Genomic DNA, 144,179 nt, shown 5'->3' with positions numbered 1-144,179 from the left:
GAGTCTACCTAATATTATTTTCCACACAATGCTTTAGGGTAATGAACATAGTACTTATTAAGGAATGAAAAATTTCATTCTGAAGAGACAAGTGAAGGCTTAAAGCAGTGATTCTTAAATACGATATCATATGTTGCTGCAAAATGAATCCTCTGTATTGAACTTTATAATGCAGTCGGCTTCAGACCATTACATTAAGAGCCTGAAATAAGATGGATTTAGATCCTATGTAGTCTACTTTATGGTACAGCCAACTACAAACGGCTTTATGGTGCAACTGGATGCAGAGAATCCAAGTCCATCTTGCTCAGATCATTCAATGGTCTGGCATTGAATTTAGTTAATTCAAATTATTAATCTGTCACCTTTTATAATATGTTTTTGTTTATTCTCAACATTTCAGAATGAAATACAAGTTAAAGCTATAGTCCTAGATCAAAAGGAGGATGGGTTTAAATTCAATAAGTTGAGAGCTGAAGATTTATCAAAAATGAGGCACCTTAAATTGCTCATATTAGATCATAGGAATTTTTCAGGAATGCCGATGTCCCTCTCAAACTCGCTATGCTATCTTTCGTGGAATGGTTGCCCTTTTCTTTCTTTGCCCTCAGATTTTCACCCATGGAACCTTGTTGAATTGAATATGCCTAACAGTAGCATCGAACAATTCTGGGAAGGCATTCGGGTACTTTTAATGCTCCTTTCATATTTTTCCATCCATTCAAATCAACGGTAGAGAGATTCAATAGACAATATTATACCCAGAGAAGTTTATAATGTTGTTGTTAAGTTATTATGAAAGTAATTTTACTTAAATAGTTTTATATAATTAAGGTAAATTAAACTACCATCCCCTACCATAAAATTTGAATAGCACTTTCATTTTGTCTTGTGTTGAAATATATATATTCTCCCCTTAAAAGTAAAAATGGTTATATAAGAGATGGACAGAACGTGATCCAAACTAAAGGGGATGTAAATTTCTCTTGTTACTATTGCAATTCTAAAAGCATACTAGATAAAATGAATGATATTCAAGTTTTTATATGGTATACTAACACGTCAGTGACTAATTCTCGCTTACAGTATCTACCTTCCCTAAAAAGGATGGATTTGAGCAACTCCAAAAATCTCAAGATGACTCCATGCTTTGAAGGGTTAGAAAATCTTGAGCGGTTAGATCTTACTGGATGTATAAACTTGTTGGTAGTGGATGAATCAATTGGACTCCTTACAGAACTTGTGTTTTTGAGTTTGCAAAACTGTAGCAGTCTGGTCAGCCTCTCTTTCGGAAGTGTGTCAAGATTATGTTCTCTGAGAATTCTACGTCTTTCTGGTTGTACAAAACTCGATAAAATTCCAGATTTCACAGAAGCATTACATCTTGAGTACCTTGACATGGATCGATGTACAAGTTTAACCACGACTCATCAATCTATTGGGACTCTTGAAAGGCTTAGATTCTTAAGTTTGAAAGACTGCACAAAGCTTGTTAGAATACCTGACAAATTTATTAAAATGGAATCATTAATTTCTCTTGACTTAAGCTTTTGCCATATTTTTGAAGTATCTTCTGCTATTGGAGAATTAAGGTCCTTAGAAAGATTAAATCTACAAGGAAACAAGATTTCCAAACTACCCTATTCCATCAAGAGGCTTTATCGTCTAGCGTATTTAAACTTATCTCATTGTCATAGGCTTCAACAATTGCCTGATCTTCCAACACTAAGCAGCGTATTATTAGATTCAGTGGGAAGGTATTTCAAAATCACATCTGGGTCTCGTGACCATAGGTCCGGATTATATATTTTTGACTGTCCTATGGTGGTCAAAGATACAACATTCAAAGAATTTGATTTAATGTGGCTACTAAGATTAGTAAAGGTGCGCATACTCTACCTTCGAGGATATATAGATTCTACAACCGCTTACTATAACTTCTTGCTTTACGATGTGTTTACACATGTACTGATTCATGAGGAAGAAAGTAGTTTTTTGTTTGGAAAAAAGGAAGAAGGTAGTTTAGGTTAGAGTATCTTGATTTATTCTTTGATTTTGTTTTTAAAAGTTGAGAGATTTCTCCTAGTCCTACTTATAAACATAGGAAAGACACTTAACACACACCCTCACGCTTAGGTTTGAACTTCTAGAATATACTCAAATATTGTCTTAGCTCTTTTATCTTTTAGGGTTAACTCATCCCATTATCAACATATTTTCATGACAACATCTCATCCATTCGAACTATTTACATTATTTTTGAATGCCCCATAGTCAATTAATTGATCACTGTTTGTCAAGTTGTTCACCACTTTTTGGAGCTAATATATATGATTATTTGAGGTGTGCACTTTGAATGCCTTCGCTCTAATATATAAGTTGTTTTTCTTTTGATATCAGGAACCTCGTCATTTCCGATGTGGCTTTGACTTTATTCTTCCGTGGGATTGGAAAAATGTTGATTTCCATGGAAGTCCAACTATCCCACAGTGGTTTGATCACCGATTTAAGGGAAATTCAATAATAAGGATAAAACACTCTAATATAGATGTTGACTGGGTTGGCTTCGTCTTTTGTGTATCATTTCATTTTGATACTACTTATTGTGCAGTATCGCTTTATCCATTTCTTTCACTCTATTTGTCTCGTTTTTATTTGTCTTTTGAAAATGATTACACGGAAGAATGCTTTGATATGCCAATTAGTTTGGAACTAAACCGGGTTGATGGAAAAAATTATATTTGGATAATATACATCTCTCGACAGCACTGCCATTTTGTGAAAACAGGAGCGCGAATCGCATTTAAAACATGTCAAGGTTTTATTATGAACCAGTGGGGGTTGTGTGTGCTAACCAGGGAAGACGTAGAGGGCTCAATAAAAAGATCAATAACATGTTTTCCTTTAGAAGTCATAGATAATGCAGAAGAAAGCAGCAGCAGCAACAATAATAGAGCCTAAAATCCAGCTGCCTTACAATTGGTTTGTTTCTGATGAAGACGAAGTTGAGAATGATGATGCCAAGGGGAAAGAAATTAATCTCTTCAATCTAGGCCTTTAGACTGGCAGGTAACACACTGAAAAAAGACCTTGTATCTTTTCCTAGCCAGTGATGCTATTAATGACTATTGTTTATTACATTTGAGACAGGTTTGTAATTTAATTACTGCCACTCCCTGCACTTATACACGAAGCCATAATGTAGTTACATTGTGTATTTCCTTCCTACCTTGTATGCTTGAATTCAACTTACCAATACATGTTTATTAAACTGCAGATGCATCTCAGCAAAGTGAAATCAACATCTCTGATACTTGCAATCCCTAAGCATGTGAATGAGTGTTTCTTCTTCACTTTTGCAACGGAGATACAAAATTGACTTTTTGAATCCTTTTTGGTTATATTTCATTCTAGAGGACATACAACGGGAGAGCTTTAAAATGTTTTAATTTAATAACAGTGTGTTAACATTTCATACTTTCCTAATGTTTATGTGCTTTTTGTGTGTTTTGGATACAATAGTTGCCATCATGATGCACTTGTCTTCTGCTTTTCTTTCGAACACTTATAAGTTATATTTAGTTGATCACATTTTTCAACAAGTTTAATAATTTGTTTTTATTGATTAATTTTGAAGAGAAATTGGAATAATTTTCATTTTGGCATGCTTACGATTATTTGTGCGAATCTCGATGTTCCGTATTATGATATGAAGCAATCTCATTCAAAAGTATGAAAGCAGAAGAAATATTGGAGTACTTGATAATTAATAACAAAATTTTTGTGATAATTGGAATATTTTCTTTGAGTACCAAATATTCATAATTCGAAATGAGTTTGTTGGTCACTTGGGCGTTGAACTTGTAGGGTGTGTCTTCTACTTGACTAGGGTGTGTTGTAACGATACAAGCACTGTTTGCACGAAGAATATAGCTGGTGAAATCTTCACGACCTTGAAATTGACCTTTCTGAAAGTTTATAACTACTTGGTCTAGCTTAAATTCAGAATTTCTTTGTCTATTATGGCAAGCCAAGGAAAAATACAGTTTTAATTTGGTGCAAGATGGAGGATTATAGTGGCATCATTAATTCTCACTACTAGTTCGTTGGTTCGATTATGCAAGTCCATTCATTTTATTTGTCTTTGCAATTTCTTATGATAAATATCTAGTAGCGAGGCTGTGAAGTTTATTGTATGTCAAAGCGAGATGGCTGAAATGTCTGATATTTGGGGTTTCAAAACCCAAACAATCAAATAGAAAAACCGCAAACCAAACCAAAAGATCACCTTCATCTTCAACATCCATAGGTCGTAACTTTTTCCATAAAAGATTGGTAAGGTACAGAGATTAGGCTCTATGTAATATAATGTGAAGTGCTACTTGTGCAGCCACTATCCTTGTGATTACATGAAAACATTGACATGTGATTAATGTAGCTGCTTTTGGACGATATTTTGTTGTAAATATAATACAGGATATGGTTACCATTTTGGAATTGTAGGAAAAACAAGGACCGAAACATGAACACTTCGAAGGACCGAAATCTGAACATATTGTTATAGGGGAATTAGTCACTTTAGTCCTTGCAGAGAAATTGCAAAACAGTCCATGAATATAGACTCTGTTAGTCAATTTCAAGGACTAAAGTGACTAACGGAGTCTACATTCAGGGACTAAATTGACTAACGGAATATGCATTCAGGGACTAAATTGACTAACAGAGTATACATTCAGAGATTATTTTGCAATTTATCTGCATTCAGGGACTAAAGTGACGACTTTTTTCCCATTCAGGGACTTGTTATAGGATACATAAGTACAGGAAGTGCATCTCTTGAAAGAAAAAAAAGGATTTTCAATTCATAAGTCCAGGGAGAGGCCAAATTGAAACAATTAATTATACAAGAAACATGTCCCAACATATTATCCTTCAAAAAAAAAAAAAATGTCCAACATATTAATTGGACATGGTTAACTAAGGGCCCGTTTGTTTTAGATTTTAAAAAAAATGAATTTTTCTTTGTATTTCTAAAAATGGATTTTTTGGAAATTTATTCAAAAATAGTAGAAATAATTTTAAATTCATTTGGTATAAGTTAAAAAAAGATATTCTCACATTCACTAACTTAAATATTAATTGTTTGAGATTTTACATGATAAAAAACACATATTTTTTCAAAATGACATGTTTCAAAAATGATTTTTATGAAAAGCTATTTTAAATAGACTTTTTTTTTAGAGATTTTTTCAAAATTTTAGTATCCAAAAACAATTATAACAAAATGATGAAATACTTAGAATGACATTTTAAGATAATCTATTCAAACGAAATTTTCATTTGAAGTTTTCCTTGAAAATTTCTTTGTTAAAAAAATTATAACAAAAACATATTACATTACAAAAATATATTTTAAAAAAAGCTATAACAAACGGGCCCTAAGTTAGATGCATAATACCAATAATGTGCCAGTGATACATTGTTGATTAACCATGTTGTTAGTCAGTAATTAACGATGGTATCAGTAAATAATTTTCAATTAATATTGTCATATCATGTTTAAGAAGATAATTACCTCAGTGCTAAGAGAATATATTGTGTTTTTTTCTTCATTATGGACTTTAAGGCTATGTTTGGTTTCAGAGAAACTATAAGGAAAGAAAGGGGAAGTAGAGAAAGGTTCTAGAATATTCTCTTTTCCATGGTTTGGTTTGCCAACAATAAGATAAGGAAAGAATGTTTTGAGGTGGGACCCACGCTCAAAACCTTTCTCCGCCTGCACGGAAACATGAAAAAAACACCAATATCATGAGAAAAAGTCCAAAATAGCCTTGATGTAATATATTATTTGCATTATGCCATTTTTTTAAGGCATATTAAGTATTAACGTTGTGCATCATGTCATTTACATGCATACTAAGGAAGTTATGATTTTGACACATATTGTACAAATTTCTTCTCCCAACGTAGAAAAAAAAACTTAAATTGTTATATTTAAATTAAAATAAATTTAAATGTATAGATAAAATATTTTATTTAAAATGACACATGTAGCTAAAAAAAATCAAGGATGTAATTGTCGTTTCATAAATATACACATCATTCTTTCCTTCCACTTTCTATTCACTCTCTCTTATACCAAACAACTAAAATGATATTTTCATTTTCTACTATTATTCTTTCTTTATACTTTCATTCTTTTCACTTTCTTTTTTTAACTTTCTTATGCAAACCAAACATACCCTAAGTAATAAGGCCGAGATTAAAGAGATCAGTTTCTTTCCTCTTGGCTTGATTTATCTCGACTTCATCTTGATCAGAAACATACCAATTGTAAGGAAGTTGGATTTTAGGGTCAATGCTACTGCTTATCTCTTCTAGTTTCACAATCTCTAAAGGAAGAAATACACTATCTACCGTAATTGATTCCGCTAAGATTTTCTTGGTTAACGCGTGCAACCCCCATTCCTTGATAATCAAACCTTGCCGGGCTTTAAATGTGATATGTGCTCCTGTATTTACAAAATGACAGTGTTTTCGAGAGATATAGATAACCCAAAGATATTTTTTTCCATCAACTTTGTTTAGTTCCAAATCAAGTTGCATATCAAATCGTTCTTCAGTGTATTCACTCTCAAAAGAAAGATATAAAGGATGTGGCAGTGGAGAAGAGAACGATCCAAGTGGAGAACCAGAAACTTCATGACTATTATTTACTTCAAAGTTTACATAAAAGAGACACCCGACACTATCCATAAGACTAAAAGAGTTCTGTATCCTTATTATATCCAAACCCCCTTTAAACTTGAAAACGAAGAACACTTCCAAAATATCATGTCCAAGCCAAGGAACAACAATGTCAAAGCCACACCGAAAGTGACGAGGTTCCTGTTAAAAAAAAGATAAAATAATAAAAAGGCATAATAGTACTTTAACCTTTTTTTTTTTAGTTGTTATTTTACATTTTAAAATGTTAACACTTATTCTTTTAAAGGATTTGTTACATGACTAGATTGTTTCTTGAAATTAAGGGACCATGTGAAATTTTTTGCCCAAATAAAAATAAAGTAAACTACACACTCCTTCCCGAGAGACATGCTTCTCCTCATCTATTATGTTAAAAAATACACCTTGTCCATTCTTAGGAAATACAAATTAGATGAAGTTACACACTATTTTCTTAAAGGATGATTTAATTACATTTATGTCATCTCTTATGTTTAAATCTACACTCTCTAATATACATATTTAATGCATATCTACACCTTCATTTGAACAAAAAAACCATTGATGTTTATTATATAAAACTAGTAAATTGAGACTTAGGTTTACAAATTTCATTAAAAAATATTTATTAATTTACATTCACTTTGCTAATTTACACCTACTTTATTTATGAATACTTTTATTATTAATTTACACCCACTTTATTTAAAACTATGATTCATATAACATTGGTTTTTTCCCTAAAAAAATAATATAACATTGGTTTTTAATTGAGTGACATAATACACTAATTATGAAAGCTAATGAAGATTTTTTTTTTCTCAAAAAAATATATCAAATTAAAGCTTCACTTGACACCATTCATGCTAGTGTACTAGAGAAAGACAGAGACATGCTTTTGTTTTTTAATTGATTGCATAACTATTAATGAAGTAACATGATTAGTTTAGATCTAATGGTTATTATTAAGTCCTCTCATCTGTCATATTAACAACTCATCTCACTTGATACATCCCACACACACACACACACACACACACACACACACATATATATATATATATATATATATATATATATATATATATATATATATATATATATATATATATATATATATATATATATATATATATATATATATTGGATTAATGTGGAGTCTCGGCATATCAGCAGAGAAAAAACACAATTAAAAGGTTACCAAAAAAAAACACTCACATATTTAAAATAGAGAAAAAAAGCGAGGAGCGGTTGGAAAAGTATAACGCACCTTAACTAGTCTCCGTATCCATGTAGTGAATGAGTTGGATAAATTGAATTGGCCGAAAAAGAACATAGGCTTTGTGCAATTGGGAGAGTCAAAAATATATAATCCTGTTCTATGATTATGGGATTCAGATGTTGTTTCGAAGTATCTTCCCAGTAAATCAGATGGACCATTTTCTGTTGGGAGTTCAGGCCAACTCTGAAGCATATGGCAATGAGACAAGTTTAAATATGATAGATTGTGAAGACAACTGAAGGTGGAAGGAAGTGAAGTAAATTTATTTCCCTGTAGATTTAGCCTTTCTAAACTCTCTAATACTCCAATCACATCTGGTACTTTAGAAATATTGCAAAAGCTTAAGTCCAAATAAATCAAAGATTTGAGAGGTAGATTAGTAGGATAGCACTCCAACTTATATGTCAATAATGAAGCGTCTAATTTGGCTTTACTCCATGGCCCGTCACTATTCTTTAACATATCATGCATTATTGTTTCGAAAGATGCCTTCTTATTAAAAGCTGTGTCTGGCATTCCAACAAGATTTGTGCAGTCTCTCAAACTTAAGAAGCTCAGATTTCCAAGAGTCTCAACAGATTCATGAATCGTGGATAAACTTGGACATCGATCCATATCAAGATACTGGAGCATTACTAGTTCACTGAAATGTGGAGTGTTTTCAAGTTTTGTACGGTCAGATAGACACAGAACTCTTAGTGACTTTAATAATGGTGTACTGCCAAAATCAAGGCTCACTAAACTAGCGCACCTCTGAAAACTCAAGAATACAAGTTTGGTGAGAAGTCCAATTGATGGATCCACATGCGATAAATTTCCGCATCCTGTAAAATCTAGCCGCTCAAGGTTTAAAATTCCCTCAAAACATGGAGTCATCTTCAGATTTTTTGAGTTGCTAAAATCCATCCTTCTCAAATTGGGGAGATACTGTGGAAAGTGAATTAACCACAAATATGTTAGTATCGTTGTATTAAAACTTGAATTTCATTAAGGAGAAAAACTTAGATGCAGAAACAATTGCCAAGACGTGACACGTCAAACATTTTTCCACATAAACTGTTAGGACTTAACGCGTAAACATTTTTTAACTATTCCCTTTCATGTCCTCTTCAATCGGTTGCTCACTGCTTATCAGAAGCGGAAGGAAGAAACAATTGCCGGTTGTAGATGTATCTCAAATCTCTTTTCTTCTAAATTTGGTTTGTATTTGGTTTGTGTTGTTGTATGGGTGAATTAAAAGAAGGGAGAATTGAAAAGGATAAGAAACGCTTGGAAAGAAACAAGAAATTAAAAAAAAATCCAAATGAGAGGGTATGGCAGATCTCATCTGAAAACCCATTGCAAAAGAAATTGAATACTCCACAGCAGAGATTTTGTTTGATTGTACAAGAATTTGTTGTCAATTTTTGTCATCATAAATGAAAGTATTTATGCTTTATACTCACAAGGTGTGTTTGAAGCATATATGTTGGTGCCCTTTAAAGAGAGAGGGTATGGAAGATTAATTTGGAAAAATATGCGTTGAAGAGAAGAAGATTCAGTTACTTTTGAAGCAGAGAAGGAAAAGTATTAAAACGTTTAGAGTGTTCGTTTGTTAACCAGTGACATGGACAAAATAATTGATGTGTCATGTTTTGATTGGTGAACAGCACCAACAGATGGGTGAATCAACACATTGAACTAAGAGCAACTAGTTGACACCACATTTTCGGTCAAAACCTTAAAATATTGTTCAACATCAACTCTTTCATACTCACTCTAGTCCTTTTTACAAGAGACGGTTGACTTTTTAAATATATTGAATAATTTATGTATTTCATTCAGATTGTAGACCAGATGCATAAATTATTCAATGTATCTAAAAAGACAATTGTCTCTTGTAAATAGGACCGGAGGGAGTATGACTTTAATTCTCAATTGACTCGTCACAACAATTTTTTTTCTTTTTGTGGATATATAATTTAACATCCAACACAAACATCGCATTTGTTTCTATTTTTAATCATTATATTCTCTCAGAAACAAAGTAGATTAGAAGTGTATTTTGTACAACGGTATCCAAATGTGTCTGTCCAAATAACACACATCTACTTTTTTTTTCTTCACGACTAGCTCAATGCTACCGACTTAACTTACATGCATTATAACAACAACAATAAAAGATTTTCTTAACCAGTGGAGTTTGCGATGCCATAAAATAATTAAGCTTAATTGCATATATGAAAGGAAAAAAAAGTTTAAGTTTAATTTTGATTCATTATGTAAAATGTTTTAAAAAAAAATCATAATCATATACACATCATTAAATTTTAAAAATATATTGTCCTCGTGACCTTAACTCAGTTGGTAAGGACAATGCATAAAATATGTAAGGACAATGCATATTATATATTTTTTTTAAATATATTGGTATGGAATTGTTTTTTGGGTGATCAACTGGTAAGGAATGTTACTTCCACCTATCTATTAACTATTCATGCCCTAATTACTTTATCTTTTATCAATAGATAAGGTCTAACTAATATTTTTCAAGCAATGCCCTTATTTAACAATTTTTTTTAATGGCAAAATAGAATATTATATATAAAAAATCAAGTCAAAGACACAAACGATTAGGATTCGCAGATCGAAATCGGAAAATAGAAAAGATAGCACCCAAATAACACCAAAGGAAATAGAAAACACCCACGCCAAAAAACGAGATAGGAGAAGCACTCCACCCCTGCAAAAAGGAAAGGAAGGAACAACCCTTCCAAAACCAGAACCCACACCTCGGGGAGATGAACCAAGCCAACTAACCTAAGAGCAGATACAAAGACAACAAACAAACCCAGAACCCCTGCTCAAAGGCACCCAACCAAAAACTCCTCCCCATAATCCAATCGGTCCCAAAAAAATCAATGGTTCCACCACCCATTCCTAGTAGGAACAAGGACGACCAGAGTGACTCTCAGAAAACCAATGCGAAAAGATAAACTGGATTTTATCAACCAATTGCTCTACATCCAACGTTCTACCAGGGAACACCAGATCATTACGAGCAGATCAGATGGACCACACCACTGAGTGCCAAATCAACAAAAAACCACACGTATTGCTCTCTCTCTCCTATGAAACACACAACACCCCTAAAAAAGACCCACCAAATCACTAGGAAGGATTAACTCCCAACCAAGCCATCTAAAAATATCATACCAAACCCTCGACGCAAGCCCATAGGTAATAAAAAGGTGACTAACAGGCTCCGCCTCTACACCACAAAACACACACAAAGAAGCCTCTTGATCTCTCAGCACACCGCGTCTCAAGAGGTTCATCCTAGTAGGAATCCTATCAAGGAGAAGTTGTCAAGAAAAGACACGAACCTTGGACGGAGCCCAACTCTTCCAGACCAAAGCCATGATATGAGATAGACCAGCCGCTCTGCTACCCACTTGTATATGAACATCAGAGAGATGACTGTACGCAGTTTTAACTGAGTAGATCCTGTCAACACTGTACTTCCAAGACCAAAAGTTAGGACCCTCGAAATGGGGATGCCCCTCCAGCATCCCTAGCAACTTCTCCAAAAGGTCGACCTCTCAAACAAAAGCCTCCTCCTCCATCTCAGATCCCAAGCCCACCTACCACCTACCCAAGAGCACAGAGACCTAACACAAAAAGATTGCTGGGAGAGATATGGAAGAGTCTAGGAAATCGCTCCCTCAACGAGGCATTCCCCACCCACACATCATCCCAAAACAAGGTTTGATCCGCATCTCTAGTCTTTCTAGTCACCTGGTTAATTCCACCCGAGAACCAATCACAGTTAAGAACTGCCTCTGGCTCCAACAACAATTACATGCATCAATAAGTATTTTAATTAAATAATAAATATTACGAATAATAGATTGATGACATTTGGTTTGTATGAGATACCTATAGTGGATTACTGACAGGGGAATCAAATAAGTGTATTTTAATCTACAAATTATCTTATAATAATATGCTACTTCGTTTAACTTTTCAACTATTTATTTGAAATGGTAAAATATGAAATTGGAATAAGACAAATACCTGGGTGCCTATCCATAACTTTTCAATGCTGCTATCAGGCATATTCAATTCTACAAGCCGATATGGTTGAAAATTTGATGGCAAAGACAGAAAAGGGTAACCATTCCACAAAAGATAGCATAGGAAATCAGAAAGAGATGTGGGTATTCCTGAAAAATTTGTATGATATAATATGAGAACTTCCAAGTTTTCCATTTTTGATAAATCTTCAGCCCTCAACTTGTTGAATTTGCTCACATCATCCTTTTGATTTAGAATTATGGCCTTAGCTTTTATTGCTTCCTGAAAATTTAAGAATAACGATATTATGAAATGAAATAACATAATCAATGAATTGCTACGGAAAACAAAAAAGGCAAATGAATTAGATCATAATAGAGAATTGTCAGGTGAGTAAATATAATGTCCATCATTATTCTAAACAAAAAAAATACAATGAAAAATGATATTTGTACGATCATATTTAGACAATTTTTGTGATAACTCTCTTCCATACTCTCTAATTGTATTTTTACTCACCCTTCTTTTTTTTTTTTTTTTTTGACGTTTTTACTCACCCTTCTTATTTCTCTTTCTATTGTCCTTTTCCAATAAAAAGAGAAAAAAAATGTTATCACAAAAGTTGTCTATAAATTGTTGTACAAATATCATTCTTCATATATACTCCTTTTCCAATAATAAGTTCTAGTTTGAGCAGGATCGGTCCAAAGAGAAGACTACTAAAGTCCTCATTTTAGACCCACAAACAAAAAATTATTTATTTCTCATCTTGCTCATCTTGCTCTAACTCCTCATAACTTATATGGAGCACTTTCATTATTTTGTTTGGTGGATTCTTTTTAAATTTATCCAAGGTAGAGCTCCATTCATTTGCATTTCTGGAAAACAAGAAAGAACTGTTGGATAATAAACTTGATTTGGTCCATTGGACTAATCAAGTGTTAGGCCCAATTAGCTAATAAGTGATGTAGCCCATAGAAAGTTCTAGAGTCATGTAGAACTAGATTTGTAGAAATATCATTAAGTGTAGTTGAGAGAAGAGTGTAGAACTCTCATGAGAGAAGTGATTTCAAACTTAACCAACACTAACCGCTTATTTTTAAAAATAAGTTGTTTTCATAAAATAAGCTGTTTTGAATAAGTTGTTTTTTAAAATAAGGTGTTTTGCATAAAATAAGCTGTTTTGAATAAGTTGTTTTTTTTAAATAAGCTATTTTGCATAAAATAAGTTGTTTTGAATAAACTGTTTTTCAAATAAGCTGTTTTCAATAAGCTGTTTTTTTTAAAATAAGTTGTTTTTAAAATAAGGTGTTTTGCATAAAATAAGCTTTTTAAAATAAGCTATTTTAAATAAGTTGTTTTTTTTTTTTAAAGATCCAACAAAGAGTTCAAGTGGTTTCCTTAAAAAAAAAAAAAAAGTTCAAGTGGTTTGGTTCGGTTCAAACGGTTCGGTTCAGTTCAAGATGGTTCAGTTATGGTTCAAGAACTGTTAATAAATTAACGGTTCGGTTCGTGAACCATTATAATGGTTCAGTTATTTTTGGTTCGGTTCGGTTCGGTTCGCGTGGTTCGGTTCGGTTTATGGTTCTTTTTGCCCACCCCTAACTATCACCTTAGGAAACAAGGAAACAACAAATACAAAAGTATAATGTACAAGGATTAAATTAATTTGATCGATGTTGTAATACTTATATATAAAAATGTTGTATTTATCTAAAACAATTTAATATATATTATTGTGAAATTTCAATGTTAACATCTTTTGCATTTTTAATAAAATCGTTAATCATACTTTGTAATGTGTAATTTGCTTCCACCATATCATGTAGAAAAAGAATTCTAAAACAAGGTTGATTTGTAAAATGAAACTTTGTAATGCACAGTCAAGCAAGCACAAATAGTTGATAAGAATGTAAAACATAAGGAATTAATAACTAACATACTTACTCATTCCTAACATCCCAACCAACTGTACCACCCAAATCAGTCATTGTTGTCCTCCATCGTGCAACCTTGTCTGAATCATGCTTGAATGTCTTAGTGTGTAAAACAAATGCATTCTCATATACTCCATTTTGTTTTTTGACATGAGATGGATCGACATCATAAAAAACAGGGAAAACAACTTATTTCAAATTTATTCTAGATTCGTTAATAGCAGCCATTTCATCCAAACACCATGTTGAAGAAGCATAATCTTCGGAAAAGACAACGATAGAAATGCGTGACTGTTGAATTGCTTGTAGAAGTTGGGGTGAAATGACTTCTCCTTTCTGGAGCTGCTTGTCATCCTTGAAGGTAAAAATACCTTTTCTATTGAGATGAGCGTAGAGATGGTCAACAAAGGAATTACGGGTGTCAGAACCTCTGAAATTGATGAACACATCGTATCTATAGCTTTGGATCCTATCAGAATCTTTGGAAGAACTAGAACTTGTGCCCCCCCTCACTCAGCTGATCCAACGCTTGCTTAAACATTGTGCCTATATATGAAAATGTGCAGACACCAGTTCCTTCTTCAACAAAAACAAATTGACAAGTTCCAATATTACGGAAGTTTGTTATACTATGACTAAAACAAAACAACAAGAGAAATGCTAGGAACACTCTCCTTTAACACTCTATCTAACACTCACTCTAAGTGATTGATTTATTTATGAGGATTAAGAACGAATAAAAAAAATTACAAAAACTAAATATAAAAGTGGTATATGTGGCATCTCCCTCTTTTGTGAGGTCTTAGAGCATTGACCTGCTGTGGGAGTGATCGTTTGTTGGGTTTCAAGTGTAAGCGCGGTTAAATTCGTGATTGATTAAGTCTCACATCGTCTTTGAAAAGATAAATGCGAAAAACTATAAATTATAAGCTCAAAAGCTACTTGAAATAATCTCTTGAAAAACGATATAAGCTAATGTGAAAAGCGTTTTACCAAACACATCACATCCTATCAAAACAAGCTTATAAGCTAATACAATAAGCTATAACCTAGCTTATTTGTATTACCAAACACAACCTATGTGTAAAGGTCAAAACATATTTAACGTAAATTTAAAAACAAACTACTATTATATCATAACTTTAACAAAAGGTGAAATAATAATCCTTTGAGGTGATCATCACATTACGGTATGAAAAAAAATTAAAAACAAACTACTATTATATCATAACTTTAACAAAAGGTGAAATAATAATCCTTTGTGGTGATCATCACATTACGGTATGAAAAAAAATTAAAAACAAACTACTATTATATCATAACTTTAACAAAAGGTGAAATAATAATGCTTTGTGGTGATCATCACATTACGGTATGAAAAAAAAATTAAAAACAAACTACTATTATATCATAACTTTAACAAAAGGTGAAATAATAATGCTTTGTGGTGATCATCACATTACGGTATGAAAAAAAATTAAAAACAAACTACTATAATATCATAACTTTAACAAAAGGTGAAATAATAATGCTTTGTGGTGATCATCACATTACGGTATGAAAAAAAATTAAAAACAAACTACTATTATATCATAACTTTAACAAAAGTTGAAATAATAATGCTTTGTGGTGATCATCACATTACGGTATGAAAAAAAAATTAAAAACAAACTACTATTATATCATAACTTAACAAAAGGTGAAATAATAATGCTTTGTAGTGAATATCATAACTTAACAAAAGGTGAAATAATAATGCTTTGTAGTGATCATCACATATGACACGGCTCCGTTAGTGACTTGTGACCAGAAACATTAAAGAAGGGGTCTCGTTAGTTAAACATATCTTGGAATCAGGGGCGTAGCCCTTCAGGACAATGTGGTAGCCATGGCTATCCCAAACCAATTATTTTTATTGAATGAGTTGGTATGATTTTTATATTTAGCTACCCCAAATAAAAAATATTTAGCTACCTTAAACAATTGAATGTATCCGGTTGCATTTACAGGTGAGTCACATTAACTATTCAATGTATCTAAAAAGTTGTTTTTTTGTTTATAAATGTGCCCGGAGGGAGTAATATTCTCTCCGTCTCATAATTATTGTTTTTTAGTATTTTTTATTTTTATCAAAATAATTGTCACTTTACGATATCAATGCAACATTTATTATTTTTTTCACTATTATACTCTTATTTATTGAATTTTATCCAACTTAACTACTCCACTAACTACAATTAATAAGGGTGTTTTAGTAAATGTTACTAATTTTACCATTGAAATCAACACAATTAATCATTTTCTTAATAATCGTGCACAAACCTTAAACAATTAATATTGTGGGACGGAGGGAGTGTTTGTTAGTATCTAGCCTTTTGGAAGATGCTCAGATTTGTATATGGAACGGGTTCCTCCTGTTAGTGCATTCAGTATTAATATTAGTATAAGAATTAATTAATTTGTCTATGGTAATTCTCTTCAAGGCAGCGATACATCACCCGGTTTTATAATTTAAAAACTCTACCTTTTATTTTTTTAATACCCGGATTAAATGGAGGGATTCTCTGTTAGGTACCAGAGTAACAAAATATTATCACGCAGCTAAAATAAGAGACGAGAAAAGAGGAACTGAACACACAATATTTACGTGGAAACCCCTCAACAAATAAGGGGAAAAAACCCACGGGGCAAGAATAGAGAACTTTCACTATGTGGAAGAAATTACAGGACCTCTCTCTCTAAGTATAAGGAGAGTACAATTACCACTCTCTCTTATAAATAGGAGAATACAAACTAACACAACCTAGGAGAAACCTCACAGAAGAAACTATTTTTTTCTCTCTCTCTCTATATTTTTTCTCTCACTACTCTAAACAAGCTTTACTTGTTGTTGAGTTGTTACTGATTTTGGGATAATTTAGAATGGTGCAAGGAACATCTATTTATACTAGTGGCATTGCAATATTTTCAATGTTGGTACAGTAACATTGCATGTGAACAAGCCATCAATTTGTGTTGAAGTTGTGCACCGAAAATTTGCAGCTTGGACAAATTGATTTGCAATTGCAACTTGGATGGTAACTTGTCAAAAAATACTGCACGGCCGTAAGAATTTTCAACAATGCCAACCAACTGTTTCACCTACCAAAATCAAAACAAAATGAAATTGTCTTTTGAATATTTGGTACAAGTAGGGCCCACAATTCTCCCACTTGAAGACTGATTTCAATCTGTCTTCACACCTCTATCTTGCCAACTTCAGTCGCTACGTTTCCAATAGGCCATATGAGGATCGACATCATACAAACTTGTCAGCGTTGATCGACTTTGTCATTACATCTGCTAGGTTATCATTGGTGTGAATCTTTTGCATATCCACACTCCCCTCCTCTACTACTTCTCGAACAAAATGATATTGAACGCCTATGTGTTTTGTTCTTGAATGAAAAGCTGGATTCCTTGCAATGTGCAAGGCACTCTGACTGTCACAATACACAGTAATTTGTTCCTGCTTGTGCCCGAGTTCCTCCATTAACCTTTGCATCCAAATAGCTTCCTTACACACTTGGGTAGCTGCCATGTACTCAGCTTCTGTCGTTGACAGAGCTACAACTGTTTGTAACTTGGACAACCAACTTACTGCTCCTCCAGCAAGCGTGAACACATAACCAGTAGTAGATTTTCTTTTATCAAGATCACCTGCAAAATCTGAATCAACATAACCCCTGACAGTTAACTCTGATCCTCCGAAATATATTGCAACACCTGAGGTTCCTTTAATGTACCTCATGATTCTTTTAACAGCATTCCAATGCTCTTTACCCGGATCCGCCATAAACCTACTAACCACTCCCACTGCTTGTGCAATGTCTGGTCTTGTACATATCACAGCATACATAAGGCTTCCCACCGCCGATGCATACGGTACTCGAGACATTTCCATCCTCTCTGCTTCATTGCTAGGACTCATACTTGAGGATAATTTAAAATTCACAGGAAGTGGGGTAGGGATTGGCTTACAGTCTTGCATGTTGAAGCGGCACAAGACTTTTCTTAGATAATTCTTTTGAGAAAGCCAAATCTTCCTGTCTTTTCTGTCTCGGTGAATTTGCATCCCTAAAATCTTGTTTGCTGGTCCCAAGTCTTTCATATCGAACTCCCTAGCCAACTGTGCCTTCAATTCCTGGACTCGATCTTTGTTGGGGCCTACCACCAACATGTCATCCACATACAACAGCAAAATGATATAATCATTATCATCAAACCTTTTGTAGTACGTACAATGGTCTGAACTCAGCCTATTGTAATCGAGGCTAATTATGAAAGAATCAAATCTCTTGTACCAACATCTGGGCGCCTGCTTTAGACCGTACAGAGATTTGGTCAACCTGCAAACCAAGTTTTCTTTTCCTTGTTCCTTAAATCCTTCCGGTTGGAGCATATAAATTTCTTCTTCAAGTTCTCCATGAAGAAAAGCAGTCTTTACATCTAGCTGTTCAAGATGTAAATCCAATGCAGCACACATCGCCAACACTACTCTGATAGTAGTAAGTCTGACAACCGGAGAAAATATCTCATTGAAGTCAATACCTTCTTTCTGAGCATATCCTTTTACCACCAGTCTTGCACGACATCGTTCCACTTGATCATTGCCATCACGTTTGATCTTGTATACCCATTTGTTTCCAATGGCTTTCCGACCCTTTGGAAGTTCAACAAGTTCCCATGTCTTGTTCCTATGTAAGGCCTCCATTTCTTCATGCATTGCTGTCATCCATTGAGAAGCATCTGAACCCTTCAACGCCTCTTGAAAAGTAGAAGGTTCATCTTCTTCAGTTAGAAGACAATATGCATCGTGGCTCGTCATAACATAGTCTGATTGCCAAACTGGTTTCTGCGTCTAACGCGTTGAACGACGAACACCATCATTGACCTCATTTGGTTCTTGTTCTTCGTGCACCAGTTCAGCTTCAGAAGAATCACTTTCTTTGGATTTTTCTTCCAACTGCACTATAGCAGTCTCTTTAGAAGTGCTGTCATTTTTCTGCTCACTTTGCAGTTCATTTTCTGCAAAGACTACATCCCTGCTAACAACAACCTTGCGGGCAGTGGGATCCCACAGGCGGTACCCCTTAACATTGTCAGCATAACCCAAGAATATACATTTCCTGGACTTTGGGTCCAACTTCGTTCTTTCTTGGGAGTTGTACATTACGTACACAGGACAACCAAACACATGCAGAGAGGAATAATCTACCGGCTTTCCTTTCCACATCTCCATTGGTGTCTTCAAATCAATCGCCGTTGATGGTGATCAATTTATTACATAACAGGCGGTTTTCACTGCTTCTGCCCAGAACGACTTGGCCATTCCCGCCGTTTTCAGCATAGCTCTTGTTCTTTCTAGGAGAGTTCTTTTCATCCGTTCTGCCACACCATTCTGCTGAGGTGTATGTGCAACAGTGAATTGCCTTACAATACCCTCTTGTTTACAAAATGTTAGAAACTCGCCATCTACATATTCTCCTCCATTATCTGTCCTCAAGCACTTAATCTTCTTCCCAGTTTCAAGCTCTATTTGTGCTTTGAATGCCTTGAATACTGGAAACACATCTGACTTCTTCTTGATCGGGTACACCCATAATCTTCTGGAATAGTCATCAATGAATGACACGAAATATCTTGCTCCTCCCAGAGATATTTATGGTGACTCCCACACATCAGAATGTATCAAGTCTAGTATGTGTTTGCTTCTTGTAGTTACTCTAGCAAACTTCAATCTATGTTGCTTGCTTATCACACAGTGCTCACAGAATGGTAAATTTACCGTCTTGAGCCCGTGAAGGAGATTGCGTTCCGCAAGGACTTTCAAGCCACGTTCTGACATATGGCCTAGTCTTTTATGCCACATCATCGTTGTTTCTTCTTGGCTTGCCGCTGCAACTGATGCATCTGCCTCTTGCAATGTATCTCCTAGAAGCATGTATAGATTACTTGTGATTTTTTCTGCTTTCATCACCACAAGATTGCCTTTCACTACTTTCAAGATTCCACTTGCAGTGTGGATCTTACACCCGAGATCATCCAATTGCCCAACAGACAATAAATTCTTCTTCAACCCCTTTACATGACGCACTCCTTGTATTTTTCGAACAGTACCATCATGCATCTTTAATCTGATAGTACCGATTCCAGCAATTTCTAAGGCATGGTCATTTCCCATGTACACTGACCATTCCGAGATAGGCTCATAAGAGTAAAACCAATCTCGGTGTGGAGTCATGTGCCATGTTGCACCTGAATCCATTATCCAGACATCGTTGAGTCGTCTTCCGCCTTTAGAATTGGCTGCTGCTTCGCTATACAAAATTTCCCCGTCATCTGAGGTACTTGCAACACATCCTTGAGATGTTGAAGCTTCAGAATTCTTCTCTCCATTCTTCTTTATATTCCAACACTCCTTCTTTACGTGCCCTTTCATGCCACAACCGTAGCATTTGATATTCTTCATTCTCCAAGATTTTGACCTACCATGATTTTGACTCCCACTGGGGCCACGTTCCGTTGATCTGCCTCTCGTCATCGTCAAAGCCTCTGCTTGCTTTGAACTCTCTGACCTTTCTTCCTTATTCTTGCGTCTGGATTCTTCTTCAAGGATTGCACCGGCGACATCATCAAAGTGAAGAGTGTCAGCTATGTTATTATTTGTAATGTTGATGATGAGTTGATCATACGAATCTGGTAAACTCTAAAGTAGAAGTTCAGCACGCTCATTTTCTGCTATTCTGAAATCAGAAGCCGTGAGTTGAGAAAATAGCGTATTCAGTGTGTTGATGTGATCCGTTACGGATGTGGATTCACCCATTCGAAGAGTGTAGAGCCTTCTCTTTAAGAATATTCTGTTGTGGAGTGATTTGACCTCGTACAATTTTATTTGAGTATCCCAAATCTCCTTTGCTGTCTTCTTTTCAGCAATATTTGACAATACCGAGTCTGCCATTGCTAGGTGCAAATTGGCAACGGCATTATCATCCATCTCTTTCCACTTTTCGTCAGTGATATCTGCAGGTCTGCCATCTATTGCGTCTAGGCAATTATCTTTTCTTAAAATTGCCCTTATCTTCCATTTCCACAGGGAAATTTTTTTTCCGTTGATCTTCTCTATCTCAAATTTTGTTGCCATGGTTTTTACACCGAACATATTTTTTCTTCAAACTAGACCGGAATAATAAGAATTCTTTTCTGATGTGGAAGATCAGTTTAAACTGCAACCACAGAGCATACTAGGATTTTTCTTACCACACCACTAGTTTATCACAGCGGAATAACAACTACGAACCAGCTGCTCTGATACCACTGTTAGGTACCAGAGTAACAAAATATTATCACGCAGCTAAAATAAGAGACGAGAAAAGAGGAACTGAACACACAATATTTACGTGGAAACCCCTCAACAAATAAGGGGAAAAAAACCACGGGGCAAGAATAGAGAACTTTCACTATGTGGAAGAAATTACAGGACCTCTCTCTCTAAGTATAAGGAGAGTACAATTACCACTCTCTCTTATAAATAGGAGAATACAAACTAACACAACCTAGGAGAAACCTCACAGAAGAAACTATTTTTTTCTCTCTCTATATTTTTTCTCTCACTACTCTAAACAAGCTTTACTTGTTGTTGTGTTGTTACTGATTTTGGGATAATTTAGAATGGTGCAAGGAACATCTATTTATACTAGTGGCATTGCAATATTTTCAATGTTGGTACAGTAACATTGCATGTGAACAAGCCATCAATTTGTGTTGAAGTTGTGCACCGAAAATTTGCAGCTTGGACAAATTGATTTGCAATTGCAACTTGGATGGTAACTTGTCAAAAAATACTGCACCGCCGTAAGAATTTTCAACAATGCCAACCAACTGTTTCACCTACCAAAATCAAAACAAAATGAAATTGTCTTTTGAATATTTGGTACAAGTAGGGCCCACATTCTCAGTGCTCACGTTAGAGAATCCACTCCCGAGAAATTTAATTATTATGTTATTCGGAACAAAGACTTTTGAAACGGAGGAAGATGCTCAACTTTTTATGTAAAACGGACTTTCCTTCTCTTATTAGGGCCTTCAGTATCCACTATATCTGTCAATTAATTTGTCTATGGTAATTCTCTTCAAGACAGCAATACATCCTCTCCAACCCAGGAAGGAACTGAGAGAAGATCAATGGACTCAAACTCAACGTCAAAAAAATCTGGTACAAACTAATAATGCCATACCTATACCATGGGAGGTTAACTCCACTTATTATTTATTTATCTATGAAGTAAGAATAATGATATGGCTGGCGTTCGACGGGTATTTGTAATTTGTTTTATTCATGTTTTTGTTTTTGATTGATTGAGTTATGCTTTTAACTTTGATTATGTGAATCATCAAATATCATCTCATGATGCTCATATTTGGTTTGTTTACTTCTTTATAACATAAATAATGAAGTACATGTCGTGTTCTTTATGTGACTGGTCTGTGTCGTGCTTGGATCCATGCTATATAACTTTCAGAATCAAAATCTAATCATAATGAAAGTTAGAAACAAGGATAATGATATGGCATGTGTGTCTGACTAGTGACTAGTATCGACTTTCATTATGCTTTGACACTGACCGAGTTTGGATGAGGCATATTTAAATTAATATCTGCCTATTTTATTGTTTTTCTGTCGTGGTTTGTAATTTGTCTAATTTCGGTACTTTTTTTCATATTTTTTTTTATTGATTGAATTATGCTTCTAACTTTCATTATGTGAATCATTAAATTTCATCTCATCGTGCTCATATTTGGCTTTCCCTTATGAAAAAAAATGCTTATATTTGGTTTACATCATTATAATTACATATAGTATCCCTAAAAAAAAAATTACATATAGCACATATGTGTGTCTATGTGTCTATGTCGTGTTGGATTCATGCTTCATAACTTCCAAAATCAAAATCTAATCATTTATAGGTAATTCCGTTTGTTATTATACTTTGATTGATAAGATGCGTTTCTATATGATATACACAGATCGTTTAACTTCGATATCTTGGCTCTCACGACCGCTGCATGCTCTGTGTGGTCGTGAGTCATTTTCCGATACAAGCACCTCAGGCCAAGAAGGTACAAGTACAACTGCTAGTTCTTCAGCCAACATCCAAAGCTATGGATATGATGTCTTTATCAGTTTTAGAGGTCCTGACACGCGCAACACCTTTGTTGATAATCTCTACAATCATCTCATTAGAAAAGGTATTTTCACTTTCAAAGACGACAAACAACTTGATAAAGGGGAATCCATTTCACCCCAACTTCTACATGCAATTGAACATTCACGGGTTTCTATTATTGTCTTCTCAAAAGATTATGCTTCATCAACATGGTGTTTGGATGAAATGATTGCTATTGATAAATGTCGTACAAAACTAAAGCATATTGTTTTCCCTGTTTTCTATGATGTTGATCCATCTCATGTGCGAAAACAAAATGGAGTGTATGAGAAGGCTTTCATTTTACACACTAAGAAGTTCAAACATGATGATCCACACAAAGTTGATGGGTGGAAGAGAGCTATGACCTGCTTGGCTGGATTAGTGGGTTGGGATGTCAGGAATAAGTAAGTATATAATGGTTATTTCTCTATTGTTATTCTTAACAAGCATTATCAATATAATAAAGGGGAGATTACATTAACATATGTTGTTTCAATAAACAACACAAACACCCCCTATAATTTTAAAAACACACTCACATCCCCTCAAGTTAACAGTGTTTGAAGCACCATCAATTCTAATTAGAACTGTATTGTAGCTTCTTGGTCAACAAACAAAACTTTTCAAAACTGTCTCCTTGGTCAACAATAGCCCTTTCAAAATTGGAGGAGGCCTAGGTCACGATTTACTGTGAGTGGAATTTTCAAATCTAAAATTGGCAGAACCATATTAAGGCTTGGAAGAAAAGAAGGTTATAATCGTGCAAAACAATGTAGTATATTCATTGTAACAACCAAATATAAGCATGTCCTCGGCAAAAAGGTAGTGAATTAGGTCAACTTAAGACATTGTCTTTAGATAATGCTATAATGCTTTTTTAGTTTAAATACCTTCAAACTGGTTTTGAAGGCCATCTAAAAGGGTGGTTAATAGGTATATGCCAATAGAAATGAAGGCTTCTAAAGTGGAAACTCATAAATAAATAAAACGTTACAAGGATGAACAAAAACAAATGTTACAAGGCTACTAGATGTTACAACTAATATTAACAAACAGATTTAATTACACATAAATTATGACATTAAAGCATGAATAAAGATTGGTAGACACCCTTAATATGTACACCCCTTTGTACCATTATGGAAAATTTAAGTTAACCAAATATATGCTCTGTGTGACCACTTTTTTTCCAGTTGCATGACTACTATTTTTCCAGTATTTAGAAGCTAGTCACACAACTAAAATGCACGTGACTACTATTTTTTCACTTTGTTAACCAAATAAATAGTGGTCGCGCAATTAAAAAAATGTGGTCACAAAGACCATATATTTGTTTAACTTAAATTTTCCACAGTGGTACAAAGGGATGTACAGTTGGTGTCTACCTATCATTGCTGTTAAAGCATACACACACCAATTTGTCTCACTTTATTTTGAAAAATGTTTTATTCAAAAAAGTACGGCCGTTTTTGCAATATTTAAACAAAGAGCAATGCTATATATCAAGAAAGATTTTATCAAGAAAATTTCAAGAATGACATGGCAGAATAATCACCCTTAGATTTTATCAAGAAATTATTCTGAAATTAATGTTAGCCAATAAAATCTCAATCTGGCCGGAAATCATGGGGTGATTGGTGTTAATGTATTTTTTTTTTATGAAAGGTTAATAAATAAGATTGAAATCTAAGGGTGATTATTCTGCCATGTCATTCTTGAAACTTTCTTGATAAAATCATTCTTGATATCTAGCATTAAATACCCCTTAATATAAACTGAAGTTTTTTATCTCTATACGAACAACCAACCTAAGCAGAATTTTTTTGTTATTGTGAGGAACAGAATAATCAATATTTGGCCCCATAGGATCGACCCCAAATGGATTGATAGAAGAACGACTTCAATATATTTTTGTGCAAATTAACCTAGAAGAATGACTTGAAATATTAAATTTTTTTAAGCAAATTGTAATTTTCTCTTTGGTGATAATTTAGTGATTTTGCTGTTTCATGCCTCTTTCAGGTTAGAATTTAAAGAGATTGACAGTATTGTTCAAGCTGTAATAGAAAGGGTTGGTCGTAAATTCTCAGGATCTGCCAATGACCTTATTGGAATACAACCTCGAGTAAAAGCAATAGAAAACCTTTTGAAACTAAGCTCGAATGATGATGGTTGTCAAGTTTTGGGAATATGGGGGATGGATGGCATAGGAAAGACAACTCTTGCAACTGTCTTGTATGACACAATCTCACTTCACTATCAATTTGTTGCTTGTTGTTTCATTGCGGATGTCAGCAAAATTTATAGATATGGTGGTGCTATTGAAGTACAGAAACGAATACTCCATCAAACTATAAAAGAAAAAAATCTGAATCGATACAATCCTTCTGAAATAAATGGAATTATAACAAATAGGTTATACAAGTTGAAGCTCCTTGTAGTTCTTGACGGTGTTGATGAATCTGTGCAACTGCAAGAATTGCAAATAAATCCTACAGCTCTTTGTGCAGGAAGCAGAATAATCATAACCACTAGGGATGAGCATATTCTCAAAGAATATGGAGCTGATATAGTTTATGAGGTTGAATTGATGAATGATAATGATGCTCATAAACTTCTATGTAGAAAAGCCTTCAGAAGTGATAATTCAAGCCCCGGTTATGCAAAACTTATTCCTAAGGTACTAAAATATGCTCAAGGTCTTCCATTAGCAATTAGAGTAATGGGTTCATTCTTGTATAAAAGAAATACCACCCAATGGAGAGCAACATTGGAAGGATTGGATAATAATCCGGATAATGGAATTATGAAAGTTCTTCAGTCAAGTTTTGAGGGACTACAACCAAGAGAGAGAGAAATATTTTTGCATGTTGCTTGCTTCTTTGATGGGGAGAGGAAAAATTATGTAAGGGCAATTCTAGATGCTTGTGGATTGCAGCCTGATATTGGAATTCCACTTCTTGCTGAAAAATCACTAATAACTATTAGAAACCAAGAAATTCATATGCATGAAATGTTGAAAGAGTTGGGGAAGCAAATTGTTCGGGAACAACATCCCGAGGAGCCAAGATTATGGAGCAGGTTATGGCTTTACCGTGATTTCTATCAGGCAATGATTACAAAATCGGTAATATATATGTATTTTTGTTTTTTTTGGTCAGGTAACCTAGTGGTTAGAATTCACCTTATAAGGTGAATAAGTGGGGTGTCTGGGGTTCGAACCCCGGCCCCTACATATAATAATGCACTGTCCTACCAACTGAGCTATGCTCACGAGACGGTAATATATATTTCTTCTAAATAGATTCTATTTTTTTCCTTCAGTTTTAATCATTTTATTCTTTAGGTATACCGTGTTTTAGCCTCTAGGATCGGTTTAGTTCGAGAGTTTTGGAGGAGAGGGGACGTAAGCGGAGAGAATATTTTTAATTTGACGTGTTTGGTTCAATTTTTAGAATGAAATGGGAGGGGAGAGGATGAGGAGTAAAATCCCACTTTTTGCTTACTCCCAAATCGAAGTTTTTCAGAGGAAGGGGAGATGATCTCTTTAAAATCTCAATATTATTTGGTAACAACTATTATTATTATTAGGTTATATTATCCTTGTTTCAACTTTTATTATTTAGCGAAAAGACGGACACTCACATGTCTTTCTTTCTGTTCTTTTTATTAAGCATGTTTGAAAATCATGAACGATATTGTTTTTATGAAATTTTGTTTTTGATTAAAAGTAAAAATATGAATGTTTTTGCTTTCAAATTATAGCAAATCAAACTAACCATGATTATCTATAACAAAAAATTATAATCTAATTTTTTTTATTTTTTAAAGACACCAACAACAATCTTTATTATAAAAAAAGTTGTTTAAGGGTATAATTGAGATAATGAAAACACCGTAACAAAATGAGATCTCATACGATAATGACTAACATATCTTTTTAGGATGTACAAAATTAGAGCATGTTTCGAGTGCAAAAGTCTTTCTCATATTATACAAGTGAATTTGGAAATTTTGGGTGGGTTTGTAGCTCTTTTATTTCAGTTATTAGAATTCCTACATCAGACACAACTTCTTTTATTTTGTAACGATTCTTTGGTGTATCCTAAAGAGTAGAAACGATAAATTGTGGAATGACGTCGAAACTCCGCCGTGCATCTCAGTGAGCACAATGGCAGCTAGTCCGAGAAAGCCAGAAAAGGAGAGAACAGGGAGAACACCATAACAATGAGATAATGTAACATAGGCGGGACAAGTGGTCTAGCTCATTAGCGAGAGCAGTGAAATGCATTGTCGATGCAACAACTTTTAAGGATCATGAATGCTTTGGGGTCGGTATGTGTCGTATATGGGAACGAGGGGTGTTCATTGCGGTAAAGACAACTTGGTTTAAAGGTCTCCCACAACCAAACGAGGCAGAAAAGCGAGGTTTAAAATGGTAATTTGAGGTTTCCTTTGGCGTCTATCACATTTGATTGTAAGGAAGTGGTTGACAACTTGACGAAATCTCAACATAATTCCATGTTCGGCTCTATTCTCAATGTTTGAAAAGCTTCAGTTCTATATCATCAAAACTTTAAAATAAATTTCATTTGGAGACAAACACATAATGTTGACCACTTGTTAGCCATGACGTCATTATCTTATTCTAGTTCTTAAATGTCATCTTGTATTACGACTGCTGTTATTAATGAAATGAATTGAGTTTGTATTTGTCAAAAAAATTATTTTGATCATCTAAAATTTGTTTTATCATTCTCTTCCGATCTAGTTGATTTGAATCATTTATTTTTTATTCCATTTTATAATATGATCATTCTTAATTTTTCAGGAAGCAATAAAAACTAAAGCTATAATTCTAAATCAAAAGGAGGATGTCAGCAAATTCAATCAGTTGAGGGATGAAGATTTATCGAAAATGGAAAATTTGAAAGTGCTCATATTACTTCATTCAAAATTTTCAGGAAACCCCAACTTGCTTTCCAATTCCCTATGTTATCTTTTGTGGATTGGTTACCCGTTCATATCTTTGCCATCAGATTTTCAACCATATCAGCTAGTAGAATTTAATATGCCTAATAGCAGCATTGAACAACTATGGACAGGCAACCAGGTATTTATATTATTGCAATTTTCATATATATTAGATAATTTCTTTATTAAAATACTTTATTTTTTGAAATAAAAAATACTTTTTTTGACAAAAAAGAAGACTATATTAAAATACTTTTTTGAAATAATATTAAAATACTTTTGTTTAGTTCCCTATCAAAAATCCACTGCACATATGATTCACCTCATAAAAATCGAATGTCATCGATGAATTCACATAATATTTTTTAGATTATTTCTAGTTGCACCCTAAGTATTTTGTGTTACACCTCAATGACCAAAATATCCTTAATTTCTTTACACTTTTTAAATTTTCAATCTTTACCGTTTCAAAATACATGTTCAAGTCGAGTCAAGATCCTCTCCATTTATTTCCCTCTCCATTTCCTCCATTTAGAGAGATAAAGACACATAAAAAGTACAAAATAATTAATGATGGTGGGACTCACTTAATGATAGGACACACCACCTATTTTTTGTGTCTATCCATCTCCAAATTGCTTCTTTCATTTACTTTTATAAATGGAGAGGATCTTAACCCGTTCAAGTCAACCACTTCACATATGCCAATGCACAATTTTGACCGTTAATATCTTTAATTATCTAAAGTAAAAAATTAAAAAAATTTAATATTTTGAAAATATTTGTCGAGACAAATCAAACAACATCTTACATGCTAATATTTGTATTTATACATTAGTTAAAAAGTATAGTCAAAATAAGTCAAGTGAATAGTGCACATTGCAAAAATTGGACATGTATTTTGAAACGGAGGGAGTACTATGTAAACTAACTTCACTTTAATCTATGTATAGAATTCACTGTAAGTTTTGCAGGTGCAAAAAAAACTAATCGAAAACATATTAAATTGCTTTTATTATGAACTGAAAATTGTATATTATTGAATGAGTAATAAGAGAATACAATGAGTTTATATAGAAAGTTGGTGATGTACAGTAATTAGCATAGAGTAGCAACCATAACTAAAACTAAGCTAAGCTAAGCTAGGTAACTTTAGTGCTAAGCTATGTGGTGAATCTGAACTATGAGCTTGATTAGTAGGTAACTTCAGAGTTGAATAAAGTTCAGAGTCTTATGCAGCATATAAAGTAAAGAGATAGAGAGAAGAGAAAGACACCAAACAATTATATAGGTTCCTTTCACAATCCGGAAGTAGTCATGTCCCCCTTGCACTTCTAAGAATAGTTCACTAAAATCAATATCTGATTACAATTGCTCAAGCACAAAAGCAAGAGACTTCAAACTACTCAAGCACAAAAGCAAGAGGTTTCCTATGCTCAAGCACACACGCAAGAGTCTTCCTATGCTCAAGCACAAAAGCAAGAGACTTCTAAACAAAAACAATTACACATAAATATGTTTGAGATTGAACACTTGATATACAATCAGTGGTGTTCACAATACAAATTAGATACAGACTTTTTAAGACTCTAGAATTTTTAAGATTTGACAATTGATAAGAAATTCTAAGTGAACTTTGATGGGAAAACAATTTCAGCGAGTTTTGACACTTGTAAAATTGTCGTGAGTCACTTACAATCTTCAAGTATTCACTCCTTTATATAGAGGTGTGAAAGAAACGTTGTTGATTGCCAGCACATCAAAAAGAGTAGTTGTTCAAGCTTAATAATCACCAATGATCTGTTGCTTGATTTGGTTATTGTCCTATGAAGGAACAATTTTGAATCCATTCCTTGAATAGAGAATAACCAATAATGTAGTCACAGCTGTTATCTTGTACTACTGCAGACATGAGAATTGGAGTAGTGGTTGTACAATTGTACTATGTCCTTTTCCTTCGCTCTTCAGTGGATAAACATCCAATGCCTTCTAATTCCTCTAAAATAGTCGTTGCTCCAGGTTTCCATTCCTTCTGCAATGATATCCATTCAGAATAACAACTTTTAACCAACTTCAGCTTCTAGTCTTCAAACTATGATGAACTCCAGCTTCTGATGGTTCTTCAGACTCTCTGATGACGCCAGCTTCTGGTGGACAGCTTCTAATAGTCTTCAGACGCTCTTTGTCTTCAGACTCTGTCGTCTTCCTTGCAACACAAGCTTCTTTTGTAAATTTCACTGCTCTCATTTGTTCTTTCAGAATCTATACTTGAATTAAAGACATATAATTTTTAATTCCTTTTTATCATCAAAACTTAAAGTGGCATTGTTAAACACATATTGTTCCAGCAAGGTCATCTGCATCTGGAATTGGTAAGGATCCATTGATGAAAGGAAGCTTATTTTTTGGCACCAATAGCAGTTGCATAGATCTGCTCCATGCAAGATAGTTGGAACCATTGAATTTAGGTGAAACAATCATTGAATTAGGTCCTTCACTAGGATGAACGAAGAACGTTGATTCAGTATGAGGAAGTTGATTTGCACGCACCATGATTGCAGGAAACAAAAGGAGGAAGATGAAGATTCAAAAGGAAAAACGAGAAAAAAATTCACAGAAAAATGTGAATGAAGAAAACAGAGAATCTCAATGTCAAATTGAGAACAAAAACGAGAAGATCAATAAAGAATCACGAAGATTCTGTAACAAAACAAGGAGAAAACGAGAAAAGAAAAAGCTTGATGAACAAGCATCAATGGCGAAAGCAGTTATGGATCGTAACTAACTCTCATGAGAGAGAAAGAAAGAAAACTGATACCATATTATAAATTGAAAAATGTATATTATTGAATGAGTAATAAGAGAGTACAATGAGTATATATAGAAAGCTGGTGCTGTACAATAATTAGCATAGAGTAGCAACCAGCATAACTAAAACTAAGCTAAGCTAAGCTAGCTAGGTAACTTGAGTGCTAAGCTATGTGGTGAATCTGAACTATAAGCTTGAGTAGTAGGATTTGGTAATAGCTTTAAATTTCATTTTCCTGTACAATTGAATGTTAGTGGAAGATTTTTATTTTTATTCAATCTATAATCTTTCATCAAGTTTCTTCACCTTCAATAGATGTTTAGAAGATAAAAATATAGAATTTGTAAAGTTAATTTGAGGCTAGGGGTTATTTTGGTATTTTGATAAAAATTGATAAAATTTTGGGTGTAACCAGATATTTTGAGGGTGTAACTAGAAAAATTCTATTTTTTATTTAACTGAGCTTTTTTATTTTTACGGAAAATATTAGTATTTTTGTTAGAAGAGGAAATTTTATTAATCATACTGACACTTTTTGAAAAGAAGAGATTTTATTAATAATAATGACACTAATTGCCAAGTTACAATTGTCTTTGGGCCACTACAAAAAAAAAAAAAAAAACTGTCTTGGGGGAGATTCAATCTCTGTCCTTTAAAATTACAAAGTAAAACTCTAACATCTGAGTTGATACATTTTAGATTTGAAACCTAGACCTCAAATTTTATTACTCGTTTTAAATCATACAAATAAATACTCGTATGTTCAGAAATAATATAAAATTGTATGAATATATATAAATGTCGACAAATGATTATCCAAGAAAATATATAAGTGTTTGCTTCCAATAAATAATTATAATATACTTTTGACCAAATATATGTATGCATAAAAGTGACGCTTAAGCCTAAAAATATTAAAGTTGTTTTTGTTAGCTTTAATCTTTAAGTGTACTGCTTGTCAAAAAAAAAAAAAAACTTTAGTGTACTAGTTGATGATAAACTCAAAACAAAAAATTAGGTCAAACGGGTTCTAAGCTGGAATACTAGTTAGGCGTTTGAGTGCTTTTGCAGTATAAAAAGTATATTAATGCAAGTAAGTTGTAAGTGTATTTTTTAATCTAATTATTGCAAATCTACATCATACTAGTTGATATGAAGTTTAAGTTTTAATACAGAAATACTAACATATTGGTGGTTAATTCTCACTTCACAGCGCCTTCCCAATTTGAAAAGGATGGATCTTAGCAACTCTAAAAATCTGAAGACGACTCCATGTTTCAAGGGAATCCTAAATCTTTTGCGGCTAGATCTTACAGGATGTATAAACTTATCACATGTGGATCCATCAATTGGACTTCTTACAGAACTTGTATTCTTGAGTTTGCAGAACTGTAGTAGTTTACTTAGCCTTGATTTTGGAAATGCAGCACAGTTATGGTCTCTAAAAGTTTTGCGTCTATCTGGTTGTGAAAAACTTGAAAACACTCCAAACTTCAGTGGGTTGATTTTTCTACAGTATCTTGATATGGATCGATGTACAAGTTTATTTAGGATTAATGAATCTATTGGGGATCTTGTAAATCTTAGATTCTTAAGTTTGAGAGAGTGCAGAAACCTTGCAGGGATACCTGACAGTTTTAATAAGATGGCTTCTCTTATAACTCTAGATCTTCGCGGATGCTATGAATTTAAAGAGCTGGGATGGACTTCCAATTCTACCGTGCAAATGCAATCTTTGCTTTCTCTAGACTTAAGCTTTTGCAATATTTCCATAATGCCTGATGCAATTGGAGAATTAAGGTGTCTAGAAAGACTAGATCTTCGGAGCAATAACTTCACTTCACTTCCTTCTACGTTGAATTGGCTTCACAATCTATCATATTTAAACTTGTCTCATTGCCGTAAGCTTCGAAGTCTGCCTTTGTTACCAACAGAAAGTGGTCCATCGGATTCAGTGGGAAGATGTTATAAAGCAACATCAGGATCCCGTAATCATAGATCAGGATTGTATATTTTTGATTCTCCCAATTGCATGAAGTCTTTATCCTTGTCGGTCGATGCATCTTTCAATTACTTCCCCATTACATGGGTGCTAAGACTAGTAAAGGTGCGTACTCTGCCTATCTCCCCTCTCTGTCTCATAAGTTTATTCTCTATTTCTAACGTGGTATGTGCTTGTCTTTTCTCTACGATATAATATATTTTTCTTTTTTTGAATGGGCTACGATGTAATATATCTAAACTTGTTGCATTGCCATAGCGAATGAAGTGGGTCAACCTCTTTTTGGCTTCGGCCAAACACTATTTCTCGCTGGTCGAGCTTTCTACAAAAAAAGCGATGTTGCATTGCCATAGCGAATGAAGTGGGTCAACCTCTTTTTGGCTTCGGCCAAACACTATTTCTCGCTGGTCGAGCTTTCTACAAAAAAAGCGATGCGAGAACAGTGATGCAGTGACCAATGATCTATTGACTCTAAAAATAACTCTTTTCGTATTTTCTTCAATTAATAACTTTATAGATATTAAATTCCACAAGTTCAACCGTTGAATATTTTTATATTATCTTAATAGTCTAATATAAATCCGATTCAACGGTATACCCTACTATTTTAGTAAATTTTAATAAAATACTATTGTTGATCTTTTTTTTTGGTACAATATTATTGTTGATCTTTATTATTATTTATTATTATGAAATCCATTTTTTATGAAAAATAGTAAATATTATCTTTTCGATCAGTTTTGAGTGGTCTATATTAGACACACTCTATCTTAACAATCATGTATACAAAAAATTGTAAAAACAAAAGTCCTCGATATTTTTCTTTTTAATTTTAAAGAATAGTAGTACGTTGAATTGAACTTATTTGATAAAGGATCATAGATAACTTTAATTTTTTTTTAGTAGAAATTTATAATAAACTTTATAGATTTGATCTACTCGATAAGAATTATTAATTTGATGGTTGATTTGATGAAATGCAACATCTACAAAGAATTATGAAGCAGATTTTCACAGGAATTATTCCAGAAGACAACGGTTCTCTACATAATACATATATATGTTTAAGTACTTTTTTATTTGTACTATATTGTTCTTTTATTTGATCTCCGCAAAATATTTTGTTTGTTTTTATCCTCACAAATATATGAATATTTATTTATAATCTTTGTAATTTTTTATTTTTTTTTACAAAAATCTATGCTATTATATGTTATCCGTATAATATTTGTTTATTATTCTTATAATATATGTACCATTTGAGTTTGGTCTCTTAAATATAGCCTATATTTTTTGAAGGAAAAATATAGCCTATATAATGACTAAATCAAAATGAGACACATATATTATTAGAATTAATTTCAACATGAATAAATTTGTAGAGGCTAATACATAATAATAATAAATCATGCAATTAATGATCTATTTTCAGTACTAAAAATAAATAAATTTTTGGGTAAATAAATATTCGTCCCTGAAAATATAGCGAATTTTGATTTTAGTTGCTAAAAAGTAAAATGTGGTGTTTCATTGTAACAATTTTTTTTTTTAGTTTTTAGTCTCTAATAACCAATTTATGTTTATATTAATGTCGAAATTATCACTTTTTATATTCAAGATGTGTACATGTTTATTACCAAAAAACTAAAATAAATGTGTATTTGTAATGCTCATCTATTATATTCAATCTTTGTGTTGTAATGTGACTCAAAAAATGGTTTTAGGAAAAGTTCACAATCGTGACACGAGTGACACGATTGTGAAGCGTGTCACGATTTCGCAATGCAGTGAGCATGTTTTGCATGGTGTCCAATCGTGACACGATTTTGGGAAAACGTGACACGATTTTCGGCTTGCTGGACACGTTTTCAGGATAAGGTTGGTCGTACCGTGTGTCGTATGCATCAACCGTGTCACGATTTGGCAAAACGTGACACGATTTTACCCGAATCTGAACACTATATAAGCATTCTTTGGCCCATTTGTTGGAAAAGCTTGGTGAATCTCATGGAAACCAAAGGAGGGAACTTTTAGGGTTTTAGATACTAAAGGTTGAGGGTCTTTGGCTGAGGTCCAAAGCTTCAAGATGTGAATCTTAGAGAACCAAAAGAGGGGGCTCTTGGGAAAAGGGTTGGTGCCTTTTGGGGAAGATTCATGGGGTTGGGAAACACATGAGTGGAGAATCTTTTGTGAGCAACATGGGTGAGTCTTGTGTAACCAAAAGAGAATCAAAGGCTAAGGGTTGGTTCTCTTTTGGGGTTAGATTCTAGTGTTGGGAAACAATTGTTAACACCTTGGTGAGTGAAAATCATTGAGTGTCTTGTTCATTGGTGAGATTGGAAAAATGGGTAGAAATTAGGATTGTTCTTTGTGAGCTTGTTGAAGCTATCTTCTTGTAACCCATTTGTATCTCTTTGTAAGAACTCATTGATAGTGGATTGGAGAGAACAATCTCTCCCCCAGAGTAGGTCAAGTTGGACCGAACTGGGTGAACATTTATTGGTGTTGTTATCTTTTCTTATACTCTCTTTATCTTGTTTATTCTTTGGTTGAATTGTGGTTTTGCTATGCACTTGGTTTATAGACTAGGTCTATATTGTTGTTGTTGCTTGTGGTTAATTTTGGTTATTAGTGGTTGCCATTGATACTTGCTCCACGAATCTAAATTTCATTGGTGTGAAGTTTGAGATTTGAGTTCGAATTCACAACACTTTGTATGTTCATATTATATTATGTTAAAGAAATATAAAAAACAAATCTTAAATTATATCAATTAGGAGAAGAAAGTTGGAAACCAAAATTGTATTTCATCGACTGCAATTGCTTTTGCAACAAGCCAGCAACTATGTTCAATGTGCAGTGTGAGGTGTGTTGGAAGTTTTATATTATTTTTAAAAGTGGAGGTTAAAGACCCAACATGGTTTTAAGTTATGTATAAAGATATGGTTTTTAACTCACCTCTGTGTTGCTCTTGAACCAATATGGGTGATTCTCGACTCCCCTCATGACCCAACATCTAGTTACCTTGCAGACAGAATCTCTCGTTCTTAACTTCTATTAAGCCTATTTTTTTATATTTTAAACTCTAATGTGCATATGTGTTTTATGTTCTGTTACCAGGAACCTCTTCACTTTAGGTGTGGTTTTGACTTTGTTGTTCCTTGGCATGAGGAAACTAATGGCTCTGGTGAAATTCGTGCTTCCTGCTCCGACAATATTTCAGAGTTGTTTGATCACCGATTTAAAGGGGGTTCAATAGTAAGGATAAATAACTCTCTTATGGATGTTGCTTGGGTCGGCTTTCTCTTTTTTGTAACATTCGAGTTAAACAACCATCATGTACTGTCTAGTTCTCCACATCAATCACACTCTTTGCCACCACTACCACATCATTTTTATCTTTCTTTCGAGAGTGAATACACGGAAGAACGCTTTGATATGCCACTATATATTGATAATTATAATGTGGTTGATGGGACAAACTATCTTTGGACAATCTATATCTCTTCGGAACACTGTCATTTTCTAAAAACAGGAGCACAAATTACATTTAAAGCCCGCCAAGGCTTGATTATGAAGGAATGGGGGTTGCGTGTCGTAACCAAGAAAGACACAGAGGGCTCACAAATGGAAAAGAGCATACATCTTCCTTTGCAGATCATAGATAATGCAGAAGAAAGCAGCATCAGCAGTAGCTTTGAGCCCAAAATCCAACTTCCTTACAATTGGTTTGTTTCTAAGGAAGATTCAATCGAGAAGGATAATGCCAAAGAAAAAGAAACTGATCTCTTTAATCTTGGCCTTTTTACTGATAGACCACAATGAAAACAACACACTATGCTCCTCGAGTGCTAAGGTAATTATCTTAAATATGATTTAACACAATACTAATTGAAAATTGTTGACCATTGCCGATTAAACATAACTGTATGATTAATTAATGACGTCTCACTAGTACTACATTATTTTATTAGTACAATACAAAGCATCTAACATAGTTAAACCATGTTCAATATGTTGAGACATGCATTTTGATTTCATAATTGTACGAATTTGGCCTCCCTCTGTACACATGAATTAAAAATTTGATTACATATTTGCTGGTCTGCATCTTCTGTATTTTCACATAGATCCACAATTATTTTTTTTTTTTTTTCTATCAGGGAGTGCACTTTGGATGCAGATACGGTGTCTGATCTTCGCTATGGCAGCTATGACCACTGGCCATTTAGAAGGATTCATTTTCGCGGAAGCGTACTACACAGCCAAAACAACCGGGTGCTGCAAGTTGGGATCGTGAAGTGTTTTGTTATTACAACAATGTGTTCAGATTTCAGAGTTCAAGTGTTTTCGTTTCTATGCCCTTTTTTGTGTGTTTTGGCTACAATTTTACAGTTTTTTTTTTTTGGCGTGTATTAATGTAGTGAGAATGTTTCTAATAATTATAAGTTGTCTATTTAGTAAGGCCTCACTTCTTCCCTACTTTCGGCTGATCTCATTTATCAACAAGTTTGGACACTTGGTCCTTTTCAAAATAGACAACTTATGGTGTTATTGTTGTTAGAGTGCTTCTAGTAATTTGAAGTTTTGTCTGTTTAATGAGACTTCACGTATCCCCTACTTTTTGGTTGATCTCATTTTTCAAAGTTTATCAATATCTATATAAGGTAATTTGGAATTGAAATTTGATCATTCAATCTTGCAAGTTAGTTCATTTGATTTCTCTTTCAAAATTTCTTATGATGTATTTCCAATCGTGAAGATGTGAAGTTTTTATTGTGATTCAAAGCGACATGGTTGAAATGTCATGATCTAGCGGTAGCCAGGTGGTGAACCTCAGCGTCTAAAATTAAAATATAGCTTACCAATTAATGGTTCCGTTTGAATGGATTTTGAGGCAAAATACGTGTTATTCGATCCAAATATTAAAATACCGCACAATTTAATTGTTTTCTAAAAACATCATAATCCAATCGAATTAATTGTTTTTCTAAAATGCCATACAATTTAATTTTTCTCTATGTTTAAATCATGGCTGACACAATCTTTAGTTAGACTTTACCTTTATCTTTGATCGAATTTTGAATTATTAAAGTCATCTTTCCTATGAACTAGAGGGTTTAGACAAAAGAAAATAATTGAATACGAAATCCAATGTGTACTATTGTTAGAAAAATGAATAAAATTAGTTTTTTCTTCTGATTTGTAGTTATTTCAAATCAATTGGTAATTATTATTTGAATTGGACATCAATAAGATAACAACCACTAGTGGACAAATAATAATGCAGTCAACCTTTTTGATCAAGGACAAAGTCCAACACAATTTTGTATTTTAATTGTTTCATCAAGTGATTCATCATCATATCACCATATCACAGATATGTCTATGTTATCTTCTTGGACATCCTCTCTCTGGGAATCAATTTTGGGTCCGAGAGGTACAAATTCTAGTTCTTGTAACGATTCTCATGACATCCAAAGCTATAAATACGATGTGTTTATCAGTTTTAGAGGTTCCGACACTCGCAACACCTTTGTTGATCATCTCTACGCTCATCTTGTTAGAAAAGGTATTTTCGTTTTCAAAGATGACAAACAACTTCAGAAAGGAGAATCTATTTCACCTCAACTTTTTCAAGCAATTCAACGCTCACGTGTTTCAATCGTTGTTTTCTCCAAAGATTATGCTTCCTCAACTTGGTGTTTGGATGAAATGGCTGCTATTGATCATTGTCGTGCTGAACGGAAGCAAATTGTGTTTCCTGTTTTCTATGATGTTGATCCATCTCATGTGCGGAAGCAGGATGGAGTGTACCGATTTGCCTTTGTTTTTCATGCACTCAAACATGATCGTAGAAGCAAGGTTGATCGATGGAAGAGTGCTATGACGAGTTTAGCTGGATTAGCTGGTTGGGATGTCAGGAACAAGTAAGTATATAAATGTTATATTGCATGCTTAACAGGTTTTTTTGTGTGCAACAAACCACTTTAAAACTCAAGTTTGTTTGAGCATATTGAATTTTTCTCCTTTTTTTATGGAGAAAATTTCATGTTTATATCAGCAATTATGAATTAATATATACTGTCTTTAGTTATATATGTGTATTTATGTTCAAATTTCTTCTTTTTTTCTTAACTGATAAAATAGTGATCTTATTTCTGCCCACTCTCAGACCAGAGTTTGAAGAGATTGACAAACTTGTTCAAGCTGTAATAAAAACACTGGGACATAAATTCTCAGGGTTTGCTAACGACCTTATAGGAGTGCAAACTCGCGTGGAAGCATTAGAAAGTCTGTTAAGATTAAAGTCAGAGGATGATGGCTTTCGAGTTTTAGGAATATGTGGGATGGGTGGAATAGGAAAGACAACTCTTGCAACTGTCTTGTACGACAGAATCTCGTACCAATTTGACACTTGCTGTTTCATTGAGAACATTAGCAAAGTTTATGAAGATGGTGGTGCTATCGCTGTGCAGAAACAAATTCTTCGTCAAACTATAAAAGAAACATTTTTAGATGCATACAGTCCATCTGAAATATCTGAACTTGTAAGAAATAGGCTACACAACATAATGGTTCTTCTTGTTCTCGACAATGTTGATCAATTTTCTTTTGAAACAAATTATTTGAGAAATTTTTTCCAAATATTTTGTATAAAAATAAGAAAGAATCTGAATTTCAGATTTCTATTGAATAAGACTGAGTTGACTCAGACTTAAGAGAGACTTGTGTACCATGCATTCTTGTGAGAAAAGACTGCGCCTTTGATGGTATGTTAAAAATTAAATTCTCCTTCCATTTTGTTAGTTGTGTGATTTTAATATTTGACATATCAAAATTGATCACGAACAAGTGTTTAATTTTAAACTTAAGTAACTTGGACTTAATTCCAACGTTATATGATTAGACAATTTTATTTATTGCAGTCAAGATATATGAACCAAAAGTTCATATAAATCAGAATTTAGAGAATATGAATCTCTAAACATAATAAATTATGATATGTGTGAATTTGATGACACATAAATTAAAAATGATAAAATGATGTTTTTATCATATTTATTGATGACTATGAATTTTGGAAAATAAAATTGATATGCTTGAATGTTCAATCTTTATAACGAAAATTGAAATTTATAGAGTACCCAAGTCTAAGAACAAAAATTCTAATTAAGAAATTTTTGAAGAAAAGACAATCCAACTTGTCTTATTTTTGAACTTGGGATTGTCCGGACTATATTTGGCTTCAGGACCCCAAGAGAGTTAAACTCACTAGTAGAGCCTATGAATGTGTATTCATTAGGTATGTTATAAATAACGAAGCATATAGGTTTTAGGACCTAAATGTTAAAGTGATCATAGAATTAAAAGATGCTGATTTCTATGAAGTAAGTACCCCTGTAAATTAAAGAATAGTGGGGGCACTAGTGGGGCTAAACTAAATTCCCTTCTAAAAATTAAGAACTAGTGGGGGCACTATATCTAATCACATTCATGTAATTAGAAATAGTTATGAAAACATCATACGCGATGTTATAGAACCTCAAGGAGGTAAGAAAGCTAAAAATGCTAAAGAGTATGAACTTGGTTTATACATTGGAAGAAGATTCATTAAGCCTTAAAGAAGTTATATCCTCATTGGATGCCAAATTATGGCAAAAAACGATGAAATGAATCTTCTAGAGTCTAACAAAACATGACACTTGGTTGACTTGTCTCATAGTTGCAAAATCAATCGGTTGTATTTGAATTTTGGAAAAAGGAACTAAAACCTGATGGAACGGTTGATGAATACAAGGCTCTCCTTGTAGTCAAAGGTTTTAGACAGAGAGAAAAATATAGACTTCTTCGACATTCATTCACCAGTCACGAAAATCATATCCATAAGAGTACTAGTCCCTTTAGCCGCCGTTCATAACTCGATAGTACTCCAAATGGATGTGAAAGTTGCCTTTTTATGGTGAACTAGAAGAAGAAATCTATATGGAACAAACTGACAAATTTTGCGATTCATGGACAAGAAAACAAGGTATGTAAGTTAGATAATTCTTTGTGAGGTCTAAAATAAACTCTTAAGGAATGACATGAAAAATTTGACATTCTAATGCTATCGAATGAGTATAAAGTGAATGAAAGTGACAAATAATATTTGCACGATCATAAGTCTCTATAAAGACGACTTGCTCATATTTGATTTAAAGATTCGTGTTATGAATTATGTGAAATTATTGTTTATCAATAACATTGATAAGAAAGACCTAGACAAAGTTGAAGTAATTCTTGGTTTCAAGATTACCAGATCAGAAAAAAGAATTTTTTTTGATAAATCTCACAAAGTTGAGAAGTTCTTAAGGAAATATTATTATTTCACCGTAAACTTGCAATCATATATTATGATCCAAGTGTAAGAACACTTGAGATGGAGTTAAACAAACAGAATATGCGAGCATCATTGGCAGTCCTTAGGTAAGCCACTGAATGTATTAGACCCGACATTGCTAATGTCGTGAAACTCTTGTGCAAGTTTACTAGTAGACGGATGAGAAGCATTGCCATGCTATAGAAAGAGTCATGAGGACTACGACTCGATGTTATACCCTAATTTTGGACCTAAAAATACTAACTCAATTCTTCTTTTCTTGCATTTCAAGCCATTTGAACTGTCTCTGATCAATTACATCTTTCTCTGCATTTTATTTCAATATTACTTGCAAAATTCACATAAAAGGGCATTTTAGTCATTTCCTATGTCAAAACTTCTTTCAGTCTTTTAAAAATTTGTTTGAGTCTTTTCATTTGGTTTGAATAAGTCTTTGTTTCATTCTATGTCAAAATCCAGTTCAAAAGTTACATTTGAAGTCATTTTGAGTCCGTTTTGCCCCTAGGGGCATTTTAGTCTTTTCATGTGTCAAAACTCTGTTTAAACTCTTAAAATTGTCTCTGAGTCCTTTAATTTTGTTTAAATAAGTTCTTGCTTTAATTTCTTGTTAAAAGTCCATTTTAAAATTGCATCTGAGTCATTTTTAGTCGTTTTAGCCCCAGGGGCATTTTGGTCATTTCACACGAAATTTCGGCAGAGAGAGGTTACTTTAAAGTACCTCATTTAAGCCATTGGTTCGTTTTAGTCCGTTTTGTCAATTTTAATCGTTTCACTTTACGTTTTTTCCAATTTACCAATTTTATTCCAATTTTATTTTCATTTTCATTTTAGTCCTTTAAACTTTTAAAATTGCACTTTAGTCCCTTTTTTTCTTGTTAGGTCAAACTTTTATTTTTCTGGTCAATTACAACTAAGTCCTTTTTTTCCCAGTTTTTTGGTCTTTTTTATTATTATTTGCAGTCCAGTCCTTTTTTCGAATTACAGATTGGTCCATGAATTTTCAACAATTGCAGAAAGACCCTCAAGTCCCAAACTCAGCAAGGGTCGAATTAGCTACAAGTCCAGACAGGTGGCAAGCTATAAGGGACCAAGTCATCAATGCACAGAGAGGGTACCATTCACAACTTGCCAACACATCAAACACACAGAAACAGATTCCTTTTTCTCTCTCTATTCAGTTACGATCAAAAAGCCAGAAATAACAAGAACACGAGGAACATTGATGAAACCCTAGCTTCACCAGAATAAAGAATTGAAGTGAATTCAATGAAGTTCTCAGAGATTCATCACTGAATCTTCATCATCGAACTTGAAACACTGCAATTCCAGTGTGAATTTGCCACCAAAGCAGCAAATCCACACGATCACAGTGGAGAAGACGAAGAAATCGAAGGTTGAGTTCGATCAGTGAAGAAGAAGAGGGTCAAGAACTGATTTATTTTCAGTTTCTTTGCAGAATTTACCAGAAGCATCAAGAACACATCCAGGATTCAAGGTTTCTGAAGAATCTCGTTCGAATCTCCAAATCAAACTCAAGTAAGCACGCAAATCCTTCTCGTTTTAGTTCGTAATCATCATCGAAGGTTCTGAATGGAAGATAAACGGTGAATTGAAGTGGAAATTCGAAAAGATTCGAAAGTGTCGAAACGAAACCCTAATTTCAAAAATCTTGAAGATTCACCGTTTATCTTTCGAATCAAAGCATGGATTCGTCATCAGCATGTAGAGTAGGACGAGTTAGGGTTTGATTTCGAAAAGATTAAAGAAAATTTTTGAAACCCTAAAACGTGGATGCAAGTGTAGATCTGTTCGAATCCATGCCTTATTTCAAAAAACGAGTTTAAGAATCATAAAGAGGAGATTCAGATGAACACAATCATGCAAAAAGTTTTTGAAAAATGTTCAGGTGTGGTGGCGCCGCCGGCGAACCACCACACCTCCGCCGTTGTGTTCATCGGAGAGGATGAAGAGAGATTGCAGAGCATCTCTCTCTAGAAACTTTGTAGTGAGAGAAAGGGAAGGAAGAAATGAACTGGACCGGTTTCATTGTGCTTATATAGGCACGTGAACCGGTCTGGTTCAATTTGGTTCATTCTCCTTCTCAATCTCCATCGTTGGATCCATGGTTCTCCACGTGGATGATCCTGATGCCTTGTTTCCACGTGCCTGATTTATCTTCTGGTGTGCTGCATGTTTGTGACCGTTTGATCTGCTTCTCAAAGATGTGTACGGTGTAGATTTAATCTTTGTGTGTGCCTGATATGTCTTATGGTATGCTGCACGCTCTTGACTGTTGGATCTAGGTTAAAACTGACCTGGATCAATCCAACGCCTCTGAGGCACTTGGATGATCCAGAATCCGTTTTCCCCTTGGGCCTGGGCCTAATCTTCTTACAGTCTTCGTTTTGCCCTGTTCCTTACTATTTTGACACTATAGTTTGTTATTTACACCACTGCAGGCTTAAAAATGTTTGATAAAATTCTAGAAAAATTTCTATATGTTTTTAATGTGTCTCTTGATATTTTTGTGATTGTCTTACATATTAAAAAAATTAAAAACAATATATAATGCCACTTGTGATCTATTAGTCTCTTTTTGGTCAATTTCTTGTGAGTTTCTTGCTATGTTTTTTTTGCCAAATTGATAGTAATATGTGATGGGCAATCTTGTGATATGTTTGTCTCTAATTTGGGTCCTTTGCTTACTGTTTGTGAATGTGACTTGTCAATTACTTGTGTTGCAAGTTTTGTGAAAATTAAGTGCTAAATATGCCTAGATGTATCATGGATTGTGACTTGAATGTGTTCTTATAACTCTCATATCATTAATTGTGATAAAACCTTTTAAGAAATTATCATGATGTGGGGGTTATAAGTCATGAACTTGTCTTGATATTATGGTAAGATTTTAGGTGAATTTAGTTACTTTTAGGTTAGGAATCTCATTAGTTTTTGACAAGTTTTAGCATTTCCTTGCCTATAATTTCCAATTCCTATTATGCCTTATGCCACTAACTATCTCATTTCATGTTTCATTCATTCATAAGCATCCCACACTTCATCTCCCTCTCCATCTTACTTCTTGCACTTTAAGTTTCACCAAAAATTAGAATGTAATACTTAGGACTTTTTGTACTTTACTTTCATGCCATTTTAAATTTCTTGCAAGACCATAGAATGTATCTAGGTCAATAATGTAATAAGGACAATGGACTCTAATAATGTACACCGACACAAGCACCGACACTTGCACACACACCACTTTAGGTATATAGCTAGAATATGCATGTTTAGATGTATGTTTAGGATTGTATGTTTAGATGAATGCCTAGGATTTACACTTAGAAAAATCAATTTTCCAAAAAATATGAACAACTTCACTCAAATCATTTTCTAAATAAACCTTGGGATCAAAATCCCATTGAATTTTCCTTTTCATTTTCTTAAACAAAAATCTTAATGAATTTTAATCATACTTAGACCTTTTTGCAAAATGACTAATTCAACCTCACAATTTCACAACCTTATGCCCTTGAGGCCTCTCTCTTATTCTTCAAATTCCAATTTTCAAACTTAAAATCAACCAACAAAAACAAAAACATTTTTGGAAGAGAACTACGGTGGATTTGATCCCTTAAATGGGTACGTAGGCAAGGAATCAAAATTCCTTCAATTCAACTAAAATAAAAATTCAAACACATTCTTCTCCCTCCAATTCTTCACTTAGAATACCTTTAGGTTTAATATCACTTTCAAAATAGCATTTAAAAATAAAGCGTGCACGTAGAAGTTAAAGACGGTTCCTATAGGATACTATAGTCGTTATGGGTGCCTAACACCTTCCCGTAGCGAAAACAACTCCCGGACCTTGATTCTCAAGGGTTTTGCTTACTTTTTCCCTTCCCAAGAAAAAATAAGATATCACCGGTTAAAAAGGTTCAAACGTAATCAATGTTTGACACCCGAAAACCAAGATAAAACACTCGAGGATTACTTTATGAGGAGTAACCTATTGTACTTGAATGTTACAAGATATAAAATAGAACATCTTTCATATGAGTCTTAATGCGACCAGTGACTGTAAATTGAGCATCACTGTATGAGTTGTTTGTTGAAACAAATGATATTGACTCAGTCCACTATGGAATGTATCTGGGATGAGAACACTAGAGAAAACTAGTGAAGAAGCAAGTTGATTAGACACTTGCTAGTTGAGAACCCTTAGTGGGTAAAACTGTTTCCAGAAGTGTTAAATCATTGTGATAGTCTGCAGCTATTACAAAAATTGAGAATCGTTAGAGACGATAATTAAGGCATGAACACGTAAAGGATTAGAGAGCTAGCTACTCTCAAAAGGAACGGTTAAAGTAGATCATGTACGTACTGATAAAGAATTAGTCAATCCTTTGACGAAAGGAATTACTAAAAAGAAAGTCCTAAACACATCCAATAGGATGGGACTAATGCCCAAAGGTCACAAGTGATGGTAACCCGACCTACATGACTGGAGATCCCAAGAAATAGGTTCAATGGGTAATAACAAGTCACAAGTGATAGAACATGCTATGTTAAAAGTAAGAAAGCATGATTCCTACAGCGATAGAAGGATGAGATAATAGAAACTCTTAATGAGATCTATACTCTATTTTGAGTGGAGTACATAGCTACAGGAGTACTCTTGATAGACTCACCTATACGAATGTGGAACTAAGGGCCGGTTCCTATGGAATTCGGGGCAGAATACCTAGAGCGTTCGGTAAAACCGGGATACACGTGCAAGGCCATAAACGCACGGGCTTTTAGAATACACCTTATGAAAAGGTTTGTTTGTGGGTTCTATGTCTGAGATAGAGTTCAATGCTGTAAGCAACTCTTGTTAATCAGAATTTTACTCGCTATGCAAAGGTTCAAGTTATAAGCGACACCTTTGTTTACTAGCAAATCTTATGGAGACGTTTTTGACGTTATTTCTGAAACCATTTTTTAAATTCAAGTGGGGGATTGTTGGAACATGTGTGGAAATTGAGTAAAAAAGACTAAACACAAATTCCCATGTTGGGTAGAACTAGTGTTGTGTGAATTGAAAAAAGTGGAAGTCCCACATCGGATGGAACACACACATTAGTAGTGTTTATATAGTGGGGGTGTACCTCTAATTAATGGGGGTACATAAGCACTAGAGAAAAATATATATTGATATATATTTTATTATTTGGAAATGATAAATTAAATAATTAATTTAATCATTATTAGAAAGTGCTTTCTTAGTCCCCAAGTTTTGCTAAAATATTTTGGTACATAATATAATATATTTTTGTACTAAATTTAATATATTTTAGTACTCAATTAAGATATTTTTGTACTAGATCTAATATGTGAATTACTTAATGACAAAGTAATGTATTACTTGTTCCCAAAGTTTCTCACTTATTAGTTGTGAATTTTTTCTATAAATAGAGAGCTCACACAATGCATTCCACACACCGAAAAGAATTTCATTGAGTTGTCGGGAATTCTTTTCTTCTTTTCTCCCTCCGACTTGTGTTAACAAGTTTCTTCTGCTTCTACTCCTTTTTGTCCCTTTTGGTTTCAAATAGAGCGGTTACGTACCGTATCGAGTGGCTTCGATCAATCGATTGAACCATATTTTAAGAATGTTCTTAAGACCATAGTCCCTTTTTCGGTTTAATGTCCCTTCGGAATTAAGAGTGGTCTTAAGTTCATAGTCCCTTCGGAATATAGAGTACTATTAAGATCATAGTCCCTTTTCGTAATACTAATGTCCCATCGGAATTAAGAATGATCTTAACAGTATATAAATTATTTCAATAATTTTCTATTTGATGAGAAATGGTGGTATCACCATATTTGAGTGGTCGTAGTGCCATATTGATGTTTTGGAGAAGTTAAAATTAGAATGGTGGTAACACCATATTTGAGTGGTCTCAGCACCATAATAGAATGGTAATAATACCATATTAATTTGAGTGGTTTCAATATTAAAGAGTGGTCTTAGTACCATATTTGAAGGTGTAAATCTCGAACGATTTTCTACAGTGCAGTAGTTAATCGAACAGTTGTAGCTGGGCTTGTTTTATCCTGGAGGCGGCGTGGTTGATAGTCTACCTTGCACAATTTTGGGTAGTGCCACGAAACGTCTTAAAGAGAGCGACCTGGTCGTGACTCAACCTAGTAACAACTTCGGTAGATAAAAGAATTTGGAAATCCAAATACAACAGATTGGAAATCCAAAAACAACAGATCCCCTAACTTATTTGTTGTTTTCATTTTGGTCTCATAACCCTAAATTTTTTCTTTTCGGTTCCCTAACTTGCTTCCGTTGGTCAAATTGATCCTCTCCTTTAGTTTTTTGATGTCTAATATTCATATATGATTTTCAGCCATTAAACTGCTGGTCCATTGTATGTAACGGTGAACCATCAACATCAAATCTTTTTGTTTTTCTTCATCTTCTCCCCGTCATATTCTTCTTCATCTTCATCACAAAAATTAAAAACCTATTAATCAATCTTCCTATTCTCCAATGTGGAACATTTTCCCAACACTAATTCAAGACATTCAACAATTTTTCACCTTGACTTGAATCCTCTCCAGATAACCAGATGCACCAAATGTACTCGAAGTACCAGATGCATTACACAGAATACCCAAATGAGTCTGCTCTGCCTTAGGTCATGCCCCTCCAAGGGCAATAAACAACTCTTAACATTGAGCAAGTTCAATCAATGTTTAAACTTGCTATGCAGAACTGACTTGGTAAACTTATCAGCTGGGTTGTCTGTTGTACCTTTGTTTATCTTGATCCTCTTCTCAATTCTTAGAAAATGGTATCTCATATCTTTGTGTTTTGTCCTCTCATGATGAACTTGATCTTTGGTAAAGCATATTGCATTCAAACTGTCGTTGTACAAATGAAGCCTGATCGTGATGTAGACCGAAGTCACTGACCAATCCTTTCAACCAGATTCCCTCCTTAGCCACTTCTGTCAAAGTCATATACCCTTCCTCTATAGTAGACACAATCATTGTAGGTTACAAAGTAGCCTTCCAACTCACAACAAAACCACCAAGAATGAACACACAACTGATCATTGATCTTTTATTGTCCACATCTCCAACATAATCAGAGTTTGAGTAACCAGATACTAGAAACTGACTATTGTAACACCCTCTATTTTATTTTAATCAAATAATTTAGAGCAACTAGTTTAATCTATTATAATTATTTATCTCATTATCTGTGTTGATTGGTAAATTTGGTGTGATTTAATAGGATTATCTTCCACTAATTGGTGTCAATGTCTTTAGTTTAATAAGTTATTTTTATTATTGAATGTATTTATTTTATTTAGAACAATAATATGGTATGGTTAGATTACTATGTCTAATAGATAAATTAGTTAGGAGAATTAGTTATAATAAGAATTGCGTAGAATTGAATAGAAAATGTATATGGGATGATGATGGTGGGAGGGAATTGCAAGTGTCTAATTTTTTATTTTTTTTTTTTGACAGAAATTGCAAGTGTCTAATTAAAGGAAGTAGCAAATGTAAGTGGCTATTCTAAGAATGAAACAAAGTCATGCCAAGTCAAACAATCGAATATAAATAATTAAATAAAAAAAATTGGGAACTAAAGAAGCTAAGTGGGGGGCTGTAGGTGTGTTGGACTTAGTCTAAAGTTAAATCAAATAACTTCTCTACATACTCAGTCAAACCACTCCCATTTCCCTAACTATTTATGCCACACGTTTCCCATATCTTTTCAACTTCCACAACCTTATATTTCTCATACCAGTACACAATTGCATCTCACGTACAACACTGAACCAAACTTCCTAAACTCAAAAAAATAAAGTTCCAACCAAACTTCCTAAACTTTCAAACTCAGTTATAATTAATTCATCTAACTATCAAACTGTTCTCATTACTACACTATAAAACATTGCGCTTCATGTACTCAATTCATTCATGAAATAATAAAAAAGAGCAATGCTATGCAGTACGGGAAATGTGGTCACGGGATTTGACGAAACAGCAAACAACACTTACCAATCAAGGGTAAGCTGGAAATAAAGAAATGGTATGGGGGTAAAACTGTAATAGCAAATTCATAGTAAAGTCATTCGTTGTTTTTCGTTTAGATTCTTCCGTACTATGTAGCATTTTCCAATAAAAAACGGTAGAAACAAAGTTTCACAAAATTCTCTTAATTCTACTTTTCTAATTTGGTTTCTTGAGCCCTTTTTCTTTCCTTTTCATGCCTTTTCTTCTTCCTGCCCCTCTCTTTTTTCTAGTATCCATGAGTGATTTCGGCTAATGTCAAGAAACTCAACCTAGCCTAACTGAAGGTTCATGGCTACCAATGCTTCTCCAATTGCAAAAACATATATATTAAAATCTCATTACTTTACTCATTCCCTTTCAATCAAACTAATTAAAAAGAGCCATCTTCTTTGACATCAGCAAGTGGAAGGAGTCATTACTTTGAGTTGGAACATTTAGAAAACAATATGTATTTGATTGAGGACTGTCCTGTAGAAATACAGTCACAAGTGTATATAGTCAAGCCAAAAATAAATAAATAAATAATAGCTTTTATTTTTTTATTTTATTTTACTTATAATTCATTTTAGAAGGAGTTGAATCATTGAAATTAATTCTCATGGGGATGACTCAGTTTGTATTGACAATATGTTTGATATTCGAACCTCAAATTTCCACTTATTCATCTAAAAAGATGATATTCTGATCGCTATATTACTTAACAAAAAAAATACTTTGAAATTAAATGTTTAGGAATGAGTTACTACTAAAGGATTAACTTAACCATGAATTATTTATGGAGTAACTTAATATATCCTCATTTGATAATCACCTTGTTTGGGAGTTTGGAGGGGAGGGAAATGAGGGATTTGGAGTAAATTAATATATCCTCATTTCACATTTTTTTTTCAAAGAATATATATTTTTAGAGAATGATAAATTAATGTTTATGACTAATATATTTTTCTTCCTAAAAAAAAGACTAAATATTTTTTTTATTCTAATAATATTATAACCACATGGACTAATTTTTGAAAAAATCATATAAATCCTTAAAAATCCTTCTCCAATGCAATTTTTGAGTTCCTAAATGAGGAAAATTTTGTGTTAAGAAGAAAAGCAAACCTCCAAAATCCCTCTCTTCCCAATTTCCTCTATTTCTTCTACCTGTTCATTCTTTTTCTTCCAAAACCCATCCCTTTCTTCCCCTCCAAACTTGCAAATAAAGCCTTAACTTAATGCCTTCTCTTATAGTAACAACTAAGAACCACGTAATATATTTTGCCAAAAAATTGAAAAGAAAGGTCGGACAATATTCAAGCTCGTGTGAGTGTGCTGCGAAGTTGCACGTGTCATATGAAACGATTAAAAAAACAAAGGATACAGTGCATTTGTTTAATTGACTGACTCGGTTTCGTTGGTGCTTCTTGTTTGGTTGGTGAGAAACTCAGCCAGCATCTTTTGGAACGAATATGCTGAGCTTTGTATTGGAACGCATGTTGTGACCTTCTCTAATTAGTCATTAATTTGTCTTTGTTGGAACACAAGTGTGAAACTTGAAAGTTGGAAGACTAAATACCAACTTTCACATTGGTATCGTGTGAATTTGAAAACAGAAAAAAAAAAAAAAAAAAGAAGAAGAAGAGGAAGTCGCGTTCAATAGATAGATCACACACATTGCTAGTGTTATATAAAGGGGATGGACCTTTGTGCCCTTGGGGGTAACCAGTGTCCGGGCGAGCATGAGTTTGAAGCTTGAGTTAAATGTTATATATTTATTATTATCCGAAAATGTTAAATTAATTAATTTGTTAATAATATCTGAAATAGATTTTTTATTGAACACATTTTTCGTGTCCATCTAATCCAACTAATTATCCACATCCTTCGGGGCTAATTCGTGCGCGTCCAACTTGCTCCTCAAAACTATCCCTAAGTGTTATATTACTTTTTCTGTTCCACGTTATTATTCTTGTTCCGAAGTCTCTCACAAATCAGTTGTGAAATCTTTATACAAATAGAGAGCTCGAATAGTTCATTTGACACACCGAAAAAGGATTTTGAGTTATTGATCCTTTTTCTTCTCTTCTCCATTCAAATTGTGTTACTGAACTATTCTTTTCTTCTATCTTTCTTTTGACCCTTCGATTTCAAGTGGTATACCCACCATATTTGAGTGGCCATAATCGTCATATTTATAATGCATATCATATGAATAAGAAGTCTACCAGGGGTCCAAGATAAAAAAAATACAATATCTCAAATAAGAAGTCATCAGGGGTCCAAGATAAAAAAAAAATACAATATCTCATGAAATGCTTGCTTGAAGATAAATATGTGTATAACTATAGATTGATCGTCGATTCTCATGATGTCAAAGATATTTTATGGGTTATTCTAGATTCCATTAAGTTGTTTAACAATTATTTCATTGTGCTTGTGATGGATTCCACTTACAAAACCAACCAATGCAATCTTCCGTTGCTTGAGTTTGTAGGTGTCAGTACTTTAGTTGATGTACTCTATTGCATTTACTTCTATTTTGTCTGAGAATGAATAAAATTTTACTTAGGCTCTAGACAGGTGTCGTGATTTGTTAAAATCTCCAGATATTTTCTCGATCATTGTCACTAACCATGACAATGCTTTGATGAATATTGTTGGGAAAGTTTTCCATAACTCTATTGCTATGTTATATGTCGGTATCACATCCAAAAAAATATAAGAGTAAAATGCAAGACAAATTGCAAAGTTTAGGATCTTCAATTTAAAGATGGGAAAAAGATCAAATCTAAAGTTATACCACATCCGAGTAAATATCATTCACATTCATATATGACGATTATACAAATACTTGATAAATTTATTTCAATAAATTTATTTTTAATTATTAAAAATGCATTGATTATTAAAAATTGTTTCGGCAAAGTTTCTTGACGAAGAGGAGAATCGATTTTCCCATTGAGGTTGGCAGAGACAAGGAGGAGGGAGAAGGATTAGAATGATGGCGATGATGTGCCCGTGGAAGGGATCAGAGAGAGAGAGAGAAACAAGGCAAATGAGTAAATAGGCAACCCCCCCCCCCCCCCCCCCCCCCCGAAATGGTAGCATTTGTCAAAAACCACCTTGACATTTAAGAAACTTCAAAAACCCCCTGAAATTGTCAAACATTAGTCAATTACCCCCCTCAGTTTGTTTTGGCTGTTAAACCATATGATGTGGCAAGTAAATGTACACGTGGAACCTCCACATTGGCTGAAATATATGGTTGTTTACATTACTCAATAATTAACAGTATACAACATCACAACCACTTTTCCATTCATTGTAGCTAACAGGTTGCCAACATTAAGATTTAAGACTCAAGGGAAATTTCAATTCAGCAATAGCATTCTACTCAATTTTATGATGTTTTTGTTTTTGAAGATATGGTTTAGGCTTTAGATATGTATGTACTAGTGATTTTGTTGACATAATTTATGGAGGTAGTGAAGTGGATTTTTGTTGATTAGCTTAGGTGGTGTTATTGGTGTTGATGGTGGTGGAGGTGAAGTAATGAGATGATGATGTTGTTGATAGGTTGTTGTTTCTTAAAACAAATTCTGCATTTTTTATAAACATTGATGAAAGTGATGTTGAAGATGATGAAGAAGTGGAAGGAAGAAGATGAAGAAAGAAAAAAAAAAGTCATTTACCCCCCTATGACGTGGCATAAAATTCAGCCAATATGGAGGTGCCACATGTACATTTACTTGCCACGTCATATGATTTAACAGCCAAAACAAACGGAAGGGGTAATTGACTAACGTTTGACAATTTCAAGGGGTGAAGTTTCTTAAAAGTTAGGGGTTTTTTGACCAAAGTTACAATTTCAAGAGGGTTTTTATCACTCAATTTTTCTTACATGGAATATGCACAATTTTTTTATTATTAAACTTGCCACTGATAGTGGTAAGGACACATAAGGGTGTGCATGTATAAGAGCTCTATTTAACCCTACATGAGGGTGATGCTGCGAAGTTCCATGTGTCATGTACAACGATTAAAAAAAGAAACGGCAGATTAAGAAATATATATTATTTTGTTCATATTATTTTGTTTTATTTAATCTCATTATTGTTTATTTTTCTATAAAGTTAGACTTTTATCAAATACTAAGTTTTTGTTATTTTTCAGATGTTCCATACGAGATTTGGACAATATCTCTTAAAATTACATAGTCAATCTCTTTTCACTGAGATGACATCTCTTAGATTTATTCCTTATAATTTGGTCATCGTGTCTAACCTGAGCAAAGCCGAGAAAATACACTTGTAAATAAATAAACGTGTTACGTGACTATCATTGTAGGACAAAGTTGAAAATAATTAAAAAAAAAAGTTTGGACAATATATTCACACGCTACGTGAGAGTGCTGTAAAGTTCCAAATGTGTCATGTACAGCAATAAATAAAGGAAACGGCAGATTAAGAAATACTATATTACTTTTGTTTTGTTTATTGACTCTGTTTCCAGGGTACTTCCTGTTTGGTTGCTAAATTTTTTAATCATATTGAGAACGAAGACTTTTGGAAGGGAGGAGGATGCTGAGCTTTGCTTTGTATGTGGAACATAGAGCCTGCAGTATTAATTCAGCATAAGAATTAATGTGCTTCTCTTCAAGCGATACGTTCTCTCAAACACAGGAACTGATTAGAGAAGAAGATCAATGGACTCAAACTCAACGTCAAAAAAATCTGGTACAACTTATGCCATATTAGGGGAGGTTAACTCCACTTTTTATTTATTGATATCTCATCAACGTTTATAACAGGGTAACCTTGAGTTGGTGATATAGATATGATGGAGTAGAATAAAATGAAATAGTCTAATAAATGTTTTGTTATCCAATTTATTCAATTCCACTCCATTTCATCTTTTTTTTTTTTTTTTTTTAAGGAACTCCATTTCATCTTATACACTCAATTCAAATATGTCCTTATTTATTGATATCACATCAACTTTTACCCGTGAAGCAAGGATATGGCTGGTTTTAGGCATGTGTCCCATATCTGACTAGTGTAGACATTCATTTGTAAAACACGTGTAGGGGACACTTGTTAGATTATAAGTAAGTGTAGCTTGCTAACTCGCACTTAGTGTTTTTAGTTGGGTGTAAGTTAGCAGCCCCCATATATATATATACCGATCTAGTTTGTTACACTTTTTTTGACGTTTAGTTTGTTACACTTTTTAAAGCATAAAAGAAAAAAATTGATATATCGTGGACAATAAAGATTGAATTTGTTACACTTTTTTTAATATTTGAATTTACTCTTGTCTATTTGTTATATGTGCTATTTGTATTTAAAGTTGAAGGTAATCTGGAAAAGATAAAAAGTCAGCCTAAAAGAGTCAAAAAGGCCATTTTTTTTTTATATATAGCATAGATTTTTATTTTTTCAAGGAATTATTGTTATTATTGTTAATGTTATTGTAAGAGTAAGATTTATGAAAAATGTTTGGGTCATATCCTCTAACACATTCTTTCAACACACTTCAATGATAATCAATCAAATCATCCCGTATTTATATTAAAACAAAACTAGTTACGATGCACGGGTCTTGAGTATGTTTAAACTTTAAACCTTATACTACATTTTTTTTAGCAAATTAAGTATGATGACTTCAAAAAATGGCATATCAATAAAACAAGGGTTAAATATGTTTTTGATCTCTATATGTATACCAATTTTTTGTTTTAGTCTTACTATTTTTCTTTCTTCAAATTTTATTACCTAAAATAATTTTAATCACCACTTTTGATCTCTAGTTTTAACTCAACTTATGTGTAGTTTTCATATTTCTTATTGCAATTTTGTAGGAATATCCAAAATATTATAACAATATGAAAAAAAAAAAAAGATTTTTTTAACAAAACATAAATTAAATAAAAAATTTAAGTGCCAAAAACATAAAAATTCATATTTAATTCATGTTTTATTAAAAAAAATTCTTTTTTAGAGGTTCTTATAATATTCTAAACATTTCTAAAAAAATTCATTAAAAAAATTTGAAGGCTACACGTAAGTTGAGTTAAAGTTAAAAGTGATGAATAAGAGTAAATTACAACTTAACATGTTCCAAACAAACTCAATAAAATTAGGGTAAAACTAGACAATGCTTCTGGGACGCTGGTTAAGTAAGACAAAAGATGAAATTTTAAGCCAAAACAAAAAACATTTAATTAATGCATTGATTACATAAATTTGAATGTAAATATTACCCCTTTTAGGTCATTATTTAAGCATTTAATATAAATATTACTATATTTGACTTCTTAACCAGTACTCAGGGCACCAGTTAGTATGACCCATAAAATAAAGCCTATTGTGATATTTAAACTATTTTATATACTAATTAATGGGTGTCTATGTATCATGACTCTTTGTATTTAAGAAACAAAATTTCTTTTAATCGTTACAAAACCCTTTTTATTTTTGGAAGGAAAATCATTACAAAACCCTTGTTAAAATATATAAATCTATTTCAACGGTTTCGTTTAAATATATAAATCATTGTAGGTTCATACTATAGTAACATAATTCGTCCAAAAGGCAAAGAACCGCGTACCAATTCGCGAGTACCGAATTCGGGTACTTCAGCGTATTGGGTACGCATGAATTCACGTGGAATTCGCGGAAACAGAAGAACCATGAGTACCAGCAAAAACGAACACCGTGAGAGTTAGTGCGAGAACCGTGAGTTGAGGACTGAGTGAGAAGAAAAGGAACAAAGAGTGGAAAGTGAGAAACTTGGTAGAAGAAATTAGGTCTGGTACAGTGGTAGCGGTTGTTTCATGTTTGAGCAGATGAAGAAGATGATAAAATTAGGGTTATTGTGGAAATTGGGCTTTTCTCTTGTTGGACCATTTTTTTATATTGGACTTTGCTGCATTTGGCCCAAAGAATTGTGAATTGCTAACTCTGCAGAAAATAATAATATAAGTATGACCTAGTGATTTCTTTAAGAAGTAAACTCTTTTCTTTTTTAACTAAACTACTTTTTTTTAGAGAATCTATAAATATATTTTTTGTAATTAAAAATTCTAGTAAAAAAATACTTTTCTTATTTTTTTTTTTTTATAGCTAATCACTATATTTATTTAGGTATTATTAGTACTACGAACTGAAGCTGTATACCCCTATACGTACCGGATTTTTCTCATGTCGCGTACCGCGAACCCGTACACGTACCGGAACGAACCGCGAATTATGTGACTATGGTTCATACTTTGATAATTGAACCCACACAATGTGGTAGGACATACATTGATTTCATGAAATCAAAGAATAAGTGCTAGAGAGAGTGTTGAAAAGTGAGTATTGCCGGCATTCTTCACCAATCTATTAGTTTTGTTTTTTATGATATTTTAATTGATTATATGCAATTCCATACCATATCATACAGATCGTTCAACTTTGAAAAAATGTCTCCTGCAACCGTTTCATGCCATGTGTGGTCATCAGTCAATTTCTCATTTGAACAACTTGAGGCAAAGTGCAACCGCTAGTTCATGGATGGGTTCTGATAATATCCAAAGCATTAGATACGATGTGTTTATTAGTTTCAGAGGTTCCGACACACGCAACACCTTTGTTGACCATCTCCACAATCATCTCATTAGAAAAGGTATTTTTGCTTTCAAAGATGACACCCACCTTCAGAAAGGTGAATCCATTTCACCCCAACTTCGACAGGCAATCGAACACTCACGTGTTTCTATAGTTGTTTTCTCAAAAGAATATGCTTCCTCAACTTGGTGTTTGGATGAAATGGCTGCTATTGTTGATTGTCGTTCTAAATTGAAACAAATTGTTTTCCCTGTTTTCTATGATGTTGATCCATCTCATGTTCGAAAACAAAATGGAGTGTATCAGAATGCATTTAGTTTACACACTCAGAGATTCAGACATGATCCTCACAAAGTTGATGGGTGGAAAAGAGATATGACCTGTTTGGCTGGATTAACTGGTTGGGACATCAGGAACAAGTAAGTACACAATTAATCTGTTTATGGTGTTCTTAACAAGCATATAGTAAATGGTGTTCAATAGAGTCTTTCTGTGTTCAACTTCTTACTTCAAATCATATTTTTTTAAGTAAAATTGTATATATCATTTCTCCTTTTAATGAAAGTAAACTTACTTAAGAAGTGCTATAAACTCTCCTTTTCTAACCCATTCTCCAACATCCACTTTATTATTGGATGAAATTCATGTGAGTTTCACATTTTGAAAATGGATCTCATATAGTAAATTATAAAAGTAAAAAAATAGCTCATTATTTTATAAAAATGATCATCAATTTATTGATTTAAGAAACAAGTGTACCAATATAATTCAATTTAGTTTTTAAGTATATCCTAAAAGCTCTCATACGTCACCTTGATTTTCAAGACTAAACCGGTTTCAATATATATAGATGTTCTAATTTTTCTTCTCTTGGGTACAACTGTTCTGGGCTGTCTTTCAATATAATATTTTTTGCATCCTCTTTTGTTCTTCCTTACCAGATTTTCCTATTCAATCTAATTTTCCATTTGATGATCACTTTTAAGTTTATCATGATAACTTTCACATTTTTCTACTTTCCTGATGGGTTTGCAATATCTTTAGTACTTCTTACTAGAGGATAAGAAGGTCTTATAAAATGAAGAAAAAGGATCTTGGATTGCTTGACACTCAATAATTTGACGCATTTACACAGTCAACACATCCATGACCGTTGGGTTGGATCGAGAACAGACGATACAAATTTCAAGCTCCGTATTTTATAATTTAAAAAGAAATCAAAATTTGCATTAAAATCTATACATTCCAATCTCGATCCAACTAGCACAAATGTGCCAAATGCATGATGTGTCAAATTCTCAACAGTATGCGGTAATCCATATATATCGGAACTATAGTATTATATTTCCACTTGTTTTTTTCCCTTATTTTCTCTGGTGACTTTATTGATTTTATTGTTGTATGTTTCTTTCAGGATAGAATCTAAAGAGATTGAAAATATTGTCCATTCTGTAATAGAAAAGTTGGGTCATAGATTCTTAGATGTCGATAACCTTGTTGGAATACAACATCGTATAGAAGCGTTAGAGAGCCTTTTAAAACTAAGGTCAGGTAAGGATGGTTGTCGAGTTTTAGGAATATGGGGTATGGATGGAATAGGAAAGACAACTCTTGCGAAAATTTTGTATGACAGAATCTCATATCAATTTGATGCTTGTTGTTTCATTGAGGACGTCAACCAAATTTATGAAGATGGTGGTGTTGTTGCTGTACAGAAACAAATTATCCATCAAACTCTAAAAGATTTTCATTTGGAAGTGTATAGTCCTTTAGAAATATCTGGAATAATAGCAAATAGGCTAAAGAACATGAAGCTCCTTCTAGTTCTAGATGACGTTGATCGATTTGAGCAGCTAGAGGAATTGCACATAAAGCCCAAATCGCTTTGTGCAGGAAGTAGAATAATCATAACCACTAGGGATATGCATATCCTTAAATTGTATGGAGCAAATATAATTCACAAGATTGAATTGATGAATGATAATGATGCTTACCAACTTCTACACAGAAAAGCCTTCAAAAGTGATGATTCATGCAGTGATTGCGAAGAACTTATTCCTGAGGTACTAAATTACACTCAAGGTCTTCCATTAGCAATTAAAGTAATGGGTTCTTTCTTGTATCAAAGAGACATCACACAATGGAGAGCTACCTTGGAAGGATGGAAGAATAATCAGGATAGTACTGGAATTATGAAAGTGCTGCGGTCAAGTTTTGAGGAACTAGAGCTAAGAGAGAGAGAAATATTTTTGCATGTTGCTTGTTTCTTTAAAGGGGAGAGGAAGGCTTATGTAAGAAGAATTCTAGATGCTTGTGGATTGCATCCTGATATTGGAATTCCACTTCTTGCTGAAAAGTCACTAATAACTATTAGAAACGAGGAAATTGATATGCATGGCATGTTGCAAGAGTTGGGGAAGCAAATTGTTCGGGAACAACATCCTGACGAGCCAAGATTATGGACTAGATTGTGGCTTTACCGTGATCTCCATGATGCTATGATTACAAGACCGGTAAATATCTCTCTATAGACTCTGGGTTTCCCATTTCCATTATTTTACTAACAATCGTAATAATTGGATTGAAATTTAACTATTGAATGAAATGTACAATTGAAAGATAAGAACTCCATTAGACTTGATGTTCTTAGTATATTGTTCTTAGTATATAAAAGTATTAATTAAGGGAAATATATAAGAAGATTAAGTCTAAGACTTAATAATTACGCTACAAGAGAGTATAAAAAAGAGATGCATCAATTTTTTTCATACATATTATTAATCATCATTTTTCTATTTATGCATAATTTAAGCTTCATTGATTTAAGGATCAGTAACTACATGTCCCTTTAGTTCAACCAATTATATGATTTTTTGAATCTTAGCATAACCAATTATATGATTTTTTGAATCTTAGCATAATATTCTTAATTTTTCAGGAAGCAATAAAAGCGAAAGCCATAATTCTAAATGAAAAGGAGGATGTCTCCAAATACAATCAGTTGAGGGATGAAGATTTATCGAAAATTGAAAACTTGAAAGTGCTGATACTATATCATTCTAATTTTTCAAGAAGCCCCAAATTTCTTTCTGATTCCTTATGCTATCTTTTGTGGAAAGGTTACCCTTTCAAGTCTTTTCCTTCAAATTTTCAACCATACAAGCTTGTAGAGTTGAATATGCCTGATAGCAACGTTGAACAACTATGGATAGGCATCCAGGTATTAGTCTAATTATTGCAATTTTCATCGTTTCCACCTCCAAAGAAACGGTTGAAAAGTTAAACGAAGTAGCATATTCATTGATTAAAATACCTTGTTTTTTTACAAAAATACCCTTGTTTAATTAATTTTTTTTGAAGGAACCCTTGTTTAATTAATTAGCTATCCAATTTCATACATATGAAATTAACCAAAATAAAAGTTACATCATAAAGTTTTAGTTGGAAGGAAGTAATCGGTACCCCTTACCATAGTCGATATATTTGAATGAGCTGTACATGATTGTATCTGCATGAACTTTTTCAAAACATTTTTCATAATGAACCAAAATAAAAAATTTCTATATTTTTTTTCAGCATATCCTGTATATCCTACATATGATAAATAGGAGTTAGTTAGAGAGTATATCATATCATATATAAATATATATAAATATTACAATACAATTTGGATTTGTGAGCATTCGATCCAAAATTATGCTAAAAACACACTCTTTTCAATACACATACGTAGAAGAGTGTATTGAAAGCGCTACTCTTTGATGATTATAGAGCAAGACTCTTGTAGAAGCAAACCACCTTCTCTCATATTCTTTCTTTCTTTTCTCAATAAAAGTATTATTTTCATTGAAGACAATTTTTGGGTTCATAACAAGTCCTTAAATCAAACTTCATTTGTTTTGTGGTATAAAAAAATTAAAGGTTAATTATTGAAATTGACCCTATAATATATCCGAAGTCTGAAAAATGATATTGTAAAATAAAAAACACATATTCCAACCTTGTAATTTAAGATTCTTATTATTTTTGACCCTCTAATATATTTGAAGTCCCAAAAACCAACTTAGAGGTTGAATTTTTTCATAACTTTTTTTCAGGCATGTTTAAGAAGTTAAAATATGACATTACACATAAAATTAGGATTTTTCAACTAAGGACGAATTAATTACGAATTTTTAAAGCGCCAAAAACTCAAAAAAAAAAATAATGAAAACCTGAACCTAAAAATCAAATTTTGAGTTGATTGTTTGCAGAGACATCTATAGAAATATATAAAAAGGATCTGCAATAATTTGCAGTATTTCAAAGATGTTTCAATTTTTTTTTATTTTTCAACCAAAACGTGCGAAATTGCAATTTTGGTCCGAGTAAGCGTATACTCATAGGTTAAATTCCGTTCTATAATTTTGTAGGCATGATTAGAACATCATAAGAACCTTCACCATGCCATTTTGGAGTTTTTTAAGCAGATACAAATTAATTATGAATTGTTTAATAAATTCATAATTATGGGAAATAAAAATTCATCATAAATTTGTTCCTAGTCGGAAAAATCTAATTATTTGTGTAAAGCCATGTTTTAACATCCGAAAATGCCTGGAAAAAAAATCATGAAAAGATTCAATCTCTATATCAACTTTTTAGACCACGTGTATATTATATGGTCAAAAATGAGAAGAATCTCGAATTACAGGATTAGAATATGTATTTTTTATTTTACAAGATTATTGTTTAAACATTGCATATTTTACGGGATCAAGTTAAACAATTAACCCAAAAATTAATGCAAGTAGTTTGATAAGTGGCTTTTTAATTTATCATTGCAATTTTGAAAACATAGTTGAGTGAATTAATGAAATTCAACTAACATAATGGTGGTTAATTCTCGCTTCACAGCGTCTCCCAAATTTAAAAAGGATGGATCTAAGCAACTCCAAAAATCTCAAGGTGACTCCATGTTTTGAAGTGATACAAAATCTCGAGAGACTAGATCTTACAGGATGCATAAACTTGTTGCAGGTGCATCCATCAATTGGACTTCTTACCGAACTTGTATTCTTGAGTTTGCAGAAATGTAGTAGTTTAGTCAGCCTTGATTTTGGAAATGCATCAAGATTAAGGTCTTTGAGAGTCATGCGTCTCTCTGACTGTACAAAACTTGAAAACACTCCGGATTTCAGCGGATTGACTTTGCTACAATATCTTGATATGGACAGATGTGCAAGTTTATCAACAATTCATGGATCTGTTGGGGCTCTTGCAAATCTTAGATTCCTAAGTTTGAGAGACTGCACAAATCTTGTTGGAATACCTGACTGTTTTAATAAGATGACATCTCTTGTAACTCTAGATCTATGCGGATGCTCTAGATTTACAATGCTAGGATGTACTTCCATTTCTCCTATGCAACTGCAATCTTTGATTTATCTAGACTTAAGCTTTTGCAGTATTTCCATAATGCCTGATGCTATTGGAGAATTAAGGTGTTTAGAAAGACTAAATCTTCAAGGAAATTACTTCACTTCACTTCCTTTTTCATTAAGTTGCTTTCACAATCTATCATATTTAAACTTGTCTCATTGCCATATGCTTCAGAGTTTGCCTTTGTTACCAACAGAAAGTGGTCCATCAGATTCAGTGGGAAGATATTTTAAAACAACATCTGGATCCCGTAATCATAGATCAGGATTGTATATATTTAATTCTCCCAACTGCATGGAGTCTCTATCCTTGTCAGGCAATGCATATTTCAATTACTTCCCCATTACATGGGTGCTAAGACTAGTTAAGGTGCGTAATACTCTTCCTACCTCCCCTTGCTTTTTCATAAGGTTATTCTATATTTCCAATGTATGTGCGTGTCTTTTCTCTACGATATATTCCTTCGGTCTTATTTATAAGAAACATTTTGGTCAACAAAAGTTGATGTAGCTGGTCCAATTTTTTTAACCAGATACATAAAATGTTTTGGTTTTGTTGAAATTGACTTCAAATTTGTGGATTTGTCAAGGAGCAAAATCGTGACACGATTTTGGTGTCGTGACACGAGTTTGTAGGCAGGGAGCATGGTTTCTCCTGGTGTCAAATCGTGACACGATTTGTGGCCATCGTGATACAATTTGGGGATAAGGTTAGTTGTACCTTGGGTCGTATGCAAGGAATTGTGACACGATTGAGATAATCGTGACACGATTGTGTCAGTTGCAGGATACTACTTAAGTGTAGACCCACAATGATTTAAACCAATAAGAGAGTGAGTATTAGAGAGGGTGTTGAAAAGAGAGTGTTGCTAGCATTCCTTTTTGTAAATATGCAAATATAGTCCCCAGTTTCGAAAATTTTGGAAAATTTCATGACCACGGAATTTGAAACTTATTTTTGCAGACACTAAAAAATTACACGCCCAATTTTATTGGTGGAAAAATTTTTAGAAATTGAAGGACTATATTTTTTAATTTAGAAATGGGAGCCTAAAATCTTGAAGAAAGTTGGAAACCGAAATTGCATTTAAGTAAATCTCTTCACCTACTCCGATTGGTTTTGCAACAAGGCAACAACTAAGTTGATTGTGCTTAAGACCTTTGTGTCTAGATATGTCGGGTTGCCGTATCAGATGCCTTACCTAGTTACTACACATTCTCTGGTTCTAAACTTCTAATATGCTTATGTATCTTATGTTTTTTTTTTACCAGGAACCTCTTCACTTTCGGTGTGGCTTTGACTTTGTTATTCCTTGGCATGAGGAAACTATTATCTGTGATGAAAATTGTGTGTCCTGCTCAGACAATACTTCAGAGTTGTTTGATCACCGATTCAAAGGGGGTTCAATTATAAGGATAAATAACTCTGTTGTGGATGATGACTGGCTCGGTTTTCTCTTTTATGTAACATTTGAGTTAAATAATCATAATCATCAATCACTCTTATCGCCACTGCTACCCCAACATTTTTATCTTTCTTTTGAGAGTGAGTACACGGAAGAACGCTTTGATATGCCACTAGATTTGAAACGGGATGCGGTTGATGGAAAAAATTATCTTTGGACAATCTATATCTCTCGGGAACACTGTCATTTTGTAAAAACAGGAGCACAAATCTCATTTAAAGCCCAGAAAGGTTTGATTATGAAGGAATGGGGGTTGCGTGTCATAACCCAGAAAGACACAGAGGACTCAAAAATGGGAATGAGTATAGATCTTCCTTTACAGAATGTGACAGTAAAACAGAGCAGAAGCAGCAGTAGATTTGAGCCGAAAATCCAACTTCCTTACAATTGGTTAGTTTCTGACAAAGCTGAAGCTGAGAAGGATGGAGCCAAGGGGAAAGAAACAGATCTCTTTAATCTTGGTCTTGAGTGAAAGACCACAATGAAAAAAACACTATATTCGTCAGGCGCTAAGGTAATTATCTTAAACATGACACAGTACTAATTAAAACATGTTGACCATTGTCAATTACTGATAGTTGCATGGTTAATTAAAGATGTATCACTAGTAATCTAGTATATTATCAGTACAATGCATATAACTTAGTTAAACCATGTTCAATTAATATGTTGAGACATGCTTCTAGATTTAATAATTGTTCCAATTTGGCTTTCCCATGTCCTTATGAATTAAAAATTAAATTACATATTTGCTAGTTTGACTATTCTGCATTTTCACATGGATCCACAATTGTATTTTTTCTTCTTTCAGGGGATGCACTTTGTGTGAAGATATCGTGTCTGATCTTTTCTTTGGCAGCTATGGTCACTAGCCATGACTCAAAATTGTGGAACCGTACTACACAGACTAAAACAACCGGCTGCTGCAAGTTGGGAACATGAAGTGTTTTGTTATTACAAGATTGTGTTCAAGTGTTTATGTTTCTATGCCCTTTTGTGTGTTTTGGCTACAATTTAACAGTTTTTTTTTTTGCGTGTGTTAATGTAGTGAGAATGTTTCTAAATTCTAATAATTATAAGTTGTCTATTTAGTCAGGCTTCACTTGTCCCCTACTCATGGTTGATCTTATTTTTTTCAACAACTTTGTACATGGTTATGTCAATTTCCACATCAGTACCACAGGGCTCTCTAATGTGCATGCCGACTGCCTTACCAAATATTGCTTTATTTTATTTCACCTGTCTTTCTTTTCAAGTAGTTTGTGCCTTCCTTTGGTAATTTTAACGACATAGTGCCTCCTTTTTCAAGCATTCGTATACTCTTACTTCTGCTTTTGATTAAAAAATCATACAATTATTCAATACATAAATAAAAATTGTTTAATACATTCAAGTAAGACAAATATAGAAGGATGAATTTTAACAATAGAGTGCAGAAAACTAATTTGGATAACTGGTCCTTTTCTGCTAGTTCACTATAGTTTTTACTTTATGCATTTTGTAGTCCTTGTGTAATGAGGATTATGGTTTCAAATTGAGGTCTGCATCCACAATTGCGGCCAACATAACAGTTACTATAGCATCTACAACCGCATTGCAGCACAAATTAAAGTAAAGTTTTAGAACCTCAAATTTCAATCTACTTCAAATCTAATGAAAAATCTTACCTTTAACCGCTCTCAACTGTATATTTCAAGCACCTTCTAATCAATATTAACAGAGAAAACTAAAACTCTGGTATGGTAGGTAAATAGTGTAGTGGTTATATAGTTTGTAAAATTTAAAATTACCTGAAGCATACTGCAACTGTATCCACAACCGCAACCACGGTTTAAAACCATGCTAAAGATGATACATAGAGTCTCTTATAACCAAGTCCAAAATCAACCTTTATATCACGCTTCTCAACCAAATGAAAATGCATCTAAACAAAATGCTTTCCCTATTTTTTATGATGTCGATCCATCTCTTGTCCGAAAACAAACATGCTCTAAAAAGGGTCGATGGGTGGAGAGAGATATGACTTGTTTCGCTGGATTCAATGGTTGGGATGTCAGGAATAAATAAGTATAAACAAGCACACTCTCATGACCTTATTGGAATACAACCTCATGTTGAAAAATTAGAAAGACTTTTGAATTTAAAGTTAGTGGAGGATTCTGAGTATGAAAATGGCCTTGCTGATTGCAAATACAACCTCCATGGACGTATCACTTTACACAAGGGTGATTCTCCATTAACGACCCTAGGTTTGAAGCAAAAGCTTTCAAATTTGTGGCCCAGCTTGAGAAATTGGAACCTTACTCCGCTCGGAAAGGGTTTTTTTGAATTCACTTTTAGTTCAATTGAAGATATGCGTAAGGTTTGGGCTCTGGGTGTTGTGAATCTGAAGCCTGGGCTTCTTCGCTTCTACTGTTGGACCAAAGATTTCAAGCCTCAAGATCTTGTGCAGTCTCATGCTCAAATTTGGGTGCGGCTAATGCATTTGCCCCAAGAATATTGGAGGAGACAAACACTTTACGAGATTGCATCAGGTTTGGGAACCCCACTCACCATAGATGAAGCAACTCAACAAAGACGTTTTGGGCTCTTTGCACGGGTTCTTGTTGATGTCGATCTATCAGAAAAACTCTTTGAAACTGTTGTAGTTGAACGTGAAGGTCATGCCCTATCCATTGATGTGCATTATGAGAAGCAGCCATTGTTTTGTGCTAATTGTAAGATCTTGGGGCACAACTTGCAAAATTGTATGAAATTGAACAACACTAACAATTCTGATGGCCCCTCAAAGCTGAAATCTAACGTTGATATGAATGGTAAGAAACATATGGTTCAGGTCTTGTCTGGCAAGAAACTAAGGGAAGGTGATTTTATTGATCATGTTAAAACAGCAGATAAGGCCTTGAACAATGAACCAAGTTTAGATGCACCATCACAACAAAATGTTGAACAAGTGCATCTCACTCTACACAATCCCTTTGAGTTGCTTGACAATGGTTCTGAGCTTGTTACTGATGAGGCTGAAACAGCAGACATGGAACCTACTCCCACAAGACTGGATATGCAAACTGTTCAAAATCCATGTGTGGAGGACAATTCCCTAGGGAAGGATAGCATGACTCAAAACACAAACACAGAGGATACTGGTATATTTGCAAAGAGGCCCTCTGAACCTATGATTTTGACCTCATGCAAGCCTTTGTTGGGCTCTGCAAATGGGAGGTTGTCTTTCCCCATTTCTGGACCTGCTTCCCTAGTGTCCCCTGTTTTGCAGCCAGTACTTACTCCTATTACCACCACAGATGAACCAGTTAAGAAAGGAAATTTGGTTTCCCCTGATGTATCCAAAGAGAAAGTAGGTTTGAATCAAACTGCACCTTCAGAGGTTCCTTGTAATTTGGTGAATAGGCCCTCTCAATCTGCAGCTTTCTCTCCTATAAAAATGGCCACTCCTATCACAATCTATGAAGAGTTAGGCCCAGACAAAGGTAAGATTCATGTTATTGGTGGCTCTAAAAATGTTACTGCTGCAGCCAAGAAAAGTGTCCAAATTCTTAGTAAACTTTGGGGGGATGTGGTGGACTCTGACCACACAACAGATGGTACTCTGGACCCTGATTCTGACAGTGAAAAGATGAATATGCACCCTGTGGCTTTGCAGTTCTTGGAGGCACAATCAGATGCTCTTCATCAACCTAAGTCCGGCAGGAAATCTAGGAAGAGTAGCAGCTCTGCAAGTAGTGAGCGCATCCAAACTCGTTCCAAAAAGGGTGTAATAAAAAGCAATCCCAAATATGTTTCTTAGTTTGTGCTAGTAGCTAGTTGTTTGGCAGATTATTCTAGCTAGTTGATTTGCCTCTTTGAGTATATGTTGTTGGATATAAGATTTGTTTTAGTTGAGTCTGGTCATAATTGGCCTGCTTATTTGTTGTAATAAGGTTCAGGCCTCCTCCTGTTTTGCAATTTAATTTTCTAGCTTTGATCAAAAAAAAAAAAAAAAGTTAGTGGAGGATGGTTTTCGAATTTTAGGAATATGGGGGATGGGTGGCATAGGGAAGACGACTCTTGCAACTGTCTTGTATGACAGGATCTCACATCATTATCAATTTGGGGTTTGTTGTTTTATCGAAAATGTCAGCACAACTTATAGAGATGGTGGTGCTATTGCTGTGCAGAAACAAATTCTTCATCAAACTCTGAACGAACAAAACCTGGATGCATACAGTCCTTCTGATATATCTGGAATTATAATTAATAGGCTATGCAACATGAAGCTCCTTGTTGTTCTTGATGATGTTGATCAATTTGAGCAACTGCAAGAATTGCACATAAATCCCAAATTGCTTCGTCCAGGAAGTAGAATAATCATAACCACTAGAGACATGCGTATTCTTGAACTGTATGGAGCGGATAAAATTTATGAGGCTGAATTGATGAATGTCAACGATGCTCATGATCTTTTTGTTAGAAAAGCCTTCAAAAGTGATTATTCAAGAAGCAATTTTGCAGAACTAATTCCTGAGGTACTAAAATACACTCAAGGTCTTCCACTTGCAATTAAAATAATGGGTTCTTTCCTTTGTAACCGAAATATCATTCAATGGAGAGCTACCTTTGATGGATTGCAAAGTAATCCTGACAAAAGAATTATGAAAGTGCTTCATGTGAGTTTTGAGGGACTACAACCAAGAGAGAGAGAGAAATATTTTTGCACATTGCTTGCTTCTTTGAAGGGGAGAGGGAGGATTATGTAAGGAGAATTCTACATGCTTGTGGGTTGCAACCTGATATTGGAATTCCACTCCTCGCTGAAAAATCACTCATAACCATTATAAACCATGTAATTTGTATGCATAAAATGTTGCAAGAGTTGGGGAAGCAAATTGTTCAAGGACAACATCTGGACGAGCCTAAATTCTGGAGTAGATTATCGCTTTATCGGGATATTCTGATTGACACCAAAATGAGGATACATTTTAGTTTTTTTTAGTGTTATGGAGTAAATTCTGAGGATATTATTATGAGGACACTAAAATGTATCCTCATTTGGGAGTAAATTCTGGAGTAGATTATGGCTTTACCAAACACAAAGTGATTTACTCTTTTTATTCCCTTTTATGATATTCTGATTCTAAAATTTTCAGGATGCAATAGAAACTAAAGCCATAGTTCTGGATCAAAAGGAGGATGGTTTCAGATTCAATAAGTTACGGGTTGAAGATTTATCAAAAATATACAATGTATGGGACAAGCAGTCAAACATATGGAATCTAATATGACCATATGGAAATTGAAATTTGTTCTAGATTTCACATGTAATGTAACCATAAGGAAAGTGAGTCTATTCCATCTTTCAATTTAAAAAGTAACATATCAAACATAAATAAACTTATCGTATCAACCAAAATGTATGGGACAAGTGAAGGTTTTTTTTTTTTTGAATGACAAATATATATATAAAGATATAAAAAAATTGTACAAGATACACCAGAAGAAAACTATGAACATTGTAGCCAAAACTTAAAAAAAAGGGCATAGAAACATGAACACTTCGGAGGGCTTAAATCTGAACATATTGTTTAAAGAAAAAAATAAAAGCAAACTATGAACATTGTAGCCAAAACTTAAAAAAAAAGGGCATAGAAACATGAACACTTCGGAGGGCTTAAATCTGAACATAAATCTGAACATATTGTTTATTATGTTGTTTATTTTGTTTATTATGTTTATTAAAAATGGTGGTTGGGCCTAACACAACCAACTTGTGAGGTGAGGATTGCCCCCACTTATAAACAAATTGTCAGGCCAACTCCTAACCGATGTGGGACTCTTAACATTGTTATATTGAAACAGTTCAAGTTCCCAACTCGTAGCACCAAAGTACTTTTGTCCATGTAGAACTGTTCCACAAACTCGAGTCCTTATAGGATAAGCTAGTGGTCATAGCTGCCAAAACAAAGATCAGCAGCTATATCTACATATAGTAAGTGCATCCCCTGAAAGAAAACAAGAATTGTGGATCCATATGAAAATGCAGATGAGAAAGTTAGCAAATATGCAATGCAATTTTCAATTCATACGTACAGGGAGAGGCCAAACTGAAACAATTAATTATACAAGAAACATATCCCGACATATTAATTGGACATGGTTAACTAAGTTAGATGCGTCATACCAATAATGTGTAGGTGATACATCGTTAATTAACCATGTTGTTAGTCAGTAATTAACGATGATATTGGTAAATAATTTTCAATTAATATTGTCATATCATGTTTAAGAAGATAATTACCTCAGGGCTTGGAGAATTATATTGTGTTTTTTTCTTCATTATGGACTTTAAATAATAAGGCTGAGATTAAAGAGATCAGTTTCTTTCCCCTTGGCTTGTTTCATCTTGACTTCATCTTCATCAGAAACATACCAATTGTAAGGAAGTTGGATTTTAGGCTCAATGCTACTGCTTCTTTCTTCTAGTTTCACAATCCGTAAAGGAAGAGATACCCTATTATCTTCTACCATAATAAATTTCTCTGAGACTTTCTTGGGTACCGCGTGCAACCCCCATTCCTTGATAATCAAACCTTGCCGGGCTTTAAATGTGATATGTGCTCCTGTTTTTACAAAATGGCAGTGTTTTCGAGAGATATAGATAACCCAAAGATAATTTGAGCCATCAACTTTGTTTAGTTCCAAATCAAGTGGCATATCAAATCGTTCTTCCGTGTAGTCACTCTCGAAAGAAAGATAAAAAGGATGTGGCAGTGGAGAAGAGACCGATACATGTGGAGAACCAGACACTTTATGAGAATTATTTACTTCAAAGTTTACATAAAAGAGACACCCGACACATTCCATAAGGCTAAAAGAGTTCTCTATCCTTACTATATCCAAACCCCGTTTAAACTTGAAATTGAAGAACCCTTCAAAAATATGATAAATATTATGTCCAAGCCAAGGAATAACAATGTCAAAGCCACACCGAAAGTGACGAGGTTCCTGTTAAAATGAAGATAAAATAATAAAAAGACATAATAGTACTTTAACTTTTTTTACATTTTAAAATGCTAACACTGTTATTCTTTTACCGAATTTGTTACATGACTAAGGGTGCGTTTGATTTGCGAAAGGATGGATACTGGACAGAACAGTATAGGACAAATGACTGAGTTACAGGACAACCTTTTGTACTTCACTCTGTTTGATAGTTGATGCACAGGACAAAGAATTTTGTGCTATACTTTGTTTGATATGTTAAGGTCCTGGACAAAATAATACAAATTTACTATAATACCCTTTTTAATTGTTATATTATTATTATTTTGAAACTTTTTTTAACTATTATATCTATCATTATATTATTATTATTATTATATTATTAACACACTTAAAAATTATTTAAGCAATATGAATTTATTAATTGTGTTTATATATATAAATTTGTTCATCATCCCACTACGTAAAAAAACAATTATAAAAATTAAAGATAAGTAAAAAAATACTATATAAGAAAAATGGAATACATTTTCTACTTTCTTTTACACATGTATAGATCAGGAATAAAACAAATAATTAAGAAAATATTATATCAAAGATGAACATGTCTATTGTGGGTACAAACAAAAATTAGAAACTAAAAATGGCTTTTATGTGATGACAAACACGTGAATGAGTTAAGGAAAACACTATACTGACATGAATGGAGACAAAAGATAAAGTAAGCAAACAATAACTGGAAGAAAAAAAAATTAAACGGAATAAGAAAAAGCAACGAGAAAAATATAAAATAGCAAACACGAGAGATGCAGCGAGAAACCGAACGATGAGAACGTAAATTTAGAACAGTAGACCGCTGGACAAAAAGTTGTCCCCAACTAATGCAGTGGACAGAAAAGCGGATAGTTGTCCTGTCCTGATTACTTCTTTTGTGCTGTCCTTTTTTGTTTTTATAAATCAAACGCAGTACAAATATTTTTGTCCTGTCCAGTCCTTTATTTTTTAACAAATCAAACGCACCCTAATTGTTTCTTGAAATTAAGGAACTGCGTGAAAATTTTTGCCGGAATAAAAATAGAGTAAACTACACAATTCTTCCCTAGAGATGCTTCTCCTCCTCTAGTATCTTAAAAAACACACGTTCTCTGTTCTTATGAAATGCAAATTAAATAAAGTTACACTCTCTTTCATTAAAAGATGATTTAATTATATTTATATCCTCTCTTATATTCAAATCTACAAATTTTATTAAAAAATGTTTATTAATTTACATCCACATTGCTAATTTACACCCACTTTATTTAAAACTATGAATCATATTACGTTGTTTTTTAATTGAGTGACACATAATACACTAATTTTGAAAGCTAATAAAGAATTGAAAAACAAAATTCCTCAAAATAATTAAAGCTACTCTTGAAACAATATTTAAAAAAATCAAATTAAAGCTACACTTGACACTAGTCATGCTAGTATATATTTTTTTCTTCCTCTAGTAACCATGCTAGTTTTTTTTAACTCCATCCATGTTTTTTTATTACCTTAACTTTATCCCTGCTAATATAAAATAAAAAATATCTCTTGGTAACCAAAAAAAACATTGAGAATTTTTTTTTCTCCCAAAAAATACGATATAGAAAATTACAATTTTGTCTTCTATTTAAAACTATTTTTAAATAGTAATATGGGTGGCATTTAGCTTGCACCACCGAATACATTGGTTCAACTTGCACCACTAAAATGACCCCATATAGCAGGTATTGTTCAACTATCACTCATGTTCTATTCTCAGATGTCAGATCAATCTAATGGATGAGACACAAAACACAAAAAATATTTAAAAAAGTGAAACAGAGATGGAAACCTTTGCAGCCACTATCTCTCATCTCTGCCCCCGTCACCGGCTCACCGCCCAAGGCCCCTCTTTCTGCTCTCAAATCTAATTTTTCATCTCAAATAATTATCAGCCTTTTGTGCTTTCTATCATCGTAATTTCTAAACTAAAATGATCCACCACTTTTTTTTTTTTTTAATTTGAAAATGTAAAGATAATTTATTGAAGAACATAAACAAAAAGGTCGTGCCACTGCTGCCGAGCATAACTTCAACCCCGTTAGAGCACGCAGATCTAATCACATGAATGGTCACTTGAGTGGTTAAAAACCCAATAGCCTACAAAGGCCGTGCCACTGCTGCCGTCGTACAAACTCTCCTCCCGCAGCCGCTAAATGTGATGTCACATTCGACGGTCATTTTGTTGCTGCCGTTCATGGTTTCCGGCGATGATGAAATGTCGGACATATTATATTCATCAGTTTTACTTACAATTATTCGATTAATATTAAACAAAATTAATGACTTTATGTTTTGTTTCAATTATATAAAAAAAAATTGAGAAAAAGAAATTTGAGAACAACAACCTGTTGTTTCTCTACAACATAGTGTATGTGGGCATCGGAGAACCGTAACCTGACAAAAAGTTAACCAACCACAAATCCAAACCGTTACAATATATTAAGAATAAATCAAGGGCTTATATTAAAGTGGTGTAAGTTGGACCAATGTAATTGGTGGTGCAAACTAAATGCCACCAGTAATATGTGGTCTTTTGATCCAAATCAAAAGATGTGTATTTGTTAATTTAACCTTCATGTTTTTAGGTGGCTCTAATTTAACAACCTTCGTGTGTAGGTGTGTCTATATAGGATTAATGTAGAGTCTCGATATATCAGCAGAGAAAAAAACACACATTTAAAATAGAGAAAGAAAACGAGGAGTGGTTGGAAAAGTATTACGTACCTCAACTAGTCTTTGCATCCATCCAATGGTTGACCGGAAGAAATCTAATATGGCATCAAAGGACAAGATGAGCTCCATGCAATTGGGAGAGTCAAAAATATATAATCCTGATCTATGATTATGGGATTCGGATGTTGTTTCAAAATATCTTCCCACCAAATCGGATGGACCATTTTTTGTTGGGAGTTCAGGAAAACTCTGAAGCATATGGCAATGAGACAAGTTCAAATATGACAGATTTTGAAGAAAGCTGAAGGTGGAAGGAATTGAAGTAAATTTATTTCCCTGTAGATTTAGTCTTTCTAAACTCTTTAATTCTCCAATCGCATCTGGTACTATAGAAATATTACAAAAGCTCAAGTCCAAATATATCAAAGATTTGACAGGGAGATTAGTAGGATCGTATTTCAACATATATGTCAATAATGAAGCGTCTAATTTGGTTTTACTCCATGGGTTAAACATATCAAGCATTTTTGTTTTGAAAGATGCCTTCTTCTTATTAAAAACTGTGTCAGTTATTCCAACAAGATTTGTGCAGTCTCTCAAACTTATGAAGCTCAACTTTGCAAGAGCCCCGACAGATTCATGAATCCTGGATAAACTTGCACATCGATCCATATCAAGATACTGGAGCATTACTAGTCCACTGAAATCCGGAGTGTTTTCAAGTTTTGTACAATCCGAGAGACACAAAACTCTTAGTGACTTTAATAATGGTGTACTGCCAAAATCAAGGCTCACTAAACTAGCGCACCTCTGAAAACTCAAGAATACAAGTTCAGTAAGAAGTCCAATTGATGGGTCCACATGTGATAAGTTTATGCATCCTGTAAAATCTAGCCGCTCAAGGTTTAGGATTCCCTCAAAACATGGAGTCATCTTCAAATTTTTTGAGTTGCTAAAATCCATCCTTCTCAAATTGGGGAGATACTGTGGAGAGAGAATTAACTACAAATATGTTAGTATTGCAGGGGGAGGCCACACTAGGTGAATCAACACATTGAACTAAGAGCAACTATATAAGCGAGGTTGGCACCACATCTCCACTCAAAATCTTAGAGTGTGTTTGGATGGAGGGTTTAGGAGGGGAAGAGAGGGGAGGATATACTTTTCATTTTTATATTAAGGACACTATGAAATGTTTTTTTAAAAATTTAACATATTAACATGATAAATGATGATATAATATTTCAATCACACTTAATTTATTTTAGAAAAACATGTTATAAAGTCCATAATTTAAAAAAGAAAAGTAAACCCTCCCCTTGCTTCCCCTCCTAAACCCTCAATCCAAACACACCCTTAAAATATTGTTCAACATCATCTCTTTCATATGACTTTAACTCTTACTTGACACGTCACCAATTTTTTTCTGTGGATATATAATTTAACATCCAACACAGACATCATATTTGTTTCTATTTTTAATCATTATATTCTCTCACCTCAAATGAGAAACAAAGTAAATTAGAAGTGTATTTTGTACAATAGTATCCAAATGTGTCTGTCCAAATAACACACATCTAATTTTATATTTTTATATCTTGATACATATGCAGCTCAATCCCTAACCACTAGCTCAATGCTACCGACTTAACTTACATGCATTATAACAACAACAATAAAAGATTTTCTTAACCAATGGAGTTTGCGATGCCATAAAGTAATTAAGCTTACTTGCATACATGAAACAAAAGGTTTAAGTTTAATTTTGATTCATTATGTAAAATGTTTTAAAAAATTCATAATCATGTACGAATAATAGAATGATGACGTTTGGTTTTATGAGATTCCTATAGTGGATTATTGATAGGGGGATTAAATAAGGGTATTTCAATCTACAAATTATCTTATATTAATATGCTATTTCGTTTAACTTTTCAACTATTTATTTGAAACGGTAAAATCTAAAAATTGAAATAAGGCAAATACCTGGGTGCCTATCCATAACTGTTCAATGCTGCTATCAGGCATATTCAATTCTACAAGGCGATGTGGTTGAAAATTTGATGGCAAAGACATGAAAGGGTAACTATTCCACAAAAGATAGCATAGGGAATCAGAAAGAGATGTGGGTATTCCTGAAAATTTTGTATTATATAATATGAGAACTTCCAAGTTTTCCATTTTTGATAAATCTTCAGCCCTCAACTTGTTGAATTTGCTCACATCCTCCTTTTGATTTATAATTATGGCCTTAGCTTTTATTGCTTCCTGAAAATTTAAGAATAACAATATTATGAAATGAAATAACAAAATCAATGAATTGCTACGGAAAACAAAAAAAGGTAAATGAATTAGATCATAATAGAGAATGGTCACGTGAGTAAATATAATGTCCCACATTGCTCTCTATATAATCTCATAGTTCTATCTCTTGTGTGTGTCATATCATGTTGGTGATGTGTTGTCCTTTACCTTGAATGTGTGTGAAAAAAAGGCAAATTATGGAAATGAAAAAACAAGAAATTTATTTAAAGGGATATATTACCGAATTCATAATCATCGCATGATGGAAATCACGGTAAATCCACAATCTACTCCATAAATTTGGCTCATCGGGATGTTGCTCCCGAACAATTTGCTTCCCCAACTTGTGCAACATTTCATGCATATGAATTTCCTCATTTCTAATGGTTATTAGCGATTTTTCAGCAAGGAGTGGAATATCAATATCAGGATTCAGCCCACAAGCATCTAGAATTCTTCTTACATAATCCTTCCTCTCCCCATTAAAGAAACAAGCAACATGCAAAAATACTTCTTTCTCATCTTGCTCTAATCCCTAATAGCTTACATGGAGCACTTTCAATATTTTGTTTGGTGGATTCTTCTCAAATTTATCCAAGGTAGAGCTCCATTGTCTTGCATTTCGGGAAAACAAGAAAGAACCCAATACTCCGATTGCTAAAGGAAGACGTTGAGCATATACTAACACCTTAGGAATAAGCTCTTCAAAACCACTACTTGGATAATCACTTTTGAAGGCTTTTCTACACAAAAGCTTATAAGCGTCTTCATCGTTCATCAATTTAGCCTCAAAAACTTTGTCGACCCCATATGCTTGAAGAATATGCTTATCTCTAGTGATTATTATTATTTTACTTCTTGGGTGAAGGAATTTGGGTTCTATGTCCAATTCCTCTAGTTGTTCAAGTTGCTCAACATTGTCAAGAACAATCAGGAGTTTTACTTTGCATAACCTATATCTCATAGTTTGGGATATTTGACGAGGACTGCATGTGTCTGTATTTTTTTCTTCTATGGTTTGACAAACAATTTGTTTCTGCACAGCAACAGCACCACCATCTTCATAAATTTTGCTAACGTTTCCAATAAAACAACAAGCACCAAATTGATCTGAGATTTTGTCATACAAAACAGTGGCAAGAGTTGTCTTTCCTATTCCATCCATACCCCATATTCCTAAAACTCGACAACTATCATCCTCTGACCTTAGTTTTAAAAGGTTCTCTAATGCTTCTATATGAGGTTGTATTCCGATAAGGTCATCAGCCGATCGTGAGAATGTGCGACCTAACTTTTCTATTACAGCCTCAACTATTTTCTCAATCATTTCAAACTCTGGCCTGAAGAGAGGAAAAATTAAAATCACTATCACTTTAGGAAACAAGGAAACAACAAATACAAAAGTATAATGTACAAGGATTAAATTAATTTGATCGATGTTGTAATACTTATATATAAAAATGTTGTATTTATCTAAAATAATTTAATATATTATTGTGAAATTTCAATGTTAACATCTTTTGCATTTTTAATAAAATCGTTAATCATACTTGTCTCTCAGTGACAGCCAATAAAATGTGTAATTTGATTCCACCAAATCATGTAGAAAAAGAATTCTAAAACAAGGTTGTTTTGTAAAATGAAACTTTGCAATGCACAGTCAAGCAAGCACAAATAGTTGATAAGAATGTAAAACATCAAGGAATTAATAACCAACAGACTTACTGATTCCTAACATGCCAACCAGCTGTACCACCCAAATCAGTCATTGTTGTCCTCCATCGAGCAACCTTGCCTGAATCATGCTTGAATGTCTCAGTGTGTAAAACAAATGCATTCTCATATACTCCATTTTGTTTTTTGACATGAGATGGATCGACATCATAAAAAACAGGGAAAACAACTTGTTTCAAATTTATTCTAGATTCGCTAATAGCAGCCATTTCATCCAAACACCATGTTGAAGAAGCATAATCTTCGGAAAAGACAACGATAGAAATGCGTGACTGTTGAATTGCTTGTAGAAGTTGGGGTGAAATTGCTTCTCCTTTCTGGAGCTGCTTGTCATCCTTGAAGGTGAAAATACCTTTTCTATTGAGATGAGCGTAGAGATGGTCAACAAAGGAATTACGGGTGTCAGAACCTCTGAAACTGATGAACACATCGTATCTATAGCTTTGGAACCCATCAGAATCTTTGGAAGAACTAGAACTTGTGCCCCCCTCACTCAGCAGATCCAACGCTTGCTTAGACATTGTGCCTATATATGAAAATGTGCAGACACCAGTTCCTTCTTCAACAGAAATAATTAGACAAGTTCCAATATTACGGAAGTTTATTATACTATGACTAACACTCTATCTAACACTCACTCTAAGTGATTTATTTGTGAGGATTAAGAACAAATAAAAAAATTACAAAAACTAAAAATAAAAGTGGTATATGTGGCATCTCCCTCTTTTGTGCGGTCTTAGAGCATTGACCTTGTTGGGTTTCAAGTGTAAGCGCGGTTAAATTCGTGATTGATTAAGTCTCACATCGTCTGTGAAAAGATAAATGTGAAAGCTATAAACTATAAGCTCAAAAGCTACTTGAAATAACGATATAAGCCTATAAGCTCAAAAGCTACTTGAAATAACGATATAAGCTAATGTGAAAAGCTTTTTACCAAACACGTCATATTCTATCAAAACAAGTTTATAAGCTAATACAATAAGCTATAAGCGAGCTTATTTGTGTTTCCAAGTACAACCTATCTGTAAAGGTCAAAACATATTTAACGTAAATTTAAATATACAACGGTATGAAAAAAAATTAAAAACAAATTATTTATATCATAACTTTAACAAAAGGTGAAATAATAATTCTTTGTGGTGATCATCACATATGACATACCTTGGAATGATATAACTGTTGGAAATTTAGGTCTTAATTCATAAAACATGTTCAATACAAATAAAAGTATAGCGGAAGCAAATTGATCATTGAACATGAATTATGATCGGATCTACGACATGTTTGATTTATCAAGAATATTAAGAATTAGAGTATTAGTAATACCTGGATAAAGCTTTCATAGCAGCCCTCTCATCAAGAATGATAACCAAAGAGAAGGTGATCTGAAACAAACATCAACATCAACACGGTTAGCGGCGGCTGATTTGGTTCTTCCTCAACCGGTACCTTTATGCCTCAAGTTCTCTTCAGATGGGGAGAAGAGAGAGTTTTTTTGCCGTGTACGGTATATTGGGGACCATAGCCTCTTTTATATTGGATGGCCATTAGGGTTTCCCATTATTCCGTTAATGGGCCATCCGGACATCCACTCATTGAGTCCATATCAACTAATTAAATATTTAATTAATTATCTAATTAGAAATCTAATAGCCTTATTACTTAATTTGATCACTAATCAATTAAGGCTCACAATTGATAAATAGCTAATATAATTATTATTACGATATTTGCCCACATAATGATATTTGAATATTATTAAATAATAAAATATTCCAACAATCTCCCACTTGGGCTACATATCTTAATAATTATATCAGAATTCTTTAGGCGCGCAACTGAATGCTATTTATCTTTAGATTTCAACCTTACAATCTGGTCCACCTCATACATTAATAATGGGACCACCGCGGCTGTCGTCACTGACGTATAACGTGACGGAACCCCGACGACCACCATACCAATGCACTTGATGACATAGATCGATATGGATGAGTGGCATGGAAATTTCATGTAATGTGATCTCTAAATCATGCCTATTTCCAACTGATCCAACTGAAAACTTTAGTGAGATCAAAACTGAAGTTTGCAAATTCAATATTAGCACAAAATGATACAGAAATGGTTATAATAAATATAACCTCATGTACTTTATTTCTGCAGAAAATCATAACATAAAGTCTGTATCAATACCAAAACAAAAGTATAGAACATAAAGTAAAAGAGACTCCCACTAATCCAAGACATCCTTAATGACAACAACCATATGAAAGACCTTATGTGTCATGTCTTTGAATAGCGGATCAGCTAGCATAAAGTTTTGTCTCTACTTGTTCTATCATTCAACAACAATAATCTATAAGGTAATGAACCTTATAAACTTTGTTATCAAATAACTATACGACTGAATTATGTCACTATATAACTTGAGTGGTCTTTCGATGCCTTTAACGATATGCAACCAAGTGACATAAATACTTACAGTCATTTCTTGAGTTAGGCTGTATGTCATATACTGACATCCAAAAGTCAGAGTCTGACACAAAAATGATCTCCAAATTGTCAGATCTCTGATGTGAGCATAAGCTCTCTTGTTCTCTTTAATAATCCTTAAGGTTAACAATTCAAACTTTGAATTGCTCAAGTATATGCCAAACAATCTGATTATATATGCTATTTCCAAATGCATATAAATAAGATCATACATAAAAATCCTATAGACAAAGCGTAGGAAAATACTTAATTTTCAGAATTTATAAATTTTCTAATGGGCAATATTTGAGACTGAAAGTCTCTCTCAGTGATTGTCACCTATAATTTATTATGTCAATTTATTTTCAACATTATTGATATAAACCTTTTGTGACATCTGAAGGATACTTTGAGAATAATCTCTAAGTATCTAAAACTTAATACAAAAGAAGTGCCCCCAAGATCTTTCATCGCTAAACTTTCATTAGAGATATTCTTGGTTTCACATAACTAATATATCAATGTTGACTAAACAAAATATAATTGACACATTAAACTTGAACTATAAATTTACTCCCACTGAGCTTAATAAAACCACAATTCTCCATAATGTTATCTCAAAACCAAATGAGACAATTACTTTATGAGAATTTGTGGTAACACTAAAGAGACAAATTTCTTAACTTATAAGTGGATTTCATGACTTTGCAAACCATCTATTTTGTATCAATTGACACAAAAGTTTGATTCATTTGCACCATATTGTATCATTAATGTCACCATTAAGAAACACTATTGAAATCCATCTTGTGCAGCTCCAAAATTATAGTAAGCAAACTAGTATCATGACTGTCCTAATAGAGTCATTCAATTAAACTAAATAGAATTTCTCTTTTCAGTCAATTCTTAATAACACTAGAATCCCTAGTTCTTGAGGGTGTTGAGTTTGATCTATATGAAATAGTTTCTTAACTTGATTGAGAGGAAGAACAATAATGTCCCCATGAGGATCCAAATATACTATAATAATAATAGTAACTATATGAATTAATTTAGAACTAATTCTTCCTCATTTAATTTTGTTCTATTACCATATCTCTCCCCCAAACTCAATATCCTCAAGAAAACTTAACAATTTATATCTCAAAATTTCCTTAATTTGTGGGACGAAAAATTTATAGTATTCAAAACCTTAAACAATATAGAATGTCACAATCATAACTGAATCGACTCTAATAATTGAACTTAAAAGACACATCGAATCATCATTTGAAAATAAAACTCAAAATATCTTGATTTATTCAAAGAGAAATTAAAACAAAATTTAATTCAAATAATGATTCACCAAATTGTCTTTTAAATACAAAAATAAGCTAGTAACGACAATCTAAAAATAGTTCAAAGATGAATAAAATAATCTTTATCGACTATGTCCATTCTAAATTGATATATCTTTCAACATCATTGGACATAAATCAGTCAAGACTACCTTTCTTTATTTGCCCTTGTCTTTTGAGGTATTTTTCTGAATGAGCACCATTTATTTTCTCTTGCTTCAACCTTTACTTATTTGCACACTTCATGAATTGATCATTTAAATGATCATTTCTAACTGTAACAGTTATAAACTTAATTGTGCAAAGAGAATACTATATACTGAATTCTCGAACAAGTCATATGATAGTCGAAATTACTGAATTTTTGAACAAGTCATGTGATAGTCGAAATTATAGTGTCTCAACAAGATTAAATATTTACATAATGTGCTCCTAATATTTTCTTTGCCTAATAATCTTAATGAAATAATCACTCTCCAAGGAGAATTTGTCTTTCTCTATATTGCTTTGAAAGCACTTTAGTTTAAGCAAAGAAAATATGACAAAAATATGTCTTCTTAAATAACACCTCAAATATATATGATATCTTAGCTTTATGATCGATCACATGTGACCTATAGAATTTGGTGTATACTCACTTGTCAAACTTGATTCTCACATTGGGTACTGAATTTGTGAGAGAATGTGAGTTTTACCATCCTTATCTAAGGTCTAGATCCAAGAACAATATCAATGTTATTCTTTAAATCCTACATTAGAATTTAACTCAAAATAGCAGATACATAAATTATATTAGTTTAAAGAGAACAAGAGTAGTTAAAGTACTCACCAAAATACCTAGTGCACCATCAATATCAAGTCTTTAAACAATAATATCAATTGCTAGTGGTAATTTACATCAATGATCAAACAAGGACAATTTACTTTGACAAAGAATAATTGTCATATGTTTATCATAATATGTGTGAATGTAAACTCTTAAATATTTAAATAAGTTTACACCAACACAACATCATCACACATGTCAGTAAAATATTAAATAAATGTGCTTCTTTATTTGTAAATCAAAGACCTTAATAAGATACCAAGCGCACCATTAAAACACAATCTTTGGATTGCTAAGAATTAACTGCAAGCGGTACTCTCAATGCAATGATCAAACATTGGTGATAAGTCCTGTCAAATAATAGTCACCTTTGGGCATACTATTACCCACATGGATAATTACGTTATAATCACCACATATTTACCCTCGCAAGTGCACAATTATCCGGCCAAGTTGCGCCTTCCTTGGGGCCGAACAACAACTCGCATGAATAATTTTACACTACATGTTTTGTAAGCTTAATCGAAATCAATTTACACAACAGAGGTTACTTGGGCAACATTATTGTTTCAACTGACTCAACTAATTTTACTAGACAATTTTAATATACATTAAATTGGGTGACAAATCCTGTCAAATAATAGTCACCTTCGGGTATCCTATTATTCACATGGAAAATTACTTTATAATCACCACACATTTACTATCATATGTATGTAACTATCCGGTCAAGTTGTGCCTTCCTTGGGGCCGACGACAACTCACATGAATAATTTCATACTACGCCTTTTGTAAGTTCAGTTGAATCAAATCTACGCAACAGAGGTTACTTTGGCAACATGTTGTTTCAACCAAAACGACCGCAATTACTAGACATTTCACAGTAAATTAAATGGGAATGGTCTTAAATTTACAAGGCACTACTGACATAATGTAGGCCAAATTAGTTCTTTATGTTGCTAAGTAATCATGAGGTCACTCGGCAACCCTTAAGTGTGAAGACAAATTCACGAATTTGAAAGAAGATGAAAGTCACAAATCACACCAATGTGTGTATGACAATACTTAAGTGTGAAGACAAACTCATGAATTTGAAAGAAGATGCAAGTCACAAATCACACCAATGTGTGTATGACAATACATTTACATATATTGCATAAAAGCCACAACAAACATAGCATGAAATATGTCCAAAATGCATGATGAGACAAAATATTATTGCAGAAAACTTAATAACAATAAACTCTAACATCATAATCATGCTATAAGAAAAATATTCAATTTCAAACCAAAAGAAAATTGAATCTTATATACACCAAAATATTCATGCCACAATTGATTCACATATACGAAATGATTCTTTAAATAAAATAATGAATGACTCCAAATTAAATGTTTTCCTAAATAAAGAAAACAAACTTTATATGTCTATAAAGAAATAAACAAAACTAGAATTAATATTTTTCAAAATTAAAGAATTTAATCCTTACTTTATGTACTACCAAATTAGTTCAAAAATATTTTGAGATATGGTTTTAAAACACTATTCAAAAGAGACAATAAATTTCCACAAATGATATATGATGACCAAATATATATCAAAATTGCCTAATATCTCAAAATAAACTTTTAAATATTGAATCTATGTGAATCAAAACCAAATTTTTTGTAGAAATTAAGCTCTAAGATATGATAACAATATTTGAAAATATATTTTTGCCAAAAGATTTAATATAAAATCAAATCACCAAAATCAAAATAAAATTCAAATCATTATCGGTTTTATATTCAAATCCGTATTTCAAGGGAACAAATTATATCTGCTATACAAAAATGGTTTAAATGACCAGAACCTTCGTCGAGTATATGGTAAAACAACCACATGGATCCATATAAGATATGTTTCACAAAAGTGAATCATCTCATAAAAAAAAAATATAGAATACAAACTGGAGAAATTAATCCAAATATTTATCCATTAGGGTTGGATCCAAACAAGATAGCACAAGGTATGGTAAAGTAAATAGAAATCACGCACATCAACCATAATACGATAAAATTTGGCCTAAATATATGTTATATTATATTATATGCTATGAAATATATTTCAGAATCACACCAAATTGAGATCAATCAAAACAACAGACAAGGTCGAACAAATTCCATAACAAAGGTGTAGAAAACCAATACACGATTTTAATTTATAAATATATATCTACCTTTGAAATTGCTTGATCAAGTGAAGAAAAAACTGCAAGTATGTCACTAATTAATTTATGCAAGCTGAATTATCATTGATTCACTTTCAACAATCGCAAAATATTTATTTATGATGATAAACTAAATTAATTAATACTGTCCAAGACAAATACGTGCCGAAAAAGAAAAAAAAACCAATACGACACAAAGCAAATAATTTTCTCAATTTGGATGGAACAAAAATAAATAACAGTAAACACAAGGCATGATTCCAAAAGTCAAAGTATGCAAGCTCAGTGTTTAATCAGGATGGACATCGAGGACCGAAATTAAATGCACAAAAGTTTGTAACTCAGGATCCATGAATACAAAGGCATCAATGAATTAGAGAAACAAATAGACAATTGATAAAGGCTTGACTGGGAAAAGAAAAATAAATATTGACACCGATAACCAATGATTTGCAAACAGGCATCGTTAATCAAAACAAAATAGGCGTCGCATACATATATATCAAGCCAGAAAAATAAAACCTGATCCATGATTCAACTTAAACATGTGCGGTTGGATAAATTTTAAAGTAAATAAAAAAATATACAACCGAACAATACCCATGGACAAAAAAAAAATATGGTCATGGCAGAAGATAAAAGCATCGATGAATAAACTCAAACCATCGATGAACAGTCATCGCTAATTTTAAATTAAGGTTCATAACAAAAATTGGGGAATAACACAAAACCCGTAGGAAAATAAAATTCCATATAGAGACTAAAATTATCCCAATAAATCAAACAAGACCGCTCTGATACCACTTGTTGGAAATTTAGGTCTTAATTCATAAAACATGTTCAATACAAATAAAAGTATAGCGGAAGCAAATTGATCATTGAACATGAATTATGATCGGATCTACGACATGTTTGATTTATCAAGAATATTAAGAATTAGAGTATTAGTAATACCTGCATAAAGCTTTCATAGCAGCCCTCTCATCAAGAATGATAACCAAAGAGAAGGTGATCTGAAACAAACATCAACATCAACACGGTTAGCGGCGGCTGATTTGGTTCTTCCTCAACCGGTACCTTTATGCCTCAAGTTCTCTTCAGATGGGGAGAAGAGAGAGTTTTTTTGCCGTGTACGGTATATTGGGGACCATAGCCTCTTTTATATTGGATGGCCATTAGGGTTTCCCATTATTCCGTTAATGGGCCATCCGGACATCCACTCATTGAGTCCATATCAACTAATTAAATATTTAATTAATTATCTAATTAGAAATCTAATAGCCTTATTACTTAATTTGATCACTAATCAATTAAGGCTCACAATTGATAAATAGCTAATATAATTATTATTACGATATTTGCCTCAACAATAACTTCTCTGAAATCTGGTCTTAGAGTCTCTCGCCGGAAATCGCTTCTAAATGTTATGATTCAGATGGATGGTTAATATTGTTTGAAATGAAGAGAAGCACTGGCTCAGTTCAAGGAAGACAAATGGGTTCATACCATATATTTATGGTCAATCAACTAAACAAAGTACTGTCTCTATCATGATCTCATCGTTTATATTTTAAACCGCTGCACAATGCACACGTGGCACATGGAACTTTGATGTACCCTCGCATGTGATTGAATATTGCTAAATTATTGTCAAAAATATATGTCCTGTGTATATAAGATCCGTTTGATAAAAACACACACAAAAAAAAAAAAAAACACAAAAATTAAGAAATTTTGTTTTGCATTAAATTTGTCAATAATGTGCATTCTCTTTTCAAGATTATCCTTCAATTATTAAGAGATATCTTTTTTTTTTTTTTAAGATAATAAGAGAGATAAATAGTTGATATTTAATTCTCTATAATTAATTAGGAGTATTTTTGTGAAAAATTAATTAATGCACCTTGATATTGAAGAGAGTCTTACAAAAAGGATGATAAATTTTTGCAAAAGGGTCTTATATAAATAGGGACGGACTAGAATGTTTCTAGTCACCTAAATTTATGGTTACACCTAAATTTACTTAAAATTAAAAGTTAATACCAAATAACATTAATTAGATTTCTGAATTGCTGCTCTCCTAGGGTTTCGAGATTCCGCCGCAGCACCCTTGTGAGAAGAAGAATTTGCTTCGTTCGGTTGATTCGTTTGACCTGGACGTGTTTGAAAGGCTTTATGCCAAGCTGTGATTTTGTTTCCACGATACTAGGTGAGTAAGGTTATGATAACATGTTATTTGTTTTTGTGCTATTACACATGATCATGGTTATCCCATCATGTTAAATTTCAATTGCCACCGTCAATTATTGGTTCAAAAACAAGTGGAGATTAAGGAATAATTTGACATGCACTCTTACCATTAGTAGTGAACTTTGTGAAATAAATATCGATGACTAGTAAAGGTTTCAACCATGGGGTTCACATGATATTGTTAATATGGTGAACTAGAGCGGTGTATTCATTTGAATTATTGGTGTTGTGTTCTGCTGTGTTATTTGTTTTGTAATGGTGAGAATTTAAAAGGTTGATTATGGCTCGTCGGGATTACCGAGATTGTCGAGAAAAATGAGTGTTATAGGATGGAACTGCCGAGGCCTAGGGAACCTGAGCGTAGTTCCTAAATTAAAATATCTAGTCCGCTATTACAAGCCAGATGCCCTCTTTCTAAGTGAGACTCTCGTTCACTCTAATAAGACTGAAGAATTTCGTTACTTGCTTGGCTTTGATAATTGTTTTTCTGTTAGTAGTAATGGTCGAAGTGGTGGTTTAGCACTATTTTGGCGAAACTCTTTTGTTTGTACTTAATTATTCTGCTAATCATATCAATGTAGAGGTTAATGATTTGAATAAAGGAAAATGGCAATTCACAGGATATTATGGTTTTCCCGAGGGTAGAAGAAGGCGTGCTTCATGGGATTTCTTGAGAAATCTTGCAAACAATACCTCTCTTCCTTGGTGTATTTTAGGCGACTTTAATGATATTCTTGATGCCCGTGAAAAGAGGGGAGGTGCTATACGTCCTAGATGGCTTATTAATGGGTTTAGGCAGGCGGTGTCCGATGCGGGGTTAACTGAAGTTTATATGAAGGGTTACCCGTATACTTGGTTTAAGAGTTTAGGCACGCCTAGAGCTGTTGAGGTCAAGCTAGATAGAGCACTTGCCAATGCAGATTGGTTTCGTATGTTTCCTAATGTCATGGTTGAAAATTTAGTTGCACCGGCATCCGACCATTATCCACTTCTTTTAAAAAAGGAGGAGTCTCAACGTATTTGGGTCCCTAGACAGTCGTTTAAATTTGAAAATGCTTGGTGTGTGGAACCAGGAATTTATGATATTGTATCTGATAGTTGGTCATCTAGTGCAGGTATGCAGGTTGTTGACAAGCTTACAACATGCGCAAATGATCTTAGCTCATGGAACAAGGCAAACCGAAATGGTCTTAAACAAGAGCTAGAAAATTGTCGACGTGAATTGAATCGTTGTCGTAACCAAGGGGCAGCGGCTGATCCAAACTCATTGACAAATTTGCGAAAGCAGATGACACACTTGATGATTCAAGAGGACAAGTATTGGCGGCAGCGAGCAAAGACTCATTGGTATCGTGATGGTGACCTTAATACTAAATTTTTTCATGCTTCAGCCGCATCTAGGAAAAAGGTAAACCGAATTAACTTTTTGGAAAATGATGTGGGGATCCGAGTTTCAGATGAACAAGGTATGCGTCAGGTTGCAAAAGGGTATTTTGAAACATTGTTTTTGGAGAGTAATAGCACTCGTGCACCAGTTGTAGACATTATAGAAAAAGTTGTTTCTGATGATGATAATGCTTTACTAACCGCCCCTTTTCAGGCCCATGAGTTCAAGGATGCTATGTTTTCTATGCACCCAGATAAGTGCCCTGGCCCGGATGGTTTCAATCCGGGTTTTTTTCAACATTTTTGGTCTGTTTGTAATGCTGATATTTTTCAGGAATGTTGTGCGTGGCTCAACAATAATCAATTTCCGCCATCACTAAACTCCACAAATATTGCCTTGATCCCCAAAGGTAATGAACAGAAATCCATGAAGGACTGGAGGCCGATTGCATTATGCAATGTTTTATATAAATTAGTGGCAAAGGTTCTTGCAAATAGACTCAAAAAAATTCTGCATAAATGTATTTCTGAAAATCAGTCAGCTTTTGTCCCGGAGAGGTCTATTCTTGATAATGCCATGATTGCTATTGAAGTGGTGCATCACATGAAAGTAAGTAAGAAAGTAAGAGATAAAAATGTTGCCCTAAAGTTGGACATCAACAAGGCCTATGACAGAATTGACTGGCTTTACCTTAAGGAAGTGATGATTCAAATGGGATTTCATAGACAATGGGTCCGATGGATTATGATGTGTGTTGAAACTGTTGATTATTCTGTCATTGTTAACAATGAGATGGTGGGTCCAATCATACCAGGCAGGGGGCTGCGACAAGGAGATCCGTTGTCGCCTTATTTATTTATTTTGTGTGCGGAGGGTCTTTCTGCTCTCATCCGTAAAGCTGAACGTTGTGGAGATCTCCATGGCATATCTATCTGTACTAATGCACCTACTATTTCTCACCTTTTGTTTGCAGATGATTGTTTTTTATTTTTCAGGGCAGATGAGAAAGAAGCGCAAGTTATGAAGAATATTCTTCATACTTATGAGTTAGCTTCGGGACAGGCTATTAGTCTTCCAAAATCTGAAGTTTTCTTTAGCAGTGTTGTTCCAACGCCCTTGAAGGATACTATTACAAACATTTTAGGTGTCAGAGCGGTGATGGGAACAGGCAAGTATCTTGGCCTTCCATCCATGGTGGGCAGAAGTAAAGAGGCAACCTTCGGATTCATCAAAGACCGTATTTGGCACAAAATCAATAGTTGGAGTAGCAAGTGTTTATCAAAAGCCGGCAGAGAGGTTATGATCAAATCGGTATTACAGTCTATTCCATCTTACATTATGAGTGTTTTTTTATTGCCAAATAAATTAGTTGATGCTATTGAAAAAATGATAAATGCTTTTTGGTGGGGTAATGGTGGTAATATGCGCAGACGGTTACATTGGATGTCGTGGGAAAGGTTGTCAGTTCATAAGAATTTCGGAGGTATGGGTTTTAAAGATTTGACGTCTTTTAATGTGGCTATGTTAGGCAAACAGGGTTGGAGATTTCAAACTGATCAGTCTAGCCTTGTTTCCCGTTTATTTAAGGCTAGGTATTTTCCTAATTCTGACTTCATCGGGTCTAATATTGGGCATAATCCAAGCTATGTTTGGAGAAGTATTTTTAGTGCCAAAATTGTGGAGAAACAAGGTGTGCGGTGGAGAATAGGTTCTGGTGTTAATATACCGTTTTTAGGCGCCCCTTGGCTTAAGGACGGCTTGTCTTTATCTACAACTAATCCAGTTTTTGAGCCTTTGATGCAGGTAAATTTAAGCGAGTTTATTGACCAAGATTTGAAGGTGTGGAAAGCGCTCCTTATTTGTAGCCTGTTTGATGCGCACACTGCCCAAGCTATTCTTGACACACCGCTTCAGCCACTTGTTACGGAAGATAAAATGATTTGGAAAGGGGAAAAAAGTGGTAAATATTCTGTTAAAAGTGCGTATAAAATATGTGTGTCTGAAATTGCTGATAACTCTCATATGCATGTACATGGCCGGTGGAATCTTATTTGGAAATTAAAAGTGCCTCCTAAAATCAAGAATTTTCTTTGGCGTGTGTGTCGTGGCTGTTTTCCGACACGGGCTCGCCTAAGTAGTAGAGGTGTTTCTTGTCCACTTGATTGTGTTCAATGTAGTAACAATTATGAGGATAGCATCCATATTCTTATAGAGTGTCCTAAAGCTGTTCAAGTATGGAGGGATGCGAATTTATGGGACACAGTTGATAGGGTGCTTCGGCAAGACTATAATATTCATGCTCTCATATTTACTTTTTTGCAGAATTTTTCTTCAGGGCATTGTGAACTTATGGCCACGATTATGTGGAGTCTTTGGAAGAGCCGGAACATGAAACTTTGGCAGCATCAGAATGAAACTAATGTGCAGGTTCTTCAACGTGCAACTCACTTACTAGAAGAATGGAGAGCAGCCCAAGACATCAGGTCTCGTAATAACAACCACAATACCACACCACAGGTGCGCAACACAAGTATAGAAGAGGATCGTTGGAAGAGGCCAGCACCTGGCAGGTATAAATGCAACATTGATGCATCCTTTTCCACTTCTCTTAACAGGGTTGGAGTGGGCATGTGCCTTAGAGATGATGAGGGTGCCTTTGTTCTTGCAAGAACGGATTGGTTTGCCCCTCTTTGTGATGTAGAGGTGGGAGAGGCGGTTGGTTTGCATACAGCCTTGGATTGGATCTCTAATCAACAATTTGATAATGTCGATTTTGTTCTTGATTGTAAAAGAGTTGTTGATTGTGTCAATTCTAGTTTAGATGATAGCAGCGAATTTGGGTGTATTATTACTGCTTGTAAACAGCTGCTAGAGGATAGATTTCAGAACTCTCATGTTGAGTTCAATAGGAGGCAAGCAAATAGGGTAGCTCACGAGTTAGCTCAGGCAGCCCTGTCTAATCCTAGCCCCCATATTATTGATGATGTACCTACATGTATTTTTCATATTTTAGCAAATGAAATGCAATGAATTTATTCCTTCAAAAAGTTAATACCAAAAGTGTCATTTTCATATAAATTTTCTCAAAACTTCATTCTCACACTCTAAACCACACTCAAACTTTCACCCCCTCTCATCCATAAACAATCATGAATGTGCAACTCATCTCAATGAAAGATTAAAGATTCTATCGTAACATCTTCCATCCATACTGTTGCAACGTGACGTGAGAATAATGACAATAAAAGTAAACGATAGAATGAAGTACCAGTTTTGGGAAGTCATCCAGGTATTTTTAGTATTCTTTTAATTTTTTTCATCTAGTAAATGGTTAATAGATTTTAGATATAAAAGCAAGGTTATATATCATATTCTAATGGTCGTTCAATATTTTAACATCATGAAATTACTATATCAAATACAACTGTAGTATGTCCACAATTGTTTGAAAGTTTTAAGAATAACTGATGTGCATTAGAGGGCAATGTTTTTTTTTTCTTTCTAAATTTGCAATAAATTGTGCCATCGTTTCCTTTAAGAAAAAGTACCAGTTACAACCGATTATATATATATATATATAGGTATCAATGCATGTATGCTTACATTGCCTAATGGCATGGGCAAATCCACCAGAAAGAGTAAATTGATTGTTGATGTTATATATTGTAATGCAATTAAGCTTAGATAAGGTATTATATCATTATTTAAAAGTATACTACAAAAAATTGATCAAATTGAGGTTTTAATTCAACGTACTAACATTTTGATCTCTAATTCTTGCTTCACATGCAGTGTCTACCCTGTTTGAAAAGGATGGATCTGAGCAACTCAAAAAATCTGAAGATGATTCCATGTTTTGATGGAATCCTAAACCTTGAGCGGCTAGATCTTACAGGATGCATAAACTTGTTGCAGGTGCATCCATCAATTGGATTTCTTTCTGAACTCGTATTCTTGAGTTTGCAGAAATTTAGTAGTCTAGTCGACCTTGATTTTGGCAGTGCATCACGGTTACGGTCTTTGAGAGTTTTACGTCTCTCTGGTTGCACAAAACTTGCAAGAACTCCAGATTTAACTGGAGCATTAAATCTTGAGTACCTTGATGTTGATCGATGCACACATTTATCTTCATTTCGTGGATCTCCTGTAAAGCTTAGAGTCTTAAGTTTGAGAGACTGCACAAATCTTGTTAGACTACCTGATAGCCATGAAACAATGACATCTCTTATAGCTTTGGATCTATGTGGCTGCTTGAAATATATAATTATCTGCATATCAAATCAGCTATGGAATCTTTGATTTATCTGGACTTGAGCTTTTGCAATATTTCTACAGTACCTAATGCTATTGGAGAATTAAGGGGTTTAGAGAGACTAAATTTACAGGGAAATAACTTTATTAATCTTCCTTCCACCGTGAGTCGTCTTCACAATCTATCATATTTAAACTTGTCACATTGTCGTAAGCTTGCAGATTTGTCTTCAATCCCAATACAAAGTGGTCCATCAGATTCAGCGGGAAGTTATTTTAAAACAACATCTGGATATCGTGATCCCAGCTCAGGATTATATGTTTTTGACTGTCTTAATTTGACCAAATTCTCTCCATATCTTCAATATAGATGGCTACAAAGACATTTTAAGGTGTGAACTCTGCCTATATTTCTCTCTTTCTCTCCCCTAGTTTGTTTGTCTACTTTATTCCTATTATATGTGTGTTTGCCGATGGTATACTATAGGAATTCAAGTGTGACTGGTTAGTTAGGTGATGAGTTCCGTTGATTAGTAAAGGCTGTGCAAGTAAAGTGATGTGAGAGATTCACACTTGAGGGGATGATTGTTGGAATTCAAGTGTGAGTGGTTAGTCCCAAATCATGTTCCTTGTACCGTCAAGGGACTCTAAAATCCGACATATTTAAATCCAATGCATTAGAGAGTGCTTCACTAGTAAGAATATATTTTCAAAAAGTACCTTGATCTTTTAATCATGTCACGATTTTAAATATATATTGACTTCCCCTTTATTCAACTTATCATAATTTATCAAGTTACTTAGCAGTCAAAACTTTCCACAGTTGATGTCAAATATTTGATGAAATACGCAGATCGTGTTTTTAGTTTTCTTCTCTTGCACACACATCTCTTTAGATCTAAAATATGTTTTGACGCAGTACGGAAGCGTAGGGTTAGCAAACGCTAAACCTAGATAGAAAAGAACAAGTTTGCAAGCGACAAACTTGTGAAAATAGGGTTGCAAGCGACAAACCTATCAAAATAAGGGTTCCGGAATCCACCAGAATTGAGAGAAAATCTCTAATAATTTTATTGAATCAAAAGTGTGCCTCTTAGGCTGCATAAGTTCTGCTTATATAGGGAAAGAAATAACAAACCCGTGGGCCAAAATAAAACAAAACGAAATAATAATAGAAAGTTCTAGAAAATTACTAAGATTTGGTTAAAATAAAATACTACGAAATTACTAAGAAAGCCCTCCTACATCAGTCTCCTCCACCTCTGAAGAACTCGACCCCGAGTTCTCATCTTGATAAAGGACTTCATCTGCATGGTATTCATGAATGTCTGCCACATTGAAAGTGTTGGAAATGTTCATAGAATCTGGAAGTGCTACCACATATGCATTATCATTGATCTTGCGAGTCACTTTGAACGGACCATACTTGCGGGGCTGTAGCTTGCTGTAGGTACCAACGGGAAATCTCTCTTTTCGCAGAAACACCATCACATCATCCCCCACATTGAAAACCTTGACTCTTCGCCGTTTATCTGCAGCAGCTTTATTTTTCAACCCGGTAGCTTCTAACTTGGCCTTGACAGAATCTTTCACAGTCATAATCCCTTCAGCCATCTTTTCAGCAGCTACGCTAACTCCAGGAGCTTTAGGCAACTTAATCAAATCAACCACATGTCTAGGGACATAAGTGTAAACAAGTGCAAAAGGTGTTTTTCCGGTAGCAGAATGCACGGTGCTGTTATAAGCAAATTCAACCTGAGGTAAAGCCAAGTCCCACTGTTTCGGTTTGTCACCACAAACACAGCGAATCATATTTCCCAAAGTCCTGTTCGTGACCTCAGTTTGTCCATCAGTCTGGGGGTGAGCGGTAGAACTCCTGTTCAGTGATGTTCCAAATAATTTCCACAGAGTAATCCAAAAATGACTGAGGAATTTGGTGTCTCTGTCGGAGGTAATAGATGTAGGAACCCCATGAAGGCGCACAACCTCTCTGAAAAACAATTTGGCTATGTTGGATGCATCCGCAGTCTTCTTGCATGCAATGAAATGGGACATCTTGGAGAATCGGTCCACAACCACAAACACAGAATCCACACCTCGCTGGGTACGAGGCAAACCCAACACGAAATCCATAGATAAATCCTGCCAAATGTCATCAGGAATGGGTAAAGGCATGTAAAGACCAGTGTTTTGCGACAGACCTTTAGAAACTTGGCAAGTGTAGCATTTCCTGACAATGGTTCCAACATCTTTTCTCAAGTGCGGCCAATAAAACCTTTCTTCTAGACTAGCAATGGTCTTATCTCGCCCCATGTGTCCACTAAGACCGCCACTATGTAGGTCCCTAATTAATTTCTCCCTCAAGGATGAGCAAGGAATGCACAGTTGGTCTCCTTTAAAAAGGTATCCTTCTCGAATATGAAAATCTGCACAAGGATGCTCCTTGCAATTGGCCCATAATTCTTTGAACTCAACATCACTCTCATATAATTCTTTTAGGCATTCAAAACCCACAACCTCTTGTGCTAAAGTGACAAGCAAAGAAGCTCTCCTACTTAAAGCATCAGCTACCTTGTTGAGAGCACCAGATTTATGCTGAATAATAAATGGGAATTTTTGCAGAAAACTCACCCACCGAGCGTGCATCTTGTTGATTACTTTCTGACTATGGAGAAATTTCAGAGCTTGATGATCAGTAAACAGAATGAACTCTCTATGAATCAAATAATGCTCCCATTGGCGAAGGGCTCTGAAAACGGCGTAAAATTCTTGGTCATAAGTACTCCATTTTTGGCGAGCTTCACTCAACTTCTCACTAAAGAAAGCAATTGGCTTCTTCTCTTGAGACAAAACAGCTCCTATTCCAATTCCACTAGCATCACATTCAACTTGGAACACCTTTTCAAAATCAGGAAGAGCTAAGACTGGGGCGGTGCACAACTTCTTTTTTATTAAGGCAAAACTCTGATCTTGCTCGGAACCCCACTTGAATTTTCCTTTCTTCAAACATTCTGTGATTGGTGCAGTGATAGTGCTGAAATCTTTGATAAATCTTCTATAAAAAGTGGCCAGTCCGTGAAAACTACGTACTTCAGTAACTGATGTGGGTGCAGGCCAATCTCTGATAGCCCTCACCTTTTCCTCATCAACCTGGATTCCTTCTTCACCAACTATAAACCCCAAGAAAAGTAACTTGTTGGTACTGAATGTGCACTTTTTCAGATTAATGTACAACTGATTATCTTGTAAAACTTGCAAAACCAGCCTCACATGTTCCAAGTGCTCTTTCTTGGACTTACTATAAATCAAAATATCATCAAAATAAACTACCACAAAGGATCCAATAAAGGGGCGTAGAACCTGATTCATTAATCGCATGAAGGTGCTAGGGGCGTTTGACAATCCGAAAGGCATCACTAGCCATTCATAAAGTCCATCCTTACTCTTGAAAGCTGTTTTCCACTCATCTCCTGGTCTAATTCTGATTTGATGATATCCACTACGCAGATCTATTTTTGAAAACACCTTAGACCCTGACAACTCATCAAGCATGTCTACTAAACGGGGAATTGGAAACCGATACTTGATAGTTATCTTGTTGATGGCTCTACTGTCGACACACATCCTCCACTGATTTCCTTTCTTTGGTACTAAAAGGACTGGGACAGCACAAGGACTCATGCTCTCACGGATGAATCCCTTTCTTAGTAAATCCTCAATCTGCTCCCTTAAAATCTCGTTCTCTTTAGGACTCATGCGGTAATGAGGAAGGTTTGGTAGGCTAGATCCTGGAATCAAGTCTATCTGATGTTGAATATCTCTCATAGGAGGTAAATCATTTGGAAGCTCATCTGCAATCAGCTCATTGAAATCTTTTAGAATTTCTAAGACTTCACTTGGTATCGGAATCTCTTCTTTCACCACATTCATCAGCCCTTTGATCACAACCGGACAAAAACACTCAGTTTCCTTAACAGCATCATCAAGTTCCTTTTCATTCTGAGTCATCACTAGGAAACTCGTTTTCTTCTCTTTCGGGTTCTTATCAAATTGTAAAACAGGTGTCATAGCAATCTTATGGGCTCCCCAAGTAAACATCACATTATCCCGTCCCTCTTCTCTATAATGTTTGCCGATGGATATAGGAACTTTGCAGGACAGCGTCACTCGTACCTGGGATCCCTTGCTGACCCAGCCAAGAGAGTATGGCTTCTCATGAGGCTCCGTGGGTAGCTTGAAATAATCCACCAATTTTTTTGACACCAAGTTCTCCGTGCTTCCATTATCAATTATCAGGTCACATACTTTGTTATTGACGGAACAACGAGTCTTAAATAAATTTTTGCGTTGGCCTTCCTCTTTGGATGCCAGCAACGTTCGCTGAAGCACAAAGTTCACTCTCTCTTCAGAATCTTCCTCAGCAAACTCAACTCCTACATATTCATCTTCCTCGTCAAGTTGCTCATCACCATCATCCAAACCTTCTGCTACTCCAGCAACCCTCCTTGATGGACAAACATTGGACTTGTGACCCTTCCCACCGCAGCGGTAACAATTATCGCCACTAGGATACGCATAAGGGTTGTTCTGCTTTTGAACGGGGGCCTTGACTGGAGGTGCACTGCCAGAACTGCTTGCTTTGCTAACATGGTTTGAATCTTTGACTGCTGCACTTTTCTCTTTGTCATCAGCTTGGTTCTGTGGAGAATATCTTCTGAAATTTGAGAAATTTCTAGGGGATTTCTCTATTAATTCCGCCTTTAAAGCTAGGTTGGACGCTTCAACAACGGTCCAAACAGTCTGTAATCCCATTTTTTCTTGCAATGAACTTTTCAAACCGCTAATATACCGAGCCACCTTCTGATTCTCGGACTCGCCTAATTCATTACGTTCAGAAAAACGCAAAAATTCAGCCGTGTACTCAGTCACTGATCGCTTGCCCTGAACACATTCAATATACATCTTATATAGAATCTGTTCATAATCTTCAGGTAAAAATCTGTCAAGCATCAACTGTTTCATCTTTCTCCAAGTTCGAATAGGGGGTTTATTTTGTCTACGCCTCTGAACAACGAGCTTATCCCACCAAACAGCTGCGGTGCTTTTCAGCCTGATCGCAACCATCTTAACCTGCTTGTCTGTCGGGATGCCCATGACTTCGAAAAATCTATCAACATCGATCTGCCAGTCCAAGAATTCTTCTACTCCCATCGTTCCGTGAAATAGGGGAATATCAGCCTTAACGCGGTAATCTTGGTGATTCCCACGTTCACTCCCATCATCGATCACGACTTCATCCTCATCAAGTTTAGCCTTTAATGCTTTCTGATCCTTTTCAATAGATTTAGCTGAATTGGCATGTTCTCGTAAATTCTGCAGCTTCTTCCAGTGATTCGACATTATCTCTTCGAAATTAGTTTTCTCCACCTTTGAAAAATTCGAATCCTCAATAATTTGATTGTTTCTACCACGAACCCTAATTGGTCCACATCTCCTGTTCTGATTGTTTTTGTCGTTGTAGTTGCGGTTGTTGTTGTTGATATTACCGATCTTAGCTGTTAATGCCACCATCTGATTTAACAGTGCTTTGGCGGCCGTATGTAAAATGTCGAATTCTGCCCTCGTCACCGGTTGATCTCCCATGGCTGATCACGTTAGAAAAAGAACAGGAGAAACCTGCTCTGATGCCAACTGACGCAGTACGGAAGCGTAGGGTTAGCAAACGCTAAACCTAGATAGAAAAGAACAAGTTTGCAAGCGACAAACTTGTGAAAATAGGGTTGCAAGCGACAAACCTATCAAAATAAGGGTTCCGGAATCCACCAGAATTGAGAGAAAATCTCTAATAATTTTATTGAATCAAAAGTGTGCCTCTTAGGCTGCATAAGTTCTGCTTATATAGGGAAAGAAATAACAAACCCGTGGGCCAAAATAAAACAAAACGAAATAATAATAGAAAGTTCTAGAAAATTACTAAGATTTGGTTAAAATAAAATACTACGAAATTACTAAGAAAGCCCTCCTACATCATGTTTACTAGTTTTTATTTTTCTTCTGCAACAGGAACCTCGTCATTTTCGTTGTGGCTTTGACATTGTTCTTCCTTTTTATCCTCATTCCTCAAACATTCCAACGAGGTCTGAATACCAATATAATGGGGGTTCAATAATAAGGATTACGAACTTTGATATGCATGTTGATTGGATCGGTTTTTTCTTTTCTGTACAATTTGAGGTAAGACGCCCAATGCCAAATTCTTCAAGTTCTCAACAACCTTTTCCACTGCCACATCCTTTCTATCTTTCTTTTGAAAGTGAACACACAGAAGAACGATTTGATGCGCCACTTAATTTGGAACGGAATATGGTTGATGGCAGAAAATATCTTTGGACAATTTATATCTCTCGGGAACACTGCCATTTTGTGAAAACAGAAGCACAAATCACATTTAAAGCCCACCAAGGGTTGATTATAGGAGAGTGGGGGTTGCGCATGCTAACGAAGAAAGACATTGATGTGTCAGGCAGGAATGAGGTATTGCTTTTGCTAGAGAAAAAGGATCTAGAATTTTTTTATAATGGAGACAAAAATAATCTATAATGTTTTCATAACAATAAATGTTTAAAGCGACTCTTGCAAAAAAGATAAAAATACGAAGACATATTTATTTCTTGAGAATTGAAAGCCCACCAAGAGTTTTAAAGTTTACAAATCCTTTCTTGATGTTTACTATTACTAGATGCGTCTCTGGGGCCAGTCGCCCAAGCTAAAGAGGGAAGACAATGTGACAAGAGGAACAGGATTATAGATTGAAAAAATAGGAGAAAGCAGCAACAATAACAGCATTTGGCCCAAGTTCCAGCTTCCTTACAATTGGTTAGTATCTACAGAAGAGGATGTTGAGAATGATGAAGTTAAGGGGAAAGAAATCAATCTCTTTAATCTAGGCCTTTAGACAAGAAGGATTTGACAGTGGAAAAACACGCAGTATGTTCTCTGAGCCATCAGATAATTATCTTTTTAAAGTATTCATCATGGATAAATTACCATTGTTACTCATTAGTTGCTATAATGAGTTCTTTCTTGTACGACAGAAATACCAGCCAATGGAGAGCTACCTTGGAAGGATTGGAGAATAATCCGCATAGTGGAATTTTGAAAGTGCTTCGGTCAGGTTTTGAGGGACTAGGGGCCCGTTTGTTTTGGATTTTTTTTGAAAAAAATCTATTTTTTTAGTAAAAAAATCACTTTTTTAGTTTTTGTTGTGTTTGTTTGAGATTTTAAAAAAATCCATTTTACTAAAAAAATCATTTTTAGCCTCAAAATGAAAATCTATTTCAAGTAGCTTTTCCAAAATCTATTTTTTTCTAAATGCAAGGAACTCAAGTGTAAGTGTTTCAAATCTCAAAAAAATGATTTTTATGAATAGTAGACAAACGGAAATAGCTTTAGATTTTTTTAAAAATCTCTAAAAAAAAATCTCTAGATTCTTTTAACTCAAAATCTATTTTTTTTAAAGCTGAAACAAACGCACCCTAGATCTAAGAGAAAGAGAAATATTTTTGCATGTTGCTTGCTTCTTTGATGGAGAGAGGGAGGATTATGTAAGGAGAATTCTATATGCTTGTGGGTTGCAACCTGATATAGGAATTCTACTCATCGCAATGTGAAGTGCTACTTGTGTAGCCGCTATCCTTGTGATTACATGAAAACATTGACATAATAATTATGTAGCTGCTTTTGGACGATATTTTGTTGAAAAATATAATACATGGATATGGTTAATATTTTGAAATTGTAAGAAAAACAAAGGAAACTCCGTAGAATTTTTAATAGATCATGGATTAGTAAAAGTATATGTATATGTTACGTTTGGCAGACTTTTTATTTGTTTAGTCGATGTTAGTTTGTGCACTGGTCATGACCGTCAGTGACAAGGAAATTAATATTGACCATATGGAAGTTGAAATTTGTTCTAGATTTCACATGTAATGTAACCATAAGGAAAGTGATTCTATTACATCTTTCAATTTAAAAATCAGAGTAACATATCAAACATAAATAAACTTATCGTATCAACCAAAATGTGTGGGACAAGTGAAGCCTGACTAAATAAACAAAGCTATTAGGAACACTTTACACGCCAAAGAAAAAATAAAGGAAGTGTAGAACTGTTCCACAAACTTGAAAGAAAAGATAAGCTAGTGGTCGTAGCTGCCAAAGCAAAGATCAGTAACCATATCTACATATAGGAAGTGCATATCCTGAAAGAAAAAATGAATTTTGGATCCATATGAAAATCCAGATGAGCAAGTTAGCAAATATGCAATGCAATTTTCAATTCATAAGTACAGGGAGAGGCCAAATTGAAACAATTAATTATACAAGAAACATGTCTCGTCTCAACATATTAATTGGACATGGTTAACTAAGTTAGATGCATAATACCAATAATATGCTAGTGATACATCGTTAATTAACCATGTTGGTAGTCAGTAATTAACGACGGTATTGGTAAATAATTTTCAATTAATATTGTCATATCATGCATGTTTAGGAAGAGATTTACCTCAGGGCTAGGAGAATTATATTGTTTTTTTCCCTTCATTATGGACTTTAAGTAAAAAGGCCGAGATTAAAGAGATCAGTTTCTTTCCCCTTGGCTTGATTCATCTCGACTTCATCTTCATTAGAAACATACCAATTGTAAGGAAGTTGGATTTTAGGCTCAATGCTACTGCTTCTTTCTTCTAGTTTCACAATCTGTAAAGGAAGAGATACTCTATCATCTACCATAATAAATTTTGCTGAGATTTTCCTGGGTACCGCGTGCAAACCCCATTCCTTGATAGTCAAACCTTGCCGAGCTTTGAATGTGATATGTGCTCCTGTTTTTACAAAATGGCAGTGTTTTCGAGAGATATAGATAACCCAAAGATAATTTTTTCCATCAACTTTGTTTAGTTCCAAATCAAGTGGCATATCAAATCGTTCTTCCGTGTAATCACTCTCAAAAGAAAGATAAAAAGGATGTGGCAGTGGAGAAGAGAACGATCCATGTGGAGAACCAGAAACTTCATGACAATTATTTACTTCAAACCTTACATAAAAGAGACACCCGACACAATCCATAAGGCTACAAAATTCCTCTATCCTTACTATATCCAAACCCCCTTTAAACTTGAAATCGAAGATATCTTCAAAAATATCATGTCCATGCCAAGGAATAACAATGTCAAAGCCACACCGAAAGTGACGAGGTTCCTGTTAAAAAGAAGATAAAATAATAAAAAGACATGATAGTACTTTAACTTTTTTTTTTTAATTGTTACTTTACATTTTAAAATGCTAACACTCTTATTCTTTTACCGAATTTGTTACACGACTAATTGTTTCTTGAAATTAAGGAACTGCATGAAAATTTTTGCCGAATAAAATAGAGTAAACTACACACTTCTTCTCTAGAGATGCTTCTTCTCCTCCTCCTCCTCTATTATGTTAAAAAACACACGTTGTCTGTTCTTATGAAATGCAAATTAGATAACGGTACAATCTCTTTCACTAAAAGATGATTTAATTATATTTATATCCTCTTATATTCAAATCTACAAATTTTACTAAAAAATGTTTATTAATTTACATCCACATTGCTAAATTACACCCACTTTATATAAAACTATGAATCAAATTACATTGTTTTTTAATTGAGTGACACATAATACACGAATTATGAAAGCTAATAAAGAATTGAAAAAAAAAATTAGAGCTACTCTTGAAACAATATTTAAAAAAAAATCAAATTAAAGCTACACTTGACACTAATCATGCTAGTATTTTTTTTTCTCTCTGGTAACAATGCTAGTAAAATTAAAGCTACTCTTGAAAGAATATTTAAAAAAAAAAATCAAATTAAAGCTACACTTGACACTAATCATGCTAGTATTTTTTTTCTTCTGGTAACAATGCTAGTTTTGTTTTTAACTCTATCCATGTTTTTCTTTACGTCAACTTTATCCCTGCTAATATAAAAAAAAAATTATATATATATATATTCTCTGGCAACCAAAATAAATATTGAGAATGTTTATTTGCTCCCAAAAATATACGATATAGAAAATTACAATCCTTTTTTTTTTAGCAAAGAAAATTACAATGTGTGGTCTTTTATTTAAAACTTATTTTAAATAGTAATATGTGGTCTTTTGGTCCAAATCAAAAGATGCGTATTTGTTAATTTAACCTTCATGTTTTTAGGTGCCTCTAAATTAACAACCTTCGTGTGTGGGTGTGTCTATAGGATTAATGTAGAGTCTCCATATATCAGCAGAGAAAAAACACACAAATTAAATTTAAAATAGAGAAAGAAAGCGAGGAGTTGTTGGAAAAATGTTGCGCACCTGAACTAGTCTTTGTATCCATTCGTTGTTTAACTCAAAGATATGAAATTCGTCCTTAAAGGACAAACGCTCCATGCAAATGGGAGAGTCAAAAATATATAATCCTGATCTATGATTACGGGATTCAGATGTTGTTTCAAAATATCTTCCCAGTAAATCGGATGGACCATTTTGTGTTGGGAGTTCAGGCCAACTCTGAAGCCTATGGCAATGAGACAAGTTCAAATATGATAGATTTTGAAGACATCCGAAGGTGGAAGGAATTGAAGTAAATTTATTTCCCTGTAGATTTAGTCTTTCTAAACTCTTTAATCCTCCAATCGCATCTGGTACTTTGGAAATATTGCAAAAGCTTAAGTCCAAATAAATCAAAGATTTGAGAGGGAGATTAATAGAATCGTATTTCAACATATTTGTCAATAATGAAGCGTTTAATTTGGCTTTACTCCTCCATGGGTTAAACATATCAATCATTTTTGTTTTGAAAGCTGTGTCACGTATTCCAACAAGATTTATGCAGTCTCTCAAACTGAAGAAGTTCAGATTTGTAAGAGCCCCAACAGACTCATGAATCATGGATAAACTTGCACATCGATCCATATCAAGATACTGTAGAGAATTCAATCCACTGAAATCTGGAGTTTTTTCAAGTTTTATGCAATCAGAGAGACACAGAACTTTTAGAGACCATAATGTTGCTGCATTTCCAAAATCAAGGCTAACTAGACTAGTACAATTCTGCAAACTCAAGAATGCAAGTTTTGTAAGAAGTCCAATTGATGGATCCACATTTGATAAGTTTATGCATCCTGAAAGATCTAGCCGCTCCAGATTTAGGATTCCATCAAAACATGGAGTCATCTTCAGAATTTTTGAGTTGCTCAGATCCATCCTTTTCAAATTGGGGAGATCCTATGAAGCAAGAATTAACCACAGTTATGATAGTACTTTTGTATTAAAACTTGAATTTCATTAATCCACTCTAGTGTGATTTCAAAATTGCAGAGGGAGGCCATACCGGGTGAATCAACACATTGAACTAAGAGCAACTATATAAGCGAGGTTGACACCATATCTTCACTCAAATCTTAAAATATTGTTCAACATCAACTCTATTATATGACTCTAACTCTCACTTGACACGTCCCAACAATTTTTTTTTTCCTCTGTAGATATATAATTTAATATCGAATTTGTTTCTATTTTTAATCATTATATTCTCTGTTGTTTTTGGATTTCCAAACTGTTAAATTTGAATTTCCAAATTCTATCATCTACCGAAGTTGTTACTAGGTTGAGTCACGACCAGGTCGCTCTCTTTAAGACGTTTCGTGGCACTACCCAAAGTTGTGCAAGGTAGACTATCAACCACGCCGCCTCCAGGATAAAACAAGCCCAGCTACAACTGTTCGATTAACTACTGCACTGTAGAAAAATCGTTCGAGAATTACACCCTCAAAATATGGCTCAATCGTTTGATCGAAGCCACTCGATACGGTACGTAACCGCTCTATTCGAAACCGTTCAAATTAATATGGTATTATTACCATTCTATTATGGTGCTGAGACCACTCAAATATGGTGTTTCCACCATTCTAATTTCTCCAAAACATGGATATGGCACTACGACCACTCAAATATGGTGATACCACCATTTCTCCTTAAAATTATTAAAATAATATATATACTGTTAAGATCATTCTTTAATATGATCTTAATAGTACTCTATATTCCGAAGAATCATATATTATCGAAGGGACTATGAACTTAAGACCAGGGGACTATGATCTTAAGAACACTCTTAATACCGAAGGGACAGAAAGGAGTAGAAGCAGAAGAAACTTGTTAAAAACAAGTCAGAGGGAGAAGAGAGGAAAAAACACAGGAAGCATCGACTGTGAATTTTCGGTGTAAAGAATCAAATGGGGCGAGCTCTCCTTTTATAGGGAGAGTTTGTAACAAAAAACGAGTGACTTGGGGATTAAGTCTGCTTAATCCTTAAGCAAACGCGTTTTGTTTCTTAATTGGATATATCCGGAAGTTTCTGGATATGCTTTTGGATCGGGTCGGATCGTAACAAATTTATTTGTTACGCGTAGCGCTTACGGATAAAGATTAAATTAATTAATTAATTAATTTAACATTTTCAAGTGACAAAAAAAATATATATCAATTTTTTTTTTAAGCGTTCACCCGTTCACAAAATTGGGTACCTCAAGGGCACACCCTTGGAGATCACTTTTCCCATATATAAACAATTACTAGTTGGGGTGACCCTTCAATGTGGGACATTTTTAAGTCACACCCACACACTAGTTTTTTCATAGTGTTTTTCTTTCCAATTTTCTTCACTAGAATTAACTAGTGTTCCAACAATCCCCCACTTGACTTCAAAATGGTTTCGAGAAATAACGTAAAACGTTTCCATAAGATTTGCTAATATACAAAGGTGTCGCCAACAACTTGAACCTTAGCATAGTGGAAGATATTCTGATTTAACAAGAGTTGCTTACAACATTGAACTCTATCTCAGACATAGAATCCACACACAAACCTTTTCATAGGTGTATTCTAAAAGCCCGTGCGTTTTAAGGCCCTGCACGTGTATCCCGGTTTTAACGAATGCTCTAGGAATTCTGCCTCGAAATTCCATAGGATCGGCCTAAGTTCCACATTCGTATAGGTGAGTCTATCAAGAGTACTCCTGTAGCTGTGTACCCCACTCAACATAGAGTATAGATCTCATTAAGAGTTACTATTACCTCATCCTTCTTTCGCTGCAGGATCATGCTTTCTATATTCTTTATCTCATAGCATGTTCTACCACTTCATGACTTGTTTTTACCCATTGAACCTATTTCTTGGGATCTCCAGTCATTTAGGTCGGGTTACCATCACTTGTGGGCTATAGGCATTAGTCCCATCCTACTGGATGTTTCTTGGACTTTCTCTCTATTAAGTCCTTTCGTCAAAGGATCAGCTAAGTTTTCATTCGTACGTACAAAATCAACTCTAACCGCTCCATTTAGAGATACACTCTCTAATCGTGCTATGTTTTCGCCTTATCTGTCGTCTCTTACCATTGTAATAACGATTCTTAATCTTTGCAATAGCCGCGGTACTATCACAATGAATTAACACAGCCGGTAACGGTTTCTCCCATGAAGGGATTTCAGCTAGCAAGAATCTTAGCCAACTTGCTTCTTCACTAGTTTTCTCTAGTGTTCTCTTCTCAGATTCATTCCATAGTGGACTGAGTCAATATCATTTGTTTTAACAAACAACTCCTCTAGTGATGCTCAATGTGCAAACACTAGTTGCTAAATATTCATCTGAAAGATGTTCTATTTTATATCTTGTACCATTTAAGTACAATATGTTACTCCTAGTGAAGTAATCTTAGAGTCATAGTCTTCTCATGACTCTTTCTATAGCATGGCAATGCTTTCCATCCGTCTACTAGTAAACTTGCACAAGAGTTTCACGACATCGACAATGTCGGATCTAATACATTCAGTGGCATAGCTAAGTGCTGCCAATGATGCTCGTATATTCTTTTTTCTAGCTCCATCTCAAGTGTTCTTACACTTGGATCATAATATGTGATTGCAAGTTTACGGTGAAATAATTACATTTCCTTAAGATCTTCTCAACTTTGTGAGATTTATCAAAAAAGTTATCTTTTCTGATCTAGTAATCTTGAAACCAAGAATTACTTCAATTTTTTTTGTCTAGGTCTTTCTTATCAATGTTGTTGATAAACAATGATTTCACATAATTCATAACATGAATCTTTAAATCCAATATGAGCAAGTCGTCTTCATAGAGACATATGATCGTGCAAATATTATTTGTCACTTTCATTCACTTTATACTCATTCGATAACATTAGAATGTCAAATTTTTCATGCCATTCCTCAGGAGTTTATTTTAGACCATTCAAATAATTATCTAACTTACAGACCTTGTTTTCTTGTCCATGAATTGCAAAAATTTTCAGGTTGTTTCATATAGACTTGTTCTTCTAGTTCACCATAAAAAGGCAACTTTCACATCCATTTGGAGTACTATCGAGTTATAAACGGCGGCTAAAGGGACTAGTACTCTTATGGATATGATTTTCGTGACTGGTGAATAAATGTCGAAGAAGTCTATATTTTTCTCTTTGTTTAAAACCTTTGACTACAAGGAAAGCCTTGTATTCATCAACCGTACCATCAGGTTTTAGTTCTTTTTTTTTTCAAAATCCAAATACAACCGATTGGTTTTGCAACTATGAGACAAGTCAACCAAGTGTCATGTTTTGTTAGACTCTAGAAAATTCATTTCATCGTTTATTGCTTTTGCCATGATTATGCATCCAATGAGGATATAACTTCTTTAAGGCTTAATGAATCTTCTTCCAATGTATAAACCAAGTTCATACTCTTTAGCAATTTTAGCTTTCTTACCTCCTTGAGGTTCTATAACATCTTGTATGATGTTTTCATAACTATTTCTAATTACATGAATGTGATTAGATATAGTGCCCCCACTAGTTCTTAATTTTTAAAGGGAAATTTATTTTGCCCCCACTAATGTCGTGCTCCCATTAGAGCCCCCACTAGTGCCCCCACTATTCTTTAGTTAAAGGGGTAAATATTTACATAGAATTCGGCATCTTTTAAATTCTATGATCACTTTAACATTTAGGTCATAAAACCTATATGTTTCGTTATTTATCGCATACCCGATGAATACATATTCATAGGCTCTACTAGTGAGTTCAACTCTCTTGGGGTCCAGGATCTAAATAAAGTCCAGACAATCCCAAGTTCAAAAAATAAGACAAGTTGGATTGTCTTTTCTTCAAAAATTTCTTAATTAGAATTTTTGTTCTTAGACTTGGGTACTCTATAAATTTCAATTTTCGTTATAAAAATTGAACATTCAAGCACATCAATTTTATTTTCCAAAATTCACAGTCATCAATAAATATGATAAAAATATCATTTTATCATTTCTAATTTATGTGTCATCAAATTAACACATATCATAATTTATTATGTTTAGAGATTCAATTCTCTAAATTCTGATTTATATGAACTTTTGGTTCATATATCTTGACTGCAATAAATAAAATTGTTTAATTATATAACTTTGGAATTAAGTCCAAGTTACTCAAGTTTACAATTAAACACTTGTTCGTGATCAATTTTGATATGTCAAATATTTAAAATCACACAACTAATAACATAGAAGGAGAATTTAATTTTTAACATACCATCAAAGTGCAATCTTTTTCCACAAGAGTGCATGGTACACAAGTCTCTCTTTAAGTCTGAGTCAACTCAGTCTTATTCAATAGAAATCTGAAATTCAGATTCTTTCTTAAACATAAATAGAATTTCACAATTCCATTTATTTTCCTTATTGCATATTTACAAGTTTGGATTATGTAAAACGATCGATGCATATGTTTATCAATTCTTGTTAAAGATTTGAAAACCAGTACGTGATATCAATGTTTAAAAGAAAACAAAACACTTTTAGAATTCACCATAACAAAATAACAACCTTGCATTATTTTATTTTCCGCTCCAAACAATTTTTTATGTTTTGTAACAAACTAAACTTGTTTGGTTCTGTAACAAATAATTTATTTTGTAACAAATTATTGTTTTCATCAAACAAATTTTTTTAGTAACTAATAATTTGTTTTGTAACAAATTATTGTTTTCATCGTTTCATTCAAAAGATGTAAATCTATAGCTTGATTTATCCTTAATGTATCTAGGGACAACTTAACCTCAATATGTAACTTCTTCGGTAGACATAGCAGATCGAAACGTCTTAAAATTGTTATTTTTGGATTTCCAAACTGTTAAATTTGAATTTCCAAATTCTATCATCTACCGAAGTTGTTACTAGGTTGAGTCACGACCAGGTCGCTCTCTTTAAGACGTTTCGTGGCACTACCCAAAGTTGTGCAAGGTAGACTATCAACCACGCCGCCTCCAGGATAAAACAAGCCCAGCTACAACTGTTCGATTAACTACTGCACTGTAGAAAAATCGTTCGAGAATTACACCCTCAAAATATGGCTCAATCGTTTGATCGAAGCCACTCGATACGGTACGTAACCGCTCTATTCGAAACCGTTCAAATTAATATGGTATTATTACCATTCTATTATGGTGCTGAGACCACTCAAATATGGTGTTTCCACCATTCTAATTTCTCCAAAACATGGATATGGCACTACGACCACTCAAATATGGTGATACCACCATTTCTCCTTAAAATTATTAAAATAATATATATACTGTTAAGATCATTCTTTAATATGATCTTAATAGTACTCTATATTCCGAAGAATCATATATTATCGAAGGGACTATGAACTTAAGACCAAGGGACTATGATCTTAAGAACACTCTTAATACCGAAGGGACAGAAAGGAGTAGAAGCAGAAGAAACTTGTTAAAAACAAGTCAGAGGGAGAAGAGAGGAAAAAACACAGGAAGCATCGACTGTGAATTTTCGGTGTAAAGAATCAAATGGGGCGAGCTCTCCTTTTATAGGGAGAGTTTGTAACAAAAAACGAGTGACTTGGGGATTAAGTCTGCTTAATCCTTAAGCAAACGCGTTTTGTTTCTTAATTGGATATATCCGGAAGTTTCTGGATATGCTTTTGGATCGGGTCGGATCGTAACAAATTTATTTGTTACGCGTAGCGCTTACGGATAAAGATTAAATTAATTAATTAATTAATTTAACATTTTCAAGTGACAAAAAAAATATATATCAAATTTTTTTTTTTTAAGCGTTCACCCGTTCACAAAATTGGGTACCCCAAGGGCACACCCTTGGAGATCACTTTTCCCATATATAAACACTTACTAGTTGGGGTGACCCTTCAATGTGGGACATTATTAAGTCACACCCACACACTAGTTTTTTCATAGTGTTTTTCTTTCCAATTTTCTTCACTAGAATTAACTAGTGTTCCAACATTCTCTCACCTCAAATGAGAAAAAAAGTAGATTAGAAGTGTATTTTGTACAATATCCAAATGAGAAAAAAAAGATTAATTTTGATTCATTATGTAAAATGTTTTAAAAAAATTCATAATCATGTACGCATCATTAAATTTTAAAATATATCGGTAAGCAATTTTTTTATTGTTTTTTTGGAGATCAATTGGTAAGGAATGTTACTTCCACCTATCTATAACTATTTTTTTTAGGGAACCTATCTATAACTATTGATGCCCTAATTACTTTATCTTTTATATATAAATAGACAAGGTCTAACTAATATTTTTCAAGCAATGCCCTTATTTAACAATTACATGCATCAATAACTATTTTAATTAAATAATAAATATTACGAATAATAGATTGATGACATTTGGTTTGTATGAGATTCCTATAGTGGATTACTGACAGGGGAATTAAATTAGTGAATTCTAATCTACAAATTATCTTATAATAATATGCTACATCGTTTAACTTTTCAACTATTTATTTGAAATGGTAAAATATGAAAATTGGAATAAGACAAATACCTGGATGCCTACCCATAACTGTTCAATGCTGCTATCAGGCATATTCAATTCTACAAGGCGATGTGGTTGAAAATTTGATGGCAAAGACATGAAAGGGTAACCGTTCCACAAAAGATAGCATAGGGAATCAGAAAGAGATGTGGGTATTCCTGAAAATTTTGTATGATATAATATGAGAACTTCCAACTTTTCCAATTTGGATAAATCTTCAGCCCTCAACTTGTTTAATTTCCTCACATCCTCCTTTTGATTTAGAATTATGGCCTTAGCTTTTATTGCTTCCTGAAAATTTAAGTATAACGATATTATGAAATGAAATAACAAAATCAATGGATTGCTACGGAAAACAAAAAAATGTAAATGAATTAGATCATAATAGAAAATTGTCAGGTGAGTAAATATAATGTCCGGCATTACTCCGATATTTCTACAACTATATTTTCCTCCTTCAAAAAAAAAAAAAACTATTTAGACAACTTTTAGGATAACTCTCATACTTTTTTTTTACTCCCTCTTCCTATTTCTCTTTCTATTGTCCTTTTCCAATAAAAAATGGAAATTTTTTTTTATCACAGAAGTTGTCTACGTTGTACAAATATCATTCTTCATATATAATGTCTAGCATTTAATAAGTTCTAGTTTGAGCGGTCCAAAGAAAAGACTACTAAAGTCCTCGTTTTAGACCCACAAACAGCAAAGTATTTATTTCTTAGATTTTATAAGAGAATAGATCTCATATTCTAAAAAAAAAAAAAAAAAAAAAAAAAGACGCCATATTATATACTCAACTTCACTTTAAACTCCACTTACTATTAAAAATTATTAGATCAGCCTTGAGTTTGAGTAATATAATATTTGTGCGAAGAAAGGTAAACTATGGAAATGGAAAAACATGGAATTTGTTTAGATGGATATATATTACCGAATTTGTAATCATGACATGATGAAAATCACGGTAGAGCCAAATTCTACTCCATAATTTTGGCTCATCGGGATGTTGTTCCTGAACAATTTGCTTCCCCAACTTGCACAACATTTCATGCATATGAATTTCCTCATTTTTAACAGTTATTAGAGACTTTTCAGCAAGGAGTGGAGTATCAATATCAGGATTCAGCCCACAAGCATCTAGAATTCGGCATACGTATTCCTTCCGCTCTCCTTTAAAGAAACAAGCAACATGCAAAAATACTTCTTTCTCATCTTTCTCTAATCCCTCATAGCTTACATGGAGCACTTTCAATATTTTGTTTGGTGGATTCTTCTCAAATTTATCCAAGGTAGAGCTCCATTGTCTTGCATTTCGGGAAAACAAGAAAGAACCCAATACTCCGATTGCTAAAGGAAGACGTTGAGCATATACTAACACCTTAGGAATAAGCTCTTCAAAACCACTACTTGGATAATCACTTTTGAAGGCTTTTCTACACAAAAGCTTATAAGCGTCTTCATCGTTCATCAATTTAGCCTCAAAAACTTTGTCGACCCCATATGCTTGAAGAATATGCTTATCTCTAGTGATTATGATTATTTTACTTCTTGGGTGAAGGAATTTGGGTTTTATGTCCAATTCCTCCAGTTGTTCAAGTTGCTCAACATTGTCAAGAACAATCAGGTGTTTTAGTTTGCATAACCTATTTCTCATAGTTTGGGATATTTGACGAGGACTGCATGTGTCTATATTTTTTTCTTCTATGGTTTGACAAACAATTTGTTTCTGCACAGCAACAGCACCACCATCTTCATAAATTTTGCTAACGTTTTCAATAAAACAACAAGCACCAAATTGATATGAGATTTTGTCATACAAAACAGTGGCAAGAGTTGTCTTCCCTATGCCATCCATACCCCATATTCCCAAAATTCGACAACTATCATCCTCTGAACTTAGTTTTAAAAGGCTCTCTAATGCTTCTATATGAGGTTGTATTCCAATAAGGTCATCAGCGGATCCTGAGAATGTGTGACCCAACTTTTCTATTACAGCCTCAACTATATTCTCAATCATTTCAAACTCTTTCCTGAAAGAGAGGAAAAATTAAAATCACTATATTATCACCTTAGGAAACAAGGAAACAACAAATAAAAATGTGTAATGAACAAGGATTAAATTAATTTGATCGATGTTGTAATACTTATATATAATAATGTTGTATTAATCTAAAATCATTTAATATATTATTGCGAAATTTTGAATGGTAACATCTTATGCATTTTTAATAAAATTGTTAATCGTACTTGTCCCTAAATGACAGCCAATAAAATGTATAATTTGCTTCCACCAAATCATGTAGAAAAAGAATTCTAAAACAAGGTTTATTTGTAAAATGAAACTTTGTAATGCACACCCAAGCAAGCACAAATATATGATAACTATCATACTTACTGATTCCTGACATCCCAACCAGCTGTTACACTCAAATTAGTCATTGCTATCCTCCATCGAGCAACCTTGTTTGAGTCATGGTTGAATGTCTTAGTGTGTAAAACAAAGGCATTCTCATATACTCCATTTTGTTTTCGGACATGAGATGGATCGACATCATGAAAAACAGGGAATACAACTTGTTTAAAATTTTTTCTTGATTCATAAATAGCAGCCATTTCATCCAAACACCATGTTGAAGAAGCATAATCTTTGGAAAAGACAACGATAGAAATGCGTGACTGTTGAATTGCTTGTAGAAGTTGGGGTGAAATTGCTTCTCCTTTCTGGAGCTGCTTGTCATCCTTGAAGGTGAAAATACCTTTTCTATTGAGATGAGCGTAGAGATGGTCAACAAAGGAATTACGGGTGTCAGAACCTCTGAAACTGATGAACACATCGTATTTATAGATTTGGAAGCTATTAGAATCTTTGGAAGAACTAGAAGTTGTCCCCCCCTCACTCAGCAGATCCAACGCTTGCTTAGACATTGTGCCTATATATGGAAATGCATCTAATTAATTATATCGACTATATAAAGACCACAATGAATATTGCAGACACCGGTTCCTTCTTTAACAAAAATAATTAGACAAGTTCCAATATTACGGAAGTTTATTATATTATGACTAAAACAAAACAACAACAACAAGAGAAATGCCAGGAACACTCTCTTTTTAACACTCTCTATCTAACACTAAGAACAAATAAAAAAAAATTACAAAAACTAAAAATAAAAGTGGTATATGTGGCATCTCCCTCTTTTGTGAGGTCTTAGAGCATTGACCTGCTGTGGGAGTGATCGTTTGTTGGTTTTCAAGTGTAAGCGCGGTTAAATTCGTGATTGATTAAGTTTCACATCGTCTCTAAAAAGATAAATGTTGGATATATAAGATAGGTGACTCATATACTTAATAGTTTAAAAAAAAATTATCGTTTTTTCTCTGGTGTCGTCGAACTCCCAAACAATATTTTTGTTAAGGTCAAAATACATTTAACGTAAATTAAATATACTACGGTATGAAAAAAATAAAAAACAAACTATTATAACATAACTTTAATAAAAGTGAAAGAATAATTCTTTATGTGGTGATCATCACACATGACAGTATGACACGGTTCCGTTAGTCTTACATAATTAATTCACGAGAAAACATATTTGTTTAGGTTGTGACCAAAAACATTAAAGAAAGGGCCTGTTAAACATACCTTGGTACGATATAACTTCTCTGAAATCTAGTCTTAGAGTCTCTCGCAAGAAATCGCTTCTAAATGTTATGATTCAGATGGTGTAATATTGTTTGAAATGAAGACAAGTGGATTAATATACTGAAAACTCTAAGAGGAGAACGTCAACGACGTGGCTTCACACCCACCAAACATGAAGCATCCACGAAACAGAGTCAATCAACGTACCCTTATCACATGGGAACGGATATTATTGAATTATTGTCGAAGGATGAAAATATTTTACTATCACCTTTGCTAAATAAAAGACACGTTTGAGTTTTCTTTGTCTCTATTTATTGTAAAAAACTAAACAACATGGGTTCCCACCAACCAAACACGAAGCACTTATCGGCTATAAAGTCCGGATACTCCAAAACAGAGACGTATCCGTATCAGATACGTATCGGATATCGATACTTCACGGGTATCGCGGATACGTATCCACGAGGTATCAGAATTAATTATTTTAATTTTTAATAAATATTTTATCGGATACTTATGTGATACTCCACAGATATACATACTTCTAAGATACTTCACTATCCTAGAAAAGGATGAAGATTAAAAAAGTGAGACAATGATGTAAAAGTTCATTATAGATGTATATGATTCAATTTTAAATATGAATCAATAGAATTGTTTGTCGATGAAACACTTAAAATTATACTTCTTGTGGATGAACGTAGCGAGAGAGGTGATCAGTTAATCAACATTAGATAAAATATATGTTGAGTTCTTTTAATGATGTTTCTCTCGATATCCCAACATATGAAAATGTAATATGATTTATAAGGAAACATTCAAAAAAAATTATTTTGATCACTTGTATTATTTTAGAAAAATTATAACTTTTATAATAATTCAATAATGAAAAGTAATCAGTGTTAATTTTCTTCAAGTATTTTACATAAATATAAGTTTTATTATAAATTTTTGTTAACGTATCCTAATCGTATCATATGCTAAATTTAAAAAAAAATCTGCGTATCCTTCATCCATAAGAAGTATAATTTTAAATGTGTGTACCCGTATCGTATCGTACCCGCACCCGTATCCGTATCGGGGATTCATAGCTTATGAGACAGACTCAATCAACTAAACAAAATACTATATCTACCTTAAGGACGAACCCATGAATTTTAAGTAATGTAGGCCACAAAAAATACACATATATAATAATAATAATAATTTGTGGAAGTATCCTTAAAAAAAATAGTAGTTGTAAATATATAACTTTTCATTTTTAAAAGTATAAACATACATTTTTTTAATAAAAAAATAGAAATTTACATCATAATTGTTCTCTACGGTTTTTCATATTCTAATTACATTGAATGATGTTATCATAAATATACTATACGTTTAATACAGTAACCAAATAATCAATTAATCATTCATCTTTCACGCAATTTCACATTCGATTCTTGATAATATTGATAGCAGAGATAAAAGAGATCCATATAAGGGTTTTTCTATCGTGTGCAAATTTACACATGTTAAGAAGTTTAAAGTAGTAACTTTGACTTGGAGCTTGTGCATTTTAATATTTAATATGTAGCTTTCTAATAAATATTGTTGTTTTTCAATAAAAAGTTACTACTTTTAGTTAGGGTTAATAGTCTTTTATCCTCTGTAATATAGGTCATTTCCGGGTTTACCCACTGTAAAATATTTTTTTTGATTTACCCCCATGTAAAATTTTTTTTCTTCTTCAGAATACCCTTCTAATAGGCCATACAAAAATGATTTTTTTTTTACAAAAAATTTGGTTTTTGCATGGCCTATTAGGGGGGGTATTCTGGAAAAAAAACTTTTATAGGGGGTAAATAAAAAAATATATTTTACAGGGGGTAAATCTGGAAATGACCTATATTACAAGAGGGTAAAGCACCATTAACCCTTTTAGTTATCATAACATGTGTAATATAACGTAAAGAAAAAGTGTAATATTGCACATGTTAGACAAACCCTTAATAATATACTACATATGACTGGAAAACAAACAGACAATAAGCTTCCGGATTATATATTCCGGAATGCACCAGTGCACAGAACTGAAACAGATTTGCATGTCATTGTGGTTTTTATCATTTTTTTTCAATAAATCATTACATATGTTTGTGTAAAAGACAAAATAACTTAAATATTATATCAAAAAATGATTATATATATATATATATATATATATATATATATATATATATATATATATATTTATACCAAAAAATAGTTGAATTTATATCATTACACATTTCACCTAATGATATACATTTCAACTAAACTAATGATATATATCTAATCTATGGCGCCAAAAGATCAATGGGACTATCATCCATTTCAACCTTCACACCAGGAGCAGGACCACACCAACCCTCTCATCGGATCAAGATTTTCAACAATGTACAATTCCTCATCATCTTCTATGACCGCTACACTCGCCGCCCGACTTAGCTCATTATAATCTTCCATCCGGCTGACATATCTATCAGGCCAGCTGTCTGCATCCTCTCGATGGTATTGTCTCCATAGAGCGAAAGTGGGAGGAATCGGACAACCATCCTTCAATTTCAATGCCATAAAATGGTTGTCATTCACATATGCCAAACACATCAACAGATCGATAGTTGGCGGCGGGGGTGGACCACATAGAGGGAAAAAGGTTTCTGATTTCCCAATGGACAACACAACAACCGTTTGGCTGAATTTCTGTGCGATGAGGAACCCCATATCCGGCATTGTCATCCATTTATCCGGTGGTGCATTGCCAATACCGGAGTAGGATAGAGCGTCCAAAACCTCGTTATACCGCCTATCATCATTAATCATCCTCCGATAGCGGCCATTTTCTACACCGATAAGCTCTTTGTAAAGGTTGTACCAGACTAATACGTGATCATCAACAGTCAAGTTACGTAGGACCGCAACTGCTCGGAACCCACAATGGCCATCACCGGGTACATCCGTAACCTTTTCAATAAAGCCATGCATCCAAATTGGGATTTGGTCTTTGTTTGGTATGTGGACTTCAACGGGTGTTGGCTTCTTCGGATTTTTTGGAATTGGCTTAGCAGGAGTAAGAGACATGTTGCTTTTCTATGCTCTCTTTCTACTTGTCCCTGTTGACCGTGTTTGTGAACCCTGTGTTTCTTGCTCCTGGGAGTCAACAATCTCCCATAGGGAAGGGGACCGCCTTGTCGATCGAATGCTTTGCTTATCTTTCTTTGGAGCTCCTTTGGTGGTGACCTTATTTGGCGGTGGACGCATAGAAGTGGTTTCCGGTAAAACAAATTTTCGGAATTGTTCTTTCAAATGCACCTTCATGTTGTAATCGGCGTCCTTGAACCGGGCCTACAATGTGTAAAAAACTGTCATTATTGTTGTTGATGGAAAACAGTCAGAAACATGCATTATGTTACCACTACTGATACAGTCTGGATTTTATTTTCCGAACCACATAAGGTAATCCGGATTATAAAATCTGGAACTTCCCGATACACCCTATGCATGAGCCTTAAATGCACTTGCATGGGGCGTAAATGCTACCTCTCCGGATTATATTTTCCGGAACGCGTCAATTATGTCCGGAGTATATAATCCGGATTGCACCAATACAGAATACAGAAACAGAAATCCTGGGCAGAACTTAAACAGAGACAGTTTTGAAAAAAAATACCTGGAGAATATCCCATTCTGGCAATAGAGAGATGTCTTCTTTTTGAAGCTTCGGGTCAACCTCGTACTCGAACCTCAACCTCTTTCAGTGGGTGTGAATTTCTTCCAAACGGATGGCGATGCCGTTCTTGATCTTCAAAGCTATCATACACGCACACGGTAATCCATAAGTGATCAAACTCAAACAACCACATCTTGATTTATCCGTACCAATTTCAGGTGCTTTATTGACTCCACTACGAGATGATGCAAAGCTTCCCTTGAAATGTTCCGGATCAACCTAGACCACAACACCTTGTCTTTGAACCGATGTTCAAGCATGATAATGCTTGTCTGAAACGAAGCATGTATTGCGGTATGTTGCAACTCTAGCATGTCAAGAACGGATTTCCAGTTTGTGCTCAAATCACCCATACTACGACTCAGATACGTTTTCAATCGAGCGTGTGCAGATTCAGCTCTGTTTGTTGTAGTATTCCCCATATGAAGGTTTTTGTCAACCCAAAACCTCACAAACTTCTCCTTAACTGGATCCAAAATTGTTTTTTCAACATATTCCAAAAACTTGGGAAATTTTGCGCATACAACTTTGAACCAGGTCCAATTATCAATATATGCTTCCTCCGTTTCGGAGTCCACAATATCCATCCATGCAGCCATCACAGTCTTCACCACCGAAGCAGGATTGATCGCTTGCCCATTCTTGCCTTTGAGATCCGTCACTTTGCAATCCAATTTACACTTTGCTCTCACATTTTGTCCAATGTGATATGAGCACAACAAAATAGTAGCTTTAGGGAAAACCTTTTCCACAACATTGATCAAAGCATTGTCCCGATCAGTGACAACTACTTTCGGGTAGAGATCTTTGGAGTGCAACATCTCACGACACCTCTCAAGAGCCCAATAAACATTGTCTTGCCTCTCAGACAACATATAGGCAAAAGCAATAGAGTATGTTTTCATGGTAGAGGTATTACCGACAAACTCAAGCAATGTAAGACGATACTTGTTTGTCTTGTATGTTGAATCCAACACAAGCACCGTGGAGAACGTGTTAAACAACTTGATAGAATCTGGATGTGCCCAAAATACATCACTGACTTCATCAGAATCATGATACTTCCTACAATGATAAACGTAACCATTATCAACCAAAGACTTTAAGAGATGTTGCATGTCATTCCTCGTACCCCTAATGGACCGCCTATACCTGTAAGTAGCATTATACACGTGTTTGATGGTGGTTGAAGTGGTACGGTTCCTCTTTTTTAAGTTGGTAAGCATTTGCCTCGGAGGAACGTTTGATTCCACCATATCTTCAAGGTGAATGTAACACCCCGTTTTCCCAACGTAAAAATTTCATAACAATTATCAGAGTTTTTCATCACAAAACGGAATGTCACATTTCTTACAAATCATAAATGGAATAAATTAATATTTATCCTTCGAAATTGAATCAACAATTAATTAATACTTTGCAGCGGAATTATTTATTATCTAAAATAGTCTTTGACACGAAGGCCTCATCATAAAAGTCTCATAAATAGTCTAAAACATAATAATTAGTTCAAATCCAACAACTTCATTATAAATCTCTTAAAACAATACGTAAGGAATAGAAAACAGTGTCAAAATTCCCATCCCGTTACGTATCAGAGCACCTAAGACACACTTGTGAGGAGTCCACTCACGACCGCAACTAATCTTGGTTACCTGCAAGTTACCCATACGAAGAGCAACATTTTCAAGCAAAGGGGTGAGATTTCTCAAACAATAATATTAAGTATATAAATCATCATTTACATTTAACAACACAAACTTCATATAATTAAACAATTATATTCAAATACATAGTTAACATCAACTCATCTTAGCAATATATCATCATATAACAGTCACAATCATCGTCACATAACATCATACAAATATTTCATCATTAGATTACTTCGTTAAAACATCGCAACTTAACAACTTGACTCGACAATGCAACTCAACTCGACTATGCAACTCAACTCGACTATGCAACTCTTACTCATCGTAAATCATCTTGATATGCAAATGCATGTGGTACCAATCCAGGGTATCAAGCCCTCAACATAATTGAGCGTAAAAAGGCTCCAGGGCATCAAGCCCCCAACATATTTGAGCGTAAAAAGGCTCCAGGGCATCAAGCCCCCAACATAATTGAGCAAAAGCTCCAGGGCATCAAGCCCCCAACGTATTTGAGCAAAAGCTCCAGGACATCAAGCCCTCAACTTTGAATGAGTATGCATGGACTCAACATCTTACATCTTAGAACTTCATGAACATTTTATAACTCCTTGACTTAGACCGACACTTACATCTTAAATAAGACTCAGCAGTATATGCAGCATATAAATAATTCATCTCATATCATCATCATAGTACAACAACATCAAATGATAATCAACAACATCTTAAACATCGCATCATCATAAGCATCATAATTAACACATATAGTGTATAAATAACAAGATCACATCTTTATATAACCCATCTTTAAATCACACATCTTCAAATAGCACATCAATACACATCGTCAAATAATACATTATCTAAAACATTCAAGTGAATTACTAATCAATTTAGAACTAATTTTTCATTGCATCAATTTTAATTCATATTGGCCAAATAAATTAAAATAATAGATAAAGAAATTTGGGAGATTTTCAAGATCAGACCCAAATGCAACCAAGCAAGTATAAACCATGTTTTTGTTCACGCACATAGAGAACCTACTGTCATTCCAGCCTATTTTTATGAATAAAAATTAGACTAATTAAATCTACTAATAAGCTACAGGGGACATGTACATCGCAAAGTATGCCAGAAGCTCCAAGTTTGCAGTGGTATAACAAATTAATCAATTCTGCGAGTATTTCTTTTAAAATTAATTATAGACTAGAATGGTTAAACATGGTTTGACCACAAATTGAAACGTGTGGCTTTTGATCAAAGCAAATCAATTCTACCTATATTATTATTAGCTCATGCGATTCACTAAAATAAATTCTAAAACTTTTCTAAGTTATTCATTTTTACATTTACGGTGTTAATGGCGTGGCAAAACAGTCCTCAATCTAGAACAAAAATTTCTCCTTCGAATAATCTATATATATATATAAGCAATTATTCTATCAACATGAATAAATAATTAAGTAATTAAATAATAGTGAAATTAAGAGAGATAAATATACACAAAGTCACAGCAACATAAGAACGCAAACATCATCAAAAACAATGGAAAACAAAAACCCTTCACTACCTATATGATCATACAACCCTTATGGTGAATATAAACTCCCCCCTTACATCAATTCAGCAGTTTTCCATCATCTAATCATCAATTCTCACTCAAACCCTAATTTCTCATAATCTCACAAACTCATCCTAAAACATGTTAGATGCAATCTAATGATCTACAAACTTAATATTAGTGAAAGATAGTCTCACCCTTACCTTAGATTGTTTTTCTGAAATCAAAAGCAGCGTTCTCCGTTCTCCTCTTTATCCCAAAAAGCGGTCTAACGTAAAAACTCTTTCTAACCTAAGCTTTCTTATTTATAATACTAATCACTCTTCCTAAATCTATTTAGACCCAATAACTTAGTCTTCTTTCTATTCTAACCTCCAATTCTACTTACACTAATAATTCTCATATTCTAATAAATAATAGAATAATGCCACATAATAAAATATTAACACCTCATATATATAATTAAATCACATAAATAAATTCTAACTTAATAAAAATAATTAAATAAAAGGAGGGCGTTACAGTGAACACGTTCATTTGGGTTTAGACGACCAGCGGTTTTATGACCTTTCAACACATCTGTCATGCCATGGTTGTGTTTACCATCACCAACTTTGAGGCTCCAATCACCACCAGTCAACAAGTAACCTCTTAGCCTAAACGAACACTCGCATTTAACCGAACTAGCTATCTCGCGCCGACTCTTTCTCTTGTACTCGGTGTATGAACCTCCCCTTTCACATATCAAAGTAACAAATGTGTTTCTTCCGTTGCCACTGTTATCGGATTTACCAATAACAGTGGAAAATCCAAGCTTCCTAGCTTTCTCTCGAACCCACTCCAACAAATCATTGCGTGTTGCAAACCTGTGTTTGGTGGTAAAATGTTCTCGCTGGTCAATACAAATAGCAACAACTGGAGGTGGTACAACAGGAGGAATAGGAGGAGGAGCATCCTCTACTTTCGGGGGTGGTGGTGTGTTATACCCTAATTTTGGACCTAAAAATACTAATCAATCTTTCCTTTCTTGCATTTCAAGTTATTTGAACTATCTCTGATCAATTGCATCCTTCTCTGCACTTCATTTCAATTTCATTTGCAAAATTCACATGTAAGGGTATTTTAGTCATTTCCCATGTCAATTTCCTCTCAGTCTTTCAAAATTTTGTTTGAGTCCTTTCAAATAGGTTGAATAAGTCTTTGTTTCATTCTATGTCAAAATCCATTCTAAAATTTGCATTTGAAGTCATTTTGAGTCAGTTTTGCCCCTAGGGGCATTTTGGTCATTTCAAGTATCCAGTCACTGTTTAAATCCCAAAAAATTGTCTCTGAGTCTTTTAATTTTGCTTGTATGAGTCTTTGATTCAATTCCCTGTCAAAAATCTTTTTTTTTTAATTTGCATCTGAATCATTTTTTAGTCGTTTTAGCCCCAGGGGCATTTTGGTCATTTCACACGAAATTTCGGCAGAGAGGTACTTTAAAGTACCTCATTTAAGCCATTGGTTCGTTTTAGTCCGTTTTGTCAAATTTTAGACGTTTCACTTTACATTTAGTCAAGTTACCATTTTTTTTATTATTACAATTTTATTTTTAGTTTTTTTTCTCTCTAAGTCCAAAATGTCCAAAAATTTCATTCAAGTCCCTCGTAATTTTCTTTTTAGGACTTTTATTTCACATTTTCTGCATAATGGTCCTTCTTATTTCAATTTTCTTTTTAAGTCTTTTTTTTTATTGCAATTAAGTCCTTTTTCCATTTTTCAGTTTTGTCCTTTAGTTTTCTTAAATTGCAGATTGGTCCCTCAGGCCCAAAAGTCCAGGTTTCAGTCCAAACAAGTCAAGAAACACGTGGCAGCTTGCCACTGGCTCACAAGTACACATGTCAGCTATAAATACAACACTTCATCATCACAGAGCCACACATTCATTGCCAACTCACCAAAAAACTGACACCATTCCTTTTCACGCGCCCACGCGCCGCCCTAACAAAAACTCTAACAAACTTTTTCAGCCTTTGAACCACCGTAACAGAATCAAAACCACCGCACAAGTTCTCAATTTCATACCAGTTCCACCACATTCATCATAAAATATACAGAATCAACATGAACTTTTGGAAAATCAAAACGGAGGCAAAAAATTCAACGAAGTTCTTTTGAGTGTGGTTCGTTCTCAGAGATTTTCTACGAAAATCATCATCACTGAACGGTTTTCCTTCGCTTTCTTGCAATTCAAGTCCAAAGGACGATCACAAGAAAATTGGAGGAAGAGAAGAAGAGAGATTGAAGAAGAATCAAACCGGTTCGAAGAAGAAGAAGTTTGAACACCGATTTATTTTCGGTTTCAAAGCTTACCAGAGGGATCAAAAGCTCGCAAGGATCCAATTGTTCAAATTTCAGAGTAATTCAGGTAAAAACACGAAGAAACTTTCTCATAATCATCATCGAAACTTCGTGTTGAAAAATGAACGGTGAATTCATTTGAAAACTTGAAAAATTCGAACAAATTGAACATTGAAACCCTAAAAAACACAAAATTAGGAAGATTCACCGTTCACTTTTCAATTCAGAAAGTAATTTCAAAATTCGAATCAAATTAGGGTTTCAGTTCCAAGAAAGCCTCAAAATCCAAAACGCTTCGAACTTGCGAAGAATTAGGATAGAATCTGTTCGAATCAGTATGGTGTGAAACGTTTCAATTCAATTTTCCACAAAAAACATCAAGTTTAAAGAGATTCAAACAAATTTCCTTCGAAAAATCTGGATCGAAACATTTTTAAACGGTGTTCTTCAAGAAGACACCAAGTTTAAAACGTTTCGAGAGGTTTTCTTCAAAAGTTCCCAAATCGAAGCATTTTCAAAACGAAAAGTATCCAGATCGAACCATTTCAAGTGATCTTCGTCAAAAAAGAGCAAGAATCGAAACGTTTCATACTGATTCCTTGGAAAGATGCTTAGATCGAAATGTTTCAAACGATTTCCTTCAGAAAGCAACAACATCGAAGCATTTCGAATGGATCCTCTTCGAAAAAGTACCAAGATTCGTAAGCGTTTTGGCCAGGCTATGTAAGTGTGTGGTTTTGCTCATTATACGTGTGTGGATCCATGAGTGATAGGGAAAAGATGAACGGCGCCGTTAGGGTTAGGATGAGAGAATGAGAGAACGAAGAGAAGAAGGAAGGAGATAGGGTTTAGAAATGAACTGAACCGGTTGTGCTTGCTTTTATACAGAGGTGAACCGGTCTGGTTCATAGAAACCGGTTTGGTTCATTTCTAGACTTCATGTCAACCGTAGATCTTGTATTCAGATTAGATGTGTGGTCCTGATTCGTTTTTGCTGCGTGTCTATCTGAGCTTGTCATGCGCTGCTTGTCCTGGACCCTTGGATCCAGGGTTTTGATGGATCTGGATCAATCCAACGCTCATGATGCGTTTGGATAGTCCATATCCATCAAGACTTTGGGCTTGGGCTTGTGTTTCTGCAGATTTCGTTCTTTCTTATGCATTTTTGCTATTTCCTAACACTATCTTGCTTTTTACACCTCTGTTTATGATTAAAATTACTTGAAAAATTCTACAAATTTTTGTACATGTTCTTGTTAATTGTTGTGATGTTTTTGTGCATTTTGTTTACTGAAAATTTTGATGAAAAATACTATTGCATTTTCTTGCTTTATTTCTTTGTTTTTTTTTGTGAAAGTTCATGAAAATCTTATCTAATTCTATTTCAAACCCTTGATAATTGTTTGTGATACATGTTAAGATGATTTTGTGGGTTTATTGCTACTGTTTGTGTCTGACTTTACTGCATGTATGTGAACCTTGAGTAATTACTTAGTTTGCAAACCATTGTGTAAATAAATGATGTAAATATGCTCCAAATTTGTTTTAAAATGTCAAGTAAATCATGTAGCCTTAATTCCCATTCCAAAACTTGTTTCTAAACTTTTAAAATGTAATTGGAATGTGAGAATTATGGATCACTTGGTTCTTGCATTTTATGAACAAATTTTAGCTATATTTGCACTATTTTCTATCCCTTATATTCTAGTATTTCTCTTACTTCACTTCTTTGATATTGCCTTATGCTACTAACCTTTTCATTTCATGTTTCATCATTCCATAAGCATCATCATTTCATCCCATTTTCATCTCTATTCTTCTTGCAATATGATTTGTACCAAAATTAGAATGTAAACACTTAGGAATTCTTGTAATATTTTTACTTTCATGCTTTTAATTTTCTTGGCAAAGAGGCCATAGAATGTATCTAGGGTATGATGTAAAGGACAATGGACTCTAATGATGTACACCGACACAAGCACCGACACATGCACACACTCCACTTTAGATATGTAGCTAGAATATGCATGTTTAGATGTATGTTTAGGATTGTATGTTTAGATGAATGCCTAGGACTTATACTTAGAAAAAAAAACCAATTTCCCAAACGAATGTGAACAACTTCACTCAAAGCTTTTCCAAACAAACCTTGGGATCCAATATCCCATTGTATTTTCTTTTCCATTTTCTCAATCAAATTTCAATGAAAATAATCAAACTTTGACTTCTTTTGCAATTCACTAATTCAACCTCACTATTTTCCTAATCTCATGCCCTTGAGGCCTCTTTCTATTCTTCAAACTCCATTTTTCAAACTTAAAATCAACCAACAAAAACAAAAACATTTTTGAGAGAGAACTACGGTGGATTTGATCCCTTAAACGGGTACGTAGGCAAGGAATCAAAATTCCTTCAATTCAACTAAAATAAAACTCCAAAAACATTCTTCTCCCTCCAATTCTTCATTTAGTAACTCTTAGGTTCAATAACATCTTTCAAAATAGCATTTAAAAATAAAGCGCGCGCGTAGAAATTAAAGACGGTTCCTATAGGTTACTATAGTCGTTATGGGTGCCTAACACCTTCCCGTAGCGAAAACAACTCCCGGACCTCGATTCTCAAGGGTTTCGCTTACTTTTTTCCCTTCCCAAGAAAAAATAAGATATCACCGGTTTAAAAGGTTCAAACGTAATCAATGTTTGACACCCGAAAACCAAGATAAAACAGCTGGCGACTTCACTGGGGAGATTCGAGAGTTACGCCTAGTCTTTATTTCCACGCTTGCGCTTGTATTTTTACTTGTTCTTTTATTTGCTCTCCTATTTGAATAAATGTTTAATTTCTTGCAAACGTGTGGGGTGAGAATATCAAAAGTCCTGCACCCGGGCTGAGTGAACTTAGGATTTAGGAGGGATATAATCGACAATTCATTCCGGGGGTTGCCTCGTGTTTTGGATTATGCGATCAATCCCACATAGCTGAGGCATTTTGGAGGTGATGTTGTCGGCGCGGGTTGTCGCGTTTAGCCACTTTGCTTCTAATTGTTCTATGACGCTATGAACCGTAGATAACCAAACCCATCCATGGCCATTTTCTAGGACGTAGTGCGGAGGCTAAACCGAGTGTCGTCTCGAGTTTTAGTCGTCACGCGATACTACACTCAAGTTAGACCTTCCACGTATAATCATGGAGCGAGAGTTGTCTCGTGACACCATGAGATACGTCGGAGAGGTTGCAACTTGGGAACCTTTTTAGAACCCGGTTACTATATCCTAAAGCCCTAGTTTCACCGGACGCCGTGTCCACCCATGACTCCTCGACTTTGAACTTCAAACCCACCATGTTTTCTCTGAACTTGTACATAATCATGCATTCATGCATACATGCATAAACTTTTGTCATGCATTGTTATCGAAGGGCTTAGACAAGTTGAATTTGTAAACATTGTAGGGATGAAGATGACTAAGTCCTACAAGTTCAAGGAAGTGGATTTGGCTAGTTTGAGGGATTTGGCACTCAAGATTGAGGATCCGACTGGTTTCCGACGCCGTTACGGGGCTTTACTTCCTATTCTCCATACTAATGTGGATGAGAAGCTTGTGCACACTCTAGTGCAATTCTATGATCCGGGGTATCGGTGCTTCACTTTTCCAGACTTTCAGTTGGTGCCTACTTTAGAGGCTTATTCTTCCTTGATGGGTTTATCTATTGCTAAGGGGATACCTTTCTCAGGACCTGAAAACCCTCTTCCTCCATTGGTTATTGCTAAAGATCTCTATCTCAAGACCACCGATGTCTCCAAGAATCTTGTTACTAAGGCACATATCCGGGGGTTCACTTCAGAGTATCTTCTTGGGAAAGCCAACCTCAATACCACTTGTCAGGACACTCTTGAGGCTATTCTTGTACTTCTCATCTATGGGCTTATTCTCTTTCCGAATCTTGATGGCTTCGTGGACATGAATGCTATTATGATCTTCCACTCCAAGAATCCGGTTCCTACTTTACTAGCTGACACATACCATGCTATTCACGATCGTCCCAACAAAGGTCGCGGATACATTCTTTGTTGTGTGCCTCTCCTCTATAGGTGGTTTATTTCGCACCTTCCACAGTCTTTCCACGACAATCCGAGGAATTGGTCTATTTCACAGAGGATTATGGCTCTCACTCCTAATGAAGTGGTTTGGCTTACTCCCGCTTCTAGGGTCAAGGAAATCATCTTTGGTGGTGGAAAGTTTCTTAATGTACCTCTTCTTGGTACCCGGGGTGGAATCAACTATAACCCGGAGCTTGCTTTGCGACAATTTGGTTTCCCGATGAAAGATAAACCCATCAATCTTGCTACAGCTCCTTACTTCTTTCACTACTCCAATGCTCCCACCGGAATTAGAGAAGATTTCATGCAAGCTTGGACCAAGCTTCGGAAGAAAGAGGTAAAGCATATGGGTGTGAGGTCCGGTATCGCTCATGAGGCCTATACACAGTGGGTGATAAGCCGAGCCGAGGAGGCTGGTACGCCTTACCCCTCTATGAGATATGTGTCTGCAACTGTTCCTACCATGCCTTTGCCTTTACTCCCACCTACCCAGGAGATGTATCAGGAGCATCTAGCTATGGAGAGTCGGGAGAAGCATCAGTGGAGAGCTAGATACTATGAGGCTGAGAACTTGATCATGACTTTGGATGGAAAGGGTGAGCAGCAGACTCATGAGGTCTTGACACTGAAGAAAGAGTTAGCTAAGGCTAAGAGAGAGATTGAAGAGGAAGATAGGATGCTTATGAGGGACTCCAAGAGGGCTAGGGGTGCCCGTGACTTCTATGCACGATACTGCGACTATGAGTCTGAGTCTGAGGATGATGCTTCCACTTCCTATGCTTGAGGATTGCCATTTTCTGTTGTTATTTCCATTTGCTTATGTTGAAATTGTCTTGTAAAACTATATGTTGGTTGTTTGTTTCCCGTTTATGTTAACTATTGTTTAAGTAATGTTTACGAGTTTATAATTTGTCTAAAACCCTTCGATAACACAAAAAGAGTCTTTTTTGCATATGCATTAACACATTTCATGCATCATATGCATTCATTGGCTACAAAAACTTCTCTCGTGCTCATTGCCTCCTGGTTTTGTCCTCCGCAGTCTGAAAAGTGGCTCGTGTTCGCAAAGTCTACCAACCAGATAGAATTCATCAGACAAGATTTCACAAGAGGAGGATGATGGCTAATTTTGAAGAAGAGAATGCTCAGCTCCGTGCCGAATTGGCTGCTATGAAAGAAGACTTGGCTAAGGCTCACGACGCTATGTCCGCTATGATGGCTTCACAGGAACAACCAGCCACTTCTATTCCAGTCACTGCTGAGGTGATTCCCTCTATCCCACTGTCTACTGTGGCTACTGATGCTCGTTTTGTTATGCCCAACGGCCGTCCTTATGGACTCCCACCTTTCTATTCTCCTAATACTGCTGCCGGTGTCTCTGGTTTTGCTGGTCAAGGACAGATTCCTGTGTCTACTGCTATGCCTCAAGTAACCACTGTTGTTACCGACCCTATTGTGCACACTGTGCAACAGGTGATTGATGTTGATACTCCGCGTGGACAAGATCCCGCAATGGAAGCTATGAAAAGACAGTTAAAGGAGTTGGCTGGAGAACTCCGTGAGGTCAAGGCTAGCCGGGGAAACAATGGTGCTCCTGCTAAAGCTCGTGATCTGTGCTTGGTATCCCGATTTGAGGTTCCTAAGAAATTCAAAGAGCCAGAATTTGACAAGTACAATGGGACTTCTTGCCCACACAACCATGTCATCCGGTATGTCCGAAAGATGGCTAACTATGCCGACAATGATGCACTGATGATCCACTGCTTTCAGAGTAGCTTGACAGATGATGCAGCAGATTGGTACACTAGTCTGAGCAAGGATAACATCCATACTTTTGAGGAACTCGCTGCTGCTTTCGAAGGTCAATATGAATTCAATACCCGTCTGAGGCCAAACAGGGACTCTCTTAAAGCCCTATCACAGAAATCAGATGAAACCTTCCGTGAGTATGGTCAGAGGTGGAGAGGGGCAGCTGCCCGTGTTTCTCCTCGACTTGATGAGGAAGAGTTAACACAAACATTCCTGAAGACTCTGAAAAAGGAATATAAGGAGAGAATGATAGTCTCTGCTCCTAACAACTTCTCTGATATGGTTACAATGGGCACTCGACTAGAGGAGGCCGTCCGAGATGGTATTATCGTCCTTGAGAAAGGTGAATCATCAACCAGTGCACCGAAGAAGTACGGTAATGGTCATCACAAGAGAAAAGAATCTGATGTAGGGATGGTGTCTGGTAACCCGTCTGCAGCAGCCATGCAACTACCTTTGCCCTATCAATACATGCAATACTCCCAACATCCTTTCTTCCCACCATTCTACCAACAATATCCTCTGCCACCGGGTCAACCACCAATGCCCGTCAATGCTATCCCTCAGCAAGTACAACAACAGCCTCCTGCTCAACAGCAACGACAGCAACAACAGGGTCCCCGACCCAAGCCTTCTTTTCCACCAATACCAATGCGGTACGGTGAGCTGCTCCCAACTCTACTGGCCAAGGGACACTGTGTTACTAGACCAGGCAAGCCTCCGCCTAATCCGTTGCCTCCCAGGTTCCGTCAGGACTTAACATGTGAATTTCATCAGGGTGCTCAAGGCCATGATATTGAAGGTTGCTTTGCTCTGAAATATATTGTGAAAGATCTGATAGAAAAGGGACGGCTGACTTTTGAGAATAGTGTTCCTCATGTCCTTGACAACCCGCTTCCAAACCATGCTGCTGTCAACATGATTGAGGCCTTTGAAAGAGTTCCCGTTCCTCAAGAGGATCCCATGTTGGATGTCCGCAATGTCGTTACTCCCTTGGTGCCATTACATGTCAAACTTTGCCAGGCTTCTCTGTTCAATCATGATCATGATTCTTGTTCAGAATGTCTGCAGAATTCTATGGGCTGTTGTGTTGTGCAAAATGATATCCAGAGTCTGATGGATGACAAATACTTGATTGCCAGTGATGTATGTGTGATTGTGCCAGTGTTTCATGATTCTCCTGTTGAAAGTGCAAAGAATGTTGAGCCTCTGGTGATCAGGCTACCTGGTCCTGTATCTTATACCTCTACCAAAGCAATTCCCTACAAATACAATGCAACCATGGTTGAAAATGGGGTGGAAGTACCTCTGGTATCCCCAGCTACAGTTGATAATGTTGCTAGTGAAATTACAGCTCTGAGAAGCGGGAAGGTCCGTCCACCCTTGTTTCAAAGACAGGTGGTCACACCCATTGCTACGGTAACTCCACCAGTCGCTCCTCCTGTTGACAAGAACACCGGCCCATCAGGCCAATCTATTGAAGAGTCCAATCTGGACGAAATTCTGAGGCTTATCAAGAAAAGTGACTATAAGATTGTTGACCAGCTGCTACAAACCCCATCAAAGATATCCATCTTGTCTCTGCTCATGAGCTCAGAAGCTCACAGGAAGGTGTTAATGAAGATACTCGAGCAAGCTTATGTTGACCACGAGGTCTCTGTGGATCAGTTTGATGGGATAGTGAGTAATATTACTGCCTGCAACAACTTGGGGTTTGGTGATGATGAGCTCCCCGAGGCAGGGAAACGCCACAACTTGGCTCTACATATCTCAGTACATTGTGGATCTGACATGATATCTAATGTGTTGGTAGACACCGGATCGTCTCTGAATGTAATGCCTGAATCCACACTAAGGCAGTTAAGTCATCATGGAATTTCTCTGAGGAGTAGCAGCTATCTGGTTAAAGCTTTTGATGGATCCCGCAAGGATGTTCTCGGGGAGGTGGACTTGCCAATCACCGTCGGTCCCGAGACGTTTCAAATAACCTTCCAAGTCATGGATATCAATGCCTCTTACAGCTGTCTCCTCGGAAGACCATGGATCCACGACGCTGGAGCAGTCACATCCACTTTGCATCAGAAGCTCAAGTTCATGAGAAACGGTAAGGTTGTCACCGTATATGGTGAGGAGGCATTTCTGGTTAGCCAAATATCATCGTTCTCTTGTGTTGAAGCAGGGTCCGCGGAAGGGACATCGTTTCAAGGCTTGACTGTCGAGGGTGCAGAACCCCGGAGGACTGGTGCTAGCATGGCCTCACTGAAAGATGCCCAGAAGGCTGTCCAAGCAGGGCAAGCTGCTGGCTGGGGCAAGGTGATTCAGATCTTGGAAAACAAGCGTAAAGAGGGCCTTGGATTCTCCCCGACATCTGCTGTTTCAAAGGGAACTTTTTACAGTGCTGGGTTCATCAATGCTATTACTGAAGATGCTGCTGGAGGTGGTTACGTGCCTACATTTGTTATACCAGGAGGCACTGTGAGAAATTGGGAAGCCATTGATGTTCCTTTAGTCATGCATGCTTCCATGTAATGTGTTTTGTTGCTCATGTTTCTTGTTTTCAAAATAACAATCCTTTCGCTCTGCCCAAGGCGAAAGTGATATCTTTGTAAGGGCGTGTTTGTTTCGGCATTGCCGTTAATCAATAAAAAGTTGTCGTCTCTCTCACGACTCTTTGTTTTTTTACTTTTTAGTGCCTTTTTCTTGGAAATAATGGTAATGCCAGAAAAAACCAAAACATCTGTATTTTTCTTATTAATTTCAAAAATCTGCATGAAAAAACTTTTTCTAAAATCATCCCAATCATATTATGCAGATTGAACCACAATAAACCCGTTGAACACAGTGACCCTATGGTTCCTCCAAATTTTGAATTCCCTGTATATGAAGCTGAAGATGAGGATGATGATTATGAAGAGATACCGTATGAGATCACTCGACTGCTTGAGCAAGAAAGAAGAGCCATTCAGCCTCACCAGGAAGAGATTGAACTCATCAACCTGGGTACTAAAGAGAACAAGCGGGAGATCAAGATCGGTGCTGCACTTGAGCCAGAGGTGAAAAAGAAGATCATTCAGCTCCTCCATGATTATCCAGATGTCTTTGCATGGTCCTATGAAGATATGCCGGGTCTAGATCCCAAGATTGTGGAACATCGGATACCGACAAGACCTGAATGTCCTCCTGTCAAACAGAAGTTGAGAAGGTCTCGTCCAGACATGGCTCTTAAGATCAAGGCTGAGGTACAAAAGCAAATTGATGCGGGTTTCCTCATGACAGCTGAATATCCTGAGTGGATTGCCAACATCGTACCAGTACCAAAGAAAGATGGGAAAGTTTGAATGTGTGTTGATTACAGAGATCTGAACAAAGCTAGTCCAAAAGACAACTTCCCATTGCCTCATATTGATGTGCTTGTTGACAGTACGGCTCAATCCAAAGTGTTCTCTTTTATGGATGGTTTCTCTGGTTATAATCAGATACGGATGTCACCTGAAGATAGAGAAAAGACGTCCTTCATTACTCCATGGGGAACGTTCTGTTATAAAGTGATGCCGTTTGGCTTGATAAATGCTGGTGCTACCTATCAAAGGGGTATGACCACTCTGTTCCATGATATGATTCACAAAGAGATTGAAGTATATGTTGATGATATGATTGTGAAGTCAAGTGATGAAGAGCAGCATGTCGTATATTTGAAAAAGATGTTTGAAAGACTGAGAAAGTACAAGCTGCGGTTGAATCCTAACAAGTGCACATTCGGTGTAAGATCTGGAAAGTTGCTAGGCTTCATTGTCAGTCAAAGAGGCATTGAAGTTGATCCCGACAAAGTCCGAGCCATCAGAGAAATGCCGGCCCCTCAAACTGAGAAGCAAGTCAGAGGTTTCCTCGGACATCTGAATTATATTTCAAGATTTATATCTCACATGACTACTACTTGTGGTCCAATTTTCAAATTACTCAGAAAGAATCAGCCTGTTGTATGGAATGATGAATGTCAGGAAGCTTTTGATAGCATTAAAGAATACCTGTTGGAACCACCTATCCTTGTCCCGCCAGTGGAAGGAAGGCCTTTGATTATGTATCTGTCAGTGTTAGACGATTCAGTGGGCTGTGTTCTCGGTCAACAAGATGAGACTGGTAAGAGAGAGCATGCTATCTACTATCTGAGCAAGAAGTTCACCGACTGTGAGACCCGGTATACGATGCTTGAAAAGACTTGTTGTGCTTTAGCTTGGGCTGCCAAACGCCTGCGTCATTATATGGTGAATCATACAACTTGGTTGATATCCCGAATGGATCCAATCAAGTACATCTTTGAAAAGCCTGCTGTTACTGGAAAGATTGCGCGTTGGCAAATGTTGTTGTCTGAATATGATATTGTGTACAAGGCTCAGAAAGCAATCAAAGGAAGTATCCTTGCTGAGCATCTTGCTTGTCAGCCTCTTGATGATTATCAGCCGATTAAGTTTGATTTCCCTGATGAAGAGATCATGTATTTGAAAGCAAAAGACTGTGAAGAGCCACTGATCAATGAAGGGCCAGATCCCAATAGCAAGTGGGGATTGGTGTTTGATGGTGCTGTTAATGCTTATGGTAAAGGAATTGGAGCCATCATTGTAACTCCACAGGGGCACCACATTCCTTTCACCGCTCGAATAACTTTTGAATGCACAAACAACATAGCTGAATATGAAGCATGCATCTTGGGCATTGAAGAAGCCCTTGATCTGAGAATTAAACACCTTGACATCTATGGAGATTCTGCACTTGTTATTAATCAGATAAAGGGTGAATGGGAGACTCATCATGAGAAGCTGATCCCATACCGTGACTATGCAAGACGTCTATTGACATACTTTACCAAGGTTGAGCTGCACCACATCCCTCGGGATGAAAATCAGATGGCTGATGCTCTTGCTACTTTGTCTTCCATGTTTCGAGTCAATCACTGGAATGATGTGCCTGTAATCAAAGTGCAACGTCTTGATAGACCCGCTCATGTGTTTACCATTGAAAATGTGCCTGATCAGGTTGATAGAGATGTGAATGATAAAAAGCCTTGGTATTTCAACATCAAGCAATTCTTGCAAAAGCGTGAATATCCATCCGGTGCTTCCAACAGGGATAAAAAGACCTTGAGACGATGGGCTAGCAGATTCCTTCTGGACGGAGAAATCCTATACAAGAGGAACTATGACATGGTCTTGTTGAGATGTGTTGACAAACAAGAAGCTGAGAAATTGATGCATGATGTACATGACGGTACTTTTGGGACCCATGCTTCGGGTCATACCATGTCAAGGAAATTGTTAAGAGCCGGCTATTACTGGATAACCATGGAGCGTGATTGCCACAAACATGCTAAAAGATGCCACAAATGTCAAATTTATGCTGACAAGATTCATGTGCCTCCACATGCCCTCAATGTTATATCTTCCCCATGGCCTTTCTCTATGTGGGGCATTGACATGATCGGAAGAATTGAACCAAAAGCTTCCAACGGACACCGTTTCATTCTAGTGGCAATTGACTACTTCACCAAGTGGGTTGAAGCTGCCTCCTATGCAAATGTAACCAAGCAAGTGGTTGTCAAGTTTATCAAGAATAACATCATCTGTCGATATGGTGTTCCCAACAAAATTATCACTGACAATGGTTCCAATCTGAACAACAGCATGATGCAAGCCTTATGTGAAGAATTCAAAATTGAACATCACAACTCTTCTCCTTACAGACCTCAGATGAATGGTGCAGTTGAGGCCGCTAACAAGAACATCAAGAAGATTGTTCAGAAAATGGTCACTACTTACAAAGACTGGCATGAGATGCTACCATTTGCCTTGCATGGTTACCGTACTACAGTGCGCAGTTCAACCGGGGCAACTCCTTTCTCTCTTGTATATGGTATGGAAGCAGTTCTCCCTCTGGAAGTGGAGATTCCACCTCTTCGAGTAATCATGGAAGCAAAGTTAACTGAGGCTGAATGGTGTCAAAGTCGGTATGACCAATTGAATCTGATTGAAGAGAAACGTATGGATGCCATGACTCATGGACAGTTGTATCAAGTGCGAATGAAGAATGCTTTTGACAAGAAAGTCCGACCTCGAGAATTCAAGGAAGGCGAACTTGTATTGAAAAGAAGGATAAGTCAGCAACCCGACCCAAGGGGCAAGTGGACACCTAACTACGAAGGTCCTTATGTTGTCAAGAAGGCCTTCTCTGGTGGTGCTTTGATTCTTACACACATGGATGGTGTTGAACTCCCAAATCCTGTTAATGCCGATATAGTCAAGAAATACTTTGTCTAGAAAGAAAAGAACAGCGTGGTAGGTCGAAAACCCGAAAGGGCGGCCTAGGCAAAAATGCGCTTCCCGGTGGATCGAAAACCCGAAAGGGCGATCCAGGCAAAAGTTAGGGACAAAAAAAATGATGAATATGAAAAAGCTCGCTGAGATTGTACGCAACTCAGGCAAGAATGAGCGCCTCGATGAGCCGAAAACCCGAAAGGGCGGTTCATGCAAAAATGAGGTTGACAATAAAAGACAAGTAACTATATCTGGCAAATCACCATCACCCCTTGGGGCATCTGCAACTGTCAATGATCGTCTTCATCCGAAGCTTCTGTACCTGTGAATTCAAAGTTTCTATGAAATGTAGCGGTCATCGTGTTCAATGTATCACCAACCAATAAAATTACCATTTTCCAAGCTTTGTAAATCCGTGAAGTCACGCCTTTGGCTGACTTTCACTCTTCTACATCAATTTGAGCCTGTGCGTTTGTTTGAAACTCTGTTTTTCTTTCCACTTTCAATGCTATATACAAAACATTTTCTTTCTATTTGATGATGTCAATATCTGAAACAAACATTTTTTGAAAATTGAAACATCTTTTCTTGTCTATTTTGAAAGCAAACCTGAGCAATAGGGTACATTTCAACGAAACATGCATGAATGAATGAATGTCAATGGCTCTTTCAATACATGTTACAAGCAGGTTACTCCCCAGGATGATCTGTGGTCAATGGCAAGAATGAAAAAACAGAATGAAAATGAAAAAAAAAATGAAAAAATGAAAAATCAAAAAGCTCGCTAAGTTGAAAACCCGAAAGGGTGGCTTAGGCAAAAATGAGCACCCCGCTGATTGACAACCTATGAAGGCAATTCAGGCAAAAATGGGGCAATGAAAAGAATCTTTACTCCTCGGTGAATCGAAAACCCGAAAGGGCGGTTCAGGCAAAAGTGGGGTTTGAAAATGAAAATGAAAGAATGAAAATTGAAAAGCATTGACCACAGATGCGAACATCCAATGTTTACCCAGCACTGACACGCCTAGCAACGGCGACCTGTATCCAAGAACCTTCCAAGGGTCCTCCTTTACAAGTTTTATTGCCCTCAGCCATGGTTTTGATACGTCTCTCAACGACGGTCTCTCCAAAGAGGTTTTCCCTCTGTGAATATGTTGCAGCACGAGCCACTACGTGCCCAATCTTCCAATGTCTTGTCTGCCTTTGTGAAACTTCTTTGTCAAACTGCCAATCAATCATGCATTTCAAGCATTCATACATGCATAATCATGCATTTTATGTGCTCATACATCCAATAATCTTGCTATACCATACATACATGTTGCATATCCAACTTTCAACTGCCAAATTCAATGCAAGTTTCAACTCTCCAACTGCAATTCCAATCATGTCAACTGTCAAATTCGAAGCAATTTCCAATCTCCAATGTCAATTCCAATCTCAATTTCAATGTCAAACTGTCAAAATCAACTCAATTTCAATTGTCAAATTCGATGCAATCTCAACTTCCCAATCTCAATTCCAAACCATGTCAAATGTCAAATTCGAAGCAATCTCAACTTCAATAACAATGTCAATGTCAACATTCAATGACAAGGTCAATGTTGACAACCAATGACAATGCCAATTTCCAATCTCCAATTCCAATGTTGACATCCAATGACAATGTCAATGTCAATCTCCAATTCCAATGTTGACATCCAATGACAATATCAATGTCAATTTCCAATTTCAATCCAATCTCAATGTCAAATTCCAATTTCAATCCAATTCCAATGTCAAATTCCAATTTCAATCCAATTCCAATGTCAAATTCCAATTTCAATCCAATTCCAATGTCAAAATTCCAATTTCAATCCAATTCCAATATCAATTTCCAATTTCAATTCCAATTTCAATGCCAATGTCAATATCCAATGTCACTGTCAATGTCAATGTCAAATTTCAATGTCAAATGTCAATGTCAATTTCAATTTCCAAGCCAATGTCAATGTCAAATGTCAATTTCAACTTTCAATTCAATCCAAATCAATGTCAATTTACTCTTGGGCCAACAAAAATGGTCATGTCTATCCTCAAAACCAAGTCAATGACAATTTACCTTCAATTGGTATCTTGTTAAGCCAGACTTTCAATTTGTATCTTGTTACTGGTCTAGTGCCAGGTTCGATCCAAAAAAGAACCACTTGTGCCTGCTTATATACCTATGCTTCCGGACGAACGGCAAGTTCGAAGAACAGTTTGTACCCGGCTTATGCTTTGTCATTGGTCAAACGGCAAGTTCGATTTGAAGAACAGTTTGTACCAAGCTCATGCTTTGTTATCAGTCAGACGGCAAGTTCAATCTGAAGAACAGTTTGTACCCAACTTATGCTTTGTTATCGGTCAAACGACAAGTTCGATCTAAGAGAACAGTCTGCACTCTCCCACATGATGTGGTGATAATCCAACAAGCAAGTTCGATCCAAAGAAACAGCTTGTATCAACCCTTTTGTCTATGTCTCCAGCCAAACAGCCAGTTCAATCCAAAAGAACAGTTTGTGTCTGCCTATCTGTTTGTGTCTCCAATCAAGTGTCAAGTTCGATCCAAAGAACCACTTGTATCTGCCTATATGTCTATGTTTCCGGTCAAGTGCCAAGTTCAAATCCCAAGAACAGCTTGCACCTATCTCTTGTTTTGTATTCCTTGGTCAAGTGACTAGTTCGACCCAAAGAACAACTTGTACCCTATTTTCTACTCCCTGGTTTGTCTACCCTGTCAATGTCCACCTGAATCCCCAGTGACATGACAGGTTCCATAGACTCCAGTTGTTTGTCTTGCATTCATAATCAAATATTGCATAACATTCATATCCTTGAAACTCTGAAAGCGTATTTTTACGTCCAAAAGCAGTGCAAATGTTAATATTTAAGTATCTTCGTCCCGTCAACTCTAAGACTTCGTCTCTTGACTCTCCAGACAAAGAAACTTAAATAGGGGCAGCTGTTATACCCTAATTTTGGACCTAAAAATACTAATCAATCTTTCCTTTCTTGCATTTCAAGTTATTTGAACTATCTCTGATCAATTGCATCCTTCTCTGCACTTCATTTCAATTTCATTTGCAAAATTCACATGTAAGGGTATTTTAGTCATTTCCCATGTCAATTTCCTCTCAGTCTTTCAAAATTTTGTTTGAGTCCTTTCAAATAGGTTGAATAAGTCTTTGTTTCATTCTATGTCAAAATCCATTCTAAAATTTGCATTTGAAGTCATTTTGAGTCAGTTTTGCCCCTAGGGGCATTTTGGTCATTTCAAGTATCCAGTCACTGTTTAAATCCCAAAAAATTGTCTCTGAGTCTTTTAATTTTGCTTGTATGAGTCTTTGATTCAATTCCCTGTCAAAAATCTTTTTTTTTTAATTTGCATCTGAATCATTTTTTAGTCGTTTTAGCCCCAGGGGCATTTTGGTCATTTCACACGAAATTTCGGCAGAGAGGTACTTTAAAGTACCTCATTTAAGCCATTGGTTCGTTTTAGTCCGTTTTGTCAAATTTTAGACGTTTCACTTTACATTTAGTCAAGTTACCATTTTTTTTATTATTACAATTTTATTTTTAGTTTTTTTTCTCTCTAAGTCCAAAATGTCCAAAAATTTCATTCAAGTCCCTCGTAATTTTCTTTTTAGGACTTTTATTTCACATTTTCTGCATAATGGTCCTTCTTATTTCAATTTTCTTTTTAAGTCTTTTTTTTTTATTGCAATTAAGTCCTTTTTCCATTTTTCAGTTTTGTCCTTTAGTTTTCTTAAATTGCAGATTGGTCCCTCAGGCCCAAAAGTCCAGGTTTCAGTCCAAACAAGTCAAGAAACACGTGGCAGCTTGCCACTGGCTCACAAGTACACATGTCAGCTATAAATACAACACTTCATCATCACAGAGCCACACATTCATTGCCAACTCACCAAAAAACTGACACCATTCCTTTTCACGCGCCCACGCGCCGCCCTAACAAAAACTCTAACAAACTTTTTCAGCCTTTGAACCACCGTAACAGAATCAAAACCACCGCACAAGTTCTCAATTTCATACCAGTTCCACCACATTCATCATAAAATATACAGAATCAACATGAACTTTTGGAAAATCAAAACGGAGGCAAAAAATTCAACGAAGTTCTTTTGAGTGTGGTTCGTTCTCAGAGATTTTCTACGAAAATCATCATCACTGAACGGTTTTCCTTCGCTTTCTTGCAATTCAAGTCCAAAGGACGATCACAAGAAAATTGGAGGAAGAGAAGAAGAGAGATTGAAGAAGAATCAAACCGGTTCGAAGAAGAAGAAGTTTGAACACCGATTTATTTTCGGTTTCAAAGCTTACCAGAGGGATCAAAAGCTCGCAAGGATCCAATTGTTCAAATTTCAGAGTAATTCAGGTAAAAACACGAAGAAACTTTCTCATAATCATCATCGAAACTTCGTGTTGAAAAATGAACGGTGAATTCATTTGAAAACTTGAAAAATTCGAACAAATTGAACATTGAAACCCTAAAAAACACAAAATTAGGAAGATTCACCGTTCACTTTTCAATTCAGAAAGTAATTTCAAAATTCGAATCAAATTAGGGTTTCAGTTCCAAGAAAGCCTCAAAATCCAAAACGCTTCGAACTTGCGAAGAATTAGGATAGAATCTGTTCGAATCAGTATGGTGTGAAACGTTTCAATTCAATTTTCCACAAAAAACATCAAGTTTAAAGAGATTCAAACAAATTTCCTTCGAAAAATCTGGATCGAAACATTTTAAACGGTGTTCTTCAAGAAGACACCAAGTTTAAAACGTTTCGAGAGGTTTTCTTCAAAAGTTCCCAAATCGAAGCATTTTCAAAACGAAAAGTATCCAGATCGAACCATTTCAAGTGATCTTCGTCAAAAAAGAGCAAGAATCGAAACGTTTCATACTGATTCCTTGGAAAGATGCTTAGATCGAAATGTTTCAAACGATTTCCTTCAGAAAGCAACAACATCGAAGCATTTCGAATGGATCCTCTTCGAAAAAGTACCAAGATTCGTAAGCGTTTTGGCCAGGCTATGTAAGTGTGTGGTTTTGCTCATTATACGTGTGTGGATCCATGAGTGATAGGGAAAAGATGAACGGCGCCGTTAGGGTTAGGATGAGAGAATGAGAGAACGAAGAGAAGAAGGAAGGAGATAGGGTTTAGAAATGAACTGAACCGGTTGTGCTTGCTTTTATACAGAGGTGAACCGGTCTGGTTCATAGAAACTGGTTTGGTTCATTTCTAGACTTCATGTCAACCGTAGATCTTGTATTCAGATTAGATGTGTGGTCCTGATTCGTTTTTGCTGCGTGTCTATCTGAGCTTGTCATGCGCTGCTTGTCCTGGACCCTTGGATCCAGGGTTTTGATGGATCTGGATCAATCCAACGCTCATGATGCGTTTGGATAGTCCATATCCATCAAGACTTTGGGCTTGGGCTTGTGTTTCTGCAGATTTCGTTCTTTCTTATGCATTTTTGCTATTTCCTAACACTATCTTGCTTTTTACACCTCTGTTTATGATTAAAATTACTTGAAAAATTCTACAAATTTTTGTACATGTTCTTGTTAATTGTTGTGATGTTTTTGTGCATTTTGTTTACTGAAAATTTTGATGAAAAATACTATTGCATTTTCTTGCTTTATTTCTTTGTTTTTTTTTGTGAAAGTTCATGAAAATCTTATCTAATTCTATTTCAAACCCTTGATAATTGTTTGTGATACATGTTAAGATGATTTTGTGGGTTTATTGTTACTGTTTGTGTCTGACTTTACTGCATGTATGTGAACCTTGAGTAATTACTTAGTTTGCAAACCATTGTGTAAATAAATGATGTAAATATGCTCCAAATTTGTTTTAAAATGTCAAGTAAATCATGTAGCCTTAATTCCCATTCCAAAACTTGTTTCTAAACTTTTAAAATGTAATTGGAATGTGAGAATTATGGATCACTTGGTTCTTGCATTTTATGAACAAATTTTAGCTATATTTGCACTATTTTCTATCCCTTATATTCTAGTATTTCTCTTACTTCACTTCTTTGATATTGCCTTATGCTACTAACCTTTTCATTTCATGTTTCATCATTCCATAAGCATCATCATTTCATCCCATTTTCATCTCTATTCTTCTTGCAATATGATTTGTACCAAAATTAGAATGTAAACACTTAGGAATTCTTGTAATATTTTTACTTTCATGCTTTTAATTTTCTTGGCAAAGAGGCCATAGAATGTATCTAGGGTATGATGTAAAGGACAATGGACTCTAATGATGTACACCGACACAAGCACCGACACATGCACACACTCCACTTTAGATATGTAGCTAGAATATGCATGTTTAGATGTATGTTTAGGATTGTATGTTTAGATGAATGCCTAGGACTTATACTTAGAAAAAAAAAACCAATTTCCCAAACGAATGTGAACAACTTCACTCAAAGCTTTTCCAAACAAACCTTGGGATCCAATATCCCATTGTATTTTCTTTTCCATTTTCTCAATCAAATTTCAATGAAAATAATCAAACTTTGACTTCTTTTGCAATTCACTAATTCAACCTCACTATTTTCCTAATCTCATGCCCTTGAGGCCTCTTTCTATTCTTCAAACTCCATTTTTCAAACTTAAAATCAACCAACAAAAACAAAAACATTTTTGAGAGAGAACTACGGTGGATTTGATCCCTTAAACGGGTACGTAGGCAAGGAATCAAAATTCCTTCAATTCAACTAAAATAAAACTCCAAAAACATTCTTCTCCCTCCAATTCTTCATTTAGTAACTCTTAGGTTCAATAACATCTTTCAAAATAGCATTTAAAAATAAAGCGCGCGCGTAGAAATTAAAGACGGTTCCTATAGGTTACTATAGTCGTTATGGGTGCCTAACACCTTCCCGTAGCGAAAACAACTCCCGGACCTCGATTCTCAAGGGTTTCGCTTACTTTTTTCCCTTCCCAAGAAAAAATAAGATATCACCGGTTTAAAAGGTTCAAACGTAATCAATGTTTGACACCCGAAAACCAAGATAAAACATGGTGGAGGATTCTCGGATTTGGCATTTCCGAAATCATGCGCATCTTCAACTAAAAGAAGCGGCGACACAACAGGAGGTTCATTTTGAGGTAGATCATCATTTGGGGGATCAACAGGAACATCCATGACTGAAAACAGTGTGAAGCAGAGTCAGAAAATGAACACAGTTTCTGCACTGGTACAGTCCGGATTACGAAATCCGAAACGCATGAATGCAATCAGGATTTCAAATTCCGGAAAAGTACAGTGAAGATCATACAACGTGATCAAATGTTAATCGCCTAAAAATCGACTAGGGAAAGGTTTATATACACATTACCTTTGCATTCAGACGAAAATGATGATGTTAACCCCCCTTGATGGCCAGATTGCTGCTCCAAACCATGATTTCGCCCAAATGGAGTGTTTTTTAGAGGTGTAGGGAGTGTTTTTGATAAAGGTGGTCTGCTTCAGCTAGGTTCTGGAGAACCTAGCTGTCTGGATTACATTTTTCGGAAAAAAACGACTACTTTTCCCGCCTGGTTTAAATACAGGGCGTGCGGATTTTCTACTCCGGAATACAACCATTGTGTCCAGATTATGTTTTCCGGATTGTATTTCACCCTGCCCAAAGCCAAGTTTCGCAAGTCCCATGGGGCAGGGTGATTTCCAAATCATTTCGGATTATATGATCCGAATATTGTCCAGATTACATAGTCCGGATAAAGGGTATTTTGGTCAAAAAAACAGGGCGCGCGAGAAGGCCATAGAGTGGGAAAAGTAATACTCATATTTTAAATCGCTGCATATGACACATGGAACTTTGTTCTTTTTTTTTTTTTTTGTACAACATGGAACTTTGTTCTACCCTCACATCTAGTAACAATATATAAAAATTGTACTTTAGCAAATTCTCATAATTGTTATTTTTTAAATTCATGGATTTAATGGAGTTTAATTCTTAGTTTCTATAAAACATGAGGAGACATCACATAATTGATTGTTTTCTAAGTTAATTCCAACGAAGATGAAAGGGGATTCAAGGATTCTCTAATCACAGTTAATAATGTGAATCACAAAACTAGTCTCGTATTGGGCAGAGCTAAACCCTGCAACTCTGTTCCATTCTCTTTACTTTCACTCTTTGAAATAAGTTTTACTAATTGCTAAGTTGAACGACAATTCTCGTAGAGAACGATAAACTTATTCTTTTATTATTTATTACGATTTTGTGCACTTGTCAATTTCGTCCATCAAAATTTTAAATTGGACATTTTGCTCTATGATCTTGTTTCTACATACAAAGAATCCAATCATTATCTTGACAAATGATTGTAGAATGTGATTAAGAGTGAACATGATGAGTGTGTGAGTTTTCTTAGTGAAAGAAATGGTAGAAAACTTGTTTATATAACCAGGTAGAAAACTAGTTTATAATTTATATAACCAAGTAATTATGAGTGAATACAAAGATAGTTGAAATTCGTTACTGACTCAGTTCAGTAAAATAGCTGAAAAAAATA

General features: G+C 34.8%; 5 protein-coding genes and 5 pseudogenes across 10 annotated transcripts in view; 5 read left to right on the top strand and 5 right to left on the bottom strand.

Moving 5' to 3' along the window:
- The window catches only part of LOC146908061 (disease resistance protein Roq1-like), a 5,240-nt pseudogene extending 1,969 nt beyond the window's left edge, over positions 1-3,271 (top strand). The window contains exons 3-5 of the transcript XR_015019174.1: positions 404-685; positions 1,087-1,884; positions 2,401-3,271. The product of XR_015019174.1 is annotated as a disease resistance protein Roq1-like (transcript). The remainder of the gene's footprint in view (positions 1-403; positions 686-1,086; positions 1,885-2,400) is intronic.
- A 2,934-nt stretch (positions 3,272-6,205) lies between these two features.
- LOC146908060 (disease resistance protein RPP2B-like) lies at positions 6,206-16,915 on the bottom strand. The gene is made up of 4 exons (XM_085726785.1): positions 14,012-16,915; positions 12,065-12,346; positions 7,997-8,935; positions 6,206-6,888 (listed from the first exon to the last, which is right to left on the bottom strand). Exons 2-4 carry the CDS (start codon positions 12,257-12,259, stop codon positions 6,244-6,246), a joined length of 1,779 nt encoding a protein of 592 aa, XP_085582911.1. The 5' UTR covers positions 12,260-12,346; positions 14,012-16,915; the 3' UTR covers positions 6,206-6,243.
- Positions 16,916-22,063: 5,148 nt separating this feature from the next.
- On the top strand, positions 22,064-37,726 carry LOC146908059 (TMV resistance protein N-like). The gene is made up of 7 exons (XM_085726774.1): positions 22,064-22,255; positions 23,068-23,653; positions 25,272-26,376; positions 28,081-28,362; positions 32,246-33,139; positions 36,155-36,890; positions 37,198-37,726. The coding sequence occupies exons 1-6, from the start codon at positions 22,225-22,227 to the stop codon at positions 36,857-36,859; spliced, it is 3,603 nt and encodes a 1,200-aa protein (XP_085582900.1). The 5' UTR covers positions 22,064-22,224; the 3' UTR covers positions 36,860-36,890; positions 37,198-37,726.
- Positions 37,727-38,375: 649 nt separating this feature from the next.
- Positions 38,376-42,815, top strand: LOC146908058 (disease resistance protein Roq1-like). Its single transcript, XM_085729218.1, has 4 exons — positions 38,376-38,606; positions 38,718-38,964; positions 39,210-39,633; positions 42,747-42,815. Exons 1-4 carry the CDS (start codon positions 38,417-38,419, stop codon positions 42,813-42,815), a joined length of 930 nt encoding a protein of 309 aa, XP_085585344.1. The 5' UTR covers positions 38,376-38,416.
- Positions 42,816-56,939: 14,124 nt separating this feature from the next.
- LOC146908057 (disease resistance protein Roq1-like) lies at positions 56,940-64,468 on the top strand (annotated as a pseudogene). Its single transcript, XR_015019172.1, has 5 exons — positions 56,940-57,516; positions 58,512-59,610; positions 60,036-60,317; positions 61,994-62,887; positions 63,790-64,468. The product of XR_015019172.1 is annotated as a disease resistance protein Roq1-like (transcript).
- Positions 64,469-70,063: 5,595 nt separating this feature from the next.
- On the bottom strand, positions 70,064-114,168 carry LOC146908054 (TMV resistance protein N-like; annotated as a pseudogene). Its single transcript, XR_015019171.1, has 6 exons — positions 114,079-114,168; positions 77,757-78,324; positions 76,273-77,371; positions 75,714-75,995; positions 73,779-74,729; positions 70,064-70,982 (listed from the first exon to the last, which is right to left on the bottom strand). The product of XR_015019171.1 is annotated as a TMV resistance protein N-like (transcript).
- LOC146908056 (uncharacterized) lies at positions 92,024-99,681 on the top strand (annotated as a pseudogene). Its single transcript, XR_015019173.1, has 3 exons — positions 92,024-92,890; positions 98,562-99,032; positions 99,238-99,681. The product of XR_015019173.1 is annotated as an uncharacterized LOC146908056 (transcript).
- LOC146908055 (TMV resistance protein N-like) lies at positions 100,458-114,168 on the bottom strand. Of its 2 annotated transcripts, XM_085726781.1 has the most exons (7): positions 114,079-114,168; positions 112,831-113,365; positions 111,367-112,465; positions 110,445-110,726; positions 102,896-103,807; positions 101,068-101,762; positions 100,458-100,762 (listed from the first exon to the last, which is right to left on the bottom strand). In XM_085726781.1, exons 2-6 carry the CDS (start codon positions 113,358-113,360, stop codon positions 101,115-101,117), a joined length of 3,471 nt encoding a protein of 1,156 aa, XP_085582907.1. In that variant the 5' UTR covers positions 113,361-113,365; positions 114,079-114,168; the 3' UTR covers positions 100,458-100,762; positions 101,068-101,114. The 2 variants fall into 2 exon arrangements, with proteins under 2 accessions (XP_085582907.1, XP_085582908.1); XM_085726782.1 differs by lacking the exon at positions 114,079-114,168 and having other exon boundaries at positions 112,827-113,365.
- A 2,268-nt stretch (positions 114,169-116,436) lies between these two features.
- On the bottom strand, positions 116,437-117,183 carry LOC146908053 (uncharacterized). The gene has a single exon (XM_085729217.1). The coding sequence runs from the start codon at positions 117,181-117,183 to the stop codon at positions 116,437-116,439; it is 747 nt and encodes a 248-aa protein (XP_085585343.1).
- Positions 117,184-117,260: 77 nt separating this feature from the next.
- LOC146908052 (uncharacterized) lies at positions 117,261-142,809 on the bottom strand (annotated as a pseudogene).
- Between the last annotated feature and the right edge of the window lie 1,370 nt (positions 142,810-144,179).

Source organism: Medicago sativa, chromosome 7 (assembly GCF_051527215.1).
Source record: "Medicago sativa cultivar Bolivia chromosome 7, Bolivia_mono, whole genome shotgun sequence".
Lineage (NCBI taxonomy): Eukaryota > Viridiplantae > Streptophyta > Magnoliopsida > Fabales > Fabaceae > Medicago > Medicago sativa.
The sequence above is the reverse complement of the archived record's forward strand: the minus strand, read 5'-3'. Positions and strand labels throughout refer to the sequence as shown.

What these genes read in the sequence shown, in the direction of transcription:
- LOC146908058 (XM_085729218.1), top strand. Translation starts at nt 38,417, where the DNA reads ATGTCTATGTTATCTTCTTGGACATCCTCTCTCTGGGAATCAATTTTG. An exon ending in GGTTGGGATGTCAGGAACAA is followed by an intron (nt 38,965 to 39,209) that starts GTAAGTATATAA and finishes GCCCACTCTCAG; the next exon opens with ACCAGAGTTTGAAGAGATTG. An exon ending in TTCTTCTTGTTCTCGACAAT is followed by an intron (nt 39,634 to 42,746) that starts GTTGATCAATTT and finishes CTGCAATTCCAG; the next exon opens with TGTGAATTTGCCACCAAAGC.
- LOC146908059 (XM_085726774.1), top strand. Translation starts at nt 22,225, where the DNA reads ATGGACTCAAACTCAACGTCAAAAAAATCTG. An exon ending in GGTTGGGATGTCAGGAATAA is followed by an intron (nt 23,654 to 25,271) that starts GTAAGTATATAA and finishes TGCCTCTTTCAG; the next exon opens with GTTAGAATTTAAAGAGATTG. An exon ending in AACTATGGACAGGCAACCAG is followed by an intron (nt 28,363 to 32,245) that starts GTATTTATATTA and finishes CTCACTTCACAG; the next exon opens with CGCCTTCCCAATTTGAAAAG.
- LOC146908053 (XM_085729217.1), bottom strand. Translation starts at nt 117,183, where the DNA reads ATGTCTCTTACTCCTGCTAAGCCAATTCCAAAAAATCCGAAGAAGCCA.
- LOC146908055 (XM_085726781.1), bottom strand. Translation starts at nt 113,360, where the DNA reads ATGTCTAAGCAAGCGTTGGATCTGCTGAGTGAGGGGGGGACAACTTCT. An exon ending in GGTTGGGATGTCAGGAATCA is followed by an intron (nt 112,466 to 112,830) that starts GTAAGTATGATA and finishes CCTCTCTTTCAG; the next exon opens with GAAAGAGTTTGAAATGATTG. An exon ending in AGTTATGGGTAGGCATCCAG is followed by an intron (nt 103,808 to 110,444) that starts GTATTTGTCTTA and finishes CTTGCTTCATAG; the next exon opens with GATCTCCCCAATTTGAAAAG.
- LOC146908060 (XM_085726785.1), bottom strand. Translation starts at nt 12,259, where the DNA reads ATGGAAAACTTGGAAGTTCTCATATTATATCATACAAATTTTTCAGGA. An exon ending in AGTTATGGATAGGCACCCAG is followed by an intron (nt 8,936 to 12,064) that starts GTATTTGTCTTA and finishes CACTTTCCACAG; the next exon opens with TATCTCCCCAATTTGAGAAG. An exon ending in GGATACGGAGACTAGTTAAG is followed by an intron (nt 6,889 to 7,996) that starts GTGCGTTATACT and finishes TTTTTTTAACAG; the next exon opens with GAACCTCGTCACTTTCGGTG.